Source organism: Zingiber officinale, chromosome 1B (assembly GCF_018446385.1).
Source record: "Zingiber officinale cultivar Zhangliang chromosome 1B, Zo_v1.1, whole genome shotgun sequence".
NCBI lineage: Eukaryota > Viridiplantae > Streptophyta > Magnoliopsida > Zingiberales > Zingiberaceae > Zingiber > Zingiber officinale.
Window position 1 is genome coordinate 73,052,594 of NC_055986.1, and position 144,179 is coordinate 73,196,772.

The 144,179-nt window shown below is 36.6% G+C and overlaps 1 protein-coding gene across 1 annotated transcript; it reads right to left on the minus strand.

Moving 5' to 3' along the window:
- Window positions 1-1,711: 1,711 nt before the first annotated feature.
- LOC121967778 (protein SEMI-ROLLED LEAF 2) lies at window positions 1,712-101,594 on the minus strand. The gene is made up of 20 exons (XM_042518220.1): window positions 101,364-101,594; window positions 101,028-101,275; window positions 93,467-93,541; window positions 93,267-93,382; window positions 92,548-92,662; window positions 91,133-91,258; window positions 90,990-91,037; window positions 74,911-75,107; window positions 73,825-74,021; window positions 57,268-57,551; window positions 56,898-57,068; window positions 52,754-53,152; window positions 52,380-52,529; window positions 45,636-45,711; window positions 45,410-45,534; window positions 12,933-13,124; window positions 12,661-12,798; window positions 2,711-2,845; window positions 2,258-2,455; window positions 1,712-2,188 (listed from the first exon to the last, which is right to left on the minus strand). Exons 2-20 carry the CDS (start codon window positions 101,160-101,162, stop codon window positions 2,078-2,080), a joined length of 2,988 nt encoding a protein of 995 aa, XP_042374154.1. The 5' UTR covers window positions 101,163-101,275; window positions 101,364-101,594; the 3' UTR covers window positions 1,712-2,077.
- Window positions 101,595-144,179: the final 42,585 nt, after the last annotated feature.

Genomic DNA, 144,179 nt, shown 5'->3' on the forward strand with positions numbered 1-144,179 from the left:
AACTTTCATTTTCTTATTGTTCTGTTTCTTTACTAATAAGCAAACCATTCCATTTAGTTTATCTTTGATTATATTCCAGATCTTAATAAACTTTTCTAATTAATGTTGTGCCAACAGAAAATAGTGGGGGACAGTTTAGGAATAGGGCAAGCATATGGTTGTGAGGTGTGTAAGTAACAATGAGGAGAGCTCCAGATTTCATGTGCATTGAATGTGAGAGTAGACTTGGGATACTTAGTCGGTGCAATTCTTTTCATAATTACTCATTGACCTATATAATGTCGGGATTCATGAATGCAATGATCTTTGTGAATTTAAAATCTTAATCAACCATCCTTTACAGCATCAATGAATTGTGAGGAATTTCTTCATGGAAGGTGATTTGTTTCTGTTTCCTTTGTTCAAGACGCACAAAAACTAAGTGTGGGGGAATGATAAGTGATTAATTTAACATGTTTGGGTGGTAAGCTTTTGATTTTGATTTTAGTTCATAATCAATTTATGGGTTGAAAACATATTTTTCTGAATTGAAATTTGATTATGCATTAGAATTAAATGTTAGATATAATTAAGGATTTGCAGCTCTGTTTTGTTCGTTAACCTTAAATCTTGAAAACAATCCCCCCTACTTTTACCTTCAATCAGTTAGAATTAGCATTGGCAAAGATATTGTAATAGTCCTAGAGAAATGACTTGAGTTGCCCTCTACTGCATTTGCTAGGGATCGTAATTTAACTTTGATTGATACATGTTTTATGCCAAAACATGTTTGATTACTCTCCAATTAAATTCTCTACTATTAAAAAAAATAATAAAATAATAAAATAATAATAATAAATAATAATAATAAAAAATTTAGGATAGTTGATGTAATGTATAATAAAAAATAATTATTTAAATTTAATAAAATAGATGATTTAATTTAAATTTTAAAAATATTATAAAGAAATGAGTATGAATGCCCTAAGAGAGCGTGGGGAATCAGAAAATCCACTGTGTTGGACAGTACTCAGAATAAGCTCGAATTACGTGTCCAGATGTTGATGTGGTGCCAAGCAATTGGTGTCACCGTTGTAGTCAATTTTTTGGAGATGGTTTGCGTGATATATATGTGGTTTGAGGGAGCTAGGTTTTCTAAGGATCATCGACATTGCCAACATCCCTTGGTTGTCATGCACGAACATGCACATCGAGGCCAGTTATCATGTGCCGCCAATGTCTCGCAATAAAAAAAAAAGTAGCTAGTCTGTCTTTATTCAATTGAATAGTGAGAATATCAATTTCCAGCCAAAATATTGTGTTATATTGATGCTCGGCCCTCCTTTTTTTTTCCCATTGCATAATTATGTTCATTTCCTAACGTATTATTTGTAACTTTGGAATTGTGAGCCAGGCAAAATATATCCTTTTGGGGGAAAATAACCCTGGGTCGTATGCTCTAAGAAAATAGAATATAAGTCAAACAGTCAACTAAATGGGTCGATCCAAAAACAAACGGATCTGGTTTGACTAATAAAAACTTCATAACTCTATCAGAGTGAAAATTAGGGAAATGAGGGCCACCATTTCAGCCAACTCATTTTGCTATAATCTGAAATTTTTACATTTTGTTCAAAAAATCAATTGAAGACCAGATTCGGCGCATGAGTCCAACCATGAATCTTCTCTGTTCCATTTCAAACAAAAGAACTACAATTAGAGAAAAAAAAGAAACAGATAACTCCACCCAGCCGCTTGTCTTTGATATATATATTCATCTTTTCAGTTTATCATCTTATCCATCTTTTTTTCAAAACAAAAGAAATGCATTCAAAAGCTAAAATTTCACCATTTGTTCGAGCATGTTTCCGAGATGTTTGCAAGAAAGCATATTCGTAAGCCTTTAGCCTGTCTACCTATCATCACAGGACACAAGCAGCAGGGAAATATAACTCCACTGCACAAAAACATATCACAAAAATTCAGAAAACCCAAGTTTGTGCGAGTCAGAATCCACTAACAAGTAGCCTAAAACCTAATTATACAAAGATGCTCCACTGGCACTGGTTAGCAACGGAGTAGATAATCATTCATGCTGTCAACAACCAGCTGCCTTCAAGAAGTTGTCGAAAGGGCTTGCAGGAGGTAGTCTCAGACTTCGCAGTGGTTCCAGACGAGCAGGAGTTAGTTCTAACCCATACGAGTTCACCTGCAAATGCAACTATCAGCTGAGAGTCATCTTTATTTTAAAACACTCAAGCATCACAACATATACTACCTTCTGCGTGAACTTTTGGTCATCCGCATTAGTTGGTGGTTGATCATTTGACACCGAATCATGACTACTAGTTAGCCAACTTGATAACTTTTTCCTTGTGCCCATACTAATAGCTTCACAGTGACTAGCCATTGTACCATAGGGGAGAGGGGAGGTTGAGACAGACGACCCAGCCACCTGACCAGCTACATATAGTGCCTGATCAAATAGAATGCAACAATGGTGACAAAAGAATACAAGGAAGCACAACATAACTCTTGCCCAAGCAATGATGAACTTGAATTCATTTAACTCACGGATTGGATTTGGCACTGTCAATATAATGGATGAACTAATACAGACCAAAAAAAAACTGAAAATAGGAAATAGTACAAGTTCCAAAGCCATCAAATTAATTAAGCATCAAATTGAGATCTCAAGCACTAAATAGCATTTAGAGGTAACAATACTTACTGACTCCAGCAATTGACCAATGCTTAGAACTCCAGGGGAAGCTGATGGAAGTGTCTTGGACAGGATCCCTGGGATATCCATAACTGGTGACTGGTTAACTGCTTCTATGTTGACGGATGAGCTCCTTGAACATTCCTGAAGGATAAGAATGTTACAATCTATAGTTGAGCAACTGAAAAAAGGAGTGGTATTGGCTGCAACACATTTATTCATCTCAAAAAGTAAGATCAAATAATGAACCAGCCCAGACAGCAACCTTCATTGGAATCAATGGAAAAGCTAAGCGCACATGCTTCATTCACATCCAAAGCAATATTTTACAAAGGCCAAACACAATTTATTGGGAGAAGAGACCCAAAATTTGTTAAATATATAAAATATTATATGACTACATTGTTAACCACTCAACAACGTAAGTCTGCCAACGTTGGTTCTCTAACCATTGTTCCGGCACATAATAAAAAATAGAATCAATTATTATTAATAAGATGCCCCCCGACAAGATAAAGGGGAGCCTTAACGCAACGATAAAATTATTATCATGTGACCTAGAAGCCCTTGTCAGCCAGACAACACAGGAGATGTTCCACGTCGACAGGCACGATGATGAAAGACGACTTGCCACATCAGTCGAGCATCCCCTACCTGTGGAGTGCTCAGCCTTCCAAGCACCCTCTGCCTATAGAGTATTCAACCTCCAGAGCATCCTCTACCTACATAGCACTAGAACCAAAAGGGCAACACCCTCCACCAGAGGCCCCGTCATTTACCAGGAAATGCTCCTCTAGTGAGGCATACTCGGCATCTCATCCAGTGCGACCCAAAGGGTTGATCCATAATGTAGCAGCCCCCCTAGCAGGAGCAGCCGCCGTAAAGGACGACAAGAATGGGTCAACCATAGTTTGGAGAGGTGGCAAGAGGAGGCCATAGGAGGAGATGACTTGCACTTTACCAAAATTCAAAGTCTAGGGTTTAGATAAGTTTTCTACAATAAAAGCATCAAACCTGGAGAGTAGCTACAAATAGGATCATCATGAGGTACCTGATATCATGTAGCACCCGTTTCTTTTCAATCTCAGAATGGAAGCGGAATGTCTGGGGCTGGGGCTGGGGCATTTGAAATAGGCCGTAACTGGTGGCCTTAGAATTGGCTTTTTAACGCTCAATTCGGGCAATTTAACTGGATGGAAGGATACCAACAAGTTTCATGAGACTGTAGCTGCTACAATTACGTTAATAGAGATAGTGCTATTCAGAAACTATCCCGAAATTAATAGGATAAGAAACTTTAGGCCTTGCTTACTTACGAAGAAAAAAATTACCAAAGATTGACGAAGAAAAAAATTACCAAAGATTGACACCAAGGAAAGATAGAAGGTAGGAGAGAGAAGAAAGTGTAATTTTGTTCCCCTTCTATTTACTATGGAAGAAAGAAAAAGAGAATAAAATTGGCATTTGTTGTATTGTTTACTTGGGAAGAAAATGATTACCAAAAACCCATTTTATAGGAAAAAGGTATAAGTTTTCATTTCAGATAAAAATCATTCTTCCACTTCCGCTGATGAGAATGATTGGAAAGAAAATTCATGATTTTCTCTCCAATCTTCCTTCTTCAGTATACTTCCCAGGTAAATAGGATTTTTAAGTACTATCTGTTACCTTTAATCTTGTTATTTTTGCTGGATACCTTTCGCTTCAGTAAACAAATCCTTAAGTTTGGCATAAGTGATCAAGATTTATGTGTCTTCACTCACCATATATGTGAGGTGAAAGATGTCATATATATTCTAGCATGCAGAAGACCTGCCAAATGTCACACTTCAAACCTGTTTCAGTGGATGCTGCTGTAGCCTGTCCAATCAGTAACAAAAACTAATGTAATAATTGAATATGTCCCTTTTAAAACGAGCTGTAGGCATCTCCCTTATTATATTAAAAAAAATTAGAAAAAATCAATTAGTACAAATTATAAAGAAACTCATGCATCCTTTTACGCCATTGATCTCTATCTATACTATATCATCTATACTTAAATAAATTTTATCTTCTTTTATGGTTACAAACTAAGTCTTTTTTAGTCTTCCTCATTTAATATGTGCATTTGTCATAATTTCACATCGTCTAACTGGAGTGTCTATTGATCGTCTGACTATATGTCTGTATCATTTTAAATGTGTCTCAGAGTTTCTCAATAGATGCAATTCTGACTTTCTCTTTAATACTCTCATTTCTTATTATGTCTATCCTCGTATATCTACACATCTACCTTAACATCCTCATCTCTGCGGCTCTCATCTTCTGCTTATATGCTCAAGTCATAATCCAACATTCAACTCCATATAATTACACTCACATAAAACACCCGACACTCTTCATTTCAGCCATCCTTTTGTATTCTATATAAGACATATCTCTCAATTTCCTCTATCGTTTTGCAAAAATAATCCTAAATATTTAAATTTCTCGGTTCCGGACAACTCATCATCTGTTATCTTAACAATTGTCTCGTTACATCTAATATTGTTAAACTTAAATTTCATATATTCTATCTTTATTCTACTAAGCCTAAAATTTTTCCCTTCTAGTATTTTTGTGCAAAATTCTAATTTAACATTTACTCATTCAGGTGTTTCATATACCAAAACAACATCATTTGCAAACAACATACACCATGGTACTATGTCTTGAATATGTATAGTGAGTTCATCCATAATTAGTGTAAAAAGATAGATAGACTTAAAGTTGATCCTTGATGTAACTCTATCTTTATTAGAAATGTTTTAGTTACTCCGCTTGAAGTCTTTACGCTAACACCTCCCTTTTCTAGAATTCTCCATATAATTTCTCTTGGAACTCTATCATAAACTTTTTCTAAGTCAATGAATACAATATATAGATTTTGTTTTTGCTCCCGATATTTTTCAATTAGTTGTTTAAGATGTATAACCTCTATTGTCGACCTTCCAAGCATGAACCCAAATTGATTTTCGGTCACCATGGTCTCCTTAATCTTTTTTCTATTACTTTTTTCCAAAGTTTCATTGTATGATTTATTAATTTAATACCCCTATAGTTTGCAAAATTTTGCACGTGTTTTTTATTCTTGTATAAGAGAATTAGAGTACTTACCCTCTACTAATCAGGTATTTTTTTCACTTTCAATATCATGTTAAATAATTTTGTAAGTCATTCAATACCTCCCTAGGCACTTCCATACCTCTATCTGAATATCATCTGATTAGACGATTTTTCCATTGTGCATCCCATTTAAAGCTCGTTCTATTTCTAAAATTTGAATTCTATAATAAAAATTTAAATTTCTATGCTTGTTTGACCTACTTAAATTACCTAAGTTAAATTGGTCACCTAAACCTTCATTAAAAAGTTGATGAGAATACCTCTCCAACCGCTCTTTTATTTCTCGATCGTTTACTAATACCCTATTACATTCATCTTTAATATATTTTATTTAGAAAAGATCTCTTGTATTCATTTCTCTCACTTTGGTTATTCTATAAATATCTTTTTCCTTTCTTTTGTATCCAATTTTTTATATAATCGTTCAAAAGTTTTATTTTTTGCTTTATTCACTACTTTTTTAGCCTCTTGTTTGGTTATTGTATATTTTTTAAAATTTTCCTCATTCTTACAAATATATAATTCCTTATAAGTTGTTCGTTTTTCCTTCACTTTCTCATGTACTTTTTATTCCACCACCAAGATTCTTTATTTAGTGGTGCATATCCCTTTGACTCACCGATTACACTTTTAGCTACTATTTTCAACTATAATACCATCATCCCATATCGTATTAAAGTCATTATATATTTCACCTAATACTTGTACTCCTACCTTCTCCTTAAATATATTGTGCTTCCTATCTTTTAACTTCCACCACTTAATTCTAGGAGTCGTATATATTTTTTTCTATTGATATTATACTTGAGACGTATATCCAACACTACTAACTTATGTTGGGTAGTTAAATTTTCTCCAAAGATGACATTGCAATCTTTATAAATCTTTCTATCCTTCCTAACCATAAGAAAGTCAATTTGCGATTTATTATTCCCACTTTTGAACTTGACTAAGTGTTTTCCTCTTTTCTTAAAAAATATATTAGTTAATATAAGGTCATATGCTATCGCAAAATCTAATATAATTTTCCCATCTTCATTTCTCATTCTAAACTCCTAACCCTCTCATATTCCTCATTTTTCACTCCGACATGATAATTTATCACCTCCTATTAAAATCATTTCATTTGGCGAAATATTTTGTAATACTTCATCTAAGTCGTCCCAAAACCTTAATTTAGTAGTTTTATCTAATCCTACTTGCAGTGCATACGCTAATTATGTTCATAATTTCTTTCGTCACTATTATCTTAAGGCTATAATTTGATCCTCTTTTCTAACTACTCCTATAACTTTATCCTTTAACGAACTATCTACAACAATACCCACTCCATTTCTTGCTTTACTCTCTCCTATGTACCATAACTTAAAACCTAAGTTTTCTATCATCTTTGCCTTCTCACCTACCCATTTTATCTTTTGTACACATAAAATACTAATTCTTCTTCTAATCATCATATCTACTACCTCCATTGATTTACTAGTGAGGGTTCATATATTCCATGTTCCAAATCTTAGACTATTAATTTTCCTATTATATTTATTCTTATCCAACTTATAGTATTGGAACTCTTAACTATTTAACACTAGACCCAAGTTCTCATGGAGATGTAGTAGACCTTGCCAATACATTACAATCAGACCCTACAACGCGAACTCTTACACATTTAACACTGCACCCGAGTTTTAGAGATGTAGCGGTCCTTGTCGAGACGTTACAGTCGGGCCCTATAACGCATTCCTTCTGGAGAACAACCTAGCATTAATGCAATAGTTTAATAGAACCATTCATTGAACATTTGTTATAGTTTTAATGTTGGCTGGCAACCTAACACAACCCTTCTCTTTTACTCGGGCTTGGAATCGACCATGACTGGTTTGTCATGGGCGGAGTTTAATTGTTACCATATATGGAATTGTTGAAAGTATTAAAGAATATTCTAATTTGATTTGATATGATTTGATAGATTAGGAAAGTAACTTAAAAGGAAAGGAGAGGTCAATCTGTGATTGAGAGAAATTTTTATTTTCCTTTTGTTTATGATCTTCCTTTTCTAGTGTCTCCTGCATCCTTCTACTTTAGTTGGACTCTTTGTAAATTATGTAATAGATGAAAATATGTATGTTCTTTTTCTCTTCATACAATTCTACATGGTATCAGAGCAATAGGGAGTAAGGATGAATTTTAAGGCAACCATGATTGGCTCTGGCTCAACATATTTGGCTGCTAGGAGTGAGGTGATGCCTTTGGAGGTAAATGCCCAACCGATGGCCGGTTTTTTCCTTGACAACTCTACTAGCTCTCTAAATTATCCTTCATAAACTGAATGGAAAAAAGTACCTTGAGTGGTCTCAGATAGTGCGGTTGGCAATAGACGACAAAAGAAAACTAGGATATCTGAATGGTGAAATCAAATCCCCAACCACAAAGGATCCAAGATTCGAGCAATGGCGGTCTCAAAATTCTATAGTCGCTGCTTGGTTAATCAACTCTATGGATCATGTGATTGGAAAGTCATTTATATTCCTACCTACAACTCGAGATGTGTGGGAAGCTGTTAGAGAAACTTATTCAAATTTAGACAATCATTCTCAATTGTTCAAATTGAATGCCCGACTGTGGATAATGAAGCAAGGAGATCGTGAAGTAACAACTTTTTATAATGAGATGATTGTTTGGCAGGAGTTGGATTGTTTGAAGAAGATTGGAAAAATCCAAGCAATAGTTCTCACTATAAGAAGATAGAAAGAGGTCAGGTATTTGTGTTTATGGCTGGTTTGAACAAAGAACTTGATGAGGTTCGAGGGCGTATCTTGGGACGAAAGCCCTTGCCCCCTCCTAGACAAATTTTTTTAGAAGTACGTAGAGAAAAAGCGAGAAGACATGTGATGTTAAAAAGCATTCCTGAATCAAAACCAAAAATGGAGGGATCCGCTCTTACCGTTCGTGTAGAATTTGAAGGAAATAGACAACGAAAACAAAGGCCTTGGTGTGACTATTGCAGAAAACTGACATACATGAAAATTGTTAGAAGTTGCATGGAAAACCAGCAAATGGGAAAAGAAAATAGGACAGTGATAACAAGTTCGGGGGAGAAAGTCATGTCCTTCATGTGAACCATTCAGATCCAAAACAACAATCTTCCTCAAAATCTTTTCCCTTCATAAAGGTACAAATGGAGCACTTACAAAAACTATTCAAGTTCCAATCCTTAGGAAATTCTAACTTTTCATGTGCCCTTGTTGAGTCAGGTATTGCTCCCGTTGGTACCATTGCATATACCAAATCTAATTACTTCTGGATCTTAGATTCAGGTGTCACTAATCGTATAACTAGTATTTCGCAATAGTTCTCTTCATATACACCAAGTGCAGGGAATAAAAAGGTCAAAATTGCAAATGATTCCTTTGTTATTGTTGCAGCTCAAACTATAATATTGAAAGATGTTCTACATATTCTTACCCTTTCGTACAATCTTCTATCCATCAGTAAATTCACCCATGATTAGAATTGTAGAGCTAATTTTTGTTCCTCGCATTGTGAATTTCAGGATTTAAGCTTGGGGAAGATGATTAGGGATGCTAGGCTTTACCTCCTTAATGAAGGGTCAATTATTGGAAGACAAGACCATAAAATTTGTTTCAGCTCTATTTCTGTTCCAAATAATAGTGAAATTTTGTTATGGCATTATAGATGGGGACATCCTAGATTTTAATATTTAAAGTTATTATTTCCCAAGTTGTTTATGAATAAAGAGCAGTCAGGTTGTCAATATGAGTCATTGAATTAGCAAAACATCATCGATCTATTGTTCAATCCTAGTCGTACAAAAAATCTGCACCTTTTACTATAATTCATAGTGGCATTTGGGGTCCTTCTAGAGTGACCACCCTTTCTGGAAAATGTTGGTACATTACTTTCATTGATGATCATACTAGGGTCACATGAGTTTTTTTGCTAAAATAAAAAACTGAGACTGCAATGATATTTAAAATTTTCTACAACATGATTCAAACTCAATTTCAAACTCAGACTTCAAAGTGATAATGGAATGGAATTCTTTAACAATATGTTAGGGAATTTTTTATGCTGAGAAAGGAATTGTGCACTAAAATTCATGAAATTATACACCCCAACAAAATGGGGTTGCTAAAATAACAAACATCTCCTTGAAGTTGCTAGAGCCTTAAATTTTTCAACTAAGGTCCCTAAGTATCTTCGAGGGGGGGGGGGGAGCAGTTCTGACAACAACATATTTGATTAATTAAATGTCACCCGAAATTTGGCATTTAGAACTCCAATCCAAGTCTTCACATAATGCTTTCCTGATTCTCACTTTGAAAATCTTTGGAAGTGTTGCATTTGCTCATAATTTTGATCCTAGAAAATCAAAACTTGATCCAAAAGCAAATAAATGCATATTTGTGGGATACCCTACCAATCAAAAGGGTTACAAATGCTTTGATTTAGTTTCGAAAAAGATATATGTCTATGTCACCTTTCTCGAAGGAACTTCATACCAGAACTCTCATCTTCAGGGGGAGAACAAAACTAATGAAGATGAATGTATTGATAAATCTGACTTAACCTTTGCACTTGTTCCTAATGATGTCGGATAACTAAAAGTAAAAGAGGTAGAAAATCTGAAAAATATTGAATCTACCGACAAACAAGAACACTATGTGATAATGCCATCTCAAAATTAACAAGTTGAAATAATAGAAATGGATGTGAAACAATATGAAGGTCTTGTCTATTCAAAGAAAAAAGAAAGCCCTAGTCCCTAGCTTCCTCAAGAATCCAATCAGAGGTTCGATCATGAAAATCATGATTCACAAGGTCTTGATCTTCCAGGTAACTCTGAGTTAACTCTTCTAGTCAAGTAGATCTTCTCATTGCTCTTAGGAAAAGTGTTAGATCTTGTACAAAATATCCACCATCAAATTTTGTGTCTTATGAAAATATTTCACCTTCCTATTGTACATTTATTTCACAATTGTATACTGTATCCATTCCAAACAGCATTCGGGAAGCCATGAATGTTCCTGAGTGGAGAGAAGCTATTTTTGAGGAGATGAGAGCTTTGGAGAAGAATTCTACTTGGGAGAAAGTGGGCCTACCTAATGGGAAGATAGTTGTTGGTTGTAAGTGGGTATTTAATACAACTCAGATGGATCCTTAGAGAGGTACAAGGCCCGCCTGGTCGCTAAGGGGTTCACTCAGACTTATGGAGTAGACTACTCTGAGACTTTTGCTCCGGTTGCTAAGTTAAACACAATAGGAATACTTCTATCTATAGCTGCTAACCTTGATTGGCCATTGAATCAGCTAGATGTGAAGAATGCATTCTTAAATGGGACCCTAGAAGAGAAGGTTTATATGGAACCTCCACCTGAATTCATTGAGAAATTTAGAAGTAAGGTGTGCAAGCTAAGAAGGTCTATATATGGACTCAGACAGCCCTCTAGAGCTTGGTTTGACAAGTTTACAAGGTTTATTAAAGGTCAAGGATATCCTCAGGGTCAATCTGATCATACTCTATTTACTAAAAGATCCACCGAGAACAAGATTTCAGTGTTGATTATCTACGTGGACGACATAATATTGACCGAAGATAATGCTGAAGAAATGAGCAAATTGAAGCAAAGTTTAGCCAAAGAGTTGAGATTAAAGACTTGGGTCAGCTCAAATATTTTCTTGGAACGGAAATTGCAAGATCCAAGAAGGGCATTGTGGTTTTACAACGAAAGTATATGCTGGATCTTTTAAAAGCAACCGGAATGAGTGGCTGCAAACCATCAGAAACTCCAATAGATGTTAATATTAAGCTTGGAGAAGTCAAGCAGAGAATTCCTGCAGATGTAGGAAGGTACCAAAGACTGGTTGGAAGGTTGATTTACATGTCACACACACATCTTGATATTGCCTTTGCTGTGAGTATGGTGAGTCAATTTATGCACTCTCCATTTAAAGAGCACCTTAAAGCTGCATATTGAATTCCCCGATATTTGAAAGGAACTCCAACAAAAGGGCTCTTCTTTAAAAAAAATGACAAGAGAGGGATTGAGGTGTATACTAATGCTGATTGGGCAGGATCAAAGGTCAACTTCATGGAACTGTACATTTCTTTGGGGCAATTTAGTTTCTTGGAGAAGCAAGAAACAAAGTGTAGTTGCTAGAAGTAGTATCGAGGTAGAGTTTAGATCTATGGCTCAAGGTGTCAATGAGGTTCTTTAGATTAAGATCCTAGGAGATCTTACTAAGGCTATTAACCTTCCTATGAAGTTGTACTGTGATAATAAGGCAGCGATCAACATTGCTCAAAATCCAGTTCAACATGACAAAACATAACATGTTGAGATTGACCAACACTTTATAAAGGAAAAACTCAATGAGGGAATAATTTATACTCCATTGTGCCAACTTCACAGCAAGTGACAGATGTGTTGATCAAGGGCTTATTGAAACAGACATTTGAATTTCAAGTCAACAAGTTAGGCATGATAGATATCTTTGCACCAACTTGAGAGAGGTGTTGACAGTATTAAAGAATATTTTGATTTGATTTGATATGATTTGATAGATTAGGGAAGTAACATTGAACGAAAGGAGAGGTCAATCTATAATTGAGATTCTTATTTTCCTTTTGTTTGTGATCTTCCTTTTCTAGTCTCCTGCATCCTCCTATTTTAGTTGGACTCTTTGTAAATTATATAGTAGATGAAAATATGAATGTTCTTTTTCTCTTCATACAATTATACATGAATATATATGAAACCAAATTAAGAACAAAAGGAAATGAATGAAGATACCTCGTCAAACAAGACTGATTCTTCAGTCTCAAGAGCTTGGCCATTATTCCAGTTCAATGCAGGCTCCAATGCAAAAAAAGGTGCATCTTCAGGCAAGAAATTCCCATCCAGTTGCTTAGCTAGGGCATCCCTCTCCAGCTGAAGAAACAAACAACAAGAGAGACAAAAAGAGGATGGCAGAAGAATAGTCAATCCAGTGAAATTCACAAGTTGTAGGATATATTCAGAAACACAAGTTAAACAGAGATAAGAATGATGATTCATGAACTTACATCAAATAATGTTGACAACCCGTCAACAACCACATCAAGTAACTTCAGATTTGAATGGTCCATTGTGTTGCTTATGTTTGAGAGAGTAGATTTTGCTGCTAGTTGATCACTTTCAGAACTATAGCTATGCATATCTGATTGAGGTCTTACATATATCTGGAAATCTTCACCAACTTTGATATATGGATCAATCTAGAAAATTGAGCAAACAAAACTTAGGTACCAAGTATCCAACTTGAACTTAAAAATGCACTTCAAGAAATTAGATGGACCAAGGTAATCTTGAAGTTAATCATATTTGGAAAAGAAACATTTTAAAACAAAATGCCAAGGAAATTTTAATGAACCTTTCTTTCTAAAGAAAATCATAGAACTACGAATTAACCATGGTTTAAAATTTTAAGCCGTATCGGAGTTTCGGTCTATGACTTCCGATACAGTTTCGGTACCATATTGTGTCGTGCCGATATGATTCAATATTTTTTTAATATAAAATATATTAATAAAAAATTAACTTAATATTTTAAAATAGAAAATATTTAAAAAATAAAAAAATACGAGATCTCTATATATAAATAAAGAAATAAATTTTATTATATATTTTAAAAATAAATTATATATATATATATATAATGGAATAGTTCTATTAGGGTTTAATTAAGCTTATTTAGATTATCCCTACTATAAATGAGAGTTAATTAAAGGGACTTTCGTATAGACACGTGGACATGGAAATGACTTGGCAAGGCTAAGGACGTGGTACCTAGTAGCTCAAGGTACATGGAGAATAGAGAAGGGTTGAATGGAACAATCGATGGATTGCAAGACGAGAAGCATCAAAGGCAAGTGTGTATAGGAAGCAGAGTATATAAATGGAGCGTGAAGGATGGCATTGGAAAGCAACAGAGGGCTCATGGATTCAAGGGACGAGAAGCTTGTCGAAAGATTACTAGAGCCTCACTAAGGATGGCACAAGGAGATCGAGGGCTCGGGGCATCCGAGAAACATGAAGCTTGTGGCAAACGATAACTATTGGTGAGCTAAAAGTTACGAGAAAATTATACTCGAGAGAGGGTAGCTTCCAATCTTTGAGAACTTGGTCATTAAATGGATTGTAGTCAACATGTTGTCAAGTCGATTAATGGCTATGTGGACTCATAAACTAATAGAATAGTATTTTTATTAACTAGGACTATGATTGGCCAACTAATCTAAATTGGATGAAGCAATCATCAATGGAATTGAAGGAAACATAAGAAATAGTCGCAATCCACTACATTCGATCAAGACTACTCGATTGATGGATATGGTTAGTCAATTAGTCGATTAACTAGTAAAGCCTAGATGTAAAATATCGAAAAAGGGTGAATTACCATAAGGGAATTTTTCAGAATTTTTAAAAAAATTTCGAAAATTTTTCGGAGCTCGTATGACGAGTTTACGAGGATAAATATTGGGTCCCGTGGAAGCCTGTTTGGGCTACCCCGTTTTAGCAAGGAAATGTTGATTTTCTTTTATTTTTATCCGCCTCCTCCCCCGCGTGCCCGACACCTCCTCAAGCCGAGCTCGCGCCGATCCCTTTCCCTAACCGCTCCGAGACGGTTCCTTCTCCTCTTCTCCTTTTTCTTCTGCGACACCAATGCCTCGCCTCCACCCGACTTTTCTCCTCTTCATCTTCTTCATCGCGCTGCCGCCACGTTGACTACGACCAGAAGCAAGGAACCGCCGGCTATGCCCTAGCTCCCCTCTGCCTTCGTCTCTCCCCTTTCTCTCGGCAAAGTCGCAGACGACCGACGCCCGGTCACCGTTCCGACCAAGCGCCACTGGCTCTCCTCTAGCCACGAGCGAGGTTGCCGATCCTCCTCTCTATTACCTCTGACCCGGTGCCCTAGCCTTCGTCTACCGTCGACGCCTCGCCGAAGTTTCTTCTCCTCGGTGCCAGCCGCTGAGCCCCCTACCGATCGCCTTCAGCCGCCTTCTGCGTGAGGCCTTCGACCGAATCAAGGAGAGCCCGAGCATCTCCTCCTCTCCTCTTCTTACCTGTGTCCTAGTCTCCAGCCAACGATCCTCTGCCACGCCAAAGAATCCTAGATTTTCACCAGATCCAGAGAAGGGTAAATCGTCGCAAATACCATTTCGTTTACATATTCAAAGAAAAGGTAAAGAAAACCATTTTTATGACTGGATTGTAGTGGTAAATGGATTTCTATGTTGATTCATGATTTTCTTTTGATCCGGACAGTGAGGAGGGTCTTCCTGCAGCTGCTCTTTTCAGCTGTGGATCACCGGCTGAAGCTTCGGAATTAAGTAGAAGAGGTAATTTCGAATACGAACTAGATTTAATTCTAGCTATGAAAGGGATAGGGTTATTAGGGCGATAAGTAATGATTAGGGTTAAGGAAATAACCCTAGTTGAGCAATGGAGCAATTTGAGTAGAGTTACTATTTACGATCGATTAGGGTTTTTCCCTAAATTGTTTTTAAGGATTTTATTTAGCTATTCATTTGAGTTGTAGCTAAATAAAAATGTACATATTGGTGACACAGGACTTTGACGCGAGACGAGCATCTCGACGTCGGATTTGGACCGGATTGGACTTTTCTATTGGTGGCAGGTACTTTGACTTATCTTTTTAGATATGTCATTTGATATGCATAGTAGTCTTTTAACAAGTAGTAATGATTATGTTTCATATCTGCATCGGTTTGTCACTACTGGATACATGTTACATGCTTGTTTTTTCTTATCTGTTATGCATTTTATGTTAGTACCCACTTGATTATATATATGCTCATAGAGGTAGTGACATACCATGCCTCATTATGTTCATGACCTAGGTTTTTATACTTTATCTGACCTGTGTACCTAGACCTTTGATTTGATCCATTTGTTCTATGGTACACATTATGTAGAGATGGTATCAGAGCGACCTTGCGACTGTGAGTGCGCCTGTCGCAGGAGCACCCAGGGCACCACCTAGCGAGGGAGTTTCTGGGATTTGTCTGTGGGGTGATTCATGGATACACAACCAGGACGTTGTGTCTTTAGTGGGGACGCTGCGATGTATCAGTCGGCTTGCAGTCTCGCTCTCGCTCCGTTGGTCCACTCACGTGGGTAGTGTTAGCGTTGGCAGACGGGGATCCCTCCTCCGGACTTGCTCGGGGAGATGAGGCATTGAGCTCTCTCCCACTTATGATTTGAGGTAAGAGGATAAGTGACTCTCGCAGATCCCGTCCACTCGGTCGCTCATCGCAGGCGGATGGCAGAGTATTGTCGTAACCTACCCCTTGGTCTCACCATCGCGTGTGTGAGATGGTGATGGCGATAGGAGGTGACGGGACCGTGATACGCCATCGTATCGGCGTTGATATTTTGCTGTTTGCGCGTTTGTTATTCGCGTATTGGATGGTTGCGATTTGTTTGACAGATCTACAATTTCTATACCTCTCGATTTATTATCCATATAGTCCTAGGAGATTACTGACTTGATGTTCTCCTATTTATTTGTGCATTTATCCTTCTTATATCGGAAGATACATGGCTGATTAGTGCTATTGTTATTTTCTTTATTATGTATATCGGTTACCAGGTTGACTCACCCCGTGGTTATTACTATTTTCAGGTTGAGGCTGCCCGGAGGAGTTCCAGTCGCTAGTCCCCTGCAGATCGTGAGGATGTGTGTTTTTATCTTTTGGTTTTCTTATTACTATCTAGACTTGTTCTGGTTTTTGACACTTTGGATATTGTATGGTTTGATAGTCGATGGATTTTATTGGATATGTTTTGCTACATGTCTGCCTGGACGGCAGAAGAGGTGAGTTGATTTTATCGTTGTGATTTGTGTTTTATGGGTGTAGTGGAGTAGGATATAAGTTTTGAGCTTTATGGGTGTAGTTGAGTAGGATTTTTGACTTGGTTTTTCCTTATCGTTGCATTTGTTTAGTTTTTTACTATTAACTGCGTGGATTCTTGCTTATTTTACTTTTATGTTATATGTATGTTCCGACCGTGTTGGCCGAGATATCTGGATGATGTAGTAAAGTTTCAGATTGTCACCCGTACAGGGGAGATGCTGCCGAAATTTCTTCTGGCAGGGACTATCTGGGGCGTAACAATTTATTTGGTATCAGAGCCACGTTGGCGATACTTGTTTGTTTTTTGTGTTATGGATTTTTGAGATTAATCTGATACCAATTTATTGGTATCAGAGCAGGTTACGATACCTGCTTTTGGTGTTCTAGATTTTAGGGTTAGCCCAAGTTTGCTAGTTAACTTGGGTATTTATTTTCGGATTTGTACGATTTTCGTCGATTTTCTCGTCCGGAACTTGGAGGAAAAATGGAAACTGGACAGCAATGGAACATCTCCAGACGGCAAATAAATATAAAGGTAATTTTATAATTTTTATACTTGTAGTGATATTTGTGTTATAACTTAACAGATATGAGGAGATCTACACGAGTAGCTGCGAGACGTGGTGCTGGACGGCCACGTAAGAGGACTTTGGAATCTCTGGCAACGGACTCGCTAGAGATCCCTCGGGTTTGAGTGCATCGGTCGGAAGTGCACTCGAGATACTAGGGTGCGTCGGGCTCTCGGACCCGGATGGCTCCTTTGAGGTATCTACCTCGTCAACACGACCCACCCTACCGTATTTACGCAGTACCACAAGGCTCACCGACATACGCTCACCTGCTCGGTCGAGCCTATGGCGCGACTGTGCACCACCGCCACTGGAACTACCGTACGACCCACCCTCTGTCCCAGACCTCAGACGATGTAGCGCCATTCCACGTCTGTGATCTGGTTGCTCCGTTTCCAGTACCACCACCCACGTACCACCAGGTATATGCCCCGATTTACTGGGCAGGAGCACCTCCCGGTCTATTCATGAGCCGTACCACAGTAAGCACCCCTCGAGTTGCCTTGACGATCCCTACCCACCTCACTAATATTGTCAGCTACAGAGGATTCGCGGTACGAAGTCGATGAAGAGTTGATTCACATTATTCCGCGGGAGATCGAGTGTGGCCCGATCTGGATTGAGATTATGACGGACCTTCTACACGGCTTGCTCCGAGTGGGAGAAAGCGGTGGTTGCTTTCCATTTACCGGGAGGTCACACACAGTGGGTATGACGTTCCATCGTAGGTGAATAGAATATCATCTGGGTCAATTCGAGAGGAGGCTTGAGGATTTAGCTTTCCACGAGGCATATCGATGACTCCAGTTTACGAGCGAGAGTCGGGAGCGATCGCGGTCAGCATTCGTGGCGCAGTATAATGAAGTTAACCGATGGGCAGATTTTGTCTAGAACTAGTCGAGACGCTTTGAAGTTCAGAGAATTTATTCGAGAACTTGATGGACATACGTAGCAAAAGCTTAGATTTTGGAACGGATCTGATCTTGGCGTAGACATCGAGCGAGACACGACTCACCGAGGCGTGCGGACAAGAGAAGAGGAGGCGGGCAGACCGACCGAGCAAGAGTTCACGCCGGACAAGAGTGGGTCACCAGAACAGGTTATGCCAGGCATGTCGCATCCAGTTTCCGCAGAGGCGGTCTTCATCAGGACGTTTCCGGCCTCCTACCCGGAAACAACCCACCCGGGATTGGGCATTAGTAGAGAAAGTCAAATCTATGGTCAAGACACTTCCAGACTTAGCAATACCCCCAGCAAATTGCTTTGTTATTATTGAATCTGATGGGTGTATGGAAGGATGGGGAGGAGTCCTTAAGTGGAAACCGCAAAAGTTTGATCCAAAGTCATCAGAGCTAATATGTGCCTATGCAAGTGGCAAGTTCTCCCCTCTGAAATCCACCATAGATGTTGAGATTCATGCCATAATGAATTGCCTGAATAGTTTTAAGATATATTATCTTGATAAGGAGGAGCTTCTAATCCGAACAGATTGTCAAGCAATAATAATCTTCTTCAACAAAACAGCACAAAATAAACCTTCCCGTATTCGCTGGATGGCCTTTACAGATTTTATAACTGGTTTAGGCATCGCTGTACAATTCCAGCACATAGATGGTAAGGATAACCACTTGGCTGATGCTTTATCCAGGCTTGTTTGTTTTATTATAGGTCCATGGAACCCATCCGAAAAAGATACAACAATTCTAGCCCATTTCGAGGAAACGATGGAGCAGCTGGAGAGCAGGCCTCATATTCAAGTCTCCCAACACCTTGCGGGCCTTATCCATTACTGGACCAGTATGAAGAACTCGCTGAAGGAATTGGGTCTAGCACCAACACCCCATATGAAAAGGACAAACGACAACATATGGAGGACATCGAAGACACCGCAGCAAGGAATCTCCTCAGTAGCTTATGAGAGTTCATGCTTATCATCAAAGCTAAAGAAAAGGACTTTGCTAGACGTTGCAAGGTCAAAAGAGGACTACACCTCTACTTCAAGGACGCTTTACCAGAAGTGATTCAGACTAAATATGCATTATTGGATACCTTTATTCGCATGCAAGGAATTGTCCAGAAAATAAAAGATACACCACCATAAGGAGGCAGAGCAATGGTGGGCCCTAAAAATCCAAAGAGATATTATAGAATCTCTTCACATGGGTTGAGCCTCGGGGAGCCGCTCATTTAAAGAGAGCATAGCTGTAAAGCATGCATATATCTTGTCAAGTCATATCCAAAAGAGAAGATAAGGCTTTTGTGAGTGACGATGGGGCCCAATGAGCACCCGGTTCACAGCCTAATTCCTCTCATCTTTTTCTATATAAGCATCCTAGTTTCTCATTGCAGAACACACACCGCTTCACGGTATAAGTTCTACTTTGAGCTAAGCAACTAAGCATCCTAAGCATTGTAAGTTTTCTTATTAAGTTCAAGTCCCTTTTCTTGTAATTTAGTCCTGTACTTGGCTCTCTTGGTACATTATCTAAGCTATTTGAAAAGAAGACGTTTCCGTCCCATTATGGTATCAGATCTAGCTATGGCAATGGTTGAGTAAACACCTTTTACAAGTTCTACTTTGAGCTAAGCAACTAAGCATCCTAAGCATTGTAAGTTTTCTTATTAAGTTCAAGTCCCTTTTCTTGTAATTTAGTCCTGTACTTGACTCTCTTGGTACATTATCTAAGTTATTTAAAAAGAAGACGTTTCCGCACAATTCTGGTATCAGAGCCAGCTCAGGCAATGGTTGAGTAAAAACCTTGTCAAGGTATTCAACAGGGGAAAGGTTGGGATAGCAGTAAAATTTTCCTGAGGCTCTTTTCTCTTAAGCAATAAAGGATATCTTTTAGTTAAAACTTTGAGGCAAGTGAATTGCAACTGTTGATCAGTTATAGCAAACCTCTAAGGCATGTCTAGCGAATTGCAACTGTTGATCAGTTATAGCAAAAACATGAACTAATATAGTGTCTGAACAACCAAACCTTTGAAACAAGTTACTTAGAATTTGTTGTGATAAGGCGACCGGAGTGTTAGAGTGTATACTAAAAGCCTAGCTTTTGGTATAAACATTTATCTAGAAATAAGAATCACATTGGTCAAATATCTACATTTATGATAAATGTAGTTGTTCAATTAATTTATATTGTAGATAACATGGTGTGTGGTGTCACACACAGAGGATCATGTTATCAGTACCTTATAAATTATAAACTCACGACCATAATGGAAAGGAACAAACCATTGGAAGGTCGTAGTGTAATTAGGTATTAGTTTATCTTAACTATATAATTACACAAGTACACTTAGAGAGTAGGACCAGTTGAGGTCGTTTCTTTTATATTGACTTTATAAAGAAAAAAGACCTCAGTTATGTGTGCTCTTAATCCTAATATAATAACAATATATTGATATTTATTTCTTTAATTTATCATGGGTGAGATTTAGTTCGATGAATCGATAAGCCCGATAAGTTGGGAAATGATATCACTTATAGTGTGTGTTGTTGATGATCCTAGTAATCTAGGTTGAGAATGAGGAGCTCATAAGGATCACACTGCAGTGGACTTATCGATGAAGTTGAGTACTCTTGGAGCTAGATATTAATTAAGCGAGTTGTTAGTAACTTACTTAATTAGTGGACATTAGTTTAACACACTCATCATAAGAAGGAGCCCAAAATGTAATTGGGATTGGTGCGATAGTTCAATAATAGTTCTTTAATGGAATGAATTATTATTGATGAAATTTAGTTGTGTGTTCGGATTCATCGTGAGACCAAAACCAATTCCTCCTCTTCCTATCGTAGCCTCTAGTATATAGAGATTTATACCCACCGTACCCACCTTCACCCATTGCTTGGAACCTAGTGAGCTAGACCCGGATAAGCCGTTACGGTCCCAAGCTTTAGAATATTTAAAAGGATTTTATTAAAATTATTTCTTATGTGGATATCATGATTTTAAAGAGAGTTTAAAATTAAAATTTCCTTTTATAGCTTTCAAAAAGATTAAGAGAAGAGATTAATCTCTTTCCTTATTTGTAGATTAAAAGGATGGTTTTAATTTTTGGTAAAAACTTTCCTTTTTGTAAATCATCTACATGTTTAAAGAGAGTTTAAAATTTGAAATCTTTCCTTATTTGTTGATTAAAGGAGGATTTTAAATTTTAATAAAACTTTCCTTTTACGTAATCATGATTTCAAAGAGAGTTTAAAATTAATAATTCTCTTTTATTAGTTTCTAAAAATTGAGAAAAGATTTGATATCTTTCCTTATTCGTAGTTAAAAGAGATTTTAATTTTGAGATAACTTTCTTTTTATCCATGTTTAAAGAAAGATTTTAATTTATTAAATTTCCTTTTATAAATCAATCATGAAGGGATTAAATTATTGGAGAAATTTTATAAATTTCTGAGACAAATTAGGAAGTTTTAATTAATTAAAACTCTCCTTGTTTTGGGGAATTTGAAAAGAAAAAAATTGTTTTAATTAAATAAATTTTTCCTGGCAAAAGAATTAAGGAAGTTTTAATTAAATTTCCTTATTCGCCAAGACCAAGGATTATAAAAGAGGGGTAGAGAAGGCTTCATGGTGAACATCTATTATCTCTCTCTTTTTCCTTGGTGTTGTGGCCAACCTCTTCCTCTCTTCCTCTTGGTGGTGGCCGACTCTTTGCTTGGAGCTCTTGTGGTGGCCGGATACTACTTGGAGAAGAAGAAGAAGAGAAAGCTTGTATCCCTTGGAGGTTGGTGGAAACAGATCTTCATCTTTTGGAAGCTTTAAAGAAAGGAGAAGAAGGTGTTTTGGTGGATTCTCATCTCGGTAAAGGGATTAGAAGAGGAATATGATAGAAGATCAAGAGGTCTTTCTAAAGGTATAACTAGTATTTTTCTTTCCGCATCATATTAGTTATTTTGGAAATAATACCAAATACAAGAGGCTTACGATTCTAGTATTTCGAATATGTTTTCAAGTTGTGTTCTTTTGTTTTATTTTTCCTTGTGATTTGATTGTTCTTTTGGTTAACCTAAAGTTATTTTAGGAAATTAAATATTAGATTTCTATAAAAGGTTTTGTCTGGTCGGTGGTGGTTGCTCCAGTACTAAGAACCAATTATGGAAATTAATATTTAATGGAATTAATAACTTAAGGTGATTTGGGTCGAACGTGTTAAGTTCCGCAGGAGATCCAAGTCAAAACCTAAAAGAACAAATAGATTAAGTTTTGGATCAAACGTGTTAAGTTCCGCAGGCGATCCAAAATTTAATTTAAAAGAACACATGGTAGCTAGGAAAAGGTTTAGACCTTTGTACAAAATTTTTGTACAGTGGAACCTCTAGGCTTTCCGAGTAGCAACCAACACGGAGAACGACGGGTGGATTGCAAAAGAACAGGTCCTAACTTGGTAGTAAGGCAAGGGATGCCGTTTAAAAACCAAAGGCACACCTGTGTGAGCAAGAAAGCCTTTAGAACTCCCTAAGCTGTAAGCAATAATTTTTAAGGAAAATGGTAGAAAGGGTAAAGTTGTAATTGTGTCTATGTCTAGACGCTGGGAAGAAAGCATTCAGGAATGGTATACTAAATCCCACACCTCGAACCTAGAATACCTTGATTTAGCAAAAACAGAAAAACAACCTACCAAAAGAGAGTTAGCTCACAACATTTCAATCATCTACGATCGAGTTTGTCTTCCTGTAGAGTGCACCTCAAAAATTTCAAACAAATAGAGGAACAACTAGAGGAAGTAAAAGCTGAAAATCAGAACCTTGGTAAAGCCTTGAGAAACCTTACTAAGGAATTTCTTGAAAACAAACCATTAACAAAAAGGCAGTTGGAAGATCTTATTATAAAAATAGCAGAACAACCAAAATTAATTGAACAGCAAGCTTTACAACTGTCAGAAGAATTAAAAAGAAAGGTAGATAGGGTAGAAACCCTACTACACAAAGTAGAAAAGTGGGTGTCTACATGAGGTACATCAACACTAAAGCTACAAGCTCATATAAAGAAGCACTTCAGGCTACAGAAGAGATTGAAGCTCCGGCGCTTGGCTTTTGTAGACCTTCTGAATATAAGGGAGGTATTAGTAGCAATATTGCCCTTATCAAGCAGGCAAATACTCAAATCCAACTACTGGTAAATATTCTTGAGAAACTTGAAGCCTTAGAAGAAAAGATTAAGAAGCTTGAGGCAAGAGAAGCTCCACAACAACAACCCCTTCCAGAGGCTGTGATTCAAAGCATAACTAATAAAATTCAAGCTTTATCTATTCAGGAAAAACCCAAAGAATCAACAGGGAAGCTAAGGGTTTTTATAGATCCTTTCCATATCTTGAAGGAAGAGCAAGCAAAAATAAAGAGGTAATGGCTTTGCGAAATCAAGACCCTCCTGTTACAACTATAACAAGAACAGAAGGAGCACCCTTATTTGAAGACCAAGTAAGAGAATACCGCCAGAACCAGAGGCGAAGGTACAACGCTAGAAGGGCAATACAACGAGTTACCAGAAGAATTACGGGAGGAACCTATAACAACTCTTTGGAACAACAACTGGATCCTCAAACTCAGCTTAGACTCTCTATGCAGGAGAGAGCTGCTATTGTTCCAGCGGAAGTCCTATACCACTCTAGAAGAGATGATGTACACCACAGAGTGTATGTCCACAGATCTGAAGAAGCTATACTGGTCACAAGTAACCAGATAGATCGGGCTTTCATACAACCAGAAAGCTATATCCAACTACAAAGAAGTGGGATGCGCTTTCTTCATATGGGTGTAATACAAGAACGAGTTCAGATCTTGCATCGTCAAGAAGAAGGAACTCTGGCTTTAATTGTTTTTAGAGATAACCGATGGCAGGGAGATCAAGCCATATTTGCTACTATGGAAATTGACTTAACCCATGGAAGTCAATTAGTGTATGTTATCCCTGACACAATGCTTACAATTTCTGACTTCTACAAAAATATACAGGTGTCAATACTTACAAGAGGATACGAAAACTGGAGAAACGGTGAAGCCAATTTACTGGTCACTCGTGGGTTAGTAGGACGTCTATCAAATACACCTAATGTCGGCTTTGCCTATGAAGTCCAGAATGTGGTTGATTATTTGGCCAGTCATGGAGTTAGAGCTCTTCCAGGAAGAAGCTATAACACCAGAGATGTCCTTGGGCACAACTGGATTATAAGACAATCAGTAGTCAATATACCAATGCAGCCCACTGAAGTCAACACAAGAAATATGCTGGATGGGAGTGTTTCCCTACAATTTGATAATTATCAAGCTGCAAGCTCAGCAGCCCCTCCTAAATTCAATTCCAGAGATGAGGAGGTACAATCAGATGAGGAAGAAATTAATAGCCATACTATTGCAGTACTTATTGAGGAAAGAAGACCTGAGGAAGAATTATTAGTCAAAAGAATATCATCACTAGCTAAGCTCCCTATTAAACGAACACCAGGAGCAGCCGGGTATGATATTTCCATTACACATACACAGGATATACCTGCTAGAGATAGATCTTTATTATCAACAGGTATTTGTATACAAATCCCTCAAAATACCTACGCCAGAATAGCCCCCAGATCAAGTGCAACATTACAAGGCAACATTATCATGGGAGGTGTTATAGACTCCGATTATAGGAGCGAGGTAAAAATTATGGCTTTTAATACAACAAATGATGATATATTTCTGGAAAAACAGGAGTGCATCGCTCAGCTTATTTTGGAGCAAATATCTACACCTAGCGTACGAGAAGTTGAAGTTTTGAGCTCCACTTCAAGAGGAATGCTAGGATTTGGTTCTACTACAATAAGGCAGGTTTGCTCCAGCACTAAAGCTAATCCTAAATGTAATGGTTGTCATTACTGTTACAGCGATGAAGAATATGCCGCAGAATATGAGGAATATGTAGCTGCCCGTCCTTTACCTGAAAAGAAAATACTTCAAAAAGACCATAAATTGAAGCAGAAAGAGGTTATTTCACTTTTAACCATTAAACCTTTCTCTGAAGAAAAGTTATTAGCCATGCAAAAGGAGGCCAGAAAATATGCAGTGGATCAACATAAATTTTATGAAGAAGAAACCTACCTTAATCTTTTAGATGGCACTCCAACACTGGAACGAAGCTTTGCTATTACTACTCGACAACTAAGAAATTCCAGAGAATACAGGAAACAGCTACAAGCAGAACTCGACTCTCTACCTCGAGCAACAACATCCTCACAAGATTCATCCTCAACTCCTACACAGTTTCTGTGTGTACTTACAAACAGTGATACTGACAATAATGATGATGATTATCTTACCTACTTACAATATCTAGCTTTACAGGATGAACCTAAATATCCCACTTCAGAAGACGAATTCGTTAATCCGTTCGCGGAAGCTGGTGGGAATCATGAACATATATTTGCAGCAACAACTTCCGCAGGTGTTTCTTCTGCTTCTGAAATCTCAAAAGAATGGGTTACAGATTATCCAAGACTACAGCAGTTACAGGAACAGATTTATTCTCAAGAGGCATGTTCCTACAGGCCACCTGCTGATGTTACAAGTGGAATTTGCTATTGAGTTGATTCCGGGAACCGTCGAAAGCTCCTTACCGTATGACACCTAAAGAGTTGAACGAACTGAAGGTTCAACTGCAAGAGCTTTTAGGCAGGGGATTTATATGCCCTAGTGCTTCTCCGTAGAGTTCTCCGGTATTATTTGTCAAGAAAAAGAATAGTACTATGAGGTTGTGCATAGATTATAGACAGCTGAATGCAGTGACCGTCAGAAATAAGTACCCCTTACCACGGATCGAGGATTTGTTTGATCAGCTCAGAGGTACCTCAGTGTATTCTAAGATTGATCTACGGTCCAGATATCATCAGCTGAGAGTCAAAGAATCTGATATTCAGAAAACAGCACTCCGTACCAGATACGACCATTATGAGTTTTTGGTAATGTTATTTGGGTTTGCCAATGCTCCAGCGGTATTTATGGATTTGATGAATGGTCTACTCGCGTTCCGAGGAGGCCAAAGTTGACACTTTTAGGCCTCGCTGACCCGTCAACCAAGAGGCTAAAGAAGGGGAAGTCTGAGAAGACAACGGAGATCAAGTAGGTGTTGATGATCCTAAGGCTCTACATGATAGACTTTGAGATGGAGGAGCCGTTCAACACGAAGATCAACAGAAGACCTATTTACTACTCCTGACAAGCGCGCAAAAGCACGACTGCCCACTACGGGGTCGCTCAACCCTCACAGCGATCACGAGGCGATAGCGCACGATCGCCTGGCGACAACCCGCTGTGGGGCCACCTGCTGCGTGCGAGTGAGGTCGCCCTCTAAATACTCATAATGAATAAACAATGAAACGGATAAAAAAATCGTCCTTCCTTACGAAATAAACGACAGAAAGTTGTCTGCACGGAAAACTTTTCTCAGTTTTTAAATCTATCCTCCCAAGTAAACTAAGCATAATGGGTTAGAGAGGAATGGAATAGTGAATACCCCATGTAGATGCTATAATAAAGGGTCATAATCATGGTTATCAAACCATGTTTGTCCCAAATATTTAGGGTCACTAGTCCTTTCGTCATCGTCATCATAAAAATCATGTTTGCCCCAAATAATTAGGGTTGGTCATTACATGGTTCTTTTCCATCCTTTTATTTGTAGCAAGTTTATATCATAAAATAATCAAATCAATTAAATTATTAATCTTAAATTAGAGTGAATTATATTCTATAGTGAAGTGTTTGTTTAGTTTGAAAGATGATAGTAGGGGAGTGAAAGCAACACAAAAGATGTGTATAAATGTTAGGGTAGCATATGTAATTGTAAGACCCCATCAACATTTTCTAAATCCATTCAATCTCAAAATATTAGTGATGTGTGTGATTCATACGCATATTTTCGATCTTATTTTGCATGCATTTCTATATTATATAAGCATATTTGTATTAACAAGTAGTGTTTTCATTTATTTTCATCTTTTTGGTTAAGGAGGCCGATTTTTTCAGTTTATGTTGACAGGACATGAATATCTTGTCAATTGGATGCATTTGGTGATGGAAAGCCTCATTTCAGCACTATACATAGCCAACTCGTTGCCCCTACGACAGTCGTGTACCACACTTAAAAGCAAAGCGTGCATCAGAGCAACAATAAAGGGTCCAGCACTGAACACGACTGTGCTCAGCACTGCAATTGGACCGTGTCAAGCAACAAGCCACACAGTCATGACGCGAGTGGCCATTTCCTCCTTATTCGTAGGATTCCGTTAAAGACCAAGCAACCTTCGAAAGTTATAAAAAGGACAAGAAGGAATAGGCTAAGGGATCATCCTGGGTTTGCGACAAAAACCCTATTTGGGAAAGCCATCTTTGAGAATTAGAGATTATTCCTCTGTCAAGGAGCACGTGGAGTTCTTCCAAAGACATCGAGACCGTCTAGAGACCAAGTTCCTTCTATTACTTCATTCTTATTTCTAGTTGTAGAACGATACTTCTCAATGTTTTTGGATTGTAACTCCATCTCTATGGAGTAGTCTCCTGATTCGAGGATTAGAGAGTAACTTATGTTTTGTTAGACGAAATAATGCATTGATCCTCTTTTTATTAATGATGCGTATGATTCTAGATTGATTCTAGTTTGCTTTCTCTATCCATCTATGTTGCTAGATTCAAGTTAGATAGTAACCTCGTTGGGAGCAAGGGGCAAACTCTAACTCATAATCATATAAACATACGATTGGATCCATAGAGAATAAAGGACAGACCTAACAGTGAACCCTAATCTCCGACCTATAGAACCGACTTGAGAGCTCATCTACGAAAGTGCTTTGAACTCGCTCAAGACTTACACGATCTGTCATAGAACTTAAAGGGTATATCCTAATTCACTTTATAAGTTACAATAGAGATGGACACATCATGTTTGTTTTCTACTCCTCCCCATAGATGCATTCGATTACCTTTAGACAAATGCCTTCAACATAATCCTACGTTGAAATAAAAGAGGTGCATTCATCAACAATCATTATAGTGAAACTGAAATCCTAGAATTGTCTTTTGTGTTCTCTTCCTACACGCACCTTTTCTCGTTTGTCTAGATAATTGCCTTGGCGAATATTTTACTATTCAACATGGTTCCAATGAATAATATTTTATTACTTATGACAACCGTGCATTTACAGAAATCGCACATCAACTAGTCACTTGAGATGGGCACACCCTCTACTATATAGATATGTGGAATTGGCGATCATGGAGCGTACCAGCTTCAATAATTATATTTACATTATTTCAATTTTTTTTTCTCCGTCCCTTTACACCTTCAATCCTAGTTGATTAAACTGATAGAACTGTAAAACCTAGTGGTTGCCTTAATTATATTGATACAACTCTATCTATTTTCTCATTTTATTATTTATTGCATTGCATATAATTGTTTCTAAGTAGTATAATTTTTTATTTTATCATTTCTAGTAACCTAATACATCCATTTTATTTTTTTTCTCTGAAACAATTTATTTTTATGCATATTACTTTCTAACACATTGACCCTAATACTAAGTATGATAGACTATATAATATTCCCTTCTAACTTATGGGGCACATGACTAACAAATAATACTCCAGAAGCTCCTGTTAATTAGAACTACCTATTCTTTATGCTATTGCCAACATCTTTATCAATATAATTTGTTAAAGAAATTATTCAAGAAGACATCTTTATCAATATAATTTGTTAAATAAATTATTCAAGGCGTCTAAAATTATTCAGAGAAATAAAAATGTATCCAAATCTTGTACATGTGCAAATTTAAGTGCATCAATCAAAGTTTAACTCTCAATTATTGATCAAATATATACATGTATATAGAAATAAATTTGATTCCTAATGTTTTGGAAGCATTATTTAATTTGAAATTATAAATTTATACTTCAGTAGGAAATTATCAAAATACTCAAATATTAGGATACTCTTATAATAGTAAGTAATATGGTACATGTTAGATTTTATAACTCGTTACTCTAAATTTAATTCGATTGTCCTTTTAATTATTGTAGGCTTAAATTTAGAGGAAAGTTAAAATGAAACAAAATTATAGAGAAGTATAGGATTAAAACTCATGAGTTGATCTACACATATTTTAAAGTCTGTTGAATCATGCTAAGTATTGGCATGCAATATTGAAACCATATTATTCCAGGTAGAGATCTAAAGTCTGACGCTATATGATACTTAAAACCTTGCATCATTTTATAGAGGTAGGAACATGACTTCAAGTGAGATAGAAAAAAGGTTAAGGTTCTAAATGTTGAATACAAATAGGACAATAACATAAAAAAAAAAAAAATTATTAGCTTATTATTATCAATTCAAATAAAGATGAAATGTTATGGCTATCATGATTGTTATGAAATTTCCTAAAGGGTGCGCATAAAGCAGAAAATTTCCTAAAAGATGCCCTAAGTTTCATCTTTTTCTGAGATGGTGCACTTTCTTTCACTTTTTTCAAAAATTCAAAATACCTTAAGTTATAAAAATTATTCTTTTAGATTTATTTTAGAATTTAAATGTTATTATTTCAGAAAAAATAAGGATACAGTTGGATTTGTAGGAGCAAAATATATTTCAAAATTAAAATGCATTGAAATTAGTTATATTGGAGGTCATCAAGGTGGTGGTTTGGCCAAATGGCTTTGATGGCCAACCATGAAATATAAAATTAAAGATATATATGTATATTGAGCATAGTTATTGAAGGCACGAGTCATCCAAAAGTACATAGGTGTTATGGGGTCTGAGGCGCTAGACGTAAGGTGAGGCGCATATCTTACCGAAGTAAAACACCTTGGGTATAAATTTTTACAATTCAAACATATATAGAGAATTTCTATCAAAATATTTCACAAACTATTAAGCAATAATGTAAATATAAAATTCACTAACATTCAAATATTGAAATAGTTTATCTTCATAATAAAAATTCAGTACCACTATTTTCAAGAATTAGCACTACAGTGGGGTCGGTTTTTGAAAACTTATGAACTTAAGTCTGTGAGGGGAAAAAAACAACATACCGTAACAACAAAACGAAAGGAAAAAAGCAAGAAAGTGTAGTCAAAAGGACCAATGTTGATGTTGTAGGAAAGAAAATAAAGGGGAGGGGAGGTTGATGCTGATTTTTTAGGGGAGAAGAGTAAGAGTCACGCAAATAGCAAATCAGTTAAATAAGTTTGCAAGAGACTAAGGGAGGATGATATTCATTTTATGGGGAGAGGAAAAGTCACACAAGAAAAATGTGTCACATGCATACAAGTTAATGCAACCTAATTAATTTAAAGAGTAAAAAAAATATGGGTTGGGCTTTAAAAAGAATAATTAAACTTCAATAAGGCAAGGAAAATCGCGCCTTAACCTCACAAAAGGCGCGCGCTTAAGCATGCGCTTAAGCACGCTTCATTCAAGTACTGCTCGGGGGCATTGCCTAGGCGCGCCTGCCTACGCCTTGCACCTAGAAGCAATCAGGCACGCGCTTTTCACAACTATGATATTGAGTAAGTTGTTGATACCAATTGTTTTCTTACCTGTTTTGGTCCATCATGGTTGTTTCGATTTAACCACCTTGACACACTTCTAGTGAATGAGATACGAAAGTAAGAGGATGGACATATTTATTATATGGTCTCACTTTGCATTCTAACATGTTTAGGGTCCACTAAGGTGGTTTGACCAAATCACTTTTATGACTCCTATGCATGAGAGGGCAATTGGATTAAATGGCATTTTCAAAATTTTATAGAAGGAAGTCTGCCCTTTATAAATTGAATCAGATACATCTATTAGGAAATTTGTCTAAAAAAAGACAGCTCGGTAAATGAAGCTCCCGCCAAAGCGGAGTCCGGGGAAGAGTTTATTGTATTCAACATTTACATATTATAGATGGAAATTTACCTAAAGAATAAGTAAAATATTCAATTACTACTTTACATTTACATATTATATCCAACAAAAAATGTTGATGTAGATATTAATTAACAAAATTTGATATTGATAAGATTGGCATTATTGGTTTTAATTGACACTTGGTTTAGTCACCAGAGATAAGTTCACTATTAACAAAGAAAGGCTATTGTGCTCTCTCAAATGATAGTGACTCTGGATGTCGAGTTAAGAAAGAACAATAATATCCTTTGGTGAGGTAGCTAAGTAGGCAAATCTCTGGCTCATGGTGGATCGAGTGCAACAAGCCTAAGCTATTGGAGCGGTAATCAGAGGGTTTTCTTCTATTTTGCAGTTCTATCGGCGGTTGGTCCTCCTAGCACTAATACCAACCTTTACAATAACAGATAACCTTTACAATAGCAGTCTAGAGGAAGGATAAGAGTAAAAGAAAAAGGCTCAAATGATTTAGACAATCAGTATTTCATCAGCCTTCCAATGTTCTTCTTTAGGGAGTCTCTTCTAACCTTCAATCTCTTTAGCCTTCAGTTCACTTAATGTTCTGTTGTACCGCTCTCCTGATCGCTTTCACCAGCAGTCTGCTAAGGACTACCTCAATCAACTAGAATCTACCATCAAGTTACTGATCCCTATAAGCCTCTAGGTCATCCAAGCCCTCACGGGCATAGCTGAGTTGGTAATTGGGTGGTAAGTTTGTATCACAGGAGCCAGGTTCAAATCCCTGGGGTTCATTCCCTTAGAAAATAAGCTCCTCCCACCTAAGAAGCTGCTCAGATCATAATTTACCTCCCTTCCACAAGGCCTTAAGGCAAGCAGTGAAGGGACGTCTGGGATGAGCATTAGCACGTTTTTGCATCACTTAGGTCATCCAACAGTTGCAGCTCCAACATGTCAGATCAGCGGTTCCTTCTGATTTTCTTTCTCTAGCGTTAGTTGATTGAAATTCACCATCAATTCTTATTCTAGCATCAGTTGACTGGAATCCATATCAATCAACTAATCCACTATAATCCTTAGGTCATTTGACCATTGATGCTCCAGCATATGTCAGATCAGCAAGTACCTCTTATTTTCTTACTATAGCATCAATTGACTAAACTTAACATCAATTGACAAACCTCAATCAGCAAATTGCATATTCGATTTGATCCCAAACGGAAACATTCTCTTTGTGAGCCAAAAAACTTAAAGTCAGCTCCTTAGATGACTTAGCTTAAAAGTCGAATGGATTCCAACTGTTGAAAGCAAAATCTAAAATCTCGTATCTTGGGAACCACGAGTTAGGCCTTTATATAGGAAAGAAGATATACATCAAAAGACAAAAATACCCCTATAATTATTCTAACACTCCCCCTCAAACTTATGAATATAGATCATATGCACCAAGCTTGTTACATATGTAGTCAATTCGGAGACCTCTAAGTGACTTAGTGAATATATCTGCTAGTTGATCATGTGAGTTGACAAAACTAGTAGAGATTTCTCCATATATGACTTTCTCTCTGACAAAGTAACAGTCAACTTCAATATGCTTTGTCCTCTCATGGAAGATTGGATTTGAGGCAATATGCATAGTGGCCTGGTTGTCACATATGAGTGACATTTGTGTAACCTCTCCAAACCTTAGTTTATGAAGCAACTGTTTTAACCATATAAGTTCTTGACTGGCAATAGTCATAGCTCGATATTTTGCTTCTGCACTGGATCTTGCCACAACATTCTATTTTTTACTTTTCCAAGAAACAAGGATACCTCCGACAAATATACAAAATCCAAAAGTAGATCTTCTATCAGAGGGAAATCCTGCTCAATCTACATCAGAATACCCCATGACTTGAGTATGTCCTTTGTCTTCATATAGAAGACTCTTTCCTGGTGCACCCCTGATATATCGAATAATGCGAGTCACGGCATCCCAATGTTCTTTGCACGGAGAGCTAAGAAACTGACTTACTACACTTACTGCAAATGAGATATCCGGACGAGTGACAGTAAGGTAGCTTAGTTTCCCTACCAATCGTCTGTACCGTTCAAGATCTGAAAGAGGCTCCCCCTAATTTGGCAGGAGCTTGACATTAGGATCCATGGGATTGTCGACTGTCTTTGAGTTTAACATTCCTGTTTCTTCCAGAATATCCATTGCATACTTCCTTTGGGATATAATGATCCCATCTTTAGACTGTGCCACTTCTATCCCTAGGAAATATTTGAGTTTGCCGAGATACTTTGTCTGGAAATGTTTGAAAAGATGTTGTTTTACTTGTGAAATCTCAAGATGATCATTACCTGTGATGACAATATCATTAACATAAACCACTACATAGATACAACCAGTAGATGAGTGGCGATAAAAGACAGAATGATCAGCCTCGCTTCGAGTCATGCCAAACTATTGAATTACGGTACTAATCTACTGAACCATGCTCTGGGTGACTGCTTGAGACCATATAAAGATTTCCGCAAGCGACATACAAAACCAGAAGACTCCCCCTGAGCAACAAAACACGGAGATTGCTCCATGTAGACTTCCTCGAGCAGGTCACCATGTAAGAATGCATTTTTTTATGTCCAATTGATGAAGGGGCCAATGGCGAATTGCAGCAATAGACAGGAAAAGACGCACAGAAGACATTTTGGCAACAGGAGAAAAGGTGTCTCCATAATCCAATCCAAATACCTGAGTATAGCCTTTAGCGTCAAGACGAGCCTTAAGCCGATCAACTGTGCCGTCTACACCAACTTTCACCGTAAACACCCATCGACAACCAACCACTAACTTCCCAGGAGGTAGAGGAACGAGGTCCCAAGTCTCACTGCTCTATAAGGCACTCATTTCATCAAACATAGCCTGTTTCCATCCTGGATGGGCAAAGGCATCACCTGCAGTCTTTGAAAGAGAAACAGACGACAAGAAAGAAAGACAATAATAATAGGATGGAGAAAGACGATGATAGCTCAAAGAAACATAGTGAGGAGAAGGATTACGAGTGGAACGCATACCCTTCCGAAGTGCAATAGGAACATCAGAGTCAGGAGATGGGACCAGAGGAAACGGCCAAGGACTTGGCTCCAAAGATGTGCCTACGGCAATGTCAGTGTTGGTCGGCGACAAAGCAGAACGAGGAAGACGCTGATAAACCTGCAAAGGAGGAGACGAGATTGGAGATGATAAAGGCACCTCCGGACGACAAAAGATAGTTGCTGGTACAGGTGGAGAGTGAGAAACCTCGACCTATGAAGCGGAGGGACCAAAAAAAGAAACTGACTCAAAAAATGTGACATCAGTAGAAATGAAGTACCGACGAAGAGTAGAGGAATAACACTTGTACCCTTTCTGAGACCGTGGGTACCCAAGGAAGACACACTTATGAGACCGGGGAGAAAGTTTGTCAATGTCAGGATCAAGAGCATGAGCAAAACATATAGAACCAAAGACCCAAGGTGATAGAGGATGAAGAGGCTGATGCGGATAAAGTACCTGATGAGGTATTTTACCCTGGAGAGTGGATGAAGGCATGCGATTGATGAGATAACATGCAGTAAGTATGGCATCACCCCAAAACTGATAAGGGGCATGAAAATGGAGAAGAAGAGTCCGAGTGATCTCAAGGAGATGACGATTCTTGCGTTCTGCAACCACATTCTGTTGAGGGGTATGAGGGCAAGACATGCGATGCAACACACCATGAGATGTCAAGAAGATACGAAATTGAGTAGATAAATACTCGCGTGCATTATCACTTTGCAAAGTTCGAAGGGAAGTACCAAATTGAGTTTTTATTTCTAGAAAAAAAGATTCAAAAATAGAAAACAATTCTGAACAATCCTTCATTAGATATAACCATGTACAACGAGAAAAATCGTCTATAAAAGTAACAAAATACCTTGACCCCATTGTAGAAGAAATACGACTCGGACCCCAAACATCAGAATGAACCAAAGCAAAAAGAGACATAGCCCGACTCTCAATACGAGGAGAAAAAGAACTACGAACATGCTTACCTAATTGACAAGACTCACAGGATAAAGATTCTAAGTGAGAAAGACTAGAATATAACTGTTTTAACTTATTAAGACCTGAATGTCCCAACTGAGCATGAATAAGTACTGGAGAGGCCGCCGCCGAACCAACAAAAGAGGGTTGTTGAAGCCAATAAAGGCCATGAGATTCACATCCGAAGCCAATCATCCTCCCCGTACTCCGGTCCTGTAAGGAAACAGATGTATTAGTAAAAGAAATGATACAATCAAGAGATCGAGTAAGTTGACTTATTGATAATAAATTTAAGGGAACGTCGGGAATATAAAGAACATTATGAATGGAAAGAGATGAAGAAGGATGAACAATGTCAATACCCTGAGATTGAGTATGGGAACCATTAGCCATGGTAACCAATGGCAAATTACCAGAAGTAGTGAGGGAGGGAAATAGGTATTTATTACCAGTGATATGATCGATGGCCCCAGAATCAAGAATCCAAGGACCCAAAGAACGAGATATGCCAGCAAAGGAAGTACCAGCGTGTGCAATGGTAGCAATGGAACTAGAAGTCTAATGATCCTCAAACCATTTCAGAAAGTTAGTATAGGAAGGTGTTGGAGTCGAATCCGGTGTTAATTGTGAAGTGTAAGGTGAAGAAGCAACAGAACTCTGAACGATCTGAGCAGCACGAGGAGGACGACCATGTAGACTCCAGCACTTATCAATCGTGTGTCCCGGTCGGTGGCAATGATCACACCAAGGACGTCCTTTGCCACCCTTGCGAGGTGGAGGTCCTTTGTGTTGAGAGACCAAAGTTGATGAGTCGACAGGAACAGAAGAAAGCATCGTCAAGACTTTGGTCGGGACATGGAGAAGAGTCGCCCAGGTGTTGTCCATGGTAGCTTTTGTGGGGTTGCCCAGGATCTAGTCACGGACATGAGAATAATATGTGGGCAGACCATATTGTTACGCAACCGCAAGTGTACGGTTTCGTCGTCAGTAATAAAAATATCGAATCCACAGGGACTATTGATTAAGCACTAGAGATGTTGCAAAATAAGTTATATAGACGGTCGAAAGTTGGCTTTGGCACTTGCGAACTACCGAGTGTGATTAAAGAGAGGGAAAGAAGGTTGGGAAGAAGAGAGAGGAGAGAGAGAGTTGATCCTGGAGGGAGTTGAGCTTCGGGAGATGGATTCTAGGATTTCGGTTTCATTGTAATACTAGAAGATACTACATAGATTGCCTAGTTTCTACCCTCTATGTCCATGCTCTTGTAGGAAGTTAGATTGGTCAATATCCCTAAGTATCGAATAGAGACGATCCCTGAGAAATCCTGTAATGGTTAACCCCTGTCACTAGGGCGCCTCGGTAGATCACAGGAGTTCGTGTCTAGTAAATAGCAATAAAGATAAAGGTAGATGGTACGGGTTCCTACTTATGGAGAAATTATCTCTTCTTTCAAGAGAATATCCTAGACGTCCGTGAACGGGTTACCCTTGTCACTAGGGCCCCTCGGGTATACGATTTAGAGCACTCTCTCTACGAGAGCAACAATTCCTAAGGGATTGTTTCTCCTTTCAAGGGAACGTCTTAGACGTCCGGAAATGGTTACCCCTGTCACGAGGGTACCTTGGTCAATACGCTCTAGGGCATCCCCTTGCATGATCAACAATCCTCCACAACAATCAACGAAGCATGCATAGTCACACACACAACTCATCAATATGAACAAAAGCATTAACAAGTCATTGAATAGAAACAAGACGAATCTACATAGTTTTGCATCTCCATCGTATTACAAATACTCCCTAATCCTAGAAGAGGGTTTTTACTCCATTGTGGGGGAAGAACAACCCCAAAACATAAAGAAGAACATACTTACAACCCTTGATATGAGAAGGAAGGGAAGAAGCGATGCTTGTCGAGATTTCCGATGTCTTAGGAATGCCTCCTTGCTCTGGAGATGGACGAAACGTCAAGGGACGGCAGTGGATGAAGCTCTAGGGTTTCCCCCAAAGGAGAAAACCCTTTTCCAAGGAGATGGACAAGGTCCCCGAACCAAAGATGATGCAAGAATAGGGATTTTGACCCTTTTATATCTCCTCCAAGCTGCCCAGGAAAACCTGGATTACGGGGTGTCCGGTAAACCGAGTTTTTCACCCATTAAACCAGGTTTTCTCGTGATCTACCATGAACCAAAATTGTAGCTCTTGAAATTATTTTCAATCTGATACTTGGATTGAGCCCTGGGTCCAACAGAGCCGAAAGTTATGGCGGTTCGAAGTTTGGTCTGCGGTCTGGGCGGAGGTCCAGTTGAACCCGCGGTTGGGAGGCACGGCCGTGCCATTTAGCACGGGCAAACAATTCTTTCTCTCTGTTGGATCTAAAGCAAAGTTGTAGATCTTGAAGTCAGTTACGTTTCGGTATAAAGAACATCCCGAAACTCCAACGGAGCGCTAAATTCTGGCCGTTTTACGAACGGTCTGCAGTCTGCCCAGAATTCAACACGGTTCTGTTTTGGCGTGGCACGGCCCGCGTTCTTCGTCGCACGGCTGTGTGGAATCCACACGGCCTCCTCTCGAATTGAGTCACACGATCGTGCGAGGTTGCACGGTCGTGGCCTTCTTCGTCTCTGCCGAGGTCACACGGTCGTGTGGATTCACACGGCTGTGACCTTTTTCTCCACTCGAATGTTGGCACGGCCGTGCCATTTGGCACGGCCGTATGCTGCTTGGCCACTGTCATGGGGGCACGGTCGTGCATGGTTGCACGGCCATACCTTGCTTGGCTGCTGGTGGTGAGGCAAGGTCGTGCTCTGATCCCTCTCTAGATTGGCCACACGATCGTGCAAGGTTGCACGGCCGTGCTCTCTGCTTTGTTATGGTGCGTCGACAATCACCGTTTTCGCTCCAAAAGTTGTCTCTGTCAACACAAAACCAAACAAAGAGCAGATATCCGAAAAAAAGAATATATATGGTAAATACATGCTAAAAGAGGCGATCATGCAAGGAATATATACGTATAAAGCAAGTGAATGTACATCAAAACATGCATAAACGATCATACTATTTACGCACATCACATATAAAGCCAGAGACATAAAAAATTTCTTCCGATTTTCAAGCTCTTCAACAGGATTGGCCGTAGGTGGGAGCAGTTCATTGAAAGTTGATATTGAATCTTTAATCTGATGGGCGCTGAGGATGGTCATGAGATCTTCACAAACTTGATAGAGTCGCCGAGAGGTGTTTGTAAAGAGTTGTTAAATTTGTGTCCAAACAGCTTTGCAGGTTTTGTGAGTACGGAAGACATTTCTAAGAGATGGATGGATGGTGGCTCGAATAATACAACACAACTGAGCGTCAACCTTCTTCCACAGAGGATGATCAACGATTTGAACATCTTCTTTAGTTTGAGTGAAATGTTTTTCATAACCCTGTCCAACAAGCCAAAGCTCAATGTGAGATGCCCAAGAGATATAATTTTTACAATCCAACTGCTCGGAAGAAAGAGGTGCAGTGATATGGTTGGTAAAGATTGAGGTATCTGGCTTTGGGGCGCCAGATGTAGCCATGAATAGAACTGTGAGCCGGACTGCTGGAATAGATGAAGTGAGCTTGCTTATGCTGGAAGAGATTTCCTAGCAACCAACCACAGAAGAAGAAAAAGGGAGGGGCAGCAGTTGCCGGACTGCGGGCGAGGATGGAGACGTGGGCGCCCTTGACAGAGGTGGGCAAGGATGGAGATGCGGGCGCCCTCGATAGCGGCCTAGAGGGCTAGGGCGAGGCCGATCCCACTGGAGCCTCCGGTGGTAAAGACGTGGCGGCCTTGATAGGGCAGAGGAAGAAAAGAAACGAGTGGAGAAGCCCTTTGCCGCTGAAGAACTCGTGGAAGAGAGACGTAGCACAAACCCTCCTGGATGGGGAAGAGGCAGACGGCGCGGAGAGGACTCGCTTCCAACTGGGAGGGTTTGAAGTTGCAGAGGCTTCGAAGAGCATCTGCCGGATGGATTCCACCCGCGCGTCGTCACGATCGAGGAGGAGACCAAGGAAGATCTGCTGAGGCGAGGCCAAGGAAGAAGAGCGCGGCGGAGACGGCGAGCTTGAGGCGTTCGCGAAGGGGAGCGGGAGGATGACGGCGTAGCAGACGAAGGGGAAAGAAATTAGGGTTTTAACCTTGCTCTGATACCATGTTGAAAGCAAAACCTAAAATCTCATGTCTTGGGAACCACGAGTTAGGCCTTTATATAGGAAAGAAGATATACACCAAAAGACAAAAATACCCCTATAATTATTCTTACACCAACATTAGTCAACTATAATCTCACTAATCAATTAGGAGCACCCTCCAATTGATCGTCTGAAACTTGACTATGATCATCCTAATGATCTAGTTTTTGCCTATGTTGAGATATACTCTCTCCTAAGAATAAAAACTAACTCTCATAGCTCACATAAAAGTGTACCTTCTGCAACTTAACTTTAACACTAGATCATCTCCCAACTAGGTCCTCAAAGTCCCTCGGATGCACTTAGCAAATAACTCACTCACATGTCATCCTGCTTAACTCTTACTATACATAGTTCACCTACTTCCTGCTAATGCCAACTCTGCTTGATCCTCATCCTTAGTCCCTCAAATGTCCAATACCATCTTTCTCCGATTTCTAGTGAACTTCGAGACACCAAGTCAACCAATTTGGTCATGCCAACTCAAGGCCCATGAGTTGCTCCAACATCACCCCCAATGCTTCTCATTTTGCAGTCTTTGAATATCTCACGCGACCTTCTTCGAACTTTATTGGACCTCCAAGTCATTGGGCACATTTCCTTAGCAGCCAAGTCATCATCCATATTCACCTCATAAAGTCACAAGCTCCGTGAGCTCCATGTATATTCTGCTAAGTTCCTGCACAATTTAACAAATGTATCACACCCCTAAACTTAAACTCTTCGTCCAAACATCGAAACTCATGGTCGAACGCAACCATTTAGGACAATTACACCAACATAAGCAAGTGACAAAGATTCACACACTTATATAGTGTCAATGTTACTCTAGGGAAACATGAAATTTGAGTAACATGGACCTAACAATACAAAAAAAAGGTAAATGTGGAGAAACACATGCAGACCATGGATTAAAAAATCAATAATCCCCAAAATTTTAAGACAACTAATGAAGACCACAGTAGGAAGATCAAATTTATATCAAAGGATAATAGTTTAAGAAACCACAAAAAGTAGATTCAGATACCTATGTAATAAATGTTATCTGACTTTTAAAACATAATGGGCATGACCCATGAGTTCCAAAACGTAGCAACTGAAGATGATTAAAAGGAAGGATTATAAAAGAACCTCTGAAAACTTGCAAGTTAGCAAGTCTACAACGTCCCAATATGAGATAGGTCATCGCAATAGATACAATAACAATAACAACCAAACTTTATCACATTGGTGGAGTCGACTATATGAATCCTTTTACACCATTGAGCTCTATCTCATACTATATCATCATCTATACTTAAATAAATTTTATCTTGTTTTATTGTTGCTAACCAAGTCTTTTTTTATCATCCTCTTTCTCGTTTGATATGCGTGTTTGTCATAGTTTCACATTTCCTACCTAAAGCATTTATTGGTCATCTAAGTACATGTTCATACCATCTTAAATTTCTTTGAATTTTCCCTCAATAGATGCAACTCCGACTTTCTCTCTAATATTTTTATTTCTTATTCTGTCCATCCTCGTATGTCCACACATCCACCTTAATATCCTCATATTTGCAACTCTCATCTTCTACTCATGTGCTCGAGTCATAACCCAACATTCAATATAACATAGTATGTCTAACTGCGGTTTTGTAGAACTTTCTTTTAAATTTTAAAGGTACTTTACGGTCACATAAAACACCCGACGCTCTCCTTCATATCAATCATCCTGTTTATATTCTATGTAAGAAACCTCTATCAATCTCTCCATCGTTTTACAAAAATGATCATAAATATTTAAAGCTCTCGGTTCCGAGCAACTCATAATCTCCTATCTTAACAATTGTCTCATTACGTCTAATATTGATAAACTTAAATTTCATATATTCTATCTTTATTTTACTAAGTCTAAAATCTTTGTCTTCTAGTGTTTCCTGCCAAGATTCTAGTTTAGCATTTACTCCTCACGTGTTTCATGCCAAGATTCTAGTTTAGCATTTACTCCTCACGTGTTTCATCTACCAAAACAATATCATCTGCAAATAACATGTACCACGGTACTATGTCTTGAATGTGTATAGTGAGTTTGTCCATAATTAGTGTACAAAAATAAGGACTTAGAGCTGATCCTTGATTTAACCCTATCTTTATTGGAAATGTTTCAATTACTTCGCATGAAGTCTTTACTCTAGTCGTTAAATTCTCATACATATCATTAATTAGTTTAATATATGTTACACTAGCACCTCCCTTTTCTAGAATTCTCCATATAATTTTTCTTGAAACTCTATTATAAACTTTTTCTAAGTGAATATCATGCAAGGTTTAAAACTTCGACCCGTGTCGAGGTTTCGATCTTAGACCAGAACGATACGGTTTCGGTATCGTCTCGTGTCGATACAGTTTCAGTATTTTTTTTATTTATATATAGTAATTATAAAATAAATATGTTTATGGTGTATATAAAAATAGGTTATATATTGATTTTGTATAAGTTCTCAATTATTGAACAATTTAATATTGTTAAAAAAAATAATTAAAAATAATTTTATTTAAATAAAATTGATATATCAATAACTCGAAATAAAATGGATTTATCTATAATAATAAGTATATAAATTAATACAAGATATCACTTTATATATAAAAATAATTATATAAATTAACTATTTATTCATTTAATTAATTATTAATTAAATAATATCTATTTTAAATAGTAAAAAGAATCAAGCAAGAAAATGCAAAATAATTATATATATATATATATATATATCATACTATAAATATAATTTATTAGAATTTTTTTTAAAAATACAATTTTTAAATAATTTTTTAAAAATTTTAAATGATATTTACAATAATACAAAAATAATAAAAAAATATATTAGAATATAAATAAAAATTATTATATTTTTTAACATTTTTAAATGAAATTTAAACATTAAAAAAGAGAATATTAATTAATAAAATTTATTAAATTTGTTTTAATTTTAAATATATTTTTTATATATTTTATTAGGATACTTTAATTATGATTTATAAAAGTCTGTTCGAATTATTACATATTCTTAGGAATTGTTTAAATTAATTAAATAAAATAATTCATTATCGGGAAAAAGAAACCGCGTCCGTCCGCGATCAATGGCCGTGGGGGTGTCTGCAAACGCATCCAACGGCGCCGGAAGGATCGTTGGACTCAACGAGTCCGACAGCACCAACAAGGTCGTCGGACGCGTCTGGCGGCACCGGCAAGTCACCGGACACTTCTAACAACGCCTTCAGCACCAGAAGGCATCACATGACACCTTCGCTGCCGAAGGCCTCATGGGACACTTCCGGCGCCGTTGGAGGCGTCCGGCGTGTCCTCCGGCGCCGCCGAGACAAGGACGCCTCCTGTACGGTTCCGACCTCCAGGAAGAACGGTAAAAACCGTCCGTGCCATGCACAGAACGACATTTCATTCCTTGATACCATGTATAAATCTTGTTTTTGCTTCCGATATTTTTCAATTAGTTGTTTAAGATTTATAGCTTCTATTGTCGATCTGTATGAATCCAGATTAATTTTCAATCACCATCGTCTCCTTTCTTAATCTTTATTCTATTACTTTTTTCCAAAGCTGGATCGTATGACTCATTAGTTTAATAGTCTATAGTTTATACAATTTTGTACGTCTCCCTTATTCTTATATAAAGGAACTAGAGTACTTACTCTCCATTGATCAGGTATTTTTTTGTTTTCAATATAATGTTAAATAATTTTATAAGTTATTCAATACCTTGTTTCCCTAAACACTTTCATACCTCTATCGGAATATCATCTGGTTCAACGGCTTTTCTATTGTGCATCCCATTTAAAACTTGTTGTACTTCTGAAATTTGAATTCTACGATAAAAATTTAAATTTCTATGCTCATTTGACCTTCTTAAATTATCTAAGTTAAGTTGATCACCTAAACCTTCATTAAAAAGTTGATGAAATATTGTTTCCGCCGCTCTTTTATTTCTCCATCATTTACTAGTACCCTATTACATTTATCTTTAATACATTTTATTTAGATAAGATTTCTTGTCTTCCTTTCTCTCACTTTAGCTATTCTATAAATATCTCTTTCTCCTTTTGTATTTAATTTTGATATAATCGTTCAAAAGTTTTATTCTTTGCTTCATTCACTACTTTCTTAGCCTCTTTCTTGATTATTGTATATTTTTTTAAATTTTCCTCATTCTTACAAATATATAATTCTGTATAAGTTGTTCGTTTTTCCTTCACTTTCTCTTGTCCTTTCTCATTCCACCACCATGATTCCTTACTTAGTGATGTATGTCCTTTTGACTAACCGAGTACACTTTGAACTACTATTTTCAACTTTGATACCATCTTATCGCATGTCACATTAGAATCACCATATATTTCATCTAATGTTTGTACTCCTACCTTTTTCTTAAATATATTTTGCTTAACATCCTTTAACTTTCACACTCAATTCTAGAAATCGTATATATTTTCTTTCTATTGATACTATGTTTGAGGACTATATCCAAGACTACTAACTTATATTGGGTAGTTAAGCTTTCTCCAAGGATGACCTTGCAATTTTTATAAATTTTTCTATCCTTCTTCCTAATCATAAGAAAGTCAATTTACGATTTATTATTCCCACTTTTGAAATGTGACTAAGTGTTCTTCTCTTTTCTTAAAAAACGTATTAGCTAAATATAAGGTCATATTCTATCGTAAAATCTAATATTGTTTTCCCTTCCTCATTCTTGTTCCAAACTCATAACCCCATGTACACTCTCATATTACTCATTTTTCACTCCAACATGTCAATTTAGATCACCTCCTATTAAAATCATTTCATTTGGCGAAATATTTTGTAATATTTTATCTAAGTCGTCCCAAAACCTTGATTTAGTAGCTTTATCTAATCTTACTTACGGTACATATACGCTAATTATGTTCATAGTTTTTTCGTCACTATTATCTTAAGGGCTATAATTATATCTCCTTTTTAACTACTTCTACAACTTCATCTTTTAACAAACTATCTACAATAATACTCACTCCATTTCTTTCTTTACTCTTTCTTGTGAATCATAACTTAAAACCCGACTTCTATATCAGTTGTCTTCTCGTCTACCCATTTTGTCTCTTGTACACACAAAATATTAATTTTCTCCTAATCATCTTATCTACTACCTTCATTAATTTACTAGTAAGAGATCTTATGTTCCATGTTCCAAATCTTAGATTATTAGTTTTCTTATCATATTTGTTCTTATCCAACCTATGGTGTGAGAACTCTTGCATATTTAACACTACACTCAAGTTCTTATTGAGATGTAGCGGTCCTTGCCAATATGTTACAGTCAAACCGTGCAACGTGAACTCTTGCATATTTAGCACTACACATGAGTTTTGAAGATGTAGCGGTTCTTGTCGAGACACGACCCGCAACGCATTCCTTCGGGAAACAATCTTAGCATTAGCATAATAGTTTAATGAATCCATTCATTGAATATTTGTCATAATTTTAATGTTGGCCGGCAACCTGACACAATAGGTAAATGATATTATTTCCCTCCCAAAAATAGGTGAACGACAATTCAATGTTAGATGTGTCTTAATTCAAGATCGATGTTGTTATAGCATATGTCCAAATGAGATGGTTGGGAAGTAGTTTTCAGTTATGCTAGGCAGGTGATATATAATGTCTTCTTGAATAACTAAGAAAAGCTCAGACTGGCATAAGCAATATAATGAGTCTGATCGTTGTTTGCAAATATCTCATACACAAGTTGATTCTTCAATAACAATGACACTTGCTGAAATGTAAAAGTAATAAACCCCAAAAAGAAGAGATCAGAACTCAAGGACGTGTTACCTCAGACTGCAGAAAAGTTTTTAGCAAATCATTTAATCCATAAATGTGAAATATTTTTCCTGAAAATGCTAAAAGCCCTGTAGCCAACGTGAATAGAGACCTCTGACATGAAGGTGAAAGCAATCCTGTCCAATTTGTGTCTCTTCAAAAAAATTTCTAAAGATAGCTGAAAAAAAATAAAGGCATAGGCGACATAATTGCTAATTCGTTAGTACCTGATACTTACCATTTGGATCAAGAGAAACCTTTGTAAGAGATAATAGCATGTGGAAGGAATGAATAACACTGCTAGCACTGGAATTCTGCAAGACCGAAATATCGATGAGACTAGTGTGTTTAATTGTTGGGTTATGTGAACAGACCACTATTTCTTGTTTTCTATATTTGATTTTCATTTACATAAGTATCTTTTTGTTAATTGTGAAAGAACAAGCATCTTCTCTCAAAGTATAAAATTTGATAACAAATATTTTTAATTTTTATTTTCAATTTCCAAATTCACTTTCTAAGAAAATAAAGCATTTTTTTAGAAATTTTCCATATAGAAAATCAACACGAGGAGTTGAATGTTGTTATCACCAAGATGCACTAGACTTGCTGAAATCCAATGGAAAGATCAACAAGGTTCATTATATTCTCAGAAATTTCAATCAGTGATGCATAAAATTCCCTACCCTTCCAAGGCTGAGTTCACTTCACCCATTATCCAACAATGCAAGAATACAGCTGAAGGGAAACTAAAAATATTAAAGTTTGGCCTCCCAGTGCACCACAAGGCTATAATGAATCACTTCTAAAGCCTTGACAATGGCATCACCACTTATGGCAAATTTAATGAGCCCATGGATAACTGTCCAAAATAAGCAAGAGTGACCAAGTCTACAGACAGATCCAAATAAATGGAATCAACTGTATTTATGTCTTCATTTGAATTAACTTTTGTTTAATAGGAAACCATAAAATTGTATTCCTGGAAAACCAAGAAATTCTATACGTGAATGGCAGAGGAATTTATAAGGTGAAACTATCTCAACTTCTGCGCTGTACAGCGGCTAAAACAATCAATTAATATTATGAGCTTAATCAATATTATGAGCTTTATTGGTCACAAATGCTATAGGATTGCAGAAAGGTATTTTGTGGTTATTATAGCACCAGAACACGAGTCTAGGGTGGCAACTGTTGCATCTTAGATAAAATTTTCCAGCGCAGCAGCAGAGATGATGGTTCAGTGGCGCAGAGATGATGGTTCAGTGGCTCAGACAAAGAAAACAATACTGACTGAAGAGGGGCATTTTGAGAATCCAGTGTGATTTAGTAATTTGTAAATTTGAGTCCATGATTTAGGTAATTTTGAAACCTAGGTGTGTTGTTCAGTAAAAAAGTAGGTGAGTTGCTCTCTCTTTAGGAGGAGATTGTAGCACTCTAAATTTGATGGACTGACGAACCCATTCACATCTTGAAACTCACTAAGGGAGACGAGAAACTTGAGAAGAAAATAGAGAAATTGCTTGAATGCTTGATTTTTTGTTTTGGATGGATTGAATACAACAGGCAGACTCCTTATGTATAAGGATAGAAGGGCACAATAAAGAGAAACAAGAAGATCACATTTGCAACTACTAGTCCTCTACTAGATGTGAGGTTATTGCAAGAGTTCAAACTACCTATTGTTTTAACATCAAAATCCATAGATTATGGCCATCCACAATATCTACACCATGTTGGTGCAATGGGTATTAGATAATCGAACCTAAATTTTGATATTGACAAAGGGTTTAAAGTTACGCTTAATTGTAATGTGATGAGATTGATCAAGTGTGCAGGTAGCACAAACACGAAAGTCCTACTTAGTCAAGTTGACTGGATGTTAGATAAGTGAAAGTCTAGTAGGTCAACTGGGCGAGTAACTAGGCAAGGAAGTCCTAAGGGTCAAGTGATCAGATGTTGAGTAGAAAATGTCCAAATGGGTTTGGAGGGTCAAGTGTTTTGCCAACGGTAAGTTAAGATAAGCTCCTAGAGTGGAGTAGTTCCTCCGAAAGGAAGAACGGATAAGGACAAGTCCTCTTTAAGAGGGCATCCTTAGGAATCGATCCGACTAAGAGATTCACTCAAATTCCAAAGTCGAGATCGAACAGCCAAGAATGTCAAACTCAATCATGCTTTAAATTTCATATTATTGTTTACAATGCTAATTGCTAACTCGGTTTTATAGGGATCGATATACGATCGGCTAGATTGGTAGACCGATCAGCTGAATCAGTAGATTGAAGATGATGTGTCAACATCCTTCAGTGTGTTGATGTGGCATCCGACATGGACTGGCTGAGTCTCGGATTGCTGACATGGCATAGGATAAGAACAACTTGGCCGACGTGGTAAGAAGATAGACTTTGACATGCTAATGTGGTATAGAGATCAGGTAAGGATAAGGATCGAGATGCTAGCATGGCAGAGAAGCCTCATCGACATGCTGGCGTGGTGGAACGGGAGTGACCAAGGCTGGATCGATAGACCGATCACGGAATTGGTAGACCGATCAACCGGATCTAGATTCGATTTCCACGTCGATCGATATAGATTAATAGACTGATGCAGGCCTACAAAAGGCCTCGTGCCAAGGCTTCAAGATCGACTTCCAAGTGCTCCTACTCTTGTCTTGCTCCAAAAACGAACGCTACACCGAGACGTCACTCCTACAACTGCGCTCTACTCCGGATTTTCTTTTGTCGATATAATATTGTTTGTTTTTATCATCTTTTATACTTGATTTTAAAAAGGAACGATAAACGTGTTATCGTTCCTCAACTTTTGTAAAAGACAAATCTCTTTCTCCTTGTGAGAAAGAGACTATTAGTAAATTATCCATCAGACCACGGGTCTTGGACTAGCAGCCGCAGGCTGTGAACTAAGTAAAAACAAAGCGTCTTTATGTGTTGTGATTTGTTTTTTTCTATTTCTGCTACTATCTCTTAAAAGAAACGAGTTTTCGAAAAATGTAAAAAAGCAACACAAGCTATTCAACTCCACTTTTACGGTCCTACACACCATATTTTCAACAATCATCAACATTAAACATGGATACCATTTTAAACCGAATGTGTATGCTTTAATTAACATGTTCAGTTGTATTTTTAAAAATTGTGCAATATTTGAATAATACAAACCTTAAATTTAATTTTTTATTTTAAATTCTTTTTTCTCCATGAGTAACCAATTCCATGCCCATGCTAGGATGGGGCCACATATTGTCCAAGGCAGTCTCTCTCTTCCTCTCACTAATAAGCAACTATTTAATCTTGACTATCAAAGTGTTGTTACTGCTTTGAGTTGTAATTAATTGCTACTGTATTGGTGTTTATTGAAAGTGAGTAATTAGTACAACTACAACATGATTTACTGTTTTACTAATAAGATAATTCCCTTTTTCTTCACATATTTTATTTTGTTGTTATTCAGTTATAGGTTAAATATGTTACTACAAGTTAAGAGTGATAATTATTTGGGTCGACCGCGTGGATCTTATACATCACTGGACTTTATCAAAGCCTATATCACTACTAATATACAAATTTTAAATTACTTTTAATTAAGTTAACAGAGTTTTCTTAAGTCTCCTCATGCATGCCTCCAAGCATCTTTAACTTTATTTCTCGATTTATCTCACTACTAAATTTATTATTTGTCTCGAACATATTTGCATCATCTTACTCTATTTTCTTTGATTTAATAATATATTCTCATATGCATTTAATTTCTCTAAATAATATTATTCTTTATTTTATCATTTCTAATAATTTAACAGATTCACCTAAGTATTTTCATATTGATATACTAACTTGTAGATAATTTTCCAAAAGATGTTCTCTGGTTTAACAATTTTTTAATTTATTAATGATATTTTCATCGATATTCCTTCATTTTGGATAATAAATCAACATATGTATAAACTCTTATTTCTAACCATCTCAGTTACATTAGCCAAATTATTTTTTTACATCTTTTTTATTGTTGAAATCATAATTTGAAATCTCATATAGTATTGGGCAGCACGATCAAGCATATGGTTTTGTTATATTATTGAAGCTCAATATTAATTGGCATGCTTGGCATAAGTAATCTATTTTATATCATGTTAATCATGTCATACTACCATTCAACACCCTTTAACATGCTACACAATGTATGTTTGTTATTTTTTGTAACTTGTGTCCATACAATACAATGTCAAAACTATATGATTTAAAATAGGATTAAAAAGTCCACACTTTAGTATATAGTTGTATTCTCTTCTTTTTCATTTACTTCCTCCAATTTCCCACTAGCATTATACATGGAATAGTGACACATTAGACTAACAGTATTGCTCCGATTTTCCTCACTTATAAGTCCAAAATTACAACAAGACTCAATATTTTGAACATTAGCTGATATCAAGTTTAAATATTCAATTTCAGTTCTATTTAGCTTAAAGCCTTTCAACACTATCAGGATCATCGAGTCATATTTGTCCAACTATTTTTGGTCGATTACGTGAATCTCATTATTGGTTCAGCAAAATTATTCATATCAATTAAATCATTTTAATTACATTAACTAAGTTCTATATCCCTTCCCAAACCATCGTATAACTCTAATAGATTCAACTCTTCCTACTATGTAATTTACTCGTCACCGTTGAAATGTCTACACCATCATAACCTATTTTCTCTCATTTTATGATTAATTAAAGCTACATTTAATTGCCGTTGAATATTACTAACACCAGATTTCCATCTAACTCATCTGTACTAACTTAAAACCTTCAACTTTTGCACTCTCTCCTCCATTCCAGTTCGAAAATTATTCATTTATAGATCATTTCGTAAAATTCATCCATAAATAATATGCCCAAAAATAGTCTCAAATAAATTTATATACTACTAATAAAAAGAAGGGGGTTGTGTTGATATTTATGTAAATTTATAGTTATAAAAAATGTTGCACTCTCATTTGAGCTACAACTTACATCATCCATAAGATATAATTACTAACCATTTTTTCTGTTTTAAAATCAAACCAAAACAATTGTCTATACAAGAAGATTTTTCAAGTAAACAAAAAGCATACCGATGTCTTTAATTTTTATCAGTTCTTGTCATATTAATGGATAAATAACATAGATGATTGGCATTCCAAAGCATTAATTAAATCAATCTATGAACATTTTTGTTTAATTTTCTTTTATTCTCTTAATCCCTACTTCTCATGGTTTCTAGGGATGACTCATCAATGTATTGTTATCCATGACTTAGCTTACAGCTTGCAAATATCTTTACATATGGATTCCAGAATGCAAAGTATATAATTAATGTTTTAATCAATGTATTGCTAATTCCGGATAATCTGTCATATGTTCAAGATCTGGCTAACATTTCCTCACTTGCAATGTCTCCCAATGAATTTTGACTAGCATGTGGAAGTTATGAAGTATAGACACATTTTTAAATGTTTTATTTAATGGGTCAACTGAGAGCAAACTTAATGGGTCCCATGGCATCATCAATCCCTATCACCACCAGCAGAAACTGTCCACCTTCATTGGCATCTACCAAATGCAAAACTACAGGGACAGTTCCAGATATACAGGACATCAACAATAATTCCCTTCCAAGTTTGACACTGTCCTTGACAACAATAAGAAAATCCAGTCATCTGCTAATTATTTTAGCAATGGTAGTCTCTTGATTCATGAGAAAAACACCCAACACATGCCAAATCTACGTATCTTAAATTTGGAATCTTCCAATTATCCCATTGTAACAGCTGCTCAAATATGCTAACAGAGAGGTAATTTCCTTATTCCTATAATGTTGTTTGCAAGTATTGAATAGCAGCAGCTGCCCTTTCCAGATGGGCAATAAATCATGGGGTATGCCCATTTGAAGTTTGAAAACTTAAATGGGCATACAGCAAGCATACCAAGGCTTCCCACTTCTTCCAATAAAGACACAAGTAACATGACTCGTGCCTACCAAGGCCACCCTCACTTATGAAACATGAACAGTGCCTCTGCATGTTCAACAGCCTCCCCACTTGAATTTAGACATCAGTCAAGTGAGTACCTCCTCAGATCAATTAGTTTTCTGCAAATCCTGCACTTATTATGTCTGTCCTCAACTGCCTGAGACAACGGAAAGAGTGTGGAATTTAAGCAACTGCCAGAACAACCACCGATGGTCCATCCTTGTCGGTCCTTTCGAACAATTCACAAGACACTTCTATAGGATATAGAGCAGAAATTTCTTTGCAATATGGTGTGTATGTCATAAAATAAATGAAAGTATGGAAGTTGTCTAGTACAAACAAATATTGTCTTCTCATGCTCCCTTAAAAGTGAGGTGATAATAATCACAGGCAAACTGCATACCACAGACCTCTACATCCTTACATATGACCAAAGATAAGCATCTACCCACCTCTTTCTCAGGTGCAGAATGAAATGTTTCATGTTGTTTCAATTTGTTCACACCACAGATCTCTACATCCCTAAACACCACATTAGGGAAGATTAGCCATGGAGAAGAATGAGTTCAAAGTTTGGCCCAGACAGAAATTCAAGTTTTGGTGAGATCCGCTCTCCTTCCTCATATTTTCACATAGTCAACTGTAAAATTAGCTTGTATCTTTCTAATATATAAGGTAGGCTACTCAGTCTTTCTTTATTTTTTTTAAAGAAATTATTTGTTAAAATTTCTAAAGAAAACATGTACCCTGATCTACAAAAATTGATATTCTGGATATCATTTGAACTCTCATCAAAAACATGATAAATGTAGTTCTTTATGAGAAATCCCATTGATTGTAACAGCCATTCGAAAGTTAAAATTGAGAGGTTTTCAGAAAATTACCTGAATGAAAGAACCAATTTAGTCTTTTAAGGGATTTGGCAATGTATAAATGGCACACAATAATTAAAACATACCCGCACCTTGAGATGTGAAGAAAGAAGAGTCAAGCCAAAAGAATGAGCAATAGCCTGAAAATCTATAGGCTTATTATTAACCCAGTTAGCCTGTATCCAGAAAGCCGAAAGTAATTGAGTAGTTTGATCTTCAGTTAGACCCATAATGCCAATATCCTAAATCATAGGACAAAGATATATTCAATCAGATGCATCACAGAACTTTAAAACTTTTGTGTTCGCACAAATAGGAAAAAAAACAATAATTAAATAATGATCATCTAGAGGTTTTCCTGTATTATAAATATAACAAAAATTAATTAAATTTTGCATGTCTTTTAAGCTTACTTCAAGTAGTTAATCAATTGATGTATCTAATTCATAAAGTGAAAAATACTTACATGGTCCAAGGAACTTGGAGATGTAACAATTCTGTCAATAATAGATCGACTAAGTGTACTAAAATATGGTAAATTTTTCTGAATCCAACTATTCTTCCATTCTTCATCACCCAAATTTATCATCTTCGTCCCATCATTGACATTAGGTACCTTCTTATCTCCATTTAAGCATTCTTTCTCTTTTCTGAGTTTCTCTAGTAAAGCAGTTGCAGATTCAAAAACTGAGGATGTTCTGGATTGCCACTTCTTTGTTTCAAAGAGATACTCAGATTCACGCCTTGGATGATTAAGATTTTGTCCAAGAAGTACAGAAAATATCTGATGGGCTCCAACACGAGTTTCAAGATCTGGATGCATCATAGTCTTCAACAGTTGTGCCAATAGTGAATCAGGAAACACCTTCAGATATTTAAGAAAATAGAAGAAAGATGCAGAATTATAAGCTTGGAATATATAAAAATAAAGAGCACAGTATAAATGTGACACAAGAAATTGAGCATGGCTTAAGCTTAACCTATTCAATCTTCTGTTTATATGATTTTGTTGCCTTTGTAGTAAAAGATGCTTAAATAAATATATAAAATTAGTTGAATTCTTGGTTGTCCTGTTCATATAACTTTTAGTCCTATTTTATTACACTCTCACCAAGTGGAGCACCTCCCAGTGAGCAGGAATCACACCTCCAGAGTGTGAAAGTTTTAGTGGTATCAGAACAATTTGATTTGCGATTTCTGTTTGTGAATTGCTTATTCCTAGAATTTCATCTTTGTATTATGCTTTTGTTATTTTCAAACAAAAAAAAATTATACACAAGTTGAGTTGTATCATTGAGCTATAGGATTTAGAAGTCCTTTATTTGTTGTTTAAGTATTTTTCAATATGATTGATTATTAAAATTTATTTGATTTTGTCAAGTGAAACATCGAGGTGGAACTACTTGTGGCCAAGTCTGTAGCGATGATCGTGGTTGTAGCCATGGTCATGTCATGGCCATACACATGAGTGTCTACTATCTACTACTCCGAAAGTATGGTCAAGGCATGGGTGATGTACCTATCTCCGTTTTGGAGATATTATTCAAATCCTAATCTGATTTCCTATACAAGATTAGGAGGTTTCCGACCCCCCCAATCTTATGGATTAGTAGTGTTGACGCCAATTAGATGTTATTCTGGTAATGGATTGGCTGTCAGAACATCATGCCACCATTGTTGAGCCAAGGTGATGACTATTGGATCCTCAAACCAGCCATCATGTTAATTTATTAGGATTAGCGATCATGGGATATCAATTATCTCAGCTCTCCAAGCTCGACAGTTATTGGCTCCAGGGTGCGAGGATATTTCTTATCTTTAGTCAGTTCCAATGTGGATAGCTCAGTACAACTTTCTAATATCCACATAGTCCATGATATCCTGATGTGTCTCCGAATAAACTTCCTAATTTGCCACCATAATGGCAGGTATAATTTACCATCAAATTATTTCCTAGCACAAGTTCAGAATCGAAAGTCCCATATCAGATTGCATAAAGAGAGTTGGAGGAACTAGATAGGGGTTTAATCCATCCAGTGTTTCTCCTTAAGATGCTCAAATTCTTTTTGTTAACAAAAAGGATGGATCCTTGAGGTTCTACGTTGACTATAGGCAATTAAATGCTGCAACCATCAAGAATAAGTATCCTTTACCTAGGATAAATGATTTGTTTAAACAACTTAGAGGTACTAATGTGTATACAAAGATTGATCTGAGAACAGGCAATCATCAATTGCGGATTAGAGATACAAATATTTAGAAAACCATCTTTCGTACTCGGTATGAACATTATGAATTTTGAGTAATATCATTTGAACTTACCAATGCTCCTACAGCCTGTAGATCTGGTCAGAGGAATTCATGGAGTATTTAGACAGTTTTGTGATTATATTTATTTATGATATTTTGGTATATTCTCAATTAGAGGAGCATGAATAGCACCTCTAAAGTCACATAATCTCTAACAAAGAGATTGCAATAGACCTCTAAAAGATTGAAGCGGTTGTCAAATGAGAATAACCAAAGTTAGTACAGGATTTTCATAGTTTCCTTGGATTAGTTGGTTACTATCAGACAGATTTATTGAACCTTTGACTCAATTGACTAGAAAAGGGGTCAGGTTTACGTGGACAAAAGGTTGTGAATCAATCTTCTAGGAGCTGAAGCAAAGATTGGTGAGTACTCTAGTGTAGTCATTGCTTCTAGAGAGGATGAATTCATTCGATGCATCCATCGAAGGATTATGTGCAGTATTAATGCAACATGATCGAGTAGTAGCCTATGCCTCTCATTAGTTAAAGAACCATGAGAAGAATTATTGTATTCATGATTTGGAATTAGTAGTCATTACCTTAAGATATGGAGGCACTATCTCTATGAAGTTTACATTTAAGATATTTATTGACCGTAAGAGCCTAAAGTATCTCTTCACGGAAAAAAAATTAAGCCTTAAGGTGAAAAGATGGATGGAGTTTCTGAAAGACTATGATCGTATTATCAACCTCCACTATGGAAAAGCTAATTTAGTGTTCAATGCATTGAGAGGAAAATGCAAAGTAGTATGGGTATGTCACAAAGTGGTAATTACTAAGTTAGTGAGACAAAATCAATAAAAAGATTCACCAAAATAAAATATGAAAATAAGAATATTTGCTAACAACACAAACAAAAGGTATATAAAAATTTTAAAATAATGTATATAAACATGATGAAATATGAATACTTAAATCACAAAAGTTATACTTTGTTTTAAGTTAGCTAAAATTTAAATTATCAATTTTAATTCTAATTAGTACTTTTTAGTTTTAATTAATTTACTTAAATTTAGTTAACTAAATCAACTCCTACTTAATTTAATTAATTATTGTTAATCTAATTAAATTAAATTAATTTAATAAATAAATTTGAAATGATTTAACCAATATTAGTTATTGAAGTTGGATTCAAAATCCAAATTTTCGATTTAAATTAAATTAATTGTAATATATTAACTAATTAATTATAAATAGACAGACTAAATGTAATTTTAATTAATATAATTTGATTTGATTATTTAAATTAATCTAATTATTCAAATTAATTCTAACTTTTTATTATTAAAAATGATTAATTAACAATTAAAAATCTAACTTACCCCATGATCTCAACTTCTACTCTAAATCTCGCACTTGCAAGTTGCAACGCAACAACAACAAAGATATTGCGGCCTTTATAGTTTGACTTCCTCCTCGAGAACACACCCGATGAAGACGAGAATAATAATATAATACGAATAGAGCACTTCCCATCTTCTTCTTAGTGGCCAATACTAGTCTATTTATCTTCAAACCTCTCTATGTACCTATGATATTGACACCCAAGCAACTCCTCTATATCTAGGCCCACATGTCGATGCTCACCCTATCCTCAGTTCTAGAAGATACCAAGGTGGAATATAAAGGTGGTATGATTTCTCAAAAGAAAAAAAAAATCACATCAACTTTAGCCAATCCTAAATGGTGGTATGATTTCTCAAATGAAATCTCATCAACTTCGATTGATCTTGATCCAACTCAAACGATCCAAATCAAAATTGGCTGATTCTGCCAACCATGTGTCAAACAAAGACTGAAATCAACTACTCTACATTTGATTCAAAAAATATTTACAAAAGGCATCTCTAGTCTTAGAAAAGAAGGGGAGCCTTGGCGCAACGGTAAAATTGTTGTGATGTGACCAAAAGATCATGGGTTCGAATCCTAAAAACAGCCTCTTGCAAAAAGCAGGATAGGCTACGTACAATGGATCCTTCCCCGGGACCCCACATGGCGGGAGCTTCGTGCACCGAGCTGCCCTTTTAATCTCTAGTCTTAGAAAAAAAATCTTCTTTGAAATTAGAAGTCATCTTCTGCATGTTGGTTCTATATTTCAAAAACATTATATTATAAGCACTGCCTGACTTTGAAAAATAACTATTCAACATTATCAAGTCATGCTAACGTACAATCAATTTGTTTTCTTTGCAGATTTGACTCCACCAAATATACACCAAGGAAACAAAAAACTTAAACACTTTAAAAATATAATTTGTTTTATAGAAACCGATAAAATACTAGAAAGAACAGTCAAACCTGTGATTGAGTATTAGTAGATGCCAGAGAGATAATATGAGCAACAACTAACAAAGATCTAATGGTTGCCCTGGAAACAATTGTGGTCGCCAAAAGTTTGTCCGGTGTCATTGACAAGAGCTTCTCCAATGTTATTGACATCATGTCAAAGATCACACATATGTTTCCAATCTGTCAAATGAATAATTCCAGATGAAATAATTACACTGTAAATATAACAAACAATATTTAACCCCAGAAAAGAATCAGATATATAGATCACAAAGAAGAAAAGACACTTTCAGCATAAAGATACAAGACATTCGCAGGGAAACATATAGCGTAATTATAATAGCTGGTCTTCAAAGGAAACTATACAGAATTGACTCACTCCTTTTATAATTTCTAGTAGGCAATCCTCAATGGAATTTTGAAGTGAGTCATTCCAAGTTGATTCTTGTAGCCCAACTGATTCAACTGTGGCCTGAAGGCTTTTCCTTAAATGCCTGCACAAGTCACTTACTACACCAACTTCAGCAGTCATTACTCTTGATTTCAGTTGTCGTACAAAGAAAGTGGCATTCTGAACTATATCTGACTTCAATTGTAAATCATGCACAACATTTTTGTGATCCAGGTGTCGGATTATAGCAGCCAAAACAAGCATTTCATTTTCTGAAGATCAACACAGAAAATATATCAGATGCAGAATTTTGAGTCCTTGCAGCATGAAAAAGAACTACAAGGGATATAGTATAGTAGTAAGAATAGGCAAAAGATCTTCCTTTATACAAGTTACAAGATAACCAGTTTGAATCATACAACTTGACTTTGAGACATTACAGCCTTAGTGCAACTAATTTGGAAAGTAAAATATGGGTGCTACATGGATAACCACCCAAAAATAGGTGACGGGTACTAAAATGGAGCCAGTAAAAACTCATATCTTGGAAGGATCCTCCATTCCACCTTTGTTGGATATGTACATGCCAACGCTATGAGCACTATTTCACCATCCTCTAATCCTACAGTCAGTCACTGTGCTTTGTTAGTTGAGTCACACTCTAAAGGATCACATGGCAGTCGAAAAGGCAAGTAGCGAGGTCATGATAGTCATACTTGTGGATAAGGAAGGCCTAAACGTTCTCAGTGTGGAAAATTTGGACATGTTAAACAATTGTGCTACTCTTTTCATGGATATACACTTGGTCATCCTTTTCTCATGCTCAAACATTCGTCAACTTTGTCTGGTTCTAGTATTACATTCCTATAGAAGAGCATTCACAGTAGTTTCAGAAAGCAATGAGTTCCTTATTTCAACTAGTTACCTTATTAGCTCATTGAGGTACCTTTATTATTTGCTTATCTCATACCATTAGAGCATCGAATAGATTCTAGATTAAAAACCACTGAGGACATTTCTAATAACACATGCTCTCTCTCTACTCTCATGGTACTAGCAATCCAACTAATATCATTATAACTAACCGACACTCATACATTAAAGGCATTGTGGATGTGTCTATTACATATGTCTTACATATTTTATATCTCTAAGTTTCTATTAATCTTATTATCGATTAGTAAACTTGAACTATTAAATTGTTATGTAATATTTGATTTCACTTATATTTCATAAAGGACTTAAGGACGAGCAAGGTGATTGGCATAGGGCATGAATCTCGTAGACTGTAGCAGCGGCATATGCCTTCACTATCTTAGACTCTTCTGGTTACGCCACTGCCTCTTTAGATACACAATGTCTCAATAACCTTATTCTTCAACAATTATTAAAAATGGTTCAGTTTATCTAGTCTTTCATCTCTCGAGTGTGAGTAATGTCTATTAGGTAAGATTGCAAGTCCTTGTTATCTAGGAGTATCTATTCGCATGCATCTGCACCTTTTTCTTTGATTCATTTTCATGTATAGGATCATATCAAGTGCTTTGTAATTTTTATCAATGATTATTATCAAATCGTAAGGTGTTTCCCAATAAAAGAGTGTCATGCATTTCTCTATTTTTTTTTCTTTATATGTTGAATTTAAAAATAAGTTCAGTGTTGTCTATTAAGTTCTCTGTAACGATATTGCTAAAAGAAAAAAATAACATTTAGTTGAGACATCTCATACTTTGCCCTTACATATGCATCTCTTCTTTTCTTTCTATGTTGATGCAATTCTTAGTGTTTGCCTTCTAGGAAATTGCACATCTTCCTTCACTCTTCATGTCCCTTTCATGATTCTTTCCAAGGATTTTATATATTCTCTTCCACACCAGATATTCGTCTCTAAACAATATAAAGAATCCCACAGTCTATCAATTTTATTTTTCTTGGATATTCGTGTCTCCTAAAGGGTTGCTATTTTTACTCTCCATTTAGATGGGTCATCAACCCAATTCTTTAGCTCTATGCTCTGTGTGAGTGCAAGAGGTTAGTCTTATGCATACCCCATTGTCACTTTCCATGCATTCTATTACTAAGACAGAAATATGCTCTAAAGACCATCTGCCCCTCTAATTGCCTACCACTATTGTTAGGGAGCCCGATTGGGGCGTACATTGGGATACATTTCGCAAAACGCGCAGCAGAAGAAAAAATTAATAAACTAATTATCATAACACACGCATCACGTGTATACAAGATACAACATGTCAAACATAACCACATAATTAAATTTTACGATAATTAAATTATACTTGACGAATGACGTGGAGTGGAAATGGCATCAACCAACACGCTTTGAAGCCTCGCCTCTATTCGTATCCACGCTGAGAAATCGTCGAGACAATTTCACAAAGTCACGAGTTCTCGTCTCCGATTTGGTACTAGCCAAACGAGGGAGACGATAGATAGAGAGAGAGTCCCGGCTCAACTTTGTACTCGGCGATACAAAGAGAGGAAGGCAAGCAACGAAGGGGCTGCTGTCCAAGCAGAAAATAAGTTGCTATCCAGCCTTGTTCTTCATTGACTGGTGTCCACGAAGTCTCTGTAGACTAGGGATAACGTATCGAAAAGGGGTTGGGCGGTGACGGACCGAATTTGTCTGCTAGCTCCTCTTTGCTAGGGCGGCGGTCCTTGGTCGGAGGTGCTGCTCCGCCATCCTTTTGGCTGGCCGGAGGGGAGTGGATGGCCAAAGGGTTTGGGCGGCGGCACAAGGAGGAGAACCCTCCTTGGTGGTCGGCGGCACAAAAAGGGAGAGGAGAGGGGGAAACTAACACTTAGGTTTTCTCATAAGAGATTCTTATTTTTCTCTCCATCCTAGATCTATTTATGGATCTCCTAACGGGTTTGAGTAGCGAATCCAAACCCGTATCTGCAAACTCAAAATTCAAACCAATAGCCTTAAGTTTGGTTCAAGATCAAACCATGCCAGTTCAAAACCAAACCAATTTGGTTTAAAATTAAACCATAGAGGGTTCAATTTTTCTTCAAATGATGTGGCTCATGCACGCTTCCTTTGTGATACTCTTCATCTAATCCAATCAGACTTAGTCTCAATTTGAGAATCTAATTCTCAAACTCGTTTTAAGTATTTTTGATAAACTCGTAGTGAGTGTGACAAAATAGGTTCTAGGTTACATTAGTCATTCGTAAATCATGAGTGACACCTAGCAGTACATCATGGTCCTCAATTGATTGAAAATTAATGATTGATCTAGAACTACTTCTGAACCCTTCAACAGCTACTAGGCTGACTACGTCACACCTAGCTCAAGTTATACTTCCTCGTCCTGTAGATTCAAATATATGTCCAAGAGTACCATACTCTCAACATGCAATGTTTTGGCTAAAGACTGTAAGTAATAATCTTAACAAATAGTCATAGGATATATGTCTCCTTATGCAACGAAAGGTGAATCCTATGTGAGCTATCTAAATACCTTCAGGCACTTTAACTTATGTTCAATCATCCCGTACCCACACCTCCACGGAGATATATAAACTAAGATGTCAAAATATAAGTCTTCATAACCAAGGTGACTTGAATATCTCAAGTCAAAGGAAACTCACATTTAAGCTGCAATGAGATCTTCGTTGGCATATCCATATATATGCAGAACTATATGAAGTCTCATGGCAGGTCACTCCAATAAATTAGTTAACCTTAACTAGCATCCAAGTTTAACTCTTAACATCTCAATGTCTCGAGCAACTGTTTGGATAAACTGAGTATCACACGTGCTAGTCTCTCAAAATTGATGATGTTTGAACTCATCAATTCATTGACTAGGGAATATTTCAATATTGTGATCTAATTCTCTCATGGCATAAATCGTATTGTGGGCATTTAGAAAATAAGTTTAAGAAACAATCATATACATAAAGAATGTACACTTAAATAGTAAATCTTTATTAATCCAATAAATAATATATTTCATAAGACAATTGTCATAGGATATCTCTCAAATATAACAACGATCACAAATCTTACATTTGATTTGTAATTACAAATTGCTTTCATGCAAAGGTACTCTAAAATATTCTTCTTCACATTTACTTATTCATTTTTTTTACAAAACGCATCGTTGCCACCCAATATTCTACCTTTTGCCCTCTTTATCTTCACAAACAATTCCTAGAAATGTCTTACAAGTTATCTAGGATCATAGTTAGTTGCAAGCTGTGGTGGAAAAGACAGATACTCTCATTCCAATGGCACTTAGGAGTAGATTCCTCTCCATCCTGGGAAGTCTATAGTGGGTTTTCACACTTATTTGCTCACATAATGCTACTGTAGATGATCTAGTGGCTAAGGTCAGCGTAGACTTCCTTGCAATATTCTCTACAGTGGCCAAATTACCTTAATTCCTCATTTTTCTCCTTAGCAAATTATCTTTCACTAGTCACATCAGTTTGACATTAAAAATGTCTTCTTTCATCATAATTTTCTTTTTAAAGAGGTTTGTATGGAGTGTTGCTCATGAGGAGACTAACAAAGCTAAAGAAATCACTAACAAACTAAGATAATCTCCAAATCATGATTTGGAAAATTTAGCTTTGTTTTTTTTTTGGGGCAAATCTAGGCATCTAGGCTTCGCCAGACTAATCCTAGAGGTAGACAGCTCTCATGATTCGCCTACTGGGTAAACCCGAAGCACAACTTATGCACACTCAAAAGCCGACCTCTAGAATTGATTCGAACTATAATCCTCTTATTTGCCCTCTGAGTGTTTTACCACTACATCACACCTGTAGAGGCATCGTTGTTCTTCATTAGTATTACATGACTAAAAATGTCATGGGCATTCATTATTTCATCTCATCCCTAGCGAAGAAGGCACATCCTTATTACCTACATGAATAACATTATTATCATTAGTGATTTAATTGTGATCATACAATTGAAAGAGTATCTTCATTAATATTTTTAGACTAAAGATTTACGTAATCTCAAATTTTCCTTCTACTATAGAGGTTATTCATTAGAGTAAGAAGTTTAACATATCTCAGCCTAAGAGTATACTTGAGGAGATTGGCATAATGGAGACCAAACCAGTCACCTCATGTCAAATTACTACCAAGTGAGAGAACAACTTACCTTAAAAAGTATAAACCACTAGTCGAAATACTAAATCATATTATAATAGAGACTCAATTAGTCAACACATGTCAAATTGCTACCAAGAGAGAACAACCGGCCTTAAAAAGTATAAAGACTAGTAAAAACACTAAATCATATTAAAGTTACAAAGCCTAACATCTTTACAGATTATATAAATAAAAATAAGAAATATAAAGATATGATTACCTTAATTATAGGTGATGCGGCGATAGAGGCTCACCTGGCACGGGATTAACTGCCAAGGTGGAGGTTAAAGTCAAGATGGTCAACACTCGGGTGTCAAAGGGTGGAACGGAGGATAATTGCAACGGTCGGTAGGGACAGTCAGGGCCCGACTGGTGGGAGACATGTCCGAACAAACCACTTCTCTAGCTCAGGATGATACGTAAGACAGCGGACGCTCAGTAAGAAACAGCAAGACTCCGAAGGAGACCAGATAGCTTGTCTGAACCGGGGAGGGCATACTACACGGTCACCGCACGGAAGAGCAACTGAGGTCGACAAAGCGAAGGGGTCCCGGCCGAGCAGTCACCTCGCTCAGCCAAGCAGCGGTACGTGGCCATGGATGGAGCGGTGTCCTTGCCTAGCGGCTATCCTGTTCAGCCACTCAACGGGACCACTGTAGTATCTCTCAACATCCTTTTGGAGATAGTGCTGCTGACACAAGGCACAGTCGACAGGCGAATCATACGGTGGAAGCTTCTACTGTCTTATCAGAGATATGCATGTCTTGTTAAAGTATGCTGTCAGAGGTACTTTCTTGACAGATCCTTTTATAGGATATATTGGAGAGCGCGCCCATGCCTCTAAAAGCGCGCACACCGCCCACTAGGGCTCTATATAAAGGGGGTCCATCACTAGCAGAGATACGCGTTATCACTGATTTGTATTAGTTCTACTGTTGCTCCACTTCTTCTTTTACAATTCCGGTGACTGACTTGAGAGTCGGAGGGCCAACGCCGAGGACCCCTTCCCTGACTCAACACTGACGTTACTTGTTTTGCATAGCGAAGCGAGGTCTATAGTCAATTAATGAAGCTGCTACATCTCCAGTTTTCCACCTTCCCGCTTTTGGACAGGATCATTTTGGCATCGTCTATGGGAACTTAGCCTGCATCCGAACGAGAAGATGGAGAATGCTGGACGATTCACCACGATGACGCAAGAGGAGCTCGACATACTAATACAAGCCTAAGCGGCAAAGATAGTGGAGCAGCAACAACAACAGGCGGTGGCCGAGCGCCAAGCGCATGAACCCGCAGCATCAGCCGCAGGTCGGCCGGCTGAACAGGGAGATCGAGCGGACCAAATATTCGATGGATAAAGGAACAAGAAGCCGACTAGCACATACGGGGAGGCATCCAATGCGCTGATCCCCTTTCATCGGGCGTTGTTCAGGACTCCATCGAAGGAACGCGGTCGAGCGAACAAGGGCCGAGTATCTTCATCGAGCAATGCGCCCATTCGGGACGGAAGGAAAGGGAAGGCGTCGAGGGACGATAATTCGCCTGAACAGAGCAATCAACAATTTTCACAAGGGATTCTGAACGATCCCCTGCCCCGGCACTAGTGATCGACAAATACAACGGAACTACCGACTCGGATGACCATCTGCCCAAATTTGACAACGCAGCCACACTTCACCAGTACATCGACGGGATGAAATGTCGGGTCTTCCTCACCACCCTCTCTCGATCAACGCAACGTTAGTTCAAGAGACTGTCGATTGGCTCCATCCACAACTTCAAGGACTTCCAGGCAGCATTTCTACACCATTTCGTCAGCAATCGTCTCCACCAAAAGACGAGCATGACTTGTTCTCATTGAAGCAAGGGCCCAAGGAAGCATCGAGGGCATACATTCAGCGCTTCAATCAGGTGACAATGGATATCCTAGCAGCCTCTTGGTGAACGCCTTCACCCAGGGGATCATTGAAGGGGAGTCCTTGCGATCGCTCATTCGGAAGCCGCCGAGGGACTTCAACTACTTGCAAAGGAAGGTCACATAATACATAAACGTGGAAGAGGCTCAAGCGGCCAGAAGAAGGGAGGTGTCGGTCGAACCCGCAGTAGCGCCTGAGCAGCGTTCGTCGAGCAGCCATCAGCCTCCCAAGGGGCCTCGATCGGGGGGAGCGTAGCCACACAACGAGCCTAGGAGGCATGCAGTACAGCATATGGCGGCAGGTCGCCCAAAGACTGCAAAAGGCAAAGTGTGGATGCCAATGTTATGTTCCTTCCACCAATCGGCGACGCACAACACACGAGACTGCTACGACCTAACGCCAATAGCTAACAGGCCGGCTCCGCGGGGATATCGCCGCCGATCAGCTGGGCGAAGGGAGGAAGAAAGGATGGTGGCTGAACCACGCCCTCATCAATCTTAGAGGGGGCACAACCAGAATCCTGCCCGAGCCTCTACCGAGAGGAGCAGACCTTCAGTTCGAGAGGAGGAGAATAGGAGTAACGCCACTCGGGGAGAAATAGGAATTGGTGGACCGACCAGCAGTGATTCCAACCGGATAAGGAAGTCGCATGCTCGGCGACTTGAGATCCATACCGTTGGCTGCAGCAAGGAGAAGGCCGAAGGACTCAGTTTCGGCCCAAGAGACTTAGAGGGAATGGAGATCCCTCATGACCACGCGTTGATCATCCGAGCTGTAATCGCTAACTACGATATTCACCGGATCTTTGTTGGAGCTCGATGAATATCATATTCAAGAAGGCGTTCGATCAGCTACAAATCGACCAGAGTGATTTGCTACCTATGACGACTCCACTCTACGAATTCATAGGCAACGAAGTGTTGTCGATCGGCCAAATCCGTCTACTCGTTTCGCTCGAGGAGGAGCCGCTAAAGAGGACAAGGACCACAAATTTCATTGTGGTAGGCGCGCCGTCGGCTACAACGTCATATTGGGTCGACCAGCACTCAATGAGTTTCGAGCAGTGATGTCCACCTTTTGCCAAAAGATCAAATTCCCGGTGGACAATAAGGTAAGCGAAGTCAAAGGCGACCAGTTGACCGCTCAGTGATGCTACGTCGAGATAGTCGAATTCAAAGCAAGGGTCGCTCTGAAGAACCCATGCTTGGAGGTGAACGCTATCACAGAGAAACCTCCTACGCTAGTCTATGACGAAAAGGAGGTGCAGATTCACCCAAGTCGGTCGGAGGCAACTACCTTTGTCACCGTTGACCTAGAAAGCGAGAAGAAGGCAAAGTTGGTCGCCTGCCTCAGACAAAATCACGACGTGTTCGCCTGGTCAACACATAAGCTCCCTGGGATTTCGCCAAGCGTGGCTCAACACGAGCTTCACGTCCGATCAGACGCTAGGCCCGTGAAACAGAAAAAGAGGGACTTCAGCACGGAGCAAAACCTGATCATCCGAGCGGATATCAAAAAATTGTTGGAGGCCAGACACATCCGGGAAGTCCAATTCCGAGCTAGCTCACTAATGTCATGCTGGTCTCCAAGCTAAGCAACAAGTAGAGGGTCTGCATCGACTTCTGCAATTTGAATAAGGCGTGCCCGAAGGATTTCTACCGCTGCCTAGGATCGATCAGATGGTGGACTCTACGGCATACTACGAGCTTATCTCTTAAACACACAAAATATTAATTCATCTCTTAATCATCGTATCTACTACCTCTATTGATTTACCAGTGAGGATTCCTATGTCCTATATTCCAAATCTTAGATTATTAGTTTTTCTATCATATGCATTCTTATCCAACCTATGGTATGAGAACTTTTCACTATTTGGCACTACACTCAAGTTCTCATGGAGATGTAGCGGTTCTTGTCGATACATTACAACGAACTCTTGCATATTTAACACTACACCCGAGTTTTGGAGATGTAGCGATCTTTGCCGAGATGTTACAGTCGAACCCTACAACGTCTTCCTTCCGGAGCATTGGCGAAGTACTCCAATGACTCCTAATCTGCAATTTATAAAAAAAATGGTGAATTATTTGAGAATCTTGAGAAGATTGTTTGGAAAATTAAATTATCTCTCCGTAACTTATTCAGTATATACAACAACAATAACAACCAAGCATTTTCCCACTAGGTGGGGTCGGCTGTATGAATCGTTTTACGTCATTGAGCTCTATCTCCTATTATATCATCTATATTTAAATAAATTTTATCTTTTTTTATTGTTGCTAATCAAGTCATTTTTTATCTTCTCTTCCTCGTTTGATATGCATGTTTATCATAGTTTTTCTGCTCATGTGCTCGAGTCATAGCCCAACATTCAGCTCCATATAACATAACAGATCTAACTGCGGTTTTATAGAACTTACCTTTAAGTTTAAGAGGTACTTTATGGTCACATAAAACACTCGACGCTCTCCTCCATTTCACTCATCCTGCTTGTATTTGATATAAGACATCTCTCTCAATCCCTCCATCATTTTACAAAAATGATCCTAAATATTTAAATCTCTCGGTTCCGGACAACTCGTCCTCTCCTATTTTAACAATTGTTTCATTACTTCTAATATTGCTAAACTTAAATTCCATATATTCTGTCTTTAATCTACTAAGCTTAAAATCTTTCCCTTCTAGTATTTCCCTCCAAGATTCTAATTTAGCAATTACTCCTTCACGTGTTTCATCTACGGTACTGTGTCTTGAATGTGCGCAGTGAGTTCGTCCATAATTAGTGTAAAAAGATAGGAACTTAGAACTGATCCTTGATGTAACCCTATCTTTTTGGAAATGCTTCAGCTACTCCGCCTGAAGTCTTTACTCTGGTCGTTACATCCTCATACATATCCTTAATTAGTTCAATATATGTTACTCTAACACTTTTCTTTTCTAAAATTTTCCATATAATTTCTCATGGGACTTTATCATAAGTTTTTTCTAAGTCAATGAATATTATGTGTAAATCTTGTTTTTGCTTCCGATATTTTTCAATTAATTGTCTAAAAATATGTATAGTTTCTATTGTCTACCTTCCTTCCTTAATCTTTTTTCTATTACTTTTTCCCAAAATTTCATAGTATGACTCATTAGTTTAATACCTCTATAGTTTGCACAATTTTGTACGTCTCCCTTGTTCTTATATAAAGGAACTAGGGTACTTATCCTCCATTGATCAGGTATTTTTTTCGTTTTCAATATCATGTTAAATAATTTTGTAAGTCATTCAATATATTGTTTCCCTAAGCACTTTCATACATCTATCGAAATATCATCTGGTCCAACGGCTTTTCCATTGTGCATCTCATTTAAAGTTTGTTTTACTTCTGAAGTTTGAATTTACGATAAAAATTAAAATTTCTACGCTAATTTGACCTACTTAAATTACCTAAGTTAAGTTGATCACCTAAACCTTCATTAAAAATTGATGAAAATACCTCTTCCACCGCTCTTTTATTTCTCCATCGTTACTAATACCCTATTATATTCATCTTTAATACATTTTATTTGGTTAAGATCTCTTGTTTTCCTTGCTCTCACTTTAGCTATTCATTAAATGTCTCTATCCCCTTCTTTTGTATTCAATTTTTGATATAATCGTTCAAAAGTTTCATTTTTGCTTCACTCACTACTTTGTTAGCTTCTTTCTTGGTTATTGTATATTTTTTTTAAGTTTTCTTCGTTCTTACAAATATATATTCCTTATAAGCTATTCGTTTTTCCTTCACTTTCTCTTGTACTTTCTCATTCCACCACCAAGATTCTTTACTTAGTGGTGCATGTCCTTTTGACTGAGTACACTTTTAGCTACTATTTTCAACTTTGATACTATATTATCCCATGTTGTATTAGAGTCATCGTATATGTCACCTAATGCTTGTACTTCTACCTTCTCCTTAAATATATTTTGTTTCACACCTATGTTGGGTAGTTAAGCTTTCTCCAGGGATGACTGTGTAATCTTTACAAATCTTTCTATCCTTCTTCCTAACCATAAGAAAGTCAACTTGTGATTTATTATTCCCACTTTTGAAATGTGACTAAGTGTTCTTCTCTTTTTCAAAAAACATATTAGCTAATATAAGGTTATATATGCTATCGCAAAATCTAATATAGGTTTCCTTCCTCATTTCTCGTTCCAAACCCATAACTCTCATGTACTCTCTCATATTCCTCATTTTTCACTCCGACATGTCTATTTAGATCACCTCCTATTAAAATTATTTCATTTAGTGGAATATTTTGTAATATTTCATCTAAGTCCTCCCAAAACCTTGATTTGGTAGCTTCATCTAATCCTACCTGTGGTGCATATACGTTAACTATGTTCATAGTTTCTTTCGTCACTATTATCTTAAGGGCTATAATTATATCTCCTTTTCTAACTACTTGTACAACTTCATCCTTTAACAAACTATCTACAATAATACTCACTCCATTTCTTTCTTTACTCTTTCTTGTGAATCATAACTTAAAACCCGACTTCTATATCAGTTTTGTCTTCTCATCTACCCATTTTGTCTCTTGTACACACAAAATACTAATTTTTCTCCTAATCATCTTATCTATTACCTCCATTGATTTACTAGTAAGAGATCCTATATTCCATGTTCCAAATCTTAGATTATTAATTTTTTTATCATATTTGTTCTTATCCAACCTATGGTGTGAGAACTCTTGCCTATTTAACACTACACCCAAGTTTTTATAGAGATGTAGCGGTCCTTGCTGAGACGTTACAGCCGGACCTGTGACGCGAACTCTTGCATATTTAGCACTACACATGAGTTCTGAAAATGTAACGGTCGTTGCCAAGACGTTACAGTCGGACCCTGCAACGCGTTCCTTCCGTGGAACAACCTAACATTAGCACAATAGTTTAATGGATTCATTCATTGAATATTTGTCATAGTTTTGACGCTAGTTGGCAACCTAACGCAACCCTCCTCCTTTATCCGAGCTTAGGACCGGCTATGGTGGAAAGGGTGCCTTGGCGCAAAGTAAAGTTGTCATGTGACCAAAGGTCACGGGTTCAAATCCTGGAAACAGCCTCTTGCAAAAAGCAGAGTAAGGCTACGTACAATGGATCCTTCCCCGGGATCCACATGACGGGAGTTTTGTGCACCGGGCTGCCCGTAACTTATTCAGTATATAACTTCAATAATTAATCATTAGGCGTTTGTAGAATAATTGTTGTGCTATTTGAATTTAGTATATGGACGAAGTATTTTTATAGCAATCGTGGTCATACTAAGGTTGTGTTTTTCAAATGCTCACCGGACAGTAACAATGATAATCGAAGATCCACATCTAGGTTGTGTTTTTCAAATGCTCACCGGATAGTAACAATAATGACCGAAGGTCCACATCCAGTTATTGTATCTTTGACGGGGAAATCTAATTTTATGGAAAAGTAAGAAACAGAATATTGTGTCACATTCAAGTAAAGAATCAAAATGTAGAGCTATGGCAAATGTTATGACAGATTATGTAGATATATCATCTTCAACCAAAGTAGGTTTTAAAACTTTAGTATCACCTAAATTATGGTGTGATAACCAAGCGGCTCTACATATTACTTCCAATCTTGTTTTTTATCAGCGAACTAAGCATATAGAAATTGACTATCATTTTATTCATAAAAAGATTTAACAAGGTTTGATCTCTATAGGGTATGTGAAGATAGGAGAACCGAGAGATATTTTCACAAAAGCTTTACAAACAGAGCATCAATATTTATGCTCCAGCTTGAGGGGAATATTACAGATTATAGGTATATAATTTACCTTAATTGTAGGGATACAATATACCTTGATATTGGTGATTAAATCTAGATGCTCTCTCTGTATATGCATGAAATTGATGAATAAAGTAAATAATATATTTTTCTTCCAAAATTTCTTAACAGTGATCAAAGTTACTTTTATACTCAAGTGTACTCCAAATGATGGATCACTAAAGGTGTAGTTTGCAAGTCAAGATATCCACTATTTTTTGGAGCATAATTATTTGAAGGATGGATTAGCAATCGATCCGCCGATTTATTTTTGGCCACAATTTGATCCTCCCAAAATTGAGTGAAAAGTCCTTTCCTTTCAATCCATGAAATCTCATTTTTGACCAAAGCAAACCCCTCCATCTTCCTCCTATGATTCCCCCAAGCTCGCCGCCTACCCCTTATTCTTTTCTCTTATGCTTCTCTTCCTCCCAAGCTCTTCAATTGCCCACAAGCCCATCGATAGCTCACAAGCTCATCAAGTGCCCTTCCTTTCTCTTTCGTCTCTCCTCCTCAAGCTTGTCAACTCCCTATAAACCCATCATCTCCTCTTCCTGTAGGAAGAAAATCATAACCACAATCCCACTACAACCCTTCTTCCTCCTTTTAGGAAGGTTGGTGCACCTCATCTCAATTTGGAAAGAATTGTCAATTTGGATGGCAGGATTAATTTGGAAGGGCTATTAAAAATAGAAAGATCACTATTATTGCGGAACCAGTTTATTCACCTTTCCTCAAACATACGAGGGAAAGTGATTTCATTTGGAAGTGATGGGCATCCTCTAATAAATATTCTTGTCAAGATTTTTCAAGCCCTTCCACCATTGTGGTTGATTGTCGTGCCTTCCTATGCAAGCTTTACCTGTGAGTAAGGGGGTGTTTGGTTGATGAGTTTGGGAATGAGGGAATGGAATGATAATAAAAGATAGTGTTTGGATTGTGTGTTTGGGAATAACAATTTGGGAATGATTTCTAATTTTATGGGAATCAACCAAACCCATATAACTAGGTGGGTTTCATTTCTATTCTCATTCTCATTCCACCTTACTATCAAACTCATACCCATAGTCATTCCCATCATTTAACCAAACGTCACCTAAGTCTCCTTTAGTGAGTGAAAATGAGGGAAATGTAAGTGTGGCAAGTCCTATTTCTCTTCCTTATCATTATTGTTTGCTTGCGACCATGTTGCCACAAGGTGGTTATTTGTGCAGCAATAGAAACTCTCCAAGGTCGATTAGTAGTGTCCGTGGCTGATGAATCTCGACTAAGTTCGAGGGTAAAAAACACATATCCTTCTCCCCTTATTTTATTTCTAAGTTGTAACTTAATCCCTTTTTCATATTTTAGGGGAATGGATATAACTCCCGAGGAAAATTGATTTGTTCCTTTCCCTTTTCTAGGCGAGCCATACCTTGGTAGGCTAGCTAGGGATCAGGGGGTTAAAGGAAAGTCAACTTGATTTCCTTCACCCTTTTTTGCATTTATTGTTTCCTAAAACTCCCACTTTTTCAATTTAGAGCAGTGGCTTCAAAGGGGAGAAACCTCTTCTTTGGATCAAGCTTTCATCGTCAGCAAACTTCCTTTCCAAGGCAGAATGCATACCTTGTTGCTAGGAACAAGACCATCGAGTTAAATGCTCAATTGGATGTCAAGGGACTTGGACTGGGTTTGAGAAGGAATGAGTAGCATGCCAGCTAATTAGTGAAGAGTTCAATCCCTTGATTGTCATAGAATTGTAGTGTGTGAGTGATGTTCAATTGTGGAGGGTCAAGGGAGTACGTATAGAGAGAGATGCAAGGTGAGTGAAGCTTACCCACTATTAAAATAAGAAGGGAAGTTTTGTTGGAGAATTTAGGGAGAAATTTGTGCATAAGCCCTTAGTATTGCATTTATCCCTTTTGGTTAAACCCAACAATAATGGTCTTGCCTTGGGAACAGACTAACAGAGATTTTGACTAATAACCTAACTCAATGCCACCTCTCCCATTAGGTTAGTAGCTTGTGTTACTTCTTATATATGTTGATGTTAATAGCATGTTTACCGTTTCTATGCTAGTCATGATGCATGTTTAGATTATTTTTATATTGCTAACAAATGTTTGGTGATATTATTGGGAGGGTATACAACAATTAAGGTATTGATTCTTAACTTGGGATCATGTGGCTTAAAAGCAACGTTACACTTTACAATGAAAAAACCTCTTTGACTCAATATAGGTACTTTTTCCCTACTTTTGTTTATGGCAATGAGTTGTTGCATTGAGCATGGAGTGATACTTAATGTATGGTTGTATCTTGAATGGCTATAGTGATGATTAGACCTATTTTTTGACCTCCTTTATTTATGCTTGCCTGTGTAGGGTGCTTCAGTCAAGTTGTTAGGCGCACTCCTAACTTTGCTACTTTGAGACATTGATTCCGTGAGTTAATAGATTTTTCAGTTTTCCATAGACTTCTTGTTGCTTTCTTGCATTGCTTTTTTATGTTTATCGCACTTTGTTTTGTATTTCTACATTTAAACTAAATATTTAACTGGATTATTGCTACTACTATTCTAATAGGCACCCTTGTTTCGATATTATATATCTATGTGCTGCTCTTATGTTATATAGCTATTGTGTGTGGATGTGTTACAAGTGACATCTCCACGATCCCTTGCTGACATGAGGGGCGTGTCAGTGGAATTGTCATTGCCATCGAGGTAAATCTTCCTTGCCTTTTGAAGAGGGCTACCTCGAGATATAAAATAAGAGGCCAATATTATTTTTTCAATTGTTAGTGTTCAGGAATTTTTTTTAGTAAAATCAAAAGTTGATATGCACCCTACATTATTCAACCAACGAATAGAAAAATAATAAACTTCAACTGTTTATAAAGATGGTTTATTTAAAAAATGGATATGAGAGTACTCAAGCACTCACATTTAGGTGAAAGCAGTTTCCAACCAGCAACAACTTCTAAGTCCTTAGCCAACTAAGCTAACTGTTGTCCTAAGGGTGTTTATCGAGATGGATTTAATTAGAATCAATTGATATAATTTAATAGTGCATTATTAGAACAGAGACCTCACATTTAGGTGAAAGCAGTTTCCAACCCGCAACAACTTCCAAGTCCTTAGCCAACTAGCAGTTTCCAACCCGCAACAACTTCCAAGTCCTTAGCCAACTAAGCGAACTGTTGTCCTAAGGGTGTTTATAGAGATGGATTTAATTAGAATCAATTGATAGAATTTAATAGTGTATTATTAGAACAGAGACATGAAGGTCATGGGTTAAAATCGCGAAAACAGCTTTAAGGCTGCATACAATAGGTTCGACCCTTTCCTGGGATCCCACATTGGCCGGAGCTTCGTGCACCAAGCTACCTTAGCTACCTTTTATTATTAGAACGGACAAATTAATTAAAGCTAATTCTCTATATTGTTGATAAAGATGGATTTGCTTAGAAAGTATTGTTACTTCTAGTTTAGCAATATAATTTTACATTAGAAAAAAAAAACAATTGAAGCTAATTCTTTATGTGCCTTTTTAATTACAAATTTTATTTAGTATTTAAAATCCTGCTTCTAGTTCTCAATGAAATTACATACAATAAATTTATGGCAGCAAATAAATAAAAATAGTAGTAACAACAATAGTAGTAGTAAGAAGAAGAATGGAATGGAAGCATTACCTGAGTTTTTCCCTAAATGAGCTATGTCACACAAGACTATTAAAGCAAGCCCATTACGAGAAGCCCAATGTCTTCCTTGATCAAAGTAAGCAAGCATTGGCTCTAGTACACGACGTGTAGTTATGCTTTCATTGGCAAATTCAGCAAGCTTCTCTATGCAAATCCCTAACCAAACTTCAGGAGATTCTTTCTCTTCTCTATATAGAGAAAACCAATTTAGTAAGATAACCCCCAAAATAAACATAAATCCATTCTGTTAGACAAGAAAACAATTAAACCATTTATTGGCAAATCAACTTGCCAAGTCTTTGTTATCAAGAAGCGTTAAAATGCTAAGGATATTTGTGGTCCACCAAACAATGGAATGTATATAACAGTAAATATGTCCCCAGGGCGTAGCACAGCCGGGGGCGCATGATTTCGCGGCTGAGAAGTCTAGGGTTCGATCCTCGAGTTATCATTACCTGGAGTTAGCGTCCCGACCATGCGCTTTCAGCTGTGTACCTGCATTTACCTCCCTCCATATTTGTGGGACCAACTCTAGGAGGGCTGCTGATGTAATGATTCCACTTTTTTTTTTAGATAACAGTAAATATTCACTATCTTTTTTCTCTACCAGTTTGTATCGGTTGGGATCATGTCAATTTTAAGTCTTTATAGCAAGATTGTGTTACAAGTGGCAATTAACAAATTCAGCACTTGACCATCATGTAATTGCGAGGAAGAATAGTTTTGAACAATTATCAAGGACCACCATCATCTTAATGTGTGATCAAAAAGTGATAAGGGCAACTCTAACATAGCAATTAAACAATCCGTTGTCTCTCATAGACAGTATTAAAATGTATGTGATACTATTTGTCATTCAGGTGTGTCTCAACAGATAATGAAAACAAAAGTAGAACTACATTTCTGTGTGTGACTAGCCTTCAAAATCAATCGACTTTTTTTAGAGAAATTCCTAATAAACAGATAATGGCATGACATAGTTGCACAAGACAAGAAGATTAACCATCCTGGATAGCCACATAATTTGCAACATATAATGTTGCTAACATGATATTTTCTACTGCCAACCATTATTACCTTGTTAGCAAAGTAGAATCTTTGGATTCTGGCCGCCGCCTTACAACAGTATTGCAAGGACTAACACTTCCCATGATTGTCACAACACTTCTTGCTTCACCCCTAACTACTTCGTCAACCCAATTATGATGTGACTCGCATCTCTCACCATCATTTTGCTCTTCAGTTAGATAATTTTCCAAGATAGCAAATATGATCTGAAATGGAAGATTAGATGTTCATGATATTTAATTGATGCATTGAGTAAGTATCAATTCTATCAAATCAATTGGTATTCTATCAAATCAATAACCAATTTTCCTAGAGTGGATCAAGTTCTATAGATGATTTATATTGGCAGAATATACATACACACAAAAAAATTATATAAATTATAAAGCTTGTGAGAAATGAATTAGTAAATGCTATTATACATTAAAAAACATGATTCATTTGATTAGCATATCCAAGTGCTTCTCAAGCATTAACTAAGAACCCTCGTCTGGTGTCAAAAGGCAATGAAGACTTGTCACACAGGCCATAAAGACACAAAAGTGAAAGAAACAAATGATAAAATACAATGACAACAGATTTACACACGACCAATCTTTTGATGCGATTAAATCAAATACTAAATCAAGTTCTTTTTTGTCACTATCAATTGACTGTTCTGATTAAATAAATAGCATTTACTTGCTAGACAGAATGTATAGAAACAGCCAGCTTATGACGGAATCCATTTCTTTGGAACAACCAAGTTTACAATATCATACTTTAGATGTAACGAAATTGATATAGAAAGAATAAAAGATAATATCAAAGTAAGAAAGGGAACAAAAGCTAGAAATAATATTATACAATATAAAATCTTTGTCATAAAGGAAATTAGGAAATAAGCTTTTCAATTTTAGCATAAATAGTACAGACTGCTTTTAAAGTTTTTGCAAATGAGACATCAGAATGCCATATACTTAAGAACCATATCCCAAAAGCATTGCAGGTATAGCCATATGCCACAAGGTACAATGCACTTTAAGTTATCCTACAGAGATAAATCCAAACAAATGTAACTGCCACAAGAAGCAATCAACTTTGACAAAGTATTAAATCATCAAACATAATTTTCAGAAGCTTCAAAATAGACTTTACCAGATAAGAATTCTTAAAACAAAACAAAACAAAGCAAAGAGTTCAAAATCACTCACCTCATCAAAACCAGCAAAGATATATGAATGCATATTCATGAACCAAATCTGCAATTCAAATTATAATGATCATTCTGACGATCAAATTACTAAAAAGCAATAAGGACAAATGTAATATTATCTGAACAAAAGGGACCAAAGACCATAGCAGATAAGCATTGTAGACTTGCAGCCCGTAAAAGCTTTTTCTGTTCTCCCCTACCCTCACGTGCAAGCACACAGACCTTCAGGACCAAGCTTTCAATGTTCCATATGTATGTATTATCCGCCTGTCAAGACGGTAGCCATAGATTGTATGAAAATAAATAAAACAAGATCCTATTTGTGGAAATAAGAATGAGGACATAATATTGTACAAAGAATAAATGAGGACCTTAAAATATGAATCAAATTCAAAATAAATTACACTTAGTGAGGAAAAAGACTTTATTTGATGGCAAAGACAATAGTGTTGAAAATGTAAAAGCCAAACAGCCACAATAACAACAAAGCCAATGAGACTTTGAACACAGACCTCATTAAGCATGAGGGACAGACAAGATCGACAAAGAACCATCAGTCAGCCATTTAATCATAGCATAAATATATAAAACCACTCCATCATTTTAAAATCATTATAATCAGATTAAACCTTTTGTTCAGAAAACATATTTAATACTTCATGACATCTGATAGGCTACTTCATACTACAACTGCATTTAGAGAGCAAATTCTCATAGTGAGTCTTATCCACTAGTTCTAGGAAGCATACAAATTGCTCCCAAGGGATAATCATCTAAAATACTCCAAAGCAAGGTAACCAAATATTGTTCCAACATACATAAAGATTAAAAGAAAAAATAATAAAATATTCCTTTAAAGCTTTGTTAACATAAGTATGTTGGAAAGATGTCAAAATTGTTCCATTATCAATGTTCCTTTAAAGCTTTGTTAACCCACACAGTAATCAAATGAAATCTTTAGCAATTAAGGTTTAAGAATTAGTGGTTGCCAACCCTTTTCTTAACATGATACCAAAGCACAGTTCCTAAGCTCAAGCGCTAGCTCACCCCTATTATCCTTCTTTTATGTGTGTTCTTAATTTTCCCATGCGCATTTTAGTGCAAAGTTCATGCATGAGTTTGCCCTCTCCTGCAATATGCTTCCAAATTCAAGCTCAATCCAGCTTAACCACTAAGGAAGTGAGAAAGATGTCAAAATCATAATAGATAATTGGATCATTTCCTAACAACTAAAGCTTTATAATAAGTAGTTACCCATCAAATTACAACAAGAACATGGAAGCTATCTCTAGGTTAGAATGTTCTGCAAAAATGTTATAGGAAAAGGTTTATTAAAATTTATGACTTCATATGCATCAGTCATATTATACTATCACCAAAGTTACAAACAGCTAGAACATAATAACAGACAATTTCTGTCACAATAATACTGATGACTAAGTTATCGAAAGAAAGTATCAAATCAAGTGAAGTAAAAATGAGCAAAACATTGCAACAAAATTTGAGGTACCGATTAATTAAAGAAAGGTACATTGAAACCAATAATTACAAAATTGCCTCATACCCTTACCTGACTATAAATGAATCTTGTTAATGTTTGGCATCCAACAACCTTTATGTCATCTTGCTTCTTGCTATCCAGAAGGTCAACAATAACATTCAACAGGCTGACAGCAAAATATGCACTGCCACAAAAGTCACATAATAAAGAATACACAAAGCTGCACATTAATCAATTCAGAAGCATGTACCATACAAGGTGCCAAAGTATACCAATAGAACATCAAAAATATTAAGATGGCTCAAAAAGTGATCGCTATTTTGTAGACCTGTATAAAAACCCCAAGATAAATATTGAATTGATATAATTCCTAAATACAAATGTGAAATCACTATTAAAGTAAGACCTATCTTTTTCTCTGGTGTTTCAATTATCTCACATCCATTGTGTGTAGTGAAGTAAAAAAATAAATAAGTTAAATTAAATTTTCAAAAATTAATGGCAACTACTAGCAAAAGGTGTATGAACATAAAAAAGCCGGCATGCTTAACCTATCCAAATTTTCTGACAAATAAATATCAGATTATTAATTTACAATTTTACAAAGAAATTTATACAAATTCGAAGACAAAGATTTATTTGGAAACAAACTTTGTGGTCAACAAGATAGAAAAGAGCACACTGGCTTGAATCATTATTGAAACTACTATAAAAGAGAACACAAGCTTTTCTGAGAAACAAAAACATTATAACTTAGATTGAGCAGGTAAAATGTTGCCACAACTTACATTTGTTCTTTACATATGTAAAGCAATTTGCTATAGACTTCAGTAATAATCTTTACAAAGTTGATATGCCCATTTCGCAATTCCTTGTGACCTCTTTGTTCAAGATACTTTGCAATCTATAAAGGAAAGGTCAGATTCATTAAATATTCAAATTCTTCAGACTGTTAGGAATCAGAAACTTGATTTTGTACTAAATGTACCTTTGGGATCCGAAGTGGATTCTTAGCAGCATATTCACATAACTTCGTGATTTTCCTTTCATTAGGAAGACCATCCTGCAAATTTAAAGTATCTAGCCATATGTTCTTGTGAAAATTATTATAGCATGAATACAAATAATAAGTTAAAGCAACTGGAGAAATTTTCTCATCTGTCAAAATTCAAAATCAATGAAGTGCAGTACCTCATCTCATACCATGTAGAATGTTCACCAGAGTTCCTAGATAGATGAATGTATGTAAAGGTTATGTATGATACAAGCCTTGGGAAATAATGACACTATGATTCATATTGTGGCCTTAGGCAACCCAAATTTCTGGTAAATTCTAAACTGTAATCTAATGAACCTACAGACCACTCCTATGTTCTCTCACCAAACACCATTCCTTACTATCTGGTTCATGACAACCTTGACTAAATGGGATACGCTTGCTTAATTGCATTCTCCTAGATATGTTGAGATTCACTAAATATACTTTTTTCATATCATTCTATTTAATCTAATTTTCAATTATACGAAAGCATCAAACTCCGCCTATAACGAATCAGTCATGGCCATGATTCGTCATAGCCAATCCCAAACTCAAATAAAGGAGAAAGGTTGCATTAGGTTGCTGATCAGCGTTAAAACTAAGGCAAATGTACAATGGATCCATTAAACTATTGTGCTAATGATAAGTTGTTTTTCGGAAGGAACGCATTGCAGAGTCTGACTCGAGTGTAGTGTTAAATATGCAAGAGTTCGTGTTGTAAGATCTGATTATAACATATCGGCAAGGGCCGCTACATCTTCATGAGAACTTGGGTGTTGTGTTAAATAGACAAGAGTTCTCACAATGAATGGATCTATTAAACTATTGTGTCAATGATAGGTTATTTTCCGTAAGGAACGCGTTGCAGGGTCTGACTATAATGTGAGGCAAGGACTACTATATCTCCGAAACCCGAGTGTAGTGTTAAATATACAAGAGTTCGTGTTGCAAGATCCAATTGTAACATATCGGCAAGGACCGCTACATCTTCATGAGAACTCGAGTGTTGTGTTAAATAGGCAAGAGTTCTCACACCAAGGTTGGATAAGAACAAATATTATAGGAAAACTAATAGTCTAAGATTTGAAACATGGATTATAGAAACCCTCACTATAAATCAATGGAGGTAGTAGATGGGATGATTAGGAGAAGAATTAATATTGTGTGTATAAGAGACAAAATGGATATATAAGAAGATAAAGATGATAGAGAACTCAGATTTTAAATTATAGTACACAAGAAAAAGTAAAACAAGAAATATAATAGATATTGTTGTACATAGTTCATTAAAGAATGAAGTTGTAAGAGTAGCTAGAAAAGGAGATAAAATTATAGCTCTCAAGATAGTAGTAGCAAAAGAAACTATGAATGTAATTAGCATATATGTAACTCAAATAGGATTAGATGAAGCTACCAAATCAAGGTTTTGGAACGACCTAGATGAAATATTACAAATAAAATGATTTTAATAGGAGGCAATCTAAATGGAGTGAAAAATGAGGGATATGAATGGATATATAGGGATTATGGCTTTAGCTAATACATTTTAAAAAAAAAAAAGAGAGACAGAGAGCACTTGGTCATGTTCAAAAGTGAAAATAATAAATCGCAAATTGACTTTTTTAATAGTTAAAAAGAGAGATAGAAAGATTTATAAAGATAACAAGGTTATCCCCGGAAAAAACTTAACTACCCAACGCAGGTTAGTAGTTTTGAATATACGCCTCAAACATAATATCAATAGAAGGAAAATATATACGACTCCTAAAATTAAGTCATGGAAGTTAAAAGATGGAAAACAAAATATATTTAAGGAGAAGGTAGGAGCACAAGCATTAGGTGAAATATATAATGACTCTAATACTACATGAGATAAGATGGTATCAAAGCTGGAAATAGTAGCTAAGAGTGTACTCAATAAGTTAAAGGGACATGCACCACCTAATAAGGAATCTTGGTGGTGAAATGAGAAAATACAAGTGAAAGTAAAGGGAAAATGAACAACTTATAATGAATTATATATTTATAAGAACGAGAAAAATATAAAAATATATATATACAATTGGTCAGAAAAAGGCCAAGAAAGTGGTGAATGAAGCAATGAATGAAACTTTTGAATGGTTATATCGAAAATTGGATAAAAAAGGAGAAAGAAACATTATAGAATAGTTAAAGTGAGATAAAAGAAGACAAGAGATCTTATCCAAATAAAATTTAATAAAGATGAATGCAATAGGATACTAGTAAACGATGGAGAAATAAAAGAATGGTAGAAAAGGTATGTAAAATGAGTATAAAATTTTAAGGAAGGTTTAGGTATCAACTTAACTTAGACAATTTAAGTAAGTGAAATGAGTATAGAAATTTAAAATTTAATCATAGAATTCAAACTTCAGAAGTAGGGAATGCACGATAGAAAAGCCATTTAATCAAATGATATTCCAATAGAGGTATGGAAATGTCTAGAGAAATAAAGTATTGAATGGCTTACAAAATTATTTAACATGATACTGAAAATGAAAAATATGAATGGTGGGTAAATACTTTATTTTCCTTATATAAGAACAAGGGAAACGTGTAAAATTAGGCAAACTATAAGGGTATTAAACTAATAAGTCATATCATGAAACTTTGAGAAAGAGCAATAGAAAAAATATAGAGCATAGTGACAGAAAATCAATTTGGGTCCATATCTGGAAGATCAATAATAGAAGCTATACATCTTCTCAGATAACAAAAACAAGATTATGATAAAGTCCCAAGAGAAATTATATAGAGAATTCTAGAAAACAAAGGTGTTAGTATAACATATATTGAACTAATTAAGGATACGTATAAGGATGTAACGATCGTGAAAACTAAACATTTTCAATAAAAATAGGATTACATCAAAGATCAACTCTAAGTCCCTATCCGTTTACACTAATTATGGACGAACTAGACACATTCAACACACAGTACCGTAGTATATGTTGTTTACAGATGATATTATTTTGGTAGATGAGATATAGGAAGGAGTAAATGCTAAACTAGAATCTCGACGAGAAACACTAAAAGTGAAAGGTTTTATGCTTAGTAGAGTAAAGATAAAATATATAGAATTTAAGTTTAACAATATTAGAGGTAGACAATTATTAGGATAAAAGATGATAAGTTTTCTGAACTGAGAGAATTAAATATTTAGGATCATTTTTGTAAAATAATGGAGAGATGTCTTATGTAGAATACAAGCAGGATAATTAAAATAGAGAGTATCGGGTGTTTTATATAATCGTAAAGTATATCTAAAATTAAAGGGAAGTTCTACAAAACAGCAGTTAGACCTGCTATGTTATATAACATTGAATGCTGGGCTATTACTCAAGCACATGAGTAAAAGATGAAAGTTGCAGAGATGAAGATATTAATATGGATGTGTGGACATACAAAGATGGACAGAAAAAAATGAAAATATTAAAGAGAAAGTCGGAGTTGCATCTATTGAGGAAAAACTCTGAAAGACACATTTAAAATTATACGGACATGCACTTAGACGATCAATAAATGCTTTAGTTAAGTAATATAAAATTATAACAAATGCGCATATCAAATGAAGAAGAGCTATATCAAAAGAGAAGTAGTTAGCAATAATAAAACAAAATAAAATTTATTTAAGTATAGACAGTGTTCTAAATCGCGCCCTAGGCAGCCGCCTAAGGGCTCGATGGCCAGCAACTACACCGAAAATGTGTTGGGCGGCTAGCCTCGATGGCCAGCCTAGGCGGCGTTGGGAGGCCAGCCTAGGCGGCGTTGGGCGGCCAGCCTAGGTAACGTGCGGCGCTAGGCGTCACGGAAATTTCGAGGTTTTTTTTTTAATTAAAGCCTTAAATCCTATCCGATTTATGTCGGTTCAACTGCCTCTCGCCTCCTCCGCCTCTCGCCTCTTCCGGAAGACTCTGGTCAATGGTCGGTAACTTTTTCAGTTTATCCAATAATTTTTGCTTTCCTCCCACGATGCTTCTAGCGTTACAGGACGCGTCCAACGACGGCGGACCTATCCAAGAAGGTTGAACACTCGTGGGACACATCCGACGGCGGCGAACACCTTCTCGAACAGGTCCACTGCCGCTGGACGCATCCCACGAGCATCAGCGCTCGTGATGTTTTTTTTAATTTATTTATCATTTATTTAATTAAACAACTCCTTACTTAAATAGAATAATTTTAATAGATTTTAATACATCCTAATTAAATTATCCCAACAAACTATATAAAAAATATATTTAAAAATAAATCTTTATATAAATTTTATTAATTTTTTATATTCTAGTAATATTATATTTAAAATTTAAAAATTCTAATAAATGTTATTAATTAATTTAATCCATATAAATCATATTTATATTCAAAATTTTATACTTTAAATTAAAAAAAATATCTAATAAATTTTATTAATTTATATGAATCACATTTATATTCTAATAATATTTTTTTACTGATTTATATTAATATTTTTTACTGATTTATATCCAAAATTTATTCTTAAATTACTTTTTAGATTATCACAATTACAATGGCAAGCAATCCATCTTCGATAGCATTCATCACTCAACCCGAATCTGGAATTCTTAGGAGAAAGTCAAATGACAATGGATGGGAGTATGGGATGTTGATTGATCCTAAGAACCTCGACAAAATTAAATGCAAGTTGTGTGAAAAAACAATATCGGAAGAGTGTATAGATCAAGGAGCACATAGGAAATATATCTGGAAATGTATCTGGTTGTCGAAAAGCATCTCAAGAGGATAAAAAAAGTACAAAAAAACTATTTTAGAAAGGAGGAACAGAAAGAAGAACAAAATAATAGAAGAACAAAGTTATTAAGCAGAGGTGACTATTTCTCTAGACGAAGAAGGCCCTGAAAATATAGGTTCTAATGGGGGTAAAGCGCTTCGCTAAAAAAATATAAATAAAGTTCTTTTCAAAGAGAGAACTCAACAAGTTTAACAATATGTTGGGAGATGGGTTTATGAAAATGGAATCCCATTCATTATTGTTGATAATAATAGCTTCAAGCAACTAATGGAGGCAGTGGGTCAATTTGGACCAGGATTCAAGCCTCCAACTCAATAACAACTTATGGAGCCACTGTTAAAAGCCGAAGTTGAAAGAACAAAGCAACTATTGAAGAAGCATGAAGAAGAAGGGGCAAAGAATGGATGCTCAATCATGACAGATGCATGGAGTGATAGACAAAGAAGAAGTATCTTAAATTTGTGTGTTAATTGCAAGCAGGGTACTACATTTTTAGAGTCTAAGTAGTCTTCAGACGAGACACATACAGCTAAACTTATTTTTGAGTATATTGACAAGTGTGTTGAACAAGTAGCAGCTTAAAATATTGTTTAGATTGTATCAGATAATGCCACCAACAATATGGCAGAGAAAAACGACCTAGGATCTTTTGGAGTTCAGGCGCAACTCACATGGTTAATCTCATGCTTGAAAATATTGGCAAGCTTCCACAATATAAAAAGGTTATTAAGCAAGCCAAGTCTTTTTACCATTTTCATTTATGCTCATCATAAGACTTTGTCATTGATTAGAAGTTTCACAAAAAAGAGAGACATGGTACGGCGAGGAGTTACCAAGTTTGCATCAAATTTCCTCACATTGCAAAGTTTAATTTAAAAAAAAAATCTAGCTTAAGGGTCATGTTTATAAGTGATACATGGGAGAAATATAAATGGTCAAAAACAAAGGAAAATTGGCTTACTCTACTACTATGATGAGCATGAGTTTTTAGAATGGTGTGACACTTTGTTTAAAAATATTTGTTTATTTGATAAGAGTTCTTCGATTGGTAGATAGAGATAGAACGTCATCCGTGGGGTTTTTATATGGGGTGCTTCTTTAAGCTAAAGAAGATATCAACGTGGACTTAAACAATGTGGAATCAAATTATCACCCTATCATAGTGATTATTGAGTCAAAAATGAAAAATAGACTTGATACATCATTGCACACCACTACATTTTTGTTGAATCCTTATTTTTACTATAAAGATAGTTATATTACTGTTTGGAGGTCGCGACGGAGATTTTTGAATGCATGAAAATTTTGCATGTCAATGAGTTAGATGATACAATTATTAACAATGAATTTGCAAAATACAGAGACAAGACTTGGGTTATTTGGAAAAATATTGGCAGCAAAAGTATGTGAAAAAATGACGATACATTTAATCCATGTGTATTGTGAAAGTACATATGGTACTCACACACCCAACTTGCTAAAAGTAGCATTGAGGATACTTTCATTAACTACAAGTTCATCTGAATGTGAAAGAAATTGAAGTACATTCGAAGGAGTAAACTTTAAACTTTAAGTCTTTAATTAAGTAAAGTATTAATTTCATGTTACTGACTATAATATTTGCTTTTTCTTTTCTTTTCAAGATTCATACAAAGAAGAGAAATAGGTTGGATATCAACATGTTTAACAATCTAGTATTTGTCTAATTTAATGTTAGATTGCTGAACAAACAAAAAAGAGAAAAAAAAAAAAAGGAATGTCGATGTGCTTCTTGCAAAAGATGTTTCAAATGCACAAGGTTGGATTGTGAATGGTGGAGAAGATGATAAAGTTGAACTAGGTTTCGGACTCACATGGCAAATGGTTGATGAAGCAAGTGGAGCAGATGAAAAATCTATAACCCCGAAGAAGCTCTAGAGTGAGAGAACTTCATGAGGATGATTTTGCATCCAAAAAAGAAGAGGAGGATCACAATGATGATATTGCTGATTCCCCCAAGCTCGCCGCCTACCCCTTATTCTTTTCTCTTATGCTTCTCTTCCTCCCAAGCTCTTCAATTGCCCACAAGCCCATCGATAGCTCACAAGCTCATCAAGTGCCCTTCCTTTCTCTTCTGTCTCTCCTCCTCAAGCTTGTCAACTCCCTAGAAACCCATCATCTCCTCTTCCTGTAGGAAGAAAATCATAACCACAATCCCACTACAACCCTTCTTCCTCCTTTTAGGAAGGTTGGTGCACCTCATCTCAATTTGGAAAGAATTGTCAATTTGGATGGCAGGGTTAATTTGGAAGGGCTATTAAAAATAGAAAGATCACTATTATTGCGGAACCCGTTTATTCACCTTTCCTCAAACATACGAGGGAAAGTGACTCCATTTTGAAGTGATGGGCATCCTCTAATAAATATTCTTGTCAAGATTTTTCAAGCCCTTCCACCATTGTGGTTGATTGTCGTGCCTTCCTATGCAAGCTTTACCTGTGAGTAAGGGGGTGTTTGGTTGATGAGTTTGGGAATGAGGGAATGGAATGATAACAAAAGATAGTGTTTGGATTGTGTGTTTGGGAATGACAATTTGGGAATGATTTCTAATTTTATGGGAATCAACCAAACTCATATAACTAGGTGGGTTTCATTTCCATTCACATTCTCATTCCACCTTAATATCAAACTCATACCCATAGTCATTCCCATCATTTAACCAAACGTCACCTAAGTCTCCTTTAGTGAGTGAAAATGAGGGAAATGTAAGTGTGGCAAGTCCTATTTCTCTTTCTTATCATTATTGTTTGCTTGCGACCATGTTGCCACAAGGTGGTTATTTGTGCAGCAATAGAAACTCTCCAAGGTCGATTAGTAGTGTCCGTGGCTGATGAATCTCGACTAAGTTAGAGGGTAAAAAACACATATCCTTCTCCCCTTATTTTATTTCTAAGTTGTAACTTAATCCCTATTTCATATTTTAGGGGAATGGATATAACTCCCGAGGAAAATTGATTTGTTCCTTTCCCTTTTCTAGGCGAGCCATACCTTGGTAGGCTAGCTAGGGATCAGGGGGTTAAAGGAAAGTCAACTTGATTTCCTTCACCCTTTTTTGCATTTATTGTTTCCTAAAACTCCCACTGTTTCAATTTAGAGCAGTGGCTTCAAAGGGGAGAAGCCTCTTCTTTGGATCAAGCTTTCATCGTCAGCAAACTTCCTTTCCAAGGCAGAATGCATACCTTGTTGCTAGGAGCAAGACCATCGAGTTAAATGCTCAATTGGATGTCAAGGGACTTGGACTGGGTTTGAGAAGGAATGAGTAGCATGCCAGCTAATTAGTGAAGAGTTCAATCCCTTGATTGTCATAGAATTGTAGTGTGTGAGTGATGTTCAATTGTGGAGGGTCAAGGGAGTACGTATAGAGAGAGATGCAAGGTGAGTGAAGCTTACCCACTATTAAAATAAGAAGGGAAGTTTTGTTGGAGAATTTAGGGAGAAATTTGTGCATAAGCCCTTAGTATTGCATTTATCCCTTTTGGTTAAACCCAACAATAATGGTCTTGCGTTGGGAACAGACTAACAGAGATTTTGACTAATAACCTAACTCAATGCCACCTCTCCCATTAGGTTAGTAGCTTGTGTTACTTCTTATATATGTTGATGTTAATAGCATGTTTACCGTTTCTATGCTAGTCATGATGCATGTTTAGATTATTTTTATATTGCTAACAAATGTTTGGTGATATTATTGGGAGGGTATACAACAATTAAGGTATTGATTCTTAACTTGGGATCATGTGGCTTAAAAGCAACGTTACACTTTACAATGAAAAAACCTCTTTGACTCAATATAGGTACTTTTTCCCTACTTTTGTTTATGGCAATGAGTTGTTGCATTGAGCATGGAGTGATACTTAATGTATGGTTGTATCTTGAATGGCTATAGTGATGATTAGACCTATTTTTTGACCTCCTTTATTTATGCTTGCCTGTGTAGGGTGCTTCAGTCAAGTTGTTAGGCGCACTCCTTACTTTGCTACTTTGAGACATTGATTCCGTGAGTTAATAGATTTTTCAGTTTTCCATAGACTTCTTGTTGCTTTCTTGCATTGCTTTTTTATGTTTATCGCACTTTGTTTTGTATTTCTACATTTAAACTAAATATTTAACTGGATTATTGCTACTACTATTCTAATAGGCACCCTTGTTTCGATATTATATATCTATGTGCTGCTCTTATGTTATATAGCTATTGTGTGTGGATGTGTTACAAGTGACATCTCCACGATCCCTTGCTGACATGAGGGGCGTGTCAGTGGAATTGTCATTGCCATCGAGGTAAATCTTCCTTGCCTTTTGAAGAGGGCTACCTCGAGATATAAAATAAGAGGCCAATATTATTTTTTCAATTGTTAGTGTTCAGGAATTTTTTTTAGTAAAATCAAAAGTTGATATGCACCCTACATTATTCAACCAACGAATAGAAAAATAATAAACTTCAACTGTTTATAAAGATGGTTTATTTAAAAAATGGATATGAGAGGACTCAAGCACTCACATTTAGGTGAAAGCAGTTTCCAACCAGCAACAACTTCCAAGTCCTTAGCCAACTAAGCTAACTGTTGTCCTAAGGGTGTTTATCGAGATGGATTTAATTAGAATCAATTGATATAATTTAATAGTGTATTATTAGAACAGAGACCTCACATTTAGGTGAAAGCAGTTTCCAACCCGCAACAACTTCCAAGTCCTTAGCCAACTAGCAGTTTCCAACCCGCAACAACTTCCAAGTCCTTAGCCAACTAAGCGAACTGTTGTCCTAAGGGTGTTTATAGAGATGGATTTAATTAGAATCAATTGATAGAATTTAATAGTGTATTATTAGAACAGAGACATGAAGGTCATGGGTTAGAATCGCGAAAACAGCTTTAAGGCTGCATACAATAGGTTCGACCCTTTCCTGGGATCCCACATTGGCCGGAGCTTCGTACACCAAGCTACCTTAGCTACCTTTTATTATTAGAACGGACAAATTAATTAAAGCTAATTCTCTATATTGTTGATAAAGATGGATTTGCTTAGAAAGAACTGTTACTTCTAGTTTAGCAATATAATTTTACATTAGAAAAAAAAAACAATTGAAGCTAATTCTTTATGTGCCTTTTTAATTACAAATTTTATTTAGTATTTAAAATCCTGCTTCTAGTTCTCAATGAAATTACATACAATAAATTTATGGCAGCAAATAAATAAAAATAGTAGTAACAACAATAGTAGTAGTAAGAAGAAGAATGGAATGGAAGCATTACCTGAGTTTTTCCCTAAATGAGCTATGTCACACAAGACTATTAAAGCAAGCCCATTACGAGAAGCCCAATGTCTTCCTTGATCAAAGTAAGCAAGCATTGGCTCTAGTACACGACGTGTAGTTATGCTTTCATTGGCAAATTCAGCAAGCTTCTCTATGCAAATCCCTAACCAAACTTCAGGAGATTCTTTCTCTTCTCTATATAGAGAAAACCAATTTAGTAAGATAACCCCCAAAATAAACATAAATCCATTCTGTTAGACAAGAAAACAATTAAACCATTTATTGGCAAATCAACTTGCCAAGTCTTTGTTATCAAGAAGCGTTAAAATGCTAAGGATATTTGTGGTCCACCAAACAATGGAATGTATATAACAGTAAATATGTCCCCAGGGTGTAGCACAGTCGGGGGCGCATGGTTTCGCGGTTGAGAAGTCTAGGGTTTGATCCTCGAGTTATCATTACCTTAAGTTAGCGTCCCGACCATGCACTTTCAGCTGTGTACCTGCATTTACCTCCCTCCATATTCATGAGACAAGCTCTAGGAGGGCTGCTGATGTAATGATTCCACTTTTTTTTTTAGATAACAGTAAATATTCACTATCTTTTTTCTCTACCAGTTTGTATCGGTTGGGATCATGTCAATTTTAAGTCTTTATAGCAAGATTGTGTTACAAGTGGCAATCAACAAATTCAGCACTTGACCATCATGTAATTGTGAGGAATAATAGTTTTGAACAATTATCAAGGACCACCATCATCTTAATGTGTGATCAAAAAGTGATAAGGGCAACTCTAACATAGCAATTAAACAATCCGTTGTCTCTCATAGACAGTATTAAAATGTATGTGATACTATTTGTCATTCAGGTGTGTCTCAACAGATAATGAAAACAAAAGTAGAACCACATTTCTGTGTGTGACTAGCCTTCAAAATCAATCGACTTTTTTTAGAGAAATTCCAAATAAACAGATAATGGCATGACATAGTTGCACAAGACAAGAAGATTAACCATCCTGGATAGCCACATAATTTGCAACATATAATGTTGCTAACATGATATTTTCTACTGCCAACCATTATTACCTTGTTAGCAAAGTAGAATCTTTGGATTCTGGCCGCCGCCTTACAACAGTATTGCAAGGACTAACACTTCCCATGATTGTCACAACACTTCTTGCTTCACCCCTAACTACTTCGTCAACCCAATTATGATGTGGCTCGCATCTCTCACCATCATTTTGCTCTTCAGTTAGATAATTTTCCAAGATAGCAAATATGATCTGAAATGGAAGATTAGATGTTCATGATATTTAATTGATGCATTGAGCAAGTATCAATTCTATCAAATCAATTGGTATTCTATCAAATCAATAACCAATTTTCCTAGAGTGGATCAAGTTCTATAGATGATTTATATTGGCAGAATATACATACACACAAAAAAATTATATAAATTATAAAGCTTGTGAGAAATGAATTAGTAAATGATATTATACATTAAAAAACATGATTCATTTGATTAGAATATCCAAGTGCTTCTCAAGCATTAACTAAGAACCCTCGTCTGATGTCAAAAGGCAATGAAGACTTGTCACACAGACCATAAAGACACAAAAGTGAAAGAAACAAATCATAAAATACAATGACAACAGATTTACACACGACCAATCTTTTGATGCGATTAAATCAAATACTAAATCAAGTTCTTTTTTGTCACTATCAATTGACTGTTCTGATTAAATAAATAGCATTTACTTGCTAGACAGAATGTATAGAAACAGCCAGATTATGACGGAGTCCATTTCTTTGGAACAACCAAGTTTACAATATCATACTTTAGATGTAACGAAATTGATATAGAAAGAATAAAAGATAATATCAAAGTAAGAAAGGGAACAAAAGCTAGAAATAATATTATACAATATAAAATCTTTGTCATAAAGGAAATTAGGAAATAAACTTTTCAATTTTAGCATAAATAGTACAGACTGCTTTTAAAGTTTTTGCAAATGAGACATCAGAATGCCATATACTTAAGAACCATATCCCAAAAGCATTGCAGGTATAGCCATATGCCACAAGGTACAATGCACTTTAAGTTATCCTACAGAGATAAATCCAAACAAATGCAACTGCCACAAGAAGCAATCAACTTTGACAAAGTATTAAATCATCAAACATAATTTTCAGAAGCTTCAAAATAGACTTTACCAGATAAGAATTCTTAAAACAAAACAAAACAAAGCAAAGAGTTCAAAATCACTCACCTCATCAAAACCAGCAAAGATATATGAATGCATATTCATGAACCAAATCTGCAATTCAAATTATAATGATCATTCTGACGATCAAATTACTAAAAAGCAATAAGGACAAATGTAATATTATCTGAACAAAAGGGACCAAAGACCATAGCAGATAAGCATTGTAGACTTGCAGCCCGTAAAAGCTTTTTCTGTTCTCCCCTACCCTCACGTGCAAGCACACAGACTTTCAGGACCAAGCTTTCAATGTTCCATATGTATGTATTATCCGCCTGTCAAGACGGTAGCCATAGATTGTATGAAAATAAATAAAACAAGATCCTATTTGTGGAAATAAGAATGAGGACATAATATTGTACAAAGAATAAATGAGGACCTTAAAATATGAATCAAATTCAAAATAAATTACACTTAGTGAGGAAAAAGACTTTATTTGATGGCAAAGACAATAGTGTTGAAAATGTAAAAGCCAAACAGCCACAATAACAACAAAGCCAATGAGACTTTGAACACAGACCTCATTAAGCATGAGGGACAGACAAGATCGACAAAGAACCATCAGTCAGCCATTTAATCATAGCATAAATATATAAAACCACTCCATCATTTTAAAATCATTATAATCAGATTAAACCTTTTGTTCAGAAAACATATTTAATACTTCATGACATCTGATAGGCTACTTCATACTACAACTGCATTTAGAGAGCAAATTCTCATAGTGAGTCTTATCCACTAGTTCTAGGAAGCATACAAATTGCTCCCAAGGGATAATCATCTAAAATACTCCAAAGCAAGGTAACCAAATATTGTTCCAACATACATAAAGATTAAAAGAAAAAATAATAAAATATTCAAAAAAAAATAAAAATTAATTGATATTTATAATCGTCATTATCAATGTTCCTTTAAAGCTTTGTTAACCCACACAGTTATCAAATGAAATCTTTAGCAATTAAGGTTTAAGAATTAGTGGTTGCCAACCCTTTTCTTAACATGATACCAAAGCACAGTTCCTAAGCTCAAGCGCTAGCTCACCCCTATTATCCTTCTTTTATGTGTGTTCTTAATTTTCCCATGCGCATTTTAGTGCAAAGTTCATGCATGAGTTTGCCCTCTCCTGCAATATGCTTCCAAATTCAAGCTCAATCCAGCTTAACCACTAAGGAAGTGAGAAAGATGTCAAAATCATAATAGATAATTGGATCATTTCCTAACAACTAAAGCTTTATAATAAGTAGTTACCCATCAAATTACAACAAGAACATGGAAGCTATCTCTAGGTTAGAATGTTCTGCAAAAATGTTATAGGAAAAGGTTTATTAAAATTTATGACTTCATATGCATCAGTCATATTATACTATCACCAAAGTTACAAACAGCTAGAACATAATAACAGACAATTTCTGTCACAATAATACTGATGACTAAGTTATCGAAAGAAAGTATCAAATCAAGTGAAGTAAAAATGAGCAAAACATTGCAACAAAATTTGAGGTACCGATTAATTAAAGAAAGGTACATTGAAACCAATAATTACAAAATTGCCTCATACCCTTACCTGACTATAAATGAATCTTGTTAATGTTTGGCATCCAACAACCTTTATGTCATCTTGCTTCTTGCTATCCAGAAGGTCAACAATAACATTCAACAGGCTGACAGCAAAATATGCACTGCCACAAAAGTCACATAATAAAGAATACACAAAGCTGCACATTAATCAATTCAGAAGCATGTACCATACAAGGTGCCAAAGTATACCAATAGAACATCAAAAATATTAAGATGGCTCAAAAAGTGATCGCTATTTTGTAGACCTGTATAAAAACCCCAAGAAAAATATTGAATTGATATAATTCCTAAATACAAATGTGAAATCACTATTAAAGTAAGACCTATCTTTTTCTCTGGTGTTTCAATTATCTCACATCCATTGTGTGTAGTGAAGTAAAAAAATAAATAAGTTAAATTAAATTTTCAAAAAATAATGGCAACTACTAGCAAAAGGTGTATGAACATAAAAAAGCCGGCATGCTTAACTTATCCAAATTTTCTGACAAATAAATATCAGATTATTAATTTACAATTTTACAAAGAAATTTATACAAATTCGAAGACAAAGATTTATTTGGAAACAAACTTTGTGGTCAACAAGATAGAAAAGAGCACACTGGCTTGAATCATTATTGAAACTACTATAAAAGAGAACACAAGCTTTTCTGAGAAACAAAAACATTATAACTTAGATTGAGCTGGTAAAATGTTGCCACAACTTACATTTGTTCTTTACATATGTAAAGCAATTTGCTATAGACTTCAGTAATAATCTTTACAAAGTTGATATGCCCATTTCGCAATTCCTTGTGACCTCTTTGTTCAAGATACTTTGCAATCTATAAAGGAAAGGTCAGATTCTTTAAATATTCAAATTCTTCAGACTGTTAGGAATCAGAAACTTGATTTTGTACTAAATGTACCTTTGGGATCCGAAGTGGATTCTTAGCAGCATATTCACATAACTTCGTGATTTTCCTTTCATTAGGAAGACCATCCTGCAAATTTAAAGTATCTAGCCATATGTTCTTGTGAAAATTATTATAACATGAATACAAATAATAAGTTAAAGCAACTGGAGAAATTTTCTCATCTGTCAAAATTCAAAATCAATGAAGTGCAGTACCTCATCTCATACCATGTAGAATGTTCACCAGAGTTCCTAGATAGATGAATGTATGTAAAGGTTATGATACAAGCCTTGGGAAATAATGACACTATGATTCATATTGGCCTTAGGCAACCCAAATTTCTGGTAAATTCTAAATTGTAATCTAATGAACCTACAGACCACTCCTATGTTCTCTCACCAAACACCATTCCTTACTATCTGGTTCATAACAACCTTGACTAAATGGGATACGCTTGCTTAATTACATTCTCCTAGATATGTTGAGATTCACTGAATATACTTTTTTTCATATCATTCTATTTAATCTAATTTTCAATTATACGAAAGCATCAAACTCCGCCCATAACGAATCAGTCATGGCCATGATTCGTCATAGCCAATCCCAAACCCAAATAAAGGAGAAAGGTTGCATTAGGTTGCTGATCAGCGTTAAAACTAAGGCAAATGTACAATGGATCCATTAAACTATTGTGCTAATGATAGGTTGTTTTTCGGAAGGAACGCATTGCAGAGTCTGACTCGAGTGTAGTGTTAAATATGTAAGAGTTCGTGTTGTAAGATCTGATTATAACATATCGGCAAGGGCCGCTACATCTTCATGAGAACTTGGGTGTTGTGTTAAATAGACAAGAGTTCTCACAATGAATGGATCTATTAAACTATTGTGTCAATGATAGGTTATTTTCCGGAAGGAACGCGTTGCAGAGTCTGACTATAATGTGAGGCAAGAACTACTATATCTCCGAAACCCGAGTGTAGTGTTAAATATACAAGAGTTCGTGTTGCAAGATCCAATTGTAACATATCGGCAAGGACCGCTACATCTTCATGAGAACTCGAGTGTTGTGTTAAATAGGTAAGAGTTCTCACACCAAGGTTGGATAAAAACAAATATTATAGGAAAATTAATAGTCTAAGATTTGAAACATGGATTATAGAAACCCTCACTATAAATCAATGGAGGTAGTAGATGGGATGATTAGGAGAAGAATTAATATTGTGTGTGTATAAGAGACAAAATGGGTATATAAGAAGATAAAGATGATAGAGAACTCGGATTTTAAATTATAGTACACAAGAAAGAGTAAAACAAGAAATATAATGGATATTGTTGTACATAGTTCATTAAAAAATGAAGTTGTAAGAGTAGCTAGAAAAGGGGATAAAATTAAGCTCTCAAGATAGTAGTAGCAAAAGAAACTATGAATGTAATTAGCATATATGTAACTCAAATAGGATTAGATGAAGCTACCAAATCAAGGTTTTGGAATGACCTAGATGAAATATTACAAATAAAATGATTTTAATAGGAGGCAATCTAAATGGAGTGAAAAATGAGGGATATGAATGGATATATAGGGATTATGGCTTTAGCTAATACATTTAAAAAAGAGAGAGAGAGAGAGAGCACTTGGTCACGTTCAAAAGTGGAAATAATAAATCGCAAATTGACTTTTTTTATAGTTAAAAAGAGGGATAGAAAGATTTATAAAGATAACAAGGTTATCTCCGGAAAAAACTTAACTACCCAACGCAGGTTAGTAGTTTTGAATATACGCCTCAAACATAATATCAATAGAAGAAAAATATATACGACTCCTAAAATTAAGTCATGGAAGTTAAAAGATGGAAAACAAAATATATTTAAGGAGAAGGTAGGAGCACAAGCATTAGGTGAAATATATAATGACTCTAATACTACATGAGATAAGATGGTATCAAAGCTGGAAATAGTAGCTAAGAGTGTACTCAATGAGTTAAAGGGACATGCACCACCTAATAAGGAATCTTGGTGGTGACATGAGACAATACAAGTGAAAGTAAAGGGAAAATAAACAACTTATAATGAATTATACATTTATAAGAACGAGAAAAATATAAAAATATATATATACAAGAGGTCAGAAAAAGGCCAAGAAAGTAGTGATGAAGCAATGAATGAAACTTTTGAATGGTTATATCGAAAATTGGATAAAAAAGGAGAAAGAGACATTATAGAATAGTTAAAGTGAGATAAAAGAAGACAAGAGATCTTATCCAATTAAAATTTAATAAAGATGAATGCAATAGGATACTAGTAAACGATGGAGAAATAAAAAAAATGGTAGAAAAGGTAAGTAAAATGAGTATAAAATTTTAAGGAAGGTTTAGGTATCAACTTAACTTAGACAATTTAAGTAAGTGAAATGAGTATAGAAATTTAAAATTTAATCATAGAATTCAAACTTTAGAAGTAGGGAATGCACGATAGAAAAGTCATTTAATCAAATGATATTCCAATAGAGGTATGGAAATGTCTAGGGAAATAAAGTATTGAATGGCTTATAAAATTATTTAACATGATACTGAAAATGAAAAATATGAATGGTGGGTAAATACTTTATTTTCCTTATATAAGAACAAGGGAAACATGTAAAATTAGGCAAACTATAAGGGTATTAAACTAATAAGTTATATCATGAAACTTTGACAAAGAGCAATAGAAAAAATATAGACCATAGTGACAGAAAATCAATTTGGGTCCATATCTGGAAGATCAAAAATAGAAGCTACACATCTTCTCAGATAACAAAAACAAGATTATGATAAAGTCCCAAGAGAAATTATATAGAGAATTCTAGAAAAGAAAGGTGTTAGTATAACATATATTGAACTAATTAAGGATACGTATAAGGATGTAACGATCGTGAAGACTAAACATTTTCAATAAAAATAGGATTAAATCAAAGATCAACTTTAAGTCCCTATCCGTTTACACTAATTATGGACGAACTAGACACATTCAACACACAGTACCGTAGTATATGTTGTTTGCAAATGATATTATTTTGGCAGATGAGATATAGGAAGGAGTAAATGCTAAACTAGAATCTCAACGGGAAACACTAAAAGTGAAAGGTTTTATGCTTAGTAGAGTAAAGATAAAATATATAGAATTTAAGTTTAACAATATTAGAGGTAGACAATTATTAGGATAAAAGATGATAAGTTTTCTGAACTAAGAGAATTAAATATTTAGGATCATTTTTGTAAAATAATGGAGAGATGTCTTATGTAGAATACAAGCAGGATAATTAAAATAGAGAGCATCGGGTGTTTTATATAATCGTAAAGTATATCTAAAATTAAAGGGAAGTTCTACAAAACAGCAGTTAGACCTGCTATGTTATATAGCATTGAATGTTGGGCTATTACTCAAGCACATGAGTAAAAGATAAAAGTTGCAGAGATGAAGATATTAATATGGATGTGTGGACATACAAAGATGGACAGAAAAAAATGAAAATATTAAAGAGAAAGTCGGAGTTGCATCTATTGAGGAAAAACTCTGAAAGGCACATTTAAAATTATACGGACATGCACTTAGACGATCAATAAATGCTTTAGTTAAGTAATATAAAATTATAACAAATGTGCATATCAAATGAAGAAGAGCTATATCAAAAGAGAAGTAGTTAGCAATAATAAAACAAAATAAAATTTATTTAAGTATAGACAGTGTTCTAAATCGCGCCCTAGGCGACCGCCTAGGGGCTCGATGGCCAGCAACTACACCGAAAATGTGTTGGGCGGCTAGCCTCGACGGCCAGCCTAGGCGGCGTTGGGAGGCCAGCCTAGGCGACGCTGGGCGGCCAGCCTAGGTAACATGCGGCGCTAGGCGTCACGGAAATTTCGGGTTTTTTTTTTTTAATTAAAGCCTTAAATCCTATCCGATTTATGCCGGTTCAACTGCCTCTCGCCTCCTCCGCCTCTCGCCTCTTCCGGAAGACTCTGGTCAATGATCGGTAACTTTTTCAGTTTATCCAATAATTTTTGTTTTCCTCCCACGATGCTTCTAGCGTTGCAAGACGCGTCCAACGACGGCGGACCTATCCAAGAAGGTTGAACACTCGTGGGACACATCCGGCGGCGGCGAACACCTTCTCGAACAGGTCCACTGCCACTGGACGCATCCCACGAGCATCAGTGCTCGCGATTTTTTTTTTAATTTATTTATCATTTATTTAATTAAACAACTCCTTACTTAAATAGAATAATTTTAATAGATTTTAATACATCCTAATTAAATTATCCCAACAAACTATATAAAAAATATATTTAAAAATAAATCTTTTTATAAATTTTATTAATTTTTTATATTCTAGTAATATTATATTTAAAATTTAAAAATTCTAATAAATGTTATTAATTAATTTAATCCATATAAATCATATTTATATTCAGAATTTTATACTTTAAATTTAAAAAAATATCTAATAAATTTTATTAATTTATATGAATCACATTTATATTCTAATAATATTTTTTTACTGATTTATATTAATGTTTTTTACTGATTTATATCCAAAATTTATTCTTAAATTACTTTTTAGATTATCACAATTACAATGGCAAGCAATCCATCTTCGATAGCATTCATCACTCAACCCGAATCTGAAATTCTTAGAAGAAAGTCAAATGACAATGGATAGGAGTATGGGATGTTGATTGATCCTAAGAACCTCGACAAAATTAAATGCAAGTTGTGTGAAAAAACAATATCGGAAGAGTGTATAGATCAAGGAGCACATAGGAAATATATCTGAAAATGTATCTGGTTGTCGAAAAGCATCTCAAGAGGATAAAAAAAGTACAAAAGAACTATTTTAGAAGGGAGGAACAGAAAGAAGAACAAAATAATAGAAGAACAAAGTTATTAAGCAGAGGTGACTATTTCTCTAGACGAAGAAGGCCCTGAAATTGAAGGGATAGATGTAATTAAAAAACATATTCCACTTGACCCCATGGATAGATATACATCGGTAATTGCTCGAGAAAATATAGGTTCTAATGGGGGTAAAGTGTTTCGCTAAAAAAATATAAATAAAGTTCTTTTCAAAGAGAGAACTCAACAAGTTCGACAATATGTTGGGAGATGGGTTTATGAAAATGGAATCTCATTCATTGTTGTTGATAATAATAGCTTCAAGCAACTAATGGAGGCAGTGGGTCAATTTGGACCAGGATTCAAGCCTCCAACTCAATAACAACTTAGGGAGCCACTGTTAAAAGCCGAAGTTGAAAGAACAAAGCAACTGTTGAAGAAACATGAAGAAGAAGGGGCAAAGAATGGATGCTCAATTATGACAGATGCATGGAGTGATAGACAAAGAAGTAGTATCTTAAATTTGTGTGTTAATTGCAAGCAGGGTACTACATTTTTAGAGTCTAAGGAGTCTTCAGACGAGACACATATAGCTAAACTTATTTTTGAGTATATTGACAAGTGTGTTGAACAAGTAGCAGCTCAAAATATTGTTTAGATTGTAACAGATAATGCCACCAACAATATGGCAGAGAAAAACGACCTAGGATCTTTTGGAGTTCAGGCGCAACTTACATGGTTAATCTCATGCTTGAAAATATTGGCAAGCTTCCACGATATAAAAAGGTTATTAAGCAAGCCAAGTCTTTTTACCATTTTCATTTATGCTCATCATAAGACTTTGTCATTGATTAGAAGTTTCACAAAAAAGAGAGACATGGTTCGGCGAGGAGTTACCAAGTTTGCATCAAATTTCCTCACATTGCAAAGTTTAATTAAAAAAAAAAATCTAGTTTAAGGGTCATGTTTATAAGTGATACATGGGAGAAATATAAATGGTCAAAAACAAAGGAAAATTGACTTACTCTACTACTGTGATGAGCATGAGTTTTTAGAATGGTGTGACACTTTGTTTAAAAATATTTGCTTGTTTGATAAGAGTTCTTCGATTGGTAGATAGAGATAGAACGTCATCCGTGGGGTTTTTATATGGGGTGCTTCTTCAAGCTAAAGAAGATATCAACGTGGACTTAAACAATGTGGAATCAAATTATCAGCCTATCATAGTGATTATTGAGTCAAAAATGAATAATAGACTTGATACATCATTGCACACCACTGCATTTTTGTTGAATCCCTATTTTTACTATAAAGATAGTTCTATTACTCTTTGGAGGTCGTGACGGAGATTTTTGAATGCATGAAAATTTTGCATGCCAATGAGTTAGATGATACAATTATTAACAATGAATTTGCAAAATACAGAGACAAGACTTGGGTTATTTGGAAAAATATTGGCAGCAAAAGTATGTGAAAAAATGACGATACATTTGATCCATGTGTATTGTGAAAGTACATATGGTGCTCACACACCCAACTTGCTAAAAGTAGCATTGAGGATACTTTCATTAACTACAAGTTCATCTGAATGTGAAAGAAATTGAAGTACATTCGAAGGAGTAAGCTTTAAACTTTAAATCTTTAATTAAGTAAAGTATTAATTTCATGTTAATGACTATAATATTTGCTTTTTCTTTTCTTTTCAAGATTCATACAAAGAAGAGAAATATGTTGGATATCAACATGTTAAACAATCTAGTATTTGTCTAATTTAATGTTAGATTGCTGAACAAACAAAAAAGAGAAAAAAAAAAAAAAGGAATGTCGATGTGCTTCTTGCAAAAGATGTTTCAAATGCACAACGTTGGATTGTGAATGGTGGAGAAGATGATAAAGTTGAACTAGGTTTCGGACTGACATGGCAAATGGTTGATGAAGCAAGTGGAGCAGATGAAAAATCTATAACCCCGAAGAAGCTCTAGAGTGAGAGAACTTCACGAGGATGATTTTGCATCCAAAAAAGAAGAGGAGGATCACAATGATGATATTGAATTTGTGTCCGATGAAGAACAAGTTGTTGAAAATTACGGAGAAGTAGAATAAATATGTGATATTTGGTTGTGTAATTTTGAACTTATTTTAAATTTGATGTTATTGTATTGGAGTATGTGATTTATTATGTAATTTATGTTGATACCGTGGAATCGCCTAGCGTCTCCTAGTCCCCGCCTAGGCAACCTAGGCGCTGGTCTGGCGTCCGACCAGTGCCTAGCAAGTTTTAGAACCTCGAGTATAGATGATGATATAGTAGGGGATAGTGCCCAGTAACATAAAATGATCCATATAACTAATCTCACCTAGTGGGATAAAGCTTGATTGTTGTTGTATATGAAAGCCCTTCCAAGTGTAAATAGCTATTTCTTGGTTGTGATTGTCATCCATCTTATGAAAATAACTATTATATAAAAAGGTAGACACCTGAATGGGTTGTATGTTATCTATGCAGCATGAACTGAAATAGCAAACGAAATTAGGTTTTCAAATTTGTAAATGGACTCGTAATATTTAACATTTCAAGAATCACCCAACAAACGCATAGAGAAATGAAAGCAGATGCAACAACAGAATTGAAACGAATCTCAGTCTATTACACCGAAACAACCCAATGAGATCATGAGAATAGCAAACTTTCCAAATGAACGCTTACGAGATTTTTGGGGAAGACTTCAGCTAGCAATTTCTTGTACCGTTTCACAGGGCGCTGAGAGCTAGGGTTCAACGCTGGGCAACAAACGCACATGTTGCCACATGCTGGGATAATGTTTCTCGAGATGAACCCCATAGCAGGTCAAGAACAGATGGAGAAAAGCAATGTAGATCCTTCTACCAGCGGCACCAAGATCGTTCGTTCACCAGTTGGAGAAGCCAAAATGTAAGCTTTTCTACAGGAGCGATCTACGACAAGGCGAAAAAATCGCACAAATGAAATCAACAGAAAATCGAAAGTAGAATCTTCCCGAGCGCGCAACGATCACAACCTTACCTGTTAAAAACAAATGGGAAAGGCACGCTTCAAATCCCAAACAGCAGCAATGAGAGACGAAGAATGGGAAGCGCACATTGATCTGAGAAAAGATCTAGTTATTCTTTCTTCCGCGGTCCTTATACCGATAAAGAAGAGTGGAGATCACAAGAGTTACTAGACAGTGGAAAGGAAAGCATCCAGTGCGAGAGTGAGAGAGAGAGACAAAGTCGTGAACAAGGAACAGACCACGTGAAGCAAATGTCACATTCTTTAGAGGGAGACAGCTTTTTGTCAGTAATGGGAAACTCCCCCGCAGGCTCTTTAATCCAAGTGAAATTATTCAAATGGAGGCCGCTTTTGCTCTTGGTTTTGAACTTATACCTATTTCATCGCATTTTATTTAAAATAGGGAGTTTAATTGTCCTAGTACTTTCAACTTAGCATTTTTTTTTAACTTATTTTTTTTATATAAATGATCCATCAAAAATATTTGATAATTTACTAAATGGTGTATATAGAATATGGAATTTATCAAAAGATCTATGATAATTTATCATAAGACATATTTAGATTTTTAAATTTATTAAAAGGTTCATGTTATTTTATTATTTATCAAATGGCACATCTTTTTATAGTTTTTTTCTTATTCTATCCTTTTAACAAATTCAACTGATTTTATTTTTATTTTCTCTATCATTTTTGTCTCTCTTCTCTTTCCTCTTATGCATGTAATAGCCTAGGTTTATCAATGAGTTTCGATCATAACTCACTAATAGACTTAGACAGGTCAATTTGTACCCATTTATAATTTTGTGAGTTTCTGGTATTACAAGGACTCCAACGGTATTATTCATTACTCATTTAAAGCTCTCCAAAGGTGCTCCAACATTATGATAAATTTTAATATGAATATGGGTCTGTTATGGGATCATATCATACCCACGTTGGGTCTTATATGATCTGATCTTGGTTGTTTTATTCATTGATCACAACTAAAATTTTTATCCCGATATCTAAAACTTGACACCACATCTCATTTCTGTAAACTAAAAACTTGATAGCGATTGTGATTTTTTTCAGAAATTCAAATAGATCAGGTCCAACAATTAGACTCAAATTTACACAATACGCTTGGAAATTTCAAAAAGTCTTATAAAGTTGCTTTGAACTTAAATTAAGTTATGACTTAAACAAAATGGTTCTTATTATTTTTGTAAAATAAAATTTGACAGTGTATGTTGTTCATTGAAATCCATAAGTTGCATTGTTCTGTGTCAACTGGCACGCCATAAAAACTTCATGGTTAGTAGTTAAAACTAAATTTTGACATTATATCTATGTTCTCTTCGCTCAATCCTTCCTATTAATTGTGAATTTATAGGAAACTAAAAACCCTAGGTCCATCAATCGAAACTCATAAATGGACTTAGACAGGTCTGATTGCACCCATTTCAAGTCTTGTGAGTTTCTGGTGTTGCTAGGACTCCAATGGTGTTATCCATTACTTATTTAAAACTCTTCAGAGGTGTTCCAACATTACGATAAATTTCAACATGAATGTGGGTCTGATATGGGATCATATCAGACCCAACGTGGGCCTTATATGATTCGTCTTTAACCGCTTTGTTCATTGATCACTAAGATTTTGATCCCGATATCTAAAACTTCATACCATATCTCTTTTCTATAAACTAAAAACTAAAAACTAAAAACTTGGTAGTGATTGTGTTCAAGTTTAAAAATTTTAAAATACAAATTTTAAAAATAAAAAATTTATATAATATGAATAAAAATATAGAAAGAAAAATAAATATAATTTATAGATTATAAATAAAATCATATAATGAAGATTATATTAAATTAATATATAATACAAATTAAATTAAATTTAAAATGTAAATAAAAATATCAAAATTTAAAATAATAAAAAAACAATATATAGAAATAAAAATTAAAAACACATATATATTAAGATTAAAAAAATATATAGAAGAAATTTTTATTTAGAAAATATAAATAAAATTTTTATTTAGTAAATAATTAAAATAAAAAAAATACAAATATATATATTAAGATTAAAAATAAAATAAAGAAAAATAAAATAGAAAAATATAGAGTATATTATTTAAAAAAGCATATAATGAAATAAAATATATCTATAAAATATAAAATAAATTTTATAGTATAAAAGAGTAATATATAGAATAAATTAAATAGATTAAATAGAAAATAAATAAAGTAAAAGTAAAAGAATTAATTGTCCAACATTGGGTCTGATATGGGCGGATATCAGGCTAACGTTTGAATCATAGCACAAGCTCACACTCTCTTACTTCATATCGTTGTCATCTTCTCAAAGGCAGCCTTTGTAACACCCTAAATTTTTGGAGTTCGTTTGGTATTTTTACCAAGAGGAAGAAGTAAAAAAAATATATATATACAGTTGAAGCCGGGTTTTGAACCCAAGATCACGGACCCGAACCCAAGTCTTAACGAACTCAGCTCAACCATCTGGTCTACAGGTGTTTTGTTAATCATATATGGAGCGATATATATTTAAGTAGTAGTTAGGAACAGTAAAATAATAGGAAATAAAATGGTTGCAGCTGGGATTCGAACCACGAGTTGGGCTTTAAGCAGAACGCAGCCCACCAACAGACCAGCCGAACTTTTCTTAACTAAATTTATATCGAAATATATTTAAGTAGTACTAGTTAACAGAAACCTTAGACTATTAAAAGGAAGAACTTAGGGATTAATTACGAAACCTAAATTCTTTCCTCACCCTTCCTCTCCCGACGCGAGCGGCGACTCTTCTCCTCTCTCGCGGCGGAAACGAAGAAGAAACCAGGTTTGGTCTCCGGCGCCGGCGAGCTCTCTCCTCCACGGATCCTTCACCAAGCCGAACTTCTCTCGGCAAGGTCAGCGCGGGCACAAGAAGAAGCCGCAAGTTTTCAAGCTTTGAAACCCTAGACCTTCCTCTCCTTCGGTTGTAAGTCCAAGAATCGCCGGTAAGTTGCTACTCACCTGCAGTAGGATAGCTCCGGATTCGTATTCCTTCTTGTTTTTGAATTTTCTGTGAAGATTGGGAATTCATGTTTGCTGCCGTGAAGTTGTTTTTGTGCCATGTAGTTGCTATTTGGGTTCCTTTTTGCTTAGTTGCCGTGTAAGTCTTTGATAAAGGATTCTGCTGTGAACGAATTTCTTTTGCATTTCGGTTGTAACATGCCTAAGGATTTCTGCATTTCTGTGGATTCTGATGGATAAGGGTTTGCTGCCGTGAGTTTCAAAGGAAGGAAGTAATTAGATTAAGCATGTAGGATTGTGTTTTAATTCCTTCTTATAACATGTTCTAATGCTTTGTTCGGTTTTGGATTTGTTGTCTACTTCTTTGTTCCCATGCTCCACTTTGGACATTAAGTTGAACAAGAACAGCCCATTAAACCTATCCTAGCTTTAGAGCTTGCATTGCAGATTTTTGATTGTCTAGCATAGCAGATTTTGAATGGTTAGCATTGTAGATTAGCATTGCAAATTTTTTTTGGTTTATTCTAGCATGCTGTTTGGACTTTCCCGTTTGCTATTGAATATGCATGATTAGATTTCATTTTCTATTTCGTTGCTATAGGTTTGAGCATGAGTAGATTTAGAGTTCTAGTTCCTTATGTAATTAAATGTGCATGAGTGGCATTCCTTTAAAGCAATCAGTTTCTGGTTTCTTTTGTATTGGTTATGTATGCAGAATTTGTCATTGTAGCTTAGTTTTTCCTTGTTAATTCTATGCACATGATTAGTTTTAAGGTTGGTTTCTCCTTGTTAATTCCTTAATTGAAGCATGTGAACTCAAATTACGAGCATGAACAGTTTATGTTAAGTTCAGCAAGTCTAGTTTTGTGTTACGCTTCAATTTCAGCAAGTTTAAATTCTAGTTAGTAGATCTTGTTGTTTCATTACTACCTCATTTAGCATGGACAGATTTATTTCGGCTTTAGTTGTGGTTTCCTACTAAAGTACCAAAAGATAAGAGTAAAAAAGATAAAGAAAAGAAAAGAAAAGGCCGAGGCCTTAAGTAGATCTCAAAGTCAAGACTTGAGGGATTTTTGGCACACAAGGTGCCTATTAAAATGTCGAGGCATTTAAAGAAGAAGTAATTAAGATTATAAGTACTTTACTTTTAAGAAGAGGCTAGTACCCGACTTCCGAGGTTGTCGTTAAACAAATCCAGTGTTCAATTGGGTCGGGTCGTTACAGGAGTCCGCTCTTTTAGGATTGGTGGCTCGCTACCCCAACCTATGAGGGACACGCATAGATAGTACACACAGGCCCAAGAAGAAGTTGATTATTATTTTGAAGTATTATAAGTATAAGTTTTTGAACAAGTAAAACGAGTTTTACATAAACATAAAGTATTAAAGATTAAGTTAGAACAAATGAAATAAAGTTTCATATAGTTCTGAAAATCAATAAGTTTAGTTCTTTATTCTACTATGTTTATCTAGTAGATGAGTAGTTTTCATGTTTACCTATTAGATGAGTAGCATGATTAGCGATTAGAATTACATGAGTAGATTTCTTAGCATTTCTTTGCTATTAGTTTGACATGAGCAGTTATGTTTATGCTTTATTTCTTTTTAGAGCATATAGTTTTTAGTTCTTTTCGTATACATGTACATTCGTGATTTTGTGAGTTAGATAGCGCTTACTAAGCAAAATTTGCTTATATACTACACTTCCTCTTACTGCAGATGCAAGAAAGGAAAAGATATAGAAAGGAAGACGACAAGGAGGTGTTCGAAGGATGTGTGATGCCAGGACTATGGAAGCCTTGGGACTTAGTTTAAGAATTTATTAAGATTGTCATTTATTAAGAATGTATTAGATGAGTCATTTAGTCTTCCGCTGTTAGTTAATTGTATGTTTTTATTTTGTTTCCGCTATTCATTACTTGCATGATTTGATTTCATTAAACTGCGTGGTGATGTCATTCCTTTTGTGTGTTTGATATGTGTTCCAGCCGCTTGTGGCTGTGTATATTATGTTATGTATGTCAGTTTAAGGTCACCGGTACAGGGGGGACTCTGTCGAAATTTTTCAGTAGGGTTTCCATGTGATTTTTAATCATACCGGTTAAGTAGAATTAGTAGTTAAGTAACGGTCATCCTTAGAAAGTAGTAGTAGTAAGAAGGGTGGTCGTTACAACCTTTTTTTCTCCATTGGAGGTGTGCCTCTAACATCCTCGTCATCCAACGATTAGTTTTGTACGTAGCTTCGTTTCTTATTTAATATTTATTTCTAGAATGGTTTCATCTAGTTTTTGTTAGTGTTTAGGGCATGTTTGAATTAGAGCACATAATTTTTTTTTTACAGAATCTAAGAGTTTTTTCTATTTGTGTGATTGTTGATTTATGGTTGCTAAGTTCAGAATGGCTATAAAAGAATCATCGTCAAGTGGAGATGATGCTCATTATCTATGTTATGTCAATAGAGGACGAACTAAAAGAATGAACTGGAAAAGTACCCTTTGTCATATCAGAAAATTTATTTCTTCTGTTCAATCGACCATAGAACAAGAATAGATAATTCAAGGCACGCCCTTTTCGTGGATCCTTGACCTCCCTATTAGTTCTTTTGTAAGATCTCAGGTCTAGAATATATTTAATAATTGGGATCAAGAGGAACACAACTTCATCTTTCATGGGAAAATTGAAATTTACAAAGGTAGATGTTTCACTAATTCTAGGCCTACTTGACAATAGAGAGATAGTTCATCTCGATTTAAATTAGGCCTCCAGCCCATTGTACATGGAGTTTTTCCAAGAGTCTAATTATTCTACCAAGCATTTGAAGAAACTCATAAAGAAGTCAAGATCAAATAACAAGTTGTACTATCAGCTATATATCATATATTTTTTTACAACTGTTTTATTTTATGGTAGTAGCAACTTTCTTAGAATACCTTTGTTATCCCTAATTAATTGAGTAGATGATTTTAACAACTTAGCTAGGTTTAACGGTGCAATGTGATATACAATTTCACGGCTCCTCAATTGGAAGTCATTGGTTTGGAGCTTACATTGAGACCAAAACCACTTGTTACTGATTCAAAGTCTAAGGCTCCTTTGCTCAAGGGATTTTCAAATATTTTGGCTATAAGTTAGATTATATTTATCTCACAATATTTGTTATGATTATTATTTAATTTTATAATCACATTGTAGGTATGAGTGTGTGACACATCAATATCATTAATTTAGACCATCCTTCATAATTTCCTAAAATCATTTGGTGGAGTTGACCTAACTATCATGTTGACACAGTAAAAAAGTTGATAGACCGTGTGACTATAGTTAAATTATTGTAGATTTAATTCTGATAGAGTCAGAGTTAGATTTGGTACCATACTGGGCTCCTCCAACTCAAGCCCATGATTTGGTTAGTCAAAGATCTTCACATCAAACCAAAGAAGGATTATGTAATGGCTAGAGATGGTAGACTACAGTGAGTGTAAGGAAAAGGGAGAACAAATTAAAATTTTAAAGCAACAATTATATAGAGCTGTTAAAAAGTTTAAAGGATGTTAATAGGGGCATGGCAAGAGTCATAAATGGAAAGGATAGTCCCTTAACAACGAAGGATATTTTAATTGCTAAGATAGATTGCCAACTTAAAGATAAAAGATCTTCAAATAAGTTAACTTCTTGAGTTACGGTATAGGAGTGCCAAAATTGTTGACAGTAACAATGTTGAGGTGGACAATAGAATTTTAATTGTAAAAGATAAAATCATATCTGATGCCAAAATTAAAATCAAAGAGCTCCAAAAAGTGCTACAAAGCAAGGTCTCAGAAGAGCCACGAGCATCTCTTACCACAGATAAAGAGGGCATAGAACCTAATCCGCCAAGACTACCAACAAAATTTGGACTAGGCCCAAAAGAAAGAGAACTCAGAGAAAATGAATATTTGAGTGTGAAGAGAAAGGCAAATAAATTGTTCATGATATAGATATGGAAGTTCTTGCCCCATCAAAGACTGAAGACACATGTTCATCAAATATAAAAATAAAATGTGCTAGACTTAAGAAGCACAAAACCAAAATATTAAAGGTAGAGTTGATTGTGTTGGTGCGGTTAGCACTAACGATTTAACCCAGGTTTTGATGAATGACAAATAGGTTAAGTTAGTTTTGTTGTTGTCTGACACTTTGATCGAGCGTGCAGGAGAAGTCCAGCTAGGTCGACGGGCTGACCGGATAGCTGGCGAGAAGTCCAAGCGGGTCGACGGGCTGACCGGATGCTTGGCGAGAAGTCCAGCTAGGTCGACGGGCTGACCGGATAGCTGGCGAGAAGTCCAAGCGGGTCGACGGGCTGACCGGACGCTTGGCAAGAAGTCCAGACGGGTCGACGGGCTGACCGGACGTCTGGCAGGTAAGTGAGGTAAGTCACTGGAGGGAAGTGACTGTGAGGACGCGTTCCCGGGAAGGGGACATTAGGAGTCGATCCGGCTTAGATCCATTTCGGATGTCTAAGTCGAGATCATGACTAGATTCCGGTCTCGGAAAGACGGAATCTAAGTCATACTCTTTTTATCCATCTGTTGAACTTTAACTGTGCTAACAATCTGTTTTACAGGATGTATATTTGCCTCAGACTAACTTTGTTTTGCAGGAAAAGGGAGTTTTCTGAAACAAGGTGGTCCGGGCGCCTGGAAGGCGAATTCTATCCAGCCGAGTCGTCGCCACGTGGAGCATCTTGGTTTGAGCAGTTTCGTCACATTCCAGGCGTCCGGAAGGAATCCAGGCGCCCGGAACATCATATAAAAGAAGCCCCAGACAGGAGCTTCAGAAATCAATCAAGCTGAGAACTCTTCTACTGCTGGTCTTGCTGCTCGACGCTCAGTGCGACGCCAACAAAGCTCCGACACTACGCTCCGTTCTTTTCCCTTTTGTCGGTATTTATTTTTCAGTTTCATTAGCATTCCCTGTACGGTTCTTTTGTAATTATTATTCCGAATTGCTAGTGATTGCCCAACGAAAGTGGTCAAGGACCACGGGCCTTCGAGTAGGAGTCGTCACAGGCTCCGAACGAAGTAAAACCATTGTGTCTATTTTACTTTTCCGCTGCGTTTAAACTCTTGTTTTTTCGAATCGATATTCACCCCCCCCTCTATCGAATCTAACGGTCCTACAAGTGGTATCAGAGCAGGTACCGCTCTGATTTGGTGCAACCACCAATCAGGCAAAGAGGGGGACTTTTTGAAAGAAAAATTAGATATCGTTTGACTTTTAAATAAAACCTTACGCCTTTCATTTTTTTCCCTCCAAAACTATTTTTGAAAAACACATCATCATCTTTTCACCGTTGCTTAGTATTGATAAAATATTACATTTTCAAAATTTTAGAATAATATTTTTTTTAATATTTTAATAATATTTTATTATTTTTTTCGAAAATAGTGAAATATTATTTTTTTCAGCACTGCTAATCCAAGACCAAGTCTTGGGATTTTTTTTCTATTTCTCTGTGTGCAAGAATAATGACTCTTCAAGAAGGACGAAACCCCCACGAACCACCACCATACGATCAAGATTTCAACTATTGGAAGCGATTAATGGAATGCTTCTTAGGAAGCGTAAACTTTGATTATTGGCTGATATTGAGAAAACCTTCTCAGAACTCAGAACTAAACACAAATGTAAGTAAAATCATTTGTAATGTTTTACCTAACAATGTTTTATGCAGAGTAAAAAAGTACAAAGATGCACATGAGCTTTGGACCCAATTGATCAAACTTCACGAGGAGCCGATGGAGCTTGAGGATCAAGTAAAAATCAAATCTGAACTCGGGTTAGATCCAATCGAAAAGCCTACTGAATTAGGGGTTGCGCTCAAGGTTAGTGATATTTACCAAAATACCCCTGCTAATAGTAGTTTAGAAAATATGAGCATTGATCTGGTTATTTCTGAAAATATATGTGAAAATAATGTAGTTGACAATAATTACAAAAATACCCCTAAGATATTATCTGATAAAACAAATCCAATTAATTTAAAAAATTCAAACTTGAACCTAAACAAATCTGAAAACTCAAATGATAGAGAGGACAAGGTGAATATTGATAAAATTAATAAATTATTTAATAATCTAGACAATATTAATCTAGAAAATCCTATCCAAACCCAAGATAATTTAATTAATAAAAAATTAAATTTTAACGATAAGAATAATCTAATAAATTCTACTAATTATATCAACTTAAAAAATAAAGAAAATATAAGAATAAAATCAAACACTTTGATAAAATCAAAACTAAATTTAACAAAATTAAAATTAAATGTTAAGAATAACATATTAAATAAAGATAATCTGAAAAATTCAAAATTAACAATTAATAAAAGGTTAAAAGATAAACCTTTAAGGAAATATAATTCAAACAATTTAATTAATTCAAATTTAAAAATGAATAAAAACTTAAACTTTAAAAATAAGCTATTAAAGAAAAATAATTCAGTTAACCTAATAAAAGTGAAAATGAAAGAAAATTTTAAATACATTCTCTTAAAGAAAGATAATTTGACTAATTTAATTAATTCAAAATTAAAAACTTGAATCTAATTAAACATTAAATTTTAACCAAAACTTAACTATAATAAACCCAGAACTAAAAACTAAATTTATGGCCAATAATTCAGGGGGAGGCTCCAGAATAGCTGGCAATTCCAAAACTAACCTACCCGACAGGGTAACCCTAACCAACCTACCCGAAAAGGGTAACCCTAACCAACCTACCTGACAGGGTAATTAGGACTAGTTAAAGAGGGTTCAAGTTTAACTTGAATCATGGTACTGGTGAAGTTTTTTGATGATAGTACGTTGGAGAAGCTTGGGCATCGCATGTCTAGAAAGATATGACTTCAATCTGGTGCATTTGGCCAAGTGGAACCGACCGAAGCTACCTTTAAATGGATCCTAACTAGTTAGACCAAGGTTTAATACTAAGCTCCGTGGATAGGACTATTCGGAAAATCTCGAAAGGTTGGTTACTTCTAATGACGTCCAAGTGACTCACCAAGCTTAGAAGTTTATCCGAAGAATGCCTATTTGTTGAGACCAAAGCTAAACCTGAATCTAACACAAGTTAAACCAAACTCTGTAATTAAATCTAATTCATCTCACAAAATTATAAGATTCCCTGATTGATAATCTAGATCGGGTGAGATGAATAAGGATTAAATTAATTAATTTTCAAACGAAATTAAAATTAATTAAAATTAAATTTGGAATTTCAAATTCAAATTAAATAAAAATTAAATTAAATTAAAATTAATTTTTTTTTTAAAAAAAATCTATTTTAAAGATTAAACTTAATTTTTTTTAACTTAAAAATTTATTTTAAAACCTATTTTTTTAACTTAAAAATTTATTTTAAAACTAATTTTTTTTACTTAAAAATTTATTATTTTAAATTAAAAAAATTTATTTTAACCTAAAAATTATTTTAAATTAAAAAAAAATCATTTTAACCTTAAAACTATTTTTTTAATTTAACTTAACTGAAAATTAGATCTTAAATTAAAACTCATTAAAACTTAATTTAAACATTACTTTTCAACTTAATTTAACCTAACTGAAAATTAAAACTTAAATTAAAACTTAAAAATTTAACTTAAACTTAAAACTTAAACCTAAATTAATCACTGATATTAATTTTAATCTAAAATCAAAACTGAATTGAACGTATATTAATTGTCTTTAAATAATTATAAAGATCATTTTAAAATCCTGTTAGAAATCCCTTAAAAATATTAATAATTATAATTCTTTTAAATTCATTTAAAACTTAGACACCTAACTTAAAAACTTAAATTCCGTTAACTTTAACTTTAAACTTAATTATGTAATTAATAAGTAGAACTTAACTATTTAAGTTTAACTTTATTTGAGAACTAAGCTTGATTTGATTAGAGCCTAGGTTTAACCTTAGTAAAAATATTAAAATTACTCTAAATCATTTTTTTTATCAACCTTTAAAATATTAATTATTTTTTAAAACATAATTAAAGTTTGACTTAAATTGAACCTTACTTAACCTTGTTTAATAACGAGTTTAACTTCAAATTACTACCAACTTTAAACTAAGTTAATCCAACTTAAAAGGAAGTAAATGAAAAGTTAAATTATAACTAACACCTTCATCAATTAATACAAAATTTAGATTATATTAAATTATTGAATCAAGCAAAATTTAATCAATAAATTATTAATATTGATTAATTATTGAATTAATAACAATTTATCTTACTTAACATTACACTAAAGGTTAACTCATTTCAACTGAATCTAACGTTAATTACGTTTAGTCAAATTTAAATGAACAATTTTATAAAGATAATTATATAATCGCCTAAAACACTTAGGTACGAAAATATGTTACGGTTGTAAAATTTTATATTAAGGGGGAGTAATAAATAAGGAGGATTAATAAATTAAAGGAATATCAAATTCAGGGGGAGGTTTTTAATTATCTCCTTAAGTGTTATTTATTAATCTTCTACTCTCTAGAAAATTCTACCTCAATTTTTTTCTACTTTGAATATATTTAGCAAACATTTTCAAAATTTTATGTCAGGTTCAGGGGGAGAAATAAAACTAATTCAGTTTTTCAAATCGAATTTTAAACTTAATTTTGAAAATCAAAGTTTAAAAATCAATTTTTAAAATCAACCTGTTTAAAATTATGAAATTTTTTTTAAATCACAAACTTTTTATCCTTTTTACTTAGTCTTTGAAAACTGAATTTTTCAAGTATTTTAAACCATGGTTTTGAAACTAGTACTTTTAAACTTTGAAAATTTGATTTTGGAAAACAAATTTTACAAAAACATTCTAAAAATATGATCTTACTTTTACCAAACTCCTTTGAAAACTAAAAGTAAAGATTTAAATTTAATTTAACTTTACTTTGAAAATTGTCCTGAATCTAGTTATTAAAATTTGATTTTACTTAATTTTGACAATTTGATTTGAAAGTTAAATTGTACAAAAATTTGTTTTAAAAAAAAAAATTTATTACGTTTTTATTGAAAATTGTGAAAATTAGATTTTTCAAAACTTAAGTTTACAAACTAAGCTTATCAAAATCATTTTCCTTAATTTTGAAAATTGAATCTTTTACAATCATTTTCCTTAATTACATTTTGGAATTTTGGTTTTAAAAACTTATGTTTGAAAAGCGTTTCAAAGTTGAAACTTATTTTGAAAATTTAAACTTGATCTTGAAATTTAGACCTTATACACTTATGTTTAAAAATTAGACTATCTAAACTTAGCAATTTTTCTAAAAGCTAAAAGCTAATGCTTTAAACAAGTTTTCAAAACTTTAAACTCCCCCAAGTCAACTTGACTATTTTTTTTAACTTGCTGTTAAAAATTGTACTTTTATCTTTTAATTTTTGAACCAAACTTAGATACGTTTCAAAATTTGATTACCTTTTACAGTAACTCTTCACTATGATTGTTTACCCTTGCTTATTTTTGATGAATGCCAAAGGGGGAGGGTTAGGTGGTTAAGTTAGCTAAACCAGAATTGAAAATACAAACTAACTTGAAAACCACATAAATGCATGTTGTTTCTTGCATATGTTTTCACTAACTTAACCAGGTTGTCATTTCATCAAAAAGGGGGAGATTGTTGGTGCGGTTAGCACTAACGATTTAACCCAGGTTTTGATGAATGATAAATAGGTTAAGTTAGTTTTGTTGTTGTCTGACACTTTGATCGAGTGTGCAGGAGAAGTCCAGACAGGTCGATGACCGGATAGGTGGCGAGAAGTCCAAGCGGTCGACGGGCTGACCGGACGCTTGGCGAGAAGTCCACTAGGTCGACGGGCTGACCGTGTTGGCGAGGTCGACGGGCTGACCGGACGCTTGGCAAGAAGTCCAGACGGGTCGACGGGCTGACCGGACGTCTGGCAGGTAAGTGAGGTAAGTCACTGGAGGGGAGTGACTGTGAGGACGCGTTCCCGGGAAGGGGACATTAGGCGTCGATCCGGCTTAGATCCATTTCGGATGTCTAAGTCGAGATTGTGACTAGATTCCGGTCTCGGAAAGACGGAATCTAAGTCATACTCTTTTTATCCATCTGTTGAACTTTAACTGTGCTAACAATCTGTTTTACAGGATGTATATTTGCCTCGGACTAACTTTGTTTTGCAGGAAAAGGGAGTTTTATGAAACAAGGTGGTCCGGGCGCCCGGAGGGAATCCGGGCGCCCGGAAGGGATCCGGGCGCCCGGAAGGCGAATTCTATCCAGCCAAGTCATCGCCACGTGGAGCATCTCGATTTGAGCAGTTTCGTCACATTCCAGGCGCCCGGAAGGGATCCAGGCACCCGAAACAGCATATAAAAGAAGCACCAGACAGGAGCTTCAGAATCAATCAATCAAGCTGAGAACTCTTCTACTGCTGGTCTTGCTGCTCGACGCTCAGTGTGACGCCAACAAAGCTCCGACACTACGCTCCGTTCTTTTCCCTTTTGTCGGTATTTGTTTTTCAGTTTCATTAGCATTCCCTGTACGGTTCTTTTGTAATTATTATTCCGAATTGCTAGTGATTGCCCAACGAAAGTGGTCAAGGACCACGGGCCTTCGAGTAGGAGTCGTCACAGGCTCCGAACGAAGTAAAACCATTGTGTCTATTTTACTTTTCCGCTGCGTTTAAACTCTTATTTTTTCGAATCGATATTCACCCCCCCTCTATCGAATCTAACGGTCCTACAGATTGTAAGTAATTCGTTCTTTTGTAATCCTTAATGACATGTTTGTATATGAATTTGTTCAACAAGAGAAGATATTTTTTAAGAAAAATAGAGATGGTGTGATAGTAGATGCATTATTGAAGCTAAGTCAGTTAAAGTGAATTAGTTGGTAGCATAGTTGCATAACCATGTAAACCAATGATGATTATTAGAGTTGAATAATAATTAATAGTGCTAACTTTTTTTTGATTGATTATGTAGGGTTACAATGCTTCTAATATGGTCCAATAATACTTTCTCATTAGATATGCAATCTTTTATGACAATATTTGATTGGACTCAATATACTAATGGGGATTGCATAAATGCTTATTGGACAATGTTAGCTAATGAAGTCAAAACCTCTAACTCACCATACTATCTATCCATATTTTGTAGGGTTGGATTTGAAGTAAGTATTTGAACACCTGATATTATTTTTTTATTGGATGTAGTCCACTAAAAATTTATCTTGTTTACATAGGGATTGTTTGGAATGATGAATGTGGACACATTCAAACAAAGTGTTAAAGCTGATGAAGACAAACTCATTAGATATATTTTCTATCCTCTAAATAATGAAGATGATTATTGACATCTAATAGTCATAGACATGAAGGAAGGTCATATAATTCATTATAACTCTCTCGGCATCACAAAAAATTGTACTATTATTTTTGATAAAACTATAAGTATTAAGTTCTATATATAGTAAAATATAATAAGCATTGGATATGTATTGATTACTAATATAATTTATGTGTAGGTGTCATTTTTTAAGGACCTAAACTAGTCATACTATCACATATGACATCGTGGTTTAGCACCTTTATTGTACGTAATCGCAAGTGCACAGTTTTGTTGCAAGTAATAAAATATCGATCCTACAGGAATTGATGAGCACTAGTGAGTTCACATGGCTAGCTAGTTAGATGATCAAAATATTGGTTGAAACCTCACGAACTCAAGTTGAGAGAATAAGAGAGAGAAAGAGAGTTTTGATGAAAGCAGGTCAAGGTGAGTGTTCTTAGGGTTCGATTTTATTATAACGTTAATCAATGTGTTACGAATTGCTCATCTCCTACCCTCTATTCTTATGCAATGTAAGAAGTCTAACTAAGCCCTGATATTCTCCTACGACGGTCGTGCCAGAGTGTTGCTCCCTTGACTACCCAATGCCTCTAAGTATTAGAGATAACCTAGGATGTTCAGTTAAAGAATTACCATTTATCACATAGAGCTCCTCGGGTTTACGATCCTAGATTATACAATATAATTATTAACATAGAATAAGGAACAATCCATTAAGCATACTTAGGTCCTTCTGTGTAGAGAATCACTCTCCCTTTCAAGACGAAGCATTCGAAAGTCCGATTAAAAAGTTACCCCCTCTCATGGGACCTCCTGGGTATATAATCTAAGACATTCCCTCTATGAGGTGAGCGATCTATGCATCCAATCAATTAAACATAGAAATTAAGCATGAACATGTCATAGACACATTCAATCAAATGGATACAAGACATAAACACATCATTGGAAGGGAAATTAGAATATTCATAGAGTTCACATCAATCCCATGTTATAATTACTCCTTTAATCCTAGAACAAGTGGATCTATTCCATGACAAGGACAATCGAATCCAAAGGCATTAAGATTATAATCTTCCTAAGTAATTCAAGAGAGAAAAGATAAGGAAAGCTTAAGGCGTGGCAGTTAGCATAAAATAGTGTAACTTATGGATTTTAATTACCATCACACCCTGTCAAATTTTATTTTACAAAAATAACAAGAACCATTTTGTTTAAGTCATAATTTAATTTGAGTTCAAACTAAATTTACAATATTTTTTTAAATTTTTAAGCGTACCCTGTAAACTTGAATCCAACTATTGGACCTAGCACATTTTAATTTCTAAAAAAATCACAACTGCTACCAAGTTTTTAGTTTACAAAAAAGAGATATGGTATGAAGTTTTAGATATCGGGATCAAAATCTTAGTTGTGATCAATGAATAAAGCGGCCAAGGTTGGATCATATAAGGGTCAACGTGGGCCTAATATGAGATGATATCAGGTTCAACTAGGCTTGATATGATCTCATATCAGGTCCACATTCATGTTGAAATTTATCATAATGTTGGAGTACCTCTGGAGAGCTTTAAATAAGTAATGGATAACACCATTGGAGTCCTTGCAACACCAAAAACTCACAAGTCTTGAAATAGATACAATCAGATTTTGGTTTTCTGCAAATTCACAATCACTAGGAAGGGTTGAGCGAGGAGAACAAAGAAATGATGTCAAAACTTAGTTCTAACTAATAATCATGAAGTTTTTATGGCGTGCAGTTGACACAGAATAGTGCAACTTATGGATTTCAATTAACAACACACCCTATCTAATTTTATTTTACAAAAATAATAAGAACCATTTAAAGTCATAACTTAATTTGATTTTAAACCAAATTTATATGACTTTTTTAAATTTCTAAGTGCACCATGTAGACTTGAATCTAATTGTTGGACCTAGCCTATTTGAATTTTTGAAAAAAAAAACCGCAACTGCTACCAAGTTTTTAGTTTACAAAAAAGAGATATGGTGTGATATCAGAATCAAAATCTTAGTTGTGATCAATGAACAAAGTGGCCAAGGTTGGATCATATAAGGCCAACGTTGGACCTGATATGAGATGATATAATGTTCATATTCATGCTGGAATTTATCGTAACATTGGAGTGTAAGCACACGTTGTGATTTTAGTGTGATCAACCAAGTATAGTTAGGTCATGTGTATGCTTGATGTCTTGTGTCTATGCAATATACCAAAAATATAGATAAAGGTGAAAATAATTAAAGGTTGATATAATTAAATCATTTTAAGGAAAATAAATATACTTTAGTGGATAATTTATCATCAATTAAGTTGATAAGAATTTATAAAATTTACTGAAATTTTTCTATATTTTAAAGAAATTATTTTATATTTTATGGGGTAAAAGAAAAGCCTATTTTTGAATACTCATTTAAGGGAGGAGTTGATTGAGATAAAGTTAGGTTTTTTTTTATTAAACCCTAAGTTTAGTGCGCCGTCTCTCTCCCTCACGTTTATTCGCGATCACGAACAAAAATTGCCACACGACACTCCTCTACCGCAGCACCTCGTCGCCGTTGCACCACTACCGGCCATCTCGGAGGTCTGCAGCTGTCCCGAAGGCCAGTAGCATTCGCTCTCCCCTCAGCGTTTCACCTTAATGCATGTGACGTTTCCACCACGAGGGCAACGTCTCCCTGCTTCAACGACGAAGTTGGCTGAAGTCGAATCTCACCAGACTGAGCAGCCGCAACCGCATGCCTGACCTTCGATGCAACTCCTTGTGCTATCATTGAGCATAGCCCCCGTAGCATGCCACATTGTCCTTATCGAACTCGCGATGCCGGTTGTTGCCAACCACCTTCACACGTCGTGCTGACCAATGGGGCACCCCTCTGTCCAAGCGAACAGCCAAAGCCAATGGCTCTTCTCCCCTGTCGCCACCACCGGACGTTCCGAAGTCTGAGAAGCCACGATGTGCCTGCTAGTCACTACCACCGTGAGTCGCCAACGAACTTGTGTGTCGCTGCCAACTTGCCTTCGTCATCGCTCTAATCAAGTGGAGTGCAACACCGCACATCCTCTCCTTTGTTGGAGCAATCAGCAGCTGCAGTAAGCCACTGCTAAGGAAGATGATGCCGACTATGAAAGGGTAAGCCTAAGTTGAGGTACCGATTAGAGTCTATTGAAATTAAGATTTTTGTCTTAATTTAGGATTATGTAACTTATTATTAATTGATTAAGTAATTAAGGATTATAATAGGTTTTGATCAATCAGAAATTGATAGAGTTAATTTAAAGTGTTTAAGCCATTTATAGGTTCTATATTTGTTTAATTAATTGAATTGATTTCATTAATTAAGTACTTGGTGTGATAAGTTTAATGAAGTAGATTAATTGATTTAATTGGCTTAGATGTGAACAAATGGTAACCTGGCCATTTAATAGGTTAATTCATAAGTCGATAAATATGGTTAGTTGACCTAACTACAAAGGATTCAAATTACTAAGTTGAAGAGGAACTAATAAGTTGATTAATTAATCAATAGGATCTGAGTTTTGATTAATAGACTCGTAGGTTCCCCGTATCCTATATTTGTAGGATTTGAGCTCAATGCGGTCTCACGGACTTGAAGACAATTTGGACACTCTACATTAAAGGTGGATAGATTTTGCTTATCTTCTTGATAGCTTTGATTATAGTAAATGATTATTTACTGTCATGTTTTGATGAGGTCGCAAATACTCGCTTACCATAAGTCTGTCCTATTTCACTCCCGAGTTTTATACCTTATTGGTTATCCTTATATGTTGATCTACTGTTGATAGCTATATAGTTATATTTAATATTCCTGATTGTGTTTATAGATATGCATGATATTATCATACTGTAGTGTAAGACATTGGTTATCCTGCTAGACCCCTTGTAGATAATTTGACTCTATGTTTATTGTTAGGATGATTATACCATAGTATAGGATATCGAGTATCTTGCTAAATCTTCATTTATTATTTCATGCTGTATTGTAGGATATTATGTATCCTAGTAGACCCTTACTTGTTATATAGGCACATGCCTATACATTAGTAGAATTATACTATGGTATAGTATTTCGATGATCCTACTAGACCCTTGGTTGTTATATCCTGTCGACTATTGTCTCCCATGCGTGGTTGGGAGAGTTGTGTTAGCTAGAGCCCTAGAGCCAATCATTTGATGATTGTATTTTGGACTTATTGTATCATATTCTATATAAATAAAGGCATTTGGATTTTGGTTATTATACTTACTTGTATTGGTGCCAAATAAACTAAGTATAATAATGTCCTTGAGTAGACAGTTCTCACCTATATCAATCGGTTAGTTGAACTGATAATGAGATGATATAGGGAACACTACTTTTAATCATTCCTATTCGAGTATTAACATTCAGGGACAATGTTAATGCAATAAGACTAGCATGTAGGTCAACTCGATGACTTGATCTCACAAGTCATGGATATAGAGATATCAAGTTGACACATGGGTATACATTAGAGAATGTATACTGAATGACCCGCCATGAGAAAGTATCATGGATCGTTATATGAGTGTCATATACTTTCTCATGTGGCTATTAGTATGACTACTAGTCCTTAGACCTGAAGTCACCATGGTTCCCTACATAAGGAGTTATGTACTTTAGTTTCGTCAAACGTTACCCGTAATTGGGTGAACTATAAAGGCGATTACTGGGTATGTAACAAATTATGCGGAGGGATGTGAGTGATGTAGATGGGATCTATCCCTCCTATATGACGGGAGTGACATCGATATTCTTGATAGAGTGAGACCACGAAGTGCATGGCCATGCCCAAATGAGTCAATATAGGATATTGAGCTCATTTGATCGAGTGAGTCTACTTGGAGTTCAAGATTTAGATTGGTCAGAGGATGACACGGTCTATGCCTCACATTGACCAATCTATATGTCTAGGATAGAAGGACACTTGTCATATTTTGTGAGGAGTCACAATTAGTAGTCACAAGGTGATGTTGGATCTCAACATTCTTGTAACATGGGTAGTAATGATGTGTTGCTAGATACCGCTCATTACTTATGCTCCTAAATGAGTTTAGGGCATTGCCAACGTTACAAGAACCTATAGGGCCACACACTAAGGATAATTAGATGGACATTTGGTTCATATGATGAACCAAGAGGATTAGATTCATTTGATGAATCAAATTGGATTAAGAGTAATCCAAATTAGGCTAAATTGAGTTGGACTCAAGTTGATTCAAGTATTCAAGGAGTCTAATTTAGATTATGACTCATTAAATCAACTTAATTTAATGAATTAGATTCATTATATTAAGTTGGCTTGAATCAAATGGTTAGATTAGATCAACCATGGAAGAGATTTGGTCAAGTTTGACTTGACTTGAGAGGAAGAGGAAGAGTCAAGTTTGACTTGACTAATCGCCACATCATTAGTGAGATGGCAATATGTGGACTAATGATGATGTGCCACATCATCAAAGTGTGCCACCTCATGGGAGTTACAACTCCATTCTCTTTAATGGCTACATTTAATGAGAATGGGGGTTACACCTTGGAGAGGTGGCCGACCACTTATGGTTTTAAATGGAATTCATTTTTCATTTCAAGTGTGTATTCATTCCTTCTTCTTCCTTGAGTTCTTCTTGCTCTCTCCCTCTCTTCTTCTTGCCGTGATCTATCAAGGTGCTAGCACACCTTTGTTTAGGTCTTCTCCACCTAAGTTGTCCATGTGGATACTTCTAGAGGACCGTACGCTTGACGGTCTAGAGATCCGACATTTTGGACGAGCGAGATACGCGAAAGGCACGCTTCAAAGGTATAAAAATGTTTTCTTCCTTTGTAGATCTACTGTAGATTGAAGCTTTAAACTTGTACTCGTATTTTCGAAAGTTTTCTTCGCACGAGATCCAGTGGCATGGGTGATTCGGGGTTTTCGCGACGCGAAAATGCAGTTTTCGCGGCCCGAAAAACCCAACAGTGATATCAGAGCCACGTACGAAGCGAGTACTAGTTTCAATTAATATTTTTGTGAAAAATATGCATACTGTAACATTCTATGAATTTCCTAATTTTTATGATTTTATGGGTATTTTTCCTGTAGAAGCGAAGCACAAGTGTTTCGGCACTTGTAGGCTTCGACTACCGAGAAGAATTTTCTAAAACGGTAATGTTTCGACCCAAAATCTTTTGGGACAGCGGGCTAAGGCGCTCTTGGATCGCTTAGGAGCAACTCGCGATAGTTAGATCGTGGTTAGGGGTACTGCCCCTAACCCCGCAAGAGGATTTGCTCCGCGATTGTGCTCGAAATCGCTAATCGGGACCGCTAGGAAAAATTTACTCATAAAATCTGTAAAATTATAAAAAATTACAGAAAAATTATGAAAAATATATAATTTTGAATTATATATTATTTTTGTGATAGTCATGGCCCAAAGACCCAATTCAATTGGACAATTGTGTTGTAATTCATAATACGGCCTGCGTGTCGTTATGTGATGTGCGTGCTGTATTTATCTTATTTTTATTTATTTTATTTTTTGCGACCTGCGCGTCGTGCCTTCTTTTTATTCTGGTTGTAAATTAGATTTAGACTCGAATGTAACTCGAGTTTCAAAATTGTAATATAATTTTGAAGCGGTGGAAGGTCCACACGAGACGGAGTTACGAGGAGGGCGCGAGCAACACAAGGTGGTCAAAGGAAGAAGCTTGAGAAGCTGTTGACCTTAGGTTGACCATCCGATCTTCTCATTGGCTTGAGAAGATCGTAGAAGGGCCATGACACAATCACAAATAATTTAATTAATTGCTTATATGTATGTGATGCATGTTTAATTAAGTAGTTAATTAGTGCCTAGCGATTAGATAAGATCTAAATCGTGCACATGATGCACCCCACGATTAGATTAGATCTAAATCAAGTATTTGATACGCATCATCATTTAGATTAGATCTAAATCACGTCAACTCTAATGTCTACCGTGCCGTGATACCTACTACTACCTCGATCACATGTAGTTGTTGAATCTGCCAAAGCAGAGCAACACATACTATCTTGGTAGGGTACGGAGGGACAATCTTGGTCTCGTCTATCAACGCATGGGTGAGTACAACTCAATTAGATTGAGTATTCCTAGTTAACTCGGTTGGATCGAGTATAACTATAGGCATTCTTCCAACGGTTGGAAAGTTAGGTCAAAATCACATATATATTAACTCTCGGACGTATTAGCCAAAGCTAACTCGAGTTTTAATATAAATGCGGATTTTGATTCTATAAACAAGAGTTGTATAGAGATGTAATTGGTAATCGTTACCTACCGATCATACTAAGTCTTGGGCGTATTAGCCAAAGCTAACTCAAGAGTTAGTATGATGTGGATCTTGTCCCACATGAATTATAGAATTCAGTGGGAGCATCATTTAGTTAAAGGCCTAATTAAATGATTAAGAATATGATATTTATTTCTGCTTTTATTTCTGTTGTAGATTACCATGACGTCGAATACGAACACCTTCTCCCTGCGATCTATCCTCGAGAAGGACAAGCTCAACGGAGCAAACTTCCTGGACTGGTACAGGAACGTGAGAATAGTTCTCACCCAAGAACGTAAACTGTATGTTCTGGAGCAGCCCATTCTAGAGGCTCCTCCTGCCACTGCCCTGTGAGCTGACCGAGATGCTTTCAAGAAGTATCAAGATGACGCATTAGATGTGTCTTGTCTAATGCTCGCGACCATGAACTCTGCAACACGAGTTAATGGGCGCTTACGATATGGTTGAACATCTTCATCAACTATATCAAGGTCAAGCGAGGCATGAGAGATTTTGAGATCTCAAGGGCACTGTTTTAGTGCAAGATGTCAGACGGGGCTCCTGTAGGCCCATATGTACTCAAAATGATTGGGTACATAGAGAACCTACAAAGGTTAGGGTTCCCACTTGGCCAAGAGCTGGCCACTAACTTGATCTTGCAATCCTTGCCGGATAGCTATAGTCAATTCGTTCTAAACTACAATATGAACGAGATTGACAAGCCACTGCCCTGCTTAGTATGTTGCGAACTGCTGAGCAAAGCACTGAAGCCGAAAGGAGGGGTCGTCAAGGATGCTACCTGCTTCCACTGCGGTCAGACCGGGCACTAGAAGAGGAACTGCAAGGTATACTTGGAGGATCTTAAGAAGAAGCGAAGTGAGACTTCCACTTCAGGTATATATGTTATAGAAGTCAATCTATCTATTTCTACATCATGGGTATTAGATACTGGATGTGCTTCTCACATTTGTACTGAAATAGCAGGGCATTGACAAAGGGCGAGGTGGACCTACGAGTAGGCAATGGAGCACGGGTTGCTGCTGTTGTTGTAGGGACTTACTGTCTATCTCTGCCCTCTGGGCTTGTACTAGAGTTAGTCGATTGTTGTTATGTGCCTGCATTAACTAAGAACATTATATCAGTTTCTTGTTTGGACAAGAAAGCTTTCTCGTTTACTATAAAGAACAAATGTTGTTCCGTCTATTTAAACGATATGCTCTATTGTAGTGCACCTCTGATAAACGGACTCTATATTCTAGACCTTGAGAGCCCTATCTATAACGTAAATACCAAGAGGTTCAAGTCAAATGACATGAACCAAACCTACCTCTGGCACTATCGCTTAGGTCATATAAATGACAAGCGCTTATCCCAGCTCCATAAGGATGGTTTGCTGGACTCATTTGATTTTGAATCATATGAGATATGCGAGTCATGCCTACGAGGCAAGATGACCAAGACTCCCTTTAGTGGGCACAGCGAGAGAGCAACTGATTTGTTAGGACTCATACATAGTGATGTATGTGGCCCTTTCAATGTTGCTGCTACAGGCGGTTATAGATACTTCATCACATTTACTGATGACTTCAGTAGATATGGTTATGTGTACTTGATGACACATAAGTCTGAATCCTTTGAAAAGTTCAAAGAATTCAAGAATGAAGTACAGAACCATCTTGGCAAGAGTATTAAGATACTTCGATTTGATCGAGGTGGAGAATACCTTAGCCATGAGTTTCGTGACTATCTAGCAGAGTGTGGGATCCTATCCCAACTCACTCCTCCTGGAACACCACAATGGAATGGTGTATCCGAAAGGAGGAATCGTACCCTATTAGATATGGTGCGATCTATGATGAGTCACACAGATCTTTCGACATACCTTTGGGGCTATGCACTAGACACGACAGCTTTTATACTCAACCGAGTTCCATCCAAGGCCGTGATAAAGACACCATATAGGATATGGACTGGGAGAGATGCCCAGGTGTCTTTCATGAGGATTTGGGGTTGTGAGGCTTACGTTAGACGTCAAGTCTCAGATAAATTAGGACTCATATCTGACAAGTGCTACTTTATTGGATATCCCGAGGAAACTAAGGGATATTACTTCTACATTCCCAGTCAGCACAAGGTAGTTGTGGCAAAGACTGGGGTCTTTCTAGAAAGGAATTTTGTTTCTAGAAAGACTAGCTCCCCGTTCGATCTTGAAGAAGTTCAAGATGCGAACAATAGCACTGATGCCTCGATGGAAATTGAACTGGAACCACAAAGTGTTGTGGATGATGTTGTTCCACAAGGAGTTGAGGAACAACAACCAGTTCAAGTAGACATACCTCTTCGCAGGTCTGATAGAGTACGTCGTCAGCCTAAGAGATACTCATTTCTCTTGTCTGACCATGATGACGTTATGCTCATAGAGGATGAGCCTACCACCTATCAGGACGCTGTGATGAGACCAGATTCCGAGAAATGGCTAGAGGCCATGAGATCCGAAATGGAATCCATGTACACCAACCAAGTATGGACTTTGGTTGATCCACCTGAAGGGGTAAAACCCATTGGGTGTAAGTGGGTCTTTAAGAGAAAGACTGACATGGATGGACTTATCTATAAGGGTCGCTTGGTAGCTAAAGGTTTCAAGCAGATTCATGGTATTGACTATGATGAAACCTTTTCTCCAGTAGCGATGTTTAAGTCCATTCGGATCATGCTTGCTATTACAGCCTACCATGACTATGAGATATGACAGATGGATGTCAAAACCGCGTTTCTGAATGGAAACCTGCTTGAGGATGTGTACATGACACAACCTGAGTGTTTTGTAGATCCACAGCATACTAGCAGAGTATGCAAGCTGCATAGGTCCATTTATGGACTAAAGCAAGCGTCTCGGAGCTGGAATCTTCGATTCGATGATGCAATCAAATAGTTTGGTTTCATCAAGAACGAAGACGAGCCTTGTGTCTACAAGAAGGTTGTAGGGGATATAGTTGTCTTCCTCATATTGTATGTGGATGAAACTACTCATTGGGAAGGACATCCCTTTTCTTCAGTCTCTCAAGACCTGGCTAGGGAGTTGCTTCTCAATGAAGGACTTAGGTGAGACATCCCGCATTATAGGGATACAGATCTATAGAGATAGATCTAAGAGATTGCTTGGTCTAAGTCAGAGTACATACATTGACAAGGTACTCCTACGATTTGCCATGCAGAACTCCAAGAAGGGATTTCTGCCGATGTCACATGGCGTGAGTCTTTTGAAGACTCAAGGTCCCTCTTCTAGAGAGGAGAGAGACCGCATGGATCAGATCCCTTATGCCTCAGCCATAGGATCGATCATGTACGCCATGCTATGTACTCGACCTGATGTCTCGTATGTTTTGAGCATGACGAGCAGATACCAGTCAGATCTATGTGAAAGTCACTGGATAGCGGTCAAGAATATTTTTAAGTACTTAAGAAGGACTAAAGAATATTTCTTGATATATGGAGGTGATGATGAGCTAGCTGTAAAGGGTTACAGTGATGCTAGCTTCCAGACCGACCAGGATGACTATAGATCGCAGTCGGGGTTCGTATTTTGCATTAATGGTGGTGCTGTCAGCTGGAAGAGTTGAGCGGGATCGATGGTGATCTCTAGGCCGAGTACATTGAAACAGAAAGGAGGCGGTTTGGATTAAGTTCATCAGAACTTGGGGTGGTTCTAGCATTCTTGACCCTATTGAGCTCTATTGTGACAACAATGGAGCTATAACACAGGAACCTCGCTCACACCAGCGGACCAAACACATACTACGGCGCTTCCATCTCTTTCGAGAGATCGAGAGAGGAGATGTGAAGATTTGCAGAGTACCTACAGAGGCTAACATTACGGATCCCTTGACCAAGGCTTTGGCAGAAGAAGCATGATGGTCACACTAGGTCATTTGGGCTTAGAGCCTACACTGATTGGCACTAGTGCTAGTGGGAGATTGTTAGCTAGAGCCCTAGAGCCAATCATTTGATGATTGTATTTTGGACTTATTGTATCATATTCTATATAAATAAAGGCATTTGGATTTTGGTTATTATACTTACTTGTATTGGTGCCAAATAAACTAAGTATAATAATGTCCTTGAGTAGACGGTTCTCACCTATATCAATCGGTTAGTTGAACTGATAGTGAGATGATATAGGGAACACTACTCTTAATCATTCCTAGTCGAGTATTAACATTCATGGACAATGTTAATACAATAAAACTAGCATGTAGGTCAACTCGATGACTTGATCTCACAAGTCATGGATATAGAGATATCAAGTTGACACATGGGTATACATTAGAGAATGTATACTGAATGACCCGCTATGAGAAAGTATCATGGATCGTTATATGAGTGTCATATACTTTCTCATGTGGCTATTAGTATGACTACTAGTCCTTAGACCTGAAGTCACCATGGTTCCCTACATAAGGAGTTATGTATTTTAGTTTCGTCAAACGTTACCCGTAACTGGGTGAACTATAAAGGCGATTACTGGGTATGTAATAAATTATGCGGAGGGATGTGAGTGATGTAGATGGGATCTATCCCTCCTATATGACGGGAGTGACATCGGTATTCTTGATAGAGTGAGACCACGAAGTACATGGCCATGCCCAAATTAGTCAATATAGGATATTGAGCTCATTTGATCGAGTGAGTCTACTTGGAGTTCAAGATTTAGATTGGTCAGAGGATGACACGGTCTATGCCTCACATTGATCAATCCAGATGTCTAGGATAGAAGGACACTTGTCATATTTTGTGAGGAGTCACAATTAGTAGTCACAAGGTGATGTTGGATCTCAACATTCTTGTAACTTGGGTAGTAATGATGTGTTGCTAGATACCACTCATTACTTATGCTCCTAAATGAGTTTAGGGCATTGCTAACGCTACAAGAACCTATAGGGTCACACACTAAGGACAATTAGATGGAGATTTGGTTCATATGATGAACTAAGAGGATTAGATTTATTTGATGAATCAAATTGGATTAAGAGTAATCCAAATTGGGCTAAATTGAGTTGGACTCAAGTTGATTCAAGTATTCAAGGAGTCTAATTTAGATTATAACTCATTAAATCAACTTAATTTAATGAATTAGATTCATTATATTAAGTTGGCTTGAATCAAATGGTTAGATTAGATCAACCATGGAAGAGATTTGGTCAAGTTTGACTTGACTTGAGAGGAAGAGGAAGAGTCAAGTTTGACTTGACTAATCGCCACATCATTAGTGAGATGGCAATATGTGGACTAATGATGATGTGCCACATCATCAAAGTGTGCCACCTCATGGGAGTTACAACTCCATTATCTTTAATGGCTACATTTAATGAGAATGGGGGTTACACCTTGGAGAGGTGGCCGACCACTTATGGTTTTGAATGGAATTCATTTTTCATTTCAAGTGTGTATTCATTCCTTCTTCTTCCTTGAGTTCTTCTTGCTCTCTCCCTCTCTTCTTCTTGCCGTGACCTATCAAGGTGCTAGCACACCTTTGTTTAGGTCTTCTCCACCTAAGTTGTCCGTGTGGATACTTCTAGAGGACCGTACGCTTGACGGTCTAGAGATCCGGCATTTTGGACGAGCGGGATACGCGAAAGGCACGCTTCAAAGGTATAAAAATGTTTTCTTCCTTTGTAGATTTACTGTAGATTGAAGCTTTAAACTCGTACTCGTATTTTTGAAAGTTTTCTTCGCACGAGATCCAGTGGCATGGGTGATTCGGGGTTTTCGCGACGCGAAAATATGATTTTCGCGGCCCGAAAACCCCAACAAGTTGTTAATGACCGTTAGATTATCCTGTCGGCTATTGTCTCTCCTTCGTGGTTGAGAGAGTCGTTAGCGACCATTAGATTATCCTGTCGACCATTGTCTCCCCTTCGTGGTTGAGAGAGTCGTCAGCAATCGCTGATATATCTTGTCGACCATTATCTCCTATTCATGGTTGAGACAGTCGTTAGCGACTGTAAGATTATCCTGTCGACCATTGTCTCCTATTCATGGTTGAGAGAGTCGTCAGCAATCATTGGTATATCTTGTCAACCATTGTCTCCCATTCATGGTTGAGAGAGTCATCAGCGACCGTTAGTATATCTAGTCTCCCATGCGTGGTTGAGAGAGAGAGAGTCGTTAGTGACCATTGGTATATACCCTGTCTGCCCATGGGACCATCCGTGGTAGAGCGTTCTCCCATAGACAGTGACTAGTTTTTGACCTTGTCTGCCCATGAGACCATCCGTGGTAGAGCATTTTCCGGTAGTCAGTGTTTGTTATATACTTACTATATGTTGGTCACATATTTGTTCGTGCAGATTTGGATGTACTATATCTACTCTAGATTTGTTGGTTATACTTAGTTGAGCAGGTTAGTAAAATGCTATGTTATTGATTATTTTCTTTTAAAATAACAGCAAGAGGATTGAAAGCCATTTTGAAATCTTGAGAATCACAAAATAAAATATTTGGTCAAAACTTTAGAATTTAAAATAATATTGATTCCTCAAACAATATAATTTAAATTCACAAACACCTCAAAACATCAGGAATTTCATATGTCACGATAGTGTGGACGTATACTAATTCAAACATTTATAAGAGGAGAGTTTACCCATTAATTTTATTATCTTGTCAACCTAACTTTATGACAAATAAAATTAATAGTTGGTTCATCTTTGGTCACACAAATAATAGCAGTTACTCCGATGGGGAGGATACTATTAAATGCGCCTAAGTATATACCATTACTTGATACTTAGTCCATTAATTAGGATTGTGCCCCTTCAGATGGAGAAGATCACACATACCTAAATAATTTCCTATAATCATCCATAAAGGAAGTTTGATCTAGTGATCCGCAAACAAACTCATCCGATATGGAGGAAGGCATTTAAAGCCAACGTGCAAGTTTGAATGCATCACTTACAAACCAGTAATGGAGATCGTGGAATTTATTTAAATAATCTTTCTCCTACTTAGTTATTTAAATTAAGAAATTTTAACATGCACACACATCACATCACATAGCATCACAACACATAGCATCACAACACATAAAAATAGCATATAAAGACAATAAATATGAAAATAAAATTTTCAACTATTATGACCTCATCCAACGTTGTCCTCTAATATGCCGCCAATGGATCAAGCCATGCCGTCAATGGATCAAGCCGTCGCGTCTATCTCACTTCCTTCTTCGCCGTGCCTCCGGTCCTCAAAATAACACCACACATAGCAAGGATACAAGCTTCAACAAAAAGAAATAAAATTACATTTATTGATCCTACATTCCACAAAGGAATTTACATGTAATTTAGATCGAACAAAATGTAAAAAAATAATAATACGACAATCGACAATATTTAATTATTACGATCATGCACACACAAACAACCTAGATATGCTCGAGGGTTCAAATCATACACAAACACACAAAGAGACATAATAGTTAGATCTAGGACGCTTGCAACCACAGAGTTAATCTATCTTGCACATCCTACTATTATTCGGCCTAAATTTATATACGAACCGTGCATAATTTAACCGAAAACCAATCACACAAAACCAGAAAACTTGCTCTAATACCACTTGAAGGCTTTGGAATTCCGTTCTGTTTCAATTTCCCTGTACAAAAAAAATTATATAAGAATAGAACTTTTCCTAGCAACCCGCATGTTCGATCAAACATGTGTTTGATCAATCAAGCAAGTTCTTGAATGATCAAAGCATACCTTGATCGAAGTACAAGATCGCTGACCTCTTGTGTTGGTATTCCAAAAACGATACAAAGAAAACTAACTAATTACGCAGCGGGATTAGAGAACTAGTTGTACCTTTTCTTTGTAGCTAAAGAGCTCTTGATCTTCTGTCGTATTCCTCTCCTCTTCTTGAACATCGTGTGGGTGACGATCTACCAAGACAACACTACCCTTCTTCTCTTCTCGGTTTCCAAACCGCCGGCTACAAAAGGAGGCTCTAGGATGGGGCACCTTCTCTTCTTCTTCCTCTTCTCTAAGCCGCCGCCCACCAAGAGTAGAAGAGGGGGATGCCGACCTTAGCAAGGAGGGGGCCGCCGACCCTAGCAAGGAGAGGGGCCGCCGGCTTTTAGCAAGAGGAGGGGAGGGGCGCCGACCTTAGGTGAGGAGGAAAGGGAGGGGCGCCGACCACAAGGAGGAGAAGAGAGAAAATTAGGTTTTAGGCGTCACCACCTACTCCTTTTTATAGGCTTGCCGTCAGTTCAAGGAAAGAAAAATAACAGAATTCGGTTTAGAAAAAATCATCCTTTCTATAACCAAGTTAAACCAAGCTAAGTTAAACCAAACCAAGTTAAACCAATCCAAGTTAAATTAAGCCAAGTTAAACTAAACCAAGTTAAACCAAACCAAGTTAAACTAAACCAAATTATGGATGGGTGGATGCGAGACTTTATATAGAGGCTACAATAGGGACCTAGAGGAGGAATTGGTTTAGGCCTCCTGATGGCCTTGGGCTTCCTGTGTTTGGCCGGAACACCCAACCCAAGTCCATCAATAATAACCTATACCACTAAAGGGTTATTATTGAACTACCACACCAATCTCATATTACAATATGGGCTCCTTCTTATCATGAGTGTGTTAAACTCCCTGTGTTTAAGATATAGTATGCCCATTAATTAAATGAGTTACTGACAACTCAATTAATTGACATCTAATTCCAAGAGTAGTACCACTCAACTTTATTATCATGCCGGACTAAGTCCACCTGCAGGGTTTACATGATAATCCTTATGAGCTCCTCAAGGGGACATCATCAACCTAAATAATTAGGACACAGATTCCTTTTATAATCAACAACACACCATATAAATAGTACTATTTTCTAACTAATCGGGCCTATTGATTTAACGAATAAAGCTCACCCATTGATAAGTTAAAGAAATAAATACTAAGTATACGTGCTTGTTATTATATAGGGATTAAGAGGACGCATATCCATAATAACAGAGGTTTTGTTCTTTTATGTAGTCAGTACAAATCGAACAACCTCAAACGGTCATGCTCAATACACACATAGTGTACTAGTGTAATTTTATAGTCAAGACAGACTAATACCAAATTACACTACAACCGTTCCAATGGTTTGCCCCAATCCATTTTGGTTGTGAGCTACTATTTATAATTTATAAGTAACTGATAACATGATCTTCTGTGTGGCATCACACACCATGTTATCTACAATATAAATTAAATGGATAACTGCATTGACATATATATAAATATAAAATGCAGACATTTGATCAAAGTGATTCTCATTTCAAAATAGTTCAAACCAGATGTTCATACAAAAGCTAGGCTCATAGTATACATCCCAACACAGTAGCCCAATGAATTGTAGTTGGTGCAGCGACAAATTGACTAACCACATGAACAACATACGCAATATCTGGACGAGTCACGATGAGATAAACCAAGCTTCCAACAATAGTTCTGTACAAATTAGGATATGGCAAACATGAGCCATCAAATGGAGAATATCGTGTTGGAATGTATACTAAAAGCCTAGCTTTTTGTATAAACATTTACTTAGAAATAAGAATCATATTGGTCAAATATCTACATTTATAAGTTAAGTGTAGTTGTTCAATTAATTTATATTGTAGATAACATGGTGTGTGGTGTCACACACAAAAGATCATGTTATCAATTCCTTATAAATTATAAATAGTAGCTCACGACTGAGATGGAAAGGAACAAACCATTGGAATAGTCGTAGTGTAATTAGGTATTAGTTTATCTTGACTGATAAATTACACTAGTACACTCTGAGTGTATTGAGCAAGACCATTTAAGATAAGTTCCTTTTATACTAACTTAATAAAAGAACAAGACCTTAGTTATTATGGAAGTGTGTGCTCTTAATCCAAATATAATAACAAGCACATATATGTAACGACCACCCTCCTTACTACTACTCTCTAAGGGTGGACGCTACTTAACTACTCATTCTACTTAACTGATATTGCTTACTCTAAAGATAGTAACACTTAACCCCCTTTAACTGATCCAGAAAATAAGAACAGAACATGTAACTTACAGCAACTAATGCATGCAATTCAAGTGTAATGACTGTATCATATTAAAATTTCCAGGCAACCTTAGCTAACAATAAGGAAAATAGTTAACCCATCAATGAATCCCCTAGCAGCACGAAATAGAAAATCTGATTCCAAAATTTTCTTATCAACTTAAATGAGGAATTAATCTTAATAAATTCTTTAGCAAGGTCCCAAGGCTTCCATAGTCCAGACATCACACATCCATCCCACACCTCCTTGTCGCCTTCCTTCACTGTGGCTTTCCTTTTCCTTTATCTGCAATAAGAGGAAATACAACTATAAGCGGATGCTTAGTAAGCGCTATCTAACTCGCAAAACTAGGATATGCATGTGTAAATGTAATGCCCGAAAATTCTCAAAACTATTTTAGGAATATTCTACGATTTTTCTGGAATTTTAGGATATTTTTATGGAATTTTTAGAATAGCGGAAGTAGCAAAAATAAATAGAGAACGAAAATAGCCTACGCGGGAATTGAACCCGGGACCTAGCGAACTCTATGTCTTATAGGGTGACTCTAGTAACCAAGTGAACCCAGCAGGGCCGTGTTGAAAGGAAAGGGAATCAATTTTATTTAAGTTGGAGTTGGGGCGAATTAGATCACTTAATGTAAATAAGAAATAATTAAGTGAAGGGTTATTTGGATGGTGATTTTTCCTCTCCTTAAAACCTCACCGCCGCCCACCTCTCTTTTCTTCCTCTCTCGGCGCCAACCACAAGGAAGGCTAGGGTTCCGCCCAAGGGCACCTTCCGGCGATGACTTCGACACGAGGACGCTCCCCTCCGCGAGAGGAACGCGTGGACGCGAGAAGATCGTCGAAAGGATCGTCTCCTCCGGAGATCTAGCGATTAGAATCGTAAGAAAATCCGAACAGTAGGTAAGAAACCCCTCACCTGCAGTATAAGTAGCTTTCGTGTGAATTCCATGTCTTAGTCTAGTAATATGTAGACTATCGACACAAAGGATGCGAATTAGCGCATACCAAGTGTTCGATTAAATGTTTAGCACAGAAAAATACAACTTAGGCATTTTAGTAACTTAGATAAATGCAATAGAAGCATTTTATAGCTTATTTAGTCTTGCTCCAGTTTTTACAAGACTAGATGTCCAATGGGTGGGCTCCCACAGTCGCCTCTAGGTTCAGATAACCTAGTTCTGGGTTTAGACAACCTAGCAGAAGCAAGATAATAGCTATTAGCTTATGTTCAGTATTTTACTTTCTCAGTGGCACTGTAATGGATTAGATATCCATTGGGTTGGACTCCCATAGTCGTCCCAAGGTTCAGCTAACCTAGCAAACCCTACTAGATTCGGAATTTACAACCCCGGGTTTAGTTAGAGATGCGCGCACAGCAAGTACAGTCGTCGGGCCCAAACAGCAGCATGATTATGTATTTTCACCTATTATGTATATAGTTTTTAAACTCCCACAGAATAGCTAGGTGAAATCAGTATAGTTTTAGCATTTGCTGGAATTAGCTCAGTTCAGCTCTCTCTTATGATTATGTATGATAGCTCTATGTTCAGTTTTATTACCCCTGTTTTAGACGATAGTATGCCATGACTAGCTTTTGATTGCTATGTATTGTATGATAACATGCCATGTTTTAGTTCAATCAGTACGTGTTTAAAATAGCATGTTTTCAAAGCATGATTTGCATCGATTGCATGTTTTAGTGAGGTAGATGGTTTCTTACTAAGCGAAAGCTTACAGATACTTTCTTTTCCTTATATTGCAGATAAAGGTAAAGGAAAGATGGACTAGTGGAGGCTGGAGGGCAATGCTACGAAGATGTGTGTGGATGAAACTTCGAATAGAGATCTTAGGGAATTTCAGTATGCTTGTTTAAGCACTAGAACTTTTTAGCATTTGGTTATTTTGCACCTTAGCATGTTAAATGCTATGAATTAGTTAATCAAGCATCCTATCATGTTTAGAATACTATTTTTGTGATGTTAGAATGTTTGGCATTTGGTTTAGAAATGTTATAGGTGATTTTGGCACGAACAAGTGCTGAAATCAGACCCTTGGTTGAAATCAGAAACTCGAATCAATCAGTTGATCGATTCGAGGGTTCCCAATCGATCAGCTGATCGATTGGGCAAGTTGTTCCTTGAACAGTAGGCTTCTGGATCGATCAGCCGATCGATCCAGCAATTTCGGTCGCGAACAGAAGGCTCTGGGATCGATCACTGGATCGATTGGCCAGACTGGATCGATCAGCCGATCGATCCAGAATATCACCCCGAGCACAGTAGCGTGCTCGATCAATCACTGGATCGATCCAACCCAAGTCCCGCATACAGTAGCCGGCTGAATCGATCATTGGATCGATTAAACCATTCCAATCGATCTGTGGATCGATTGGGAGGCCTGAAATCAGGGGGGAAACCTTTAGTCCAGCTCCTTGACCATGAGGGATGTAAAATATATTAACAACAGCTTAGATTACACCCTCTAGCACATACAGAAATAAGAAATGATAATAGTTTAGAAAAATTTTAATTAGTACAGCTTCCGCATCTAGATTTAGTAATGGTCAGGGAATAGTTTAGCACAGATTAATGTAACGATCGGCCTCACAGCTTAGTTAGTAGAAGGTGGGTCGTTACAGAATGGTATCAGAGCAGTTTCCATACTTCCTACACACACATCAGCATTGAACCTGCAGCTTCCAAGTAAGAACATCTCTCACTTTCTTTATGTTTCTTGTTTTATGTTTAGATATAACTAAAGCATGCTTGTTCATGATAGTAGTTGACATGATAACAATAGTTACTCCCTTATGATTGTGTTAGTCATGTATGTCCTCCATGTCTCTAGAGATAGCACGAGGACGCCCAGCTAGGAGGGCACCAGCCACTGAGCCCCAACATGAGGCAGGTAGTTTAGTGCCTCCCCCAGACCTGACAGCATTGGTGGCTAAGTTACAGCAGCAGTTAGCTGAACAGTAACAGGACCTCACGACTCCAGTAATCACAGAGGTTCCACCACTCATCCTGCAGTACCATCCCAGAGCCCCAGTAGCATAGGCAAAGAGAGGCCTATCTGATCCAGTGGCAGAGAGTTAAGCCCAAGAACTTCTCGGCACCAGTGAACCATGGGATGCTCAAGCCTGGTTCAAAACACTGGAGAGTACGATGGAGCCCTGACTGGCCGAACATGAGAAGGTGAAGTGCGCCTCCTTCTGCTCGACAGGAGATGCACGATGTGGTGAGAACGAAGCGCCCAGAAATTAGATGACATGGGCTGACTTCGAGAAAGAATTCTTCGAGGAGTTCTTTCACATGCGGGTCACCAACCGCCACTACGACGAGTTCACTGAAGTCAGGGCAACCTATCGGTTGAGGAAGCCGTGAAGAAATTCAATAGATTGGCTCGTCTATGCCCTGAACTAGTCAAAGAAAGAGTCCGGTTGATGCTCAAGATGCCGAGGCCGGAATAGCAATGAACGTGGTGGCATGTGCCGCAAACCACGAAGAACTAGTCGTGCTCACCACCGAGCACTACGAATAATATCAGCGGCAAGTTCTCTCGTAATCCAAAGGTCAAGGAGGCTCGGTACTACCCAACCGGAAAGGAACTCCAAGAATAAGCGCAACCGTGGAGTTACTCAAAAGGAGGCCCTAGCAAACAACCCAGCTTATCCCAAATGTGTTACTTGTGGGAAATTCCACCCTGGGGTTGCTGCAAGGGCACACGAGGATGCTTTGAATGTGGACAGGAAGGGCATATGGCTAAGCAGTGCTCGAACAAGACTAGCCTTCCTCAACCACAGCCGATTCAGTATGGAGGCCAGCCAGCTCAGTTGCATCAGATGCAGGCCGCTTTAGATGGTCCACACATCAGCCAGGACAGCAGCTATGACGAATGCAAGAATCTACTCCTTAACCGAGAAGCGTAATGCCTCGACAGTGTCGATTAGTATTTTACAAAGAAAGTACAACCGTCTTATTCGATACTGGGCAACCAATTCTTATATATCCAGGCATTTGTCGAGAAGTTAGCAAGACCTCCAGAGGTACTCAAGAGTCGGTTTCGACGACCTTACCTTCGGGAGAAATTATGGCATCCACGAACTGGCTCCATTATAGCGACACAGAGCTCTTTTGTGATCCGAAAGTGCTAAATATGACCGATCACGATGTCATCCTTGAATGGACTTCTTGATCGATACTGTGCTTCCATCGAGTCAGAAAAAGTCGATTCAACCTCAAGTATGAGTTCGTCGGAGAACCAAAGCGAAAGCCCAAGAAGTTTCTCTCAGCTATGAAGGCACAGAGGTTAATGGATTCAGGATGTATGGGGTTCTTAGCACACGTAGTCAGTACCAGCCAGGACAAGGACCAACAGCTAGCAGAGGTCCGAGTCGTATGTGACTACCCAGCAGTCTTCCCTGAAGAGTTACCAGGCCTAGCAGCTCATTCCCAGTACAAATCCTATTTCCAAAGCACTGTACCGCATGGCTCCAGCAGAGCTGAAAGAACTTTACGAGCAATTACAAGAGCTGCTTGACAAAGGCTTCATACGCCCTAGTCATTCACCATGGGGAGCGCCTGTATTGTTCGTGAAGAAGAAGGACGGGAGCATGCGCCTGTGTATAGATTATCGGGCACTGAATCAAGTCACGGTCAAGAACAGGTATCCTCTTCCCAAAATAGATGACCTGTTCGATCAGCTAAAGGGAGCAGCAGTGTTCTCTAAGATAGACCTCAGATCAGGTTATCATCAGGTGAAAGTCAAGGAAGGTTACGAGTTCGTAGTTATGCCCTTTGGCGTGACAAATGCTCCAGCTACTTTCATGGACCTCATGAACAGGGTATTCAGAGAATACTTAGATAAGTTCGTTATTGTGTTCATCGATGACATTCTTATCTATTCAAGAACTCAGGAAGAACACGCAGAGCAGTATTGCAGACCCTTCAGCAGAACAAGCTGTACGCCAAATTCACAAAATGTAAATTTTGGTTAGATCAGGTGTCCTTCCTGGGTCACATCATCTCAAAGGAAGGTATCATGGTAGACCCCAGTAAGATAGAAGCTGTGAGTAACTGGAAAAGACCCAAAAACGCTAGTGAGATCAGAAGCTTTCTGGCATTAGCAGGTTATTATAGAAAATTCGTAGAGGACTTCTCCAGGATAGCCTCCCCCCTGATAGCTCTTACCAGAAAGAACAGAAAATTTCAGTGGACAGAGGGCTGTGAGAACAGCTTTAGCGAGCTAAAGAGAAGATTGACCAGTGCACCTATCCTGACTCTACCAGAGAACACAGATAGCTTTGATATATATAGTGATGCCTCTAAGTTGGGACTAGGAGTAGTGCTGATGCAAGATGGCAAGGTAATCGCCTACGCCTCCAGACAACTCAAGGATTATGAGAAGAACTATCCTACTCATGACCTTGAGCTTGCAGCAGTGGTGTTCGCTCTCAAAATTTGGAGACATTACTTGTATGGAGCTCAGTGCAGAGTGTATATGATTATCGTAGTCCAAGTACTTCTTCACCGTATGATTGGAATACGCGACAACAGATGGCTAGAGCGGTCAAGGACACGATATAGACATCCTCTACCACCCAGAAAGACAAATAGGGTAGCAGACTTAGCAGGAAGTCCAATGCTACCCTATTATCTCTAGTAGCCATGTCACCGCCCCTACAAAGACACAGACTTTGGTCTTGAACTCATAGTTGGACAGCTCTATACTATGACGTTAGAGTCTACCTTGCTTGGTGACATCCAGACAGCTCCCGAAATTCAAAATCAAGCAAGGATTAGCGGAATCAGAAAGTGGAGAATTCAGAGTGTCTGTATTTGATGATTATGTGTTCCGGATCGTGAGAACTCGAAGGAAGATTCTAGATGAGGCTCACAAGACTCCCTATGCGATGCATCCGTGCTCCACTAAAATGTACCAGACTCAAGAAACGTTTTGGTGGCCCGGATGAAGAGAGACATCGTCAAGACCGCCTAACCCGCCGAGGGTTAAGGCGAACATCGAGACCAGAGGAGTTTTGCACCATTGCATCCCGTAATGAAAGTGGGAGGACATTTCTATGGATTTCGTAGTGGGATTACAACCACAAATGGTTTTGATACCATTTGGGTAATAGTCGACAGGTTGACTAAATCAGCCCACTTCTTAGCTATCCGGATATCCTACTCCATGGAACAGCTAGCACAGTTGTATCTCAAGGAGATCGTTAGACTACATGGAGTCCCACGAACCATTATATCAGAGACAAGAGGTTCACATCACACTGGGAGTGTACTTTGGGCACGGTTAAAGTTCAAGATGCCTTTCCATCCTACGGATGTACTGAGCTGCCTGTACTTCAAGATATGCCCGAGCATGTGCCCTAGATTTCAAAGGAGTTAGTGCATATATGAGTTTAGCAATATCGTGCCACTATCGGATGGCACCACGAGGCTCTCTAAGGAGGTGTAGATCTCCAACTGTTGGTATGAGAGTGGTGTAAAGAACTAGAACTTGATGATCTAGTGGCGGATACTACTATACAGCTAGATCCGCCAGAGGATAGAGACAACTCAGAGCCGCTAGAAACGACGCAGACCTTTAGAGTTTGCAGTTGGGGATTCAGTGTTCCTCAGAGTAGCTCCCATGAAGGGAGTAATGCGTTTTGGGAAGAAGGGCAAACTAAGTCCCAGATATGTGGGACCATACCTTTTCAGCAGAAGAGTGGGCAAGGTAGCATATGAGTTAGATCTACCCCAGGAAATGTCAGCTGCCCACAACGTATTTCATGTCTCTATGCTGAAGAAGCATATCCCAGATGCCACCCAGGTGATTGAGCCCCAGCTGGTACAAGTCCGCGAATACCTCAGCTATGATAGTCGGCCTACTCAGATAGTAGATCGAGCAATTAAGAAATTACGGAACAAGGAAGTACCATTAGTAAAAGTTATTTGGCAAAATCACACAGCAGAAGAGGCAACTTGGGAGACAGAAGCTAGTATGAGACAGAAGTACCCAGAGTTATTCTAAGTTCGAGGACGAACTTTTTATAAGGTATGGGGGATTGTAACGCCCGAAAATTCTCAAAACTATTTTAGGAATATTCTACGATTTTTCTGGAATTTTAGGATAATTTTATGGAATTTTTAGAATAGCGGAAGTAGCAAAAATAAATAGAGAACGAAAATAGCCTACGCGGGAATTGAACCCGGGACCTAGCGAACTCTATGTCTTATAGGGTGACTCTAGTAACCAAGTGAACCCAGCAGGGCCGTGCTGAAAGGAAAGGGAATCAATTTTATTTAAGTTGGAGTTGGGGCGAATTAGATCACTTAATATAAATAAGAAATAATTAAGTGAAGGGTTATTTGGATCGTGATTTTTCCTCTCCTTAAAACTTCACCGCCGCCCACCTCTCTTTTCTTCCTCTCTCGGCGCCAACCACAAGAAAGGCTAGGGTTCCGCCCAAGGGCACCTTCCGGCGACGACTTCGACACGAGGACGCTCCCCTCCGCGAGAGGAACGCGTGGACACGAGAAGATCGTCGAAAGGATCGTCTCCTCCGGAGATCTAGCGATTAGAATCTTAAGAAAATCCGAACAGGAGGTAAGAAACCCCTCACCTGCAGTATAAGTAGCTTTCGTGTGAATTCCATGTCTTAGTCTAGTAATATGTAGACTATCGACACAAAGGATGCGAATTAGCGCATACCAAGTGTTCGATTAAATGTTTAGCACAGAAAAATGCAACTTAGGCATTTTAGTAACTTAGATAAATGCAATAGAAGCATTTTATAGCTTATTTAATCTTGCTCCAGCTTTTACAAGACTAGATGTCCAATGGGTGGGATCCCACAGTCGCCTCTAGGTTCAGATAACCTAGTTCTGGGTTTGGACAACCTAGTAGAAGCAAGACAATAGCTATTAGCTTATGTTCAGTATTTTACTTTCTCAGTGGCACTGTACTGGATTAGATATCCATTGGGTTGAACTCCCATAGTCGTCCCTAGGTTCAGCTAACCTAGCAAACCCTACTAGATTCAGAATTTGCAACCCTGAGTTTAGTTAGGGATGCGCGCACAGCAAGTACAGTCGCCGGGCCCAAACAGCAGCATGATTATGTATTTTCACCTATTATGTATATAGTTTTTAAACTCCCACAAAATAGCTTGGTGAAATCAGTACAGTTTTAGCATTTGCTGGAATTAGCTCAGTTCAGCTCTCTCTTATGATTATGTATGATAGCTCTATGTTCAGCTTTATTACCCCTGCTTTAGACGATAGTATGCCATGACTAGCTTTTGATTGCTATGTATTGTATGATAGCATGCCATGTTTTAGTTCAATCAGTATGTGTTTAAAATAGCATGTTTTCAAAGCATGATTTGCATCGATTGCATGTTTTAGTGAGGTAGATGGTTTCTTACTAAGCGAAAGCTTACAGATACTTTCTTTTCCTTATACTGCAGATAAAGGTAAAGGAAAGATGGACTAGTGGAGGCTGGAGGGCAATGCTACGAAGATGTGTGTGGATGGAACTTCGAATAGAGATCTTAGGGAATTTCAGCATGCTTGTTTAAGCACTAGAACTTTTTAGCATTTGGTTATTTTGCACCTTAGCATGTTAAATGTTATGAATTAGTTAATCAAGCATCCTATCATGTTTAGAATACTATTTTTGTGATGTTAGAATGTTTGGCATTTGGTTTAGAAATGTTATAGGTGATTTTGGCACGAACAAGTGCTGAAATCAGACCCTTGGTTGAAATCAGAAACTCGAATCGATCAGTTGATCGATTCGAGGGTTCCCAATCGATCAGCTGATCGATTGGGCAAGTTGTTCCATGAACAGTAGGCTTCTGGATCGATCAGCCGATCGAACAGAAGGCTCTGGGATCGATCACTGGATCGATTGGCCAGATTGGATCGACCAGCCGATCGATCCAGAATATCGCCCCGAGCACAGTAGCGTGCTGGATCGATCCAACCCAAGCCCTGCATACAGTAGCCGGCTGAATCGATCACTGGATCGATTAAACCATTCCAATCGATCTGTGGATCGATTGGGAGACCTGAAATCAGCGGGGAAACCTTTAGTCCAGCTCCTTGACTATGAGGGATGTAAAATATATTAACAACAGCTTAGATTACACCCTCTAGCACATACAGAAATAAGAAATGATAATAGTTTAGAAAATTTTTAATTAGTACAACTTCCGCATCTAGATTTAGTAATGGTCAGGGAATAGTTTAGCACAGATTAATGTAACGATCGGCCTCACAGCTTAGTTAGTAGAAGGTGGGTCGTTACAGTAAAAAAAGGAATCTAGAAACTGAATGCTTTAAAAGAAAAGCTGCTCATGCTCATCTAATAGCAAAGGAACCGAAATCAAAGAAATCAATACTGCAAAGCTAAAGGACCGGCTGGTCATACCTGTCAAGCTAACAGAGGAATCAAAACAGACTGAAATGCTAAACATGTAAGGCTACTCATGCTTGCAAATAGCAGTAAGAAAGTCTAAACAGCATGCTAGAATAAAAGAGCTAAACTTGCTGGTTTTTTAAACCTATGTGAAACTTATTTCATTTATTCCCAAACTTATACTCTTATACTTCAAAATAATAATCTCTTGGGCCCAGGCTTAGCACTATTGCGCGCTCCCTAATAGAAACTGAGGTAGCGAATCACCAGTCCTACGAGGGTAAAGACCTTGGTCTTACCAGGGCCAAGACCTCGGAATTGGTCACCTAGATTTATTTAACGACAATCTCGGAAGTCGGGTACTAGCCTTTTCAAATAAAATACATATTATCTTTAAATACTCCTAAAATGAAGTGCCTCGGCATTTCTTCAAACACTTGGTGTATGTTTGATCTCAAATTTTGGAATCTGGGATTAAATTAAATCCTTGGTCTTTTCTTACTTATAACTACTCAAATATGTGATTTGTTCATGCTCAATAACTCAAAACGAACTAAAAACAAGCAAACTGGGATGCTAAAGGAACATCTAAAACTGCATGCTGGAGCGTAGGTAAGGCTATCCGTGCTAATTGGAAAGCAGAAAAGGTCTAAACGACATGGTTCAAATAAAGATGTTCTTATTCATTGCAGTAACAGAGCAAACCAACATGGTATACTTAAAACACAGGCTGTTCATACTCCCTTAATCAGTAACAAAACTAAAAACTGAAATACTAACATGCACAATCAAGAAGCAAGAAAACTCAACTAACGTGCTAAGGGTAAGGGGTTGTTCGTACCCCATAAATAGAAAAAGAAAATCTAAATTTGCTGGAATTAGACTTCTATTAATTGTCTGTTGAAAAACTCAAACTAAAGAAGGAAACAAAGATCCTAAAACTACTCCTACTGCAGGCGAGAGCACTTACCTATGTGTTCTTGAATTTACAGCCGAGAAGAGAAGCTTCTAGGGTTTCAGAGGGCTTGAAATCTCGGCCTCTTCTTCGTGCCTACGGGTTCTCCTCGACGAGAGGGTCTCAAATCTATAAAGAGCTTCGGCTTCGTTTTCGCCCTAGCAGCGCCGTCGCACGCGAGAGAGGAGAGGATGAGAGGGTTTTGGTCGTGAGGAAATAACCCGATTCCTTTTTATACCAATGGGTATTCTCGGTTTCACTTATTACTTAAATTTATTTCGCCATCACTTTGATCACGAAACACCTGCTTAAGCGCTTGGCTATCGCACTTTGCTTAAGTCTTGGATCGGGTCGGAGGTCGCGGGTTCGAATCTCGGCCGAATCTCTTTATTTTTTGCAACTTCTTTCTTTTGGTAAAAATACCAAACGAACTTCGAAAATTTCATAAAAATATTCTAAAAATTTCTAAAAATCTCTAGAATATTCCTAAAGCATTTCTAAATATTTATAAGCACTTTTAGAACTCCAAACAATGAAATTTGGGGTGTTACAACATATTTAGTATTTATTTCTCTGACTTATCAAAGGGTGAGATTTAGCTCGATAA

Coding starts and splice junctions, on each gene's coding strand:
- LOC121967778 (XM_042518220.1), bottom strand. CDS start 101,162: ATGGGGTTCATCTCGAGAAACATTATCCCAGCATGTGGCAACATGTGC. Junction 74,022..74,910: donor GATTCTACTTTGCTAACAAG/GTAATAATGGTT, acceptor TTCTCTATATAG/AGAAGAGAAAGAATCTCCTG. Junction 45,712..52,379: donor TTCTTTCTTCACATCTCAAG/GTGCGGGTATGT, acceptor TCGGTCTTGCAG/AATTCCAGTGCTAGCAGTGT.